Source organism: Caenorhabditis remanei, chromosome IV (assembly GCF_010183535.1).
Source record: "Caenorhabditis remanei strain PX506 chromosome IV, whole genome shotgun sequence".
Classification (NCBI taxonomy): Eukaryota; Metazoa; Nematoda; class Chromadorea; order Rhabditida; family Rhabditidae; genus Caenorhabditis; species Caenorhabditis remanei.
Genome location: NC_071331.1, coordinates 20,939,043 through 21,055,001, shown reverse-complemented (window position 1 = coordinate 21,055,001; position 115,959 = coordinate 20,939,043). Strand labels below are relative to the sequence as shown.

General features: G+C 38.2%; 33 protein-coding genes across 33 annotated transcripts; 21 read left to right on the top strand and 12 right to left on the bottom strand.

The window, feature by feature from the left end:
• Positions 1–8,722: 8,722 nt before the first annotated feature.
• On the top strand, positions 8,723–9,145 carry GCK72_015514 (uncharacterized protein; the record flags this gene model as incomplete). Its single annotated transcript, XM_053730930.1, has 1 exon — positions 8,723–9,145. One exon carries the CDS (start codon positions 8,723–8,725, stop codon positions 9,143–9,145), a length of 423 nt encoding a protein of 140 aa, XP_053585702.1.
• Positions 9,146–10,216: 1,071 nt separating this feature from the next.
• On the bottom strand, positions 10,217–10,456 carry GCK72_015513 (uncharacterized protein; the record flags this gene model as incomplete). Its single annotated transcript, XM_053730929.1, has 1 exon — positions 10,217–10,456. One exon carries the CDS (start codon positions 10,454–10,456, stop codon positions 10,217–10,219), a length of 240 nt encoding a protein of 79 aa, XP_053585701.1.
• Positions 10,457–11,113: 657 nt separating this feature from the next.
• On the top strand, positions 11,114–11,716 carry GCK72_015512 (uncharacterized protein; the record flags this gene model as incomplete). The annotated part of the gene is made up of 3 exons (XM_053730928.1): positions 11,114–11,127; positions 11,179–11,527; positions 11,576–11,716. 3 exons carry the CDS (start codon positions 11,114–11,116, stop codon positions 11,714–11,716), a joined length of 504 nt encoding a protein of 167 aa, XP_053585700.1.
• A 1,804-nt stretch (positions 11,717–13,520) lies between these two features.
• Positions 13,521–15,154, bottom strand: GCK72_015511 (uncharacterized protein; the record flags this gene model as incomplete). The annotated part of the gene is made up of 2 exons (XM_053730927.1): positions 13,521–13,865; positions 14,972–15,154. 2 exons carry the CDS (start codon positions 15,152–15,154, stop codon positions 13,521–13,523), a joined length of 528 nt encoding a protein of 175 aa, XP_053585699.1.
• GCK72_015510 (uncharacterized protein) lies at positions 14,831–15,273 on the top strand (the record flags this gene model as incomplete). Its single annotated transcript, XM_053730926.1, has 2 exons — positions 14,831–14,962; positions 15,007–15,273. 2 exons carry the CDS (start codon positions 14,831–14,833, stop codon positions 15,271–15,273), a joined length of 399 nt encoding a protein of 132 aa, XP_053585698.1.
• A 1,866-nt stretch (positions 15,274–17,139) lies between these two features.
• GCK72_015509 (uncharacterized protein) lies at positions 17,140–17,517 on the top strand (the record flags this gene model as incomplete). The annotated part of the gene is made up of 1 exon (XM_053730925.1): positions 17,140–17,517. One exon carries the CDS (start codon positions 17,140–17,142, stop codon positions 17,515–17,517), a length of 378 nt encoding a protein of 125 aa, XP_053585697.1.
• A 2,386-nt stretch (positions 17,518–19,903) lies between these two features.
• On the top strand, positions 19,904–20,113 carry GCK72_015508 (uncharacterized protein; the record flags this gene model as incomplete). Its single annotated transcript, XM_053730924.1, has 1 exon — positions 19,904–20,113. One exon carries the CDS (start codon positions 19,904–19,906, stop codon positions 20,111–20,113), a length of 210 nt encoding a protein of 69 aa, XP_053585696.1.
• A 3,328-nt stretch (positions 20,114–23,441) lies between these two features.
• On the bottom strand, positions 23,442–27,448 carry GCK72_015507 (uncharacterized protein; the record flags this gene model as incomplete). The annotated part of the gene is made up of 6 exons (XM_053730923.1): positions 23,442–23,759; positions 23,805–24,206; positions 24,278–24,380; positions 24,432–24,752; positions 24,798–27,090; positions 27,301–27,448. 6 exons carry the CDS (start codon positions 27,446–27,448, stop codon positions 23,442–23,444), a joined length of 3,585 nt encoding a protein of 1,194 aa, XP_053585695.1.
• A 2,351-nt stretch (positions 27,449–29,799) lies between these two features.
• Positions 29,800–32,185, bottom strand: GCK72_015506 (uncharacterized protein; the record flags this gene model as incomplete). The annotated part of the gene is made up of 4 exons (XM_053730922.1): positions 29,800–30,010; positions 31,875–31,990; positions 32,036–32,107; positions 32,159–32,185. 4 exons carry the CDS (start codon positions 32,183–32,185, stop codon positions 29,800–29,802), a joined length of 426 nt encoding a protein of 141 aa, XP_053585694.1.
• A 3,338-nt stretch (positions 32,186–35,523) lies between these two features.
• Positions 35,524–36,367, top strand: GCK72_015505 (uncharacterized protein; the record flags this gene model as incomplete). The annotated part of the gene is made up of 4 exons (XM_053730921.1): positions 35,524–35,660; positions 36,073–36,133; positions 36,182–36,249; positions 36,301–36,367. 4 exons carry the CDS (start codon positions 35,524–35,526, stop codon positions 36,365–36,367), a joined length of 333 nt encoding a protein of 110 aa, XP_053585693.1.
• A 4,485-nt stretch (positions 36,368–40,852) lies between these two features.
• Positions 40,853–41,276, top strand: GCK72_015504 (uncharacterized protein; the record flags this gene model as incomplete). Its single annotated transcript, XM_053730920.1, has 2 exons — positions 40,853–40,978; positions 41,031–41,276. 2 exons carry the CDS (start codon positions 40,853–40,855, stop codon positions 41,274–41,276), a joined length of 372 nt encoding a protein of 123 aa, XP_053585692.1.
• An 839-nt stretch (positions 41,277–42,115) lies between these two features.
• Positions 42,116–44,334, bottom strand: GCK72_015503 (uncharacterized protein; the record flags this gene model as incomplete). Its single annotated transcript, XM_003091676.2, has 6 exons — positions 42,116–42,202; positions 42,247–42,406; positions 42,459–42,590; positions 43,768–43,871; positions 43,929–44,043; positions 44,096–44,334. The coding sequence occupies 6 exons, from the start codon at positions 44,332–44,334 to the stop codon at positions 42,116–42,118; spliced, it is 837 nt and encodes a 278-aa protein (XP_003091724.2).
• Positions 44,335–52,802: 8,468 nt separating this feature from the next.
• GCK72_015502 (uncharacterized protein) lies at positions 52,803–53,132 on the top strand (the record flags this gene model as incomplete). Its single annotated transcript, XM_053730919.1, has 1 exon — positions 52,803–53,132. One exon carries the CDS (start codon positions 52,803–52,805, stop codon positions 53,130–53,132), a length of 330 nt encoding a protein of 109 aa, XP_053585691.1.
• A 2,000-nt stretch (positions 53,133–55,132) lies between these two features.
• On the bottom strand, positions 55,133–56,248 carry GCK72_015501 (uncharacterized protein; the record flags this gene model as incomplete). Its single annotated transcript, XM_053730918.1, has 3 exons — positions 55,133–55,256; positions 55,320–56,120; positions 56,169–56,248. The coding sequence occupies 3 exons, from the start codon at positions 56,246–56,248 to the stop codon at positions 55,133–55,135; spliced, it is 1,005 nt and encodes a 334-aa protein (XP_053585690.1).
• A 470-nt stretch (positions 56,249–56,718) lies between these two features.
• GCK72_015500 (uncharacterized protein) lies at positions 56,719–57,515 on the top strand (the record flags this gene model as incomplete). The annotated part of the gene is made up of 2 exons (XM_053730917.1): positions 56,719–57,329; positions 57,377–57,515. The coding sequence occupies 2 exons, from the start codon at positions 56,719–56,721 to the stop codon at positions 57,513–57,515; spliced, it is 750 nt and encodes a 249-aa protein (XP_053585689.1).
• An 809-nt stretch (positions 57,516–58,324) lies between these two features.
• GCK72_015499 (uncharacterized protein) lies at positions 58,325–59,280 on the top strand (the record flags this gene model as incomplete). Its single annotated transcript, XM_053730916.1, has 6 exons — positions 58,325–58,393; positions 58,439–58,576; positions 58,623–58,833; positions 58,879–59,074; positions 59,122–59,194; positions 59,242–59,280. 6 exons carry the CDS (start codon positions 58,325–58,327, stop codon positions 59,278–59,280), a joined length of 726 nt encoding a protein of 241 aa, XP_053585688.1.
• Positions 59,281–70,733: 11,453 nt separating this feature from the next.
• GCK72_015498 (uncharacterized protein) lies at positions 70,734–71,063 on the top strand (the record flags this gene model as incomplete). Its single annotated transcript, XM_053730915.1, has 1 exon — positions 70,734–71,063. One exon carries the CDS (start codon positions 70,734–70,736, stop codon positions 71,061–71,063), a length of 330 nt encoding a protein of 109 aa, XP_053585687.1.
• A 789-nt stretch (positions 71,064–71,852) lies between these two features.
• GCK72_015497 (uncharacterized protein) lies at positions 71,853–72,479 on the bottom strand (the record flags this gene model as incomplete). The annotated part of the gene is made up of 3 exons (XM_053730914.1): positions 71,853–71,999; positions 72,053–72,375; positions 72,419–72,479. 3 exons carry the CDS (start codon positions 72,477–72,479, stop codon positions 71,853–71,855), a joined length of 531 nt encoding a protein of 176 aa, XP_053585686.1.
• Positions 72,480–75,220: 2,741 nt separating this feature from the next.
• GCK72_015496 (uncharacterized protein) lies at positions 75,221–76,457 on the top strand (the record flags this gene model as incomplete). Its single annotated transcript, XM_053730913.1, has 3 exons — positions 75,221–75,263; positions 75,333–75,412; positions 76,185–76,457. 3 exons carry the CDS (start codon positions 75,221–75,223, stop codon positions 76,455–76,457), a joined length of 396 nt encoding a protein of 131 aa, XP_053585685.1.
• On the bottom strand, positions 76,442–76,672 carry GCK72_015495 (uncharacterized protein; the record flags this gene model as incomplete). The annotated part of the gene is made up of 1 exon (XM_053730912.1): positions 76,442–76,672. The coding sequence occupies one exon, from the start codon at positions 76,670–76,672 to the stop codon at positions 76,442–76,444; it is 231 nt and encodes a 76-aa protein (XP_053585684.1).
• A 2,845-nt stretch (positions 76,673–79,517) lies between these two features.
• GCK72_015494 (uncharacterized protein) lies at positions 79,518–79,909 on the bottom strand (the record flags this gene model as incomplete). Its single annotated transcript, XM_003091668.2, has 2 exons — positions 79,518–79,657; positions 79,744–79,909. 2 exons carry the CDS (start codon positions 79,907–79,909, stop codon positions 79,518–79,520), a joined length of 306 nt encoding a protein of 101 aa, XP_003091716.2.
• Positions 79,910–80,767: 858 nt separating this feature from the next.
• On the top strand, positions 80,768–81,221 carry GCK72_015493 (uncharacterized protein; the record flags this gene model as incomplete). The annotated part of the gene is made up of 2 exons (XM_003091666.2): positions 80,768–80,780; positions 80,917–81,221. 2 exons carry the CDS (start codon positions 80,768–80,770, stop codon positions 81,219–81,221), a joined length of 318 nt encoding a protein of 105 aa, XP_003091714.2.
• Positions 81,222–83,289: 2,068 nt separating this feature from the next.
• GCK72_015492 (uncharacterized protein) lies at positions 83,290–85,429 on the top strand (the record flags this gene model as incomplete). Its single annotated transcript, XM_053730911.1, has 5 exons — positions 83,290–83,330; positions 83,401–83,572; positions 84,698–84,881; positions 84,925–85,073; positions 85,253–85,429. 5 exons carry the CDS (start codon positions 83,290–83,292, stop codon positions 85,427–85,429), a joined length of 723 nt encoding a protein of 240 aa, XP_053585683.1.
• A 3,992-nt stretch (positions 85,430–89,421) lies between these two features.
• Positions 89,422–89,689, top strand: GCK72_015491 (uncharacterized protein; the record flags this gene model as incomplete). Its single annotated transcript, XM_053730910.1, has 2 exons — positions 89,422–89,440; positions 89,487–89,689. 2 exons carry the CDS (start codon positions 89,422–89,424, stop codon positions 89,687–89,689), a joined length of 222 nt encoding a protein of 73 aa, XP_053585682.1.
• A 1,046-nt stretch (positions 89,690–90,735) lies between these two features.
• On the bottom strand, positions 90,736–91,360 carry GCK72_015490 (uncharacterized protein; the record flags this gene model as incomplete). The annotated part of the gene is made up of 3 exons (XM_053730909.1): positions 90,736–90,809; positions 90,923–91,125; positions 91,176–91,360. The coding sequence occupies 3 exons, from the start codon at positions 91,358–91,360 to the stop codon at positions 90,736–90,738; spliced, it is 462 nt and encodes a 153-aa protein (XP_053585681.1).
• Positions 91,361–92,560: 1,200 nt separating this feature from the next.
• GCK72_015489 (uncharacterized protein) lies at positions 92,561–92,833 on the top strand (the record flags this gene model as incomplete). The annotated part of the gene is made up of 1 exon (XM_053730908.1): positions 92,561–92,833. One exon carries the CDS (start codon positions 92,561–92,563, stop codon positions 92,831–92,833), a length of 273 nt encoding a protein of 90 aa, XP_053585680.1.
• A 2-nt stretch (positions 92,834–92,835) lies between these two features.
• Positions 92,836–95,405, top strand: GCK72_015488 (uncharacterized protein; the record flags this gene model as incomplete). The annotated part of the gene is made up of 2 exons (XM_053730907.1): positions 92,836–93,000; positions 94,992–95,405. 2 exons carry the CDS (start codon positions 92,836–92,838, stop codon positions 95,403–95,405), a joined length of 579 nt encoding a protein of 192 aa, XP_053585679.1.
• A 3,109-nt stretch (positions 95,406–98,514) lies between these two features.
• On the top strand, positions 98,515–100,457 carry GCK72_015487 (uncharacterized protein; the record flags this gene model as incomplete). The annotated part of the gene is made up of 2 exons (XM_053730906.1): positions 98,515–98,568; positions 100,110–100,457. 2 exons carry the CDS (start codon positions 98,515–98,517, stop codon positions 100,455–100,457), a joined length of 402 nt encoding a protein of 133 aa, XP_053585678.1.
• GCK72_015485 (uncharacterized protein) lies at positions 100,262–102,309 on the bottom strand (the record flags this gene model as incomplete). The annotated part of the gene is made up of 3 exons (XM_053730904.1): positions 100,262–100,431; positions 101,246–101,378; positions 102,253–102,309. 3 exons carry the CDS (start codon positions 102,307–102,309, stop codon positions 100,262–100,264), a joined length of 360 nt encoding a protein of 119 aa, XP_053585676.1.
• GCK72_015486 (uncharacterized protein) lies at positions 101,198–101,527 on the top strand (the record flags this gene model as incomplete). Its single annotated transcript, XM_053730905.1, has 1 exon — positions 101,198–101,527. One exon carries the CDS (start codon positions 101,198–101,200, stop codon positions 101,525–101,527), a length of 330 nt encoding a protein of 109 aa, XP_053585677.1.
• A 2,858-nt stretch (positions 102,310–105,167) lies between the features above and the next one.
• On the bottom strand, positions 105,168–107,003 carry GCK72_015484 (uncharacterized protein; the record flags this gene model as incomplete). The annotated part of the gene is made up of 3 exons (XM_053730903.1): positions 105,168–105,306; positions 105,356–106,007; positions 106,997–107,003. The coding sequence occupies 3 exons, from the start codon at positions 107,001–107,003 to the stop codon at positions 105,168–105,170; spliced, it is 798 nt and encodes a 265-aa protein (XP_053585675.1).
• Positions 107,004–107,959: 956 nt separating this feature from the next.
• On the top strand, positions 107,960–108,345 carry GCK72_015483 (uncharacterized protein; the record flags this gene model as incomplete). Its single annotated transcript, XM_053730902.1, has 2 exons — positions 107,960–108,159; positions 108,207–108,345. 2 exons carry the CDS (start codon positions 107,960–107,962, stop codon positions 108,343–108,345), a joined length of 339 nt encoding a protein of 112 aa, XP_053585674.1.
• A 2,344-nt stretch (positions 108,346–110,689) lies between these two features.
• Positions 110,690–112,150, top strand: GCK72_015482 (uncharacterized protein; the record flags this gene model as incomplete). Its single annotated transcript, XM_053730901.1, has 4 exons — positions 110,690–110,708; positions 110,853–110,960; positions 111,030–111,109; positions 111,881–112,150. The coding sequence occupies 4 exons, from the start codon at positions 110,690–110,692 to the stop codon at positions 112,148–112,150; spliced, it is 477 nt and encodes a 158-aa protein (XP_053585673.1).
• Between the last annotated feature and the right edge of the window lie 3,809 nt (positions 112,151–115,959).

Sequence of the window (115,959 nt, the reverse complement as noted above, 5' to 3'; positions counted from 1 at the left end):
GGTGGTAAAAAGTGTGTTTCTTTCTTTCAGGTGTAAAAGAAATTTGAAAAAGAAATTTGAAAAATAGAATTTGAAAAAAGAATTTGAAAAAATAGAAAAGAATTTGAATTTGAATTTGGCGGGAAATTTGAAAAAGAGATTTGAAAAAGAATTTGAAAAAGAAATTTGAAAAAGAAATTTGAAACAATAGAAAAGAATTTGAATTTGAATTTGGCGGGGAATTTTTCCGCCAAAAGAAGACTTTTTTTGTGCAAAAAGTCTTCTTTTTGTGGAAAACACCCCGGTTTTTCTCGCATAGGCTTTTTGCCAGAGGGGAGAGGAGAAGGGTGGTCCGATTTTTCTCGCAAAATGTGGGTGAGAGAGTGTGGTAAAAGAGGAGGGCCCCCGGTTTTTCTCACAAAGCGGTGGAAAAGGAGTACAGCTGTTGGGGGACCCCCCCTCCCCGACGATCCTCACTCCATACTACTAGTATAAGTTACAAAGTGAGAATTGCTCATGCCTGATTGGAAAACATTAGTTTATTTATTAGAAACAGTAAAAAAACATACCAAACAGTGCATAAATAAATTAATGTTTCCGAATCAAGCAGGAACAATTCTCACTTTGAAACGTTTTTCCGTTTCAAATATGTGGTTAATCGTTCCGAAATAATCATCCACTCAATAAGAGCTGCAGTAAATCTTGAAAAAAAAAAACAATCTTGAATGAATAAATTATTTATTTGGTAAAGGGCAATCCTTTTATAATCGGGATAAGAAAAATTAACGGGGAAACATCATATGAAGATACAATTAGTTAGTAATTACAGGAATTTAAAGTGAGAAATTTAGATACGTCCAGTGTTGTTGAGTTTGAAAGAGAAAACAGGTATCCAAATTATGAAACTGAAATTTGTATTCAAGATCTATACACAAGTATATTACGCTTAATAATCTGAGATCTAGATTTCAGATTTCTTTGAAACTTTTCGTTCAAAAAGTTTTCAAATTTTCCTGTTTCAAAAAGATGATTTCAAAAAGATAAAACAACGTTTGAGCAATGTCTAAACATTTCAAAAAAGTTCAAAATCAATTAATTTCAGTTTCAATGTATTTTTCATTTTTCCAAACAGACCGATGACTGTTAACAAAAACCGAAAAATAATTTGAAAATAAACGGAGTTTTGTCTGTTTTTGTGATTACTGGTATAATTCAACAATCAGTCAAATCAAAACAATAATAGTTGTCTTTTATCAATGATTTTGAAAAAAAACAGCACTTCTGTTTTTTTTTTCTGTTTCAGAGAATATTTATCAAATTTCTAGTTAGTTGTTATTAATCCAAAATGGCCATCTACAGTTTCCGTGAAATTTTCTTATTTTTTGCTGATTCTGATAACGTCGGTTTAAATTAAAGATATTCTGGCATTTCCTAGAAAAATACTTCTTCAAAGTTCATTCTAATTTTGAGTAGTCTAAAAATTTTCTGTTTCAGATATTTTTTAACTTTACTGATAGACTTGCTAATCTGCTCTTGATAATCCAAAGTCGGTATTTACACTTTTGAAACAGAGCATTTCATGGAAGCTCATCTCAATTTTCTTAATACTGTTCTATAGCTTGTATGTGATTCCAGATCAATTACTGTTTCAGTTGAATTTCAAAAAATTACTAAAATTTTATAAAGTGGTTAACTTGCTGATAATTTTGTCCTAATAAAAATCTGTCTGAGTATTTAGATTTAATAGAAAGACTCTTTGAAACTAACCGAAAAAAGAAAACTATGAAATGTTTTGAGTCAACTGAGTTCTCAATGAAAAAGTGAAACATTTTTCGTAGTTTTCGCAAGCTTTTTTGCTGCAGACAATTGTTATTCAATAGTTTTTGGTTTGATCAGGTATACTCTTCATAATTACGCAATGAGTTTGACAAAATCATGCAAAAATGTATTTATAGTTTGAAACAGTCTACTTCTCGTACCTAGAGATCTCATCAGAAAAACGCAACCGATGTTTGAGTTCTCCGAGCCTTATAGGAAATCGCTTTGGAATATCAATGTAGGAATAGAGTAGACGGGAAGATGGGGGTAGATTAGTATTCACTGAGAATCATGGAGACAAAGGGGGGACCAGCCATACAGTAGGCAGTCTGGGAAGCAGAATGAGATGGGATATCGTGTATGTCTTACGTCAAGGCGGGAACACATCTGCGTATTCTGCGTATTGCCTTCTGGGAAGAGCGCGCACCACTTTTAGGGTCATAAGCCTGGAGTTTTCCCAGGAGCCGAGAAAATGGTGCGCGCTCTTCCCAGAAAGCAATACGCAGAGTACGTAGATACGTTCCCGACTTGACGTAAGACATACACGATCTCCCATCTCATTCTGCCCCTCAGACTGCCTACTGTATGGCTGGTCCCCCTCTATCTCCTGATTCTTTGTGAATTCTAACTACCCCACATCCTTCCCCTTGACTATTGGACACTCTGACTGGACAGAATGAATCCTACCGACTATGCGGAGGTGGAATCGGCTCTCAATATGTACGCCCATAGGGTCGTTACATTCGGAAGAGAGATTTTTGGTACCGCATTTGAGGTACCGGCCCGAGGTGGTGGCACCCGAACCATCCGAGGAACTATTCAACTGGCCACACACAAGTGAGTTTACTATTTTTATACATATATCTATAGTTTTTTCTTTTAGCGCATTCATGGCCTTCGGCCCAAAAAGCCGCCGGACCACGGTGGCCGACCACTTCCACCAGGTCCATGGGATCTGGCTTCTTCACCCGGAGGACCGTATGGTCTTCTTGGTGGAGGATCCAGGGTCCATGTACCCAGTGGAGGCGGTTGTGGCCACCGTATAGGCCACGCCACCCCCTCACCACCGCACCACTATCAACAACAACAACAACAACCATCTCCACAACAAACCACCACACCACCACCAACACACCACTGTGGATGAGTAGGTAGGAAAATAGATAATACTACTAGCATCCTTAGAAATCAGTGGGGGGACCTCCAGGGGACGAACATTCGGGGGGAACAGGTCTCACTCCGGACTGCGGTCGGCGACGTAGGTGCGCCGCCGATCTTAAAAAGTGAGACATTGAGCAACTGGGCGGTTGATACACTGCGTGAAGACCAGAAGCAATATGCCGCAATGGACGCGGTGGCGTTGCACTATCTCAATATAGGCAGCTATATTGAGTGGGAGTACAGTAAGTTTTGAATACAAATACATTTTTATAAATATTCATTTAGATCCACCGCGCCCAGTTCGTCGAGCTGGGGCTCCCAGGTTCTTTAATTGGGCCATGGCGTTGTAAAGGTACGTTTTTTCCATTAAAGATTCATTAATTTTTAGTATTTTTTCAGATCCTCCAACTCTCCATATCCAGCCACCCACGTCTCCCGCCCTCCAACTCTCCTCCTTCTCCTGATCCCAATGCTTATGCCTAGACATTATCTGAATATTTTTCAAAAATCTTTTTTTTTTAAATCCTTTTTTAAAATCCTTTTTTCTTTTTGAACGCTTTAAAAAAATATTTTCTTTTTTAATACAATCTTCTTCTTCTTCTTCTTCTTCTTTTTTACAGATTCAAATTTAATTCAGACTTTTCGACGGAAATTCGTATTTTCAAATTGGAAATCACACAAATTTTTTGATTTTTTTCAGATTTCCGTATAAGAACATTTTCAAAAGAAAGAAAACTTTTTTACGAATTTGTAAAAAGTTTTCTTTTTCTTGAAAATGTGACTTGGAAGAGAAAAAAACTAGTTCGGCCATCTCGTGAAATAGTTCGGCCACCGGCTACTTGCTCTCTTTTGGGGGGCTCTTCGGTATAGACGCAGAGACAGGTTAGAGAAAAACGAGAGAGTATGGTGGGGACGAGAGACGCAGAGAAAGGTTAGAGAAAAACGAGAGAGTATTGTGAGGGCGAGAGACGCAGAGAAACGAGAGAGTCTACTGTAGGGTCTTACTGTGTCCTCCCCCTCCTCTCCTTCCTCCTCATGTGTGTCCGATTTTTGGTGGAGACACCCTCTCTCCGCCACCCCTCCTCCGCCACCTGACGGGTGTGTGTCAATTTTTGTGTAGTCTCAGAAAATGGGGGATGTGTGTGTGTGTATTTTTTGTATCCCCATACTACTCTCTTCTGCTCCAATACCTTGTATATGGCTCATTTTCAATCGCTGAATACGGTACCACGGTGAAATTAGGTGGGTCTCAGTCAATGTTTCGTTAATTTTGATTACAAAAAAATCAATATTAATTAGTTTTCATTTTTCCAGAGATCGGAAGAGATATTAGCACCAGAGGATTATTTTGTTCAAATCGGATCGAGAAGAATTGCTGGCCGACACAATGTCCATGAAATGATTCAAATACGTGCAAACGAAACAATGGATCATTTAAACCACGCTAAACGTCGACAATTTAAAAAGAATTTGGAAAAGCAAGGAGTGGCACTCAGCGAGTTACACGAAATGAGACTCCACGACATCGGATGTTCAGATTTTCGGTCACACGTATCGGATCCGCGCCTTTGCCGACTATTCCTCCACCACTAAAGGTGCAAGTGGCCACTATCAAGCATGGGTTCGAGAGGATGGAAAGATGCACTGTGTAAGCGATAGGACAGTAAGAGAGATTGTAGATGAAGTGGACTTGGATAGCTACATTACGACCTTAATTCTTTTTGAGAAAATTTAATTCCCCCTTTTTATTGCATTTTTATTGTAGATTTTTAATTTGACTAATAAAACTTAAAAATAATAACAGCCTATTTTTTTTCATACAAAACATTTCTTCCCAGAGCCATCTTCTCATTACTACATAAAAAAGAAGAAAAAAAAGCGGAAGTGTGAGTGACCTTATCCATTCATAATCTTGTTTGCATAGTTAGTATTCAAACAAGTAGGTCACCAACCATACTATTTTTACAGCCTGAGGTGAGGGAGTTGACGGAGGCAAGTGACCCAACCTCTTTTGCCCCTCCCCTTAATTTGGGTATATAAGACCTCAGCGCACAGTCACTTTACCCATTATTCTCGAAAGATGTCTCAACGTCAAGTCACAGAATATAAGTTTACTACCGCCACTAACGGTACTTCAAAAGTTCTACTTGTTCTACTTTCAATCTATATAATTCATTAAAAACTACTTGATGGAACAATCAGTATTACCACGAAAAACTCTCAAAGTTGGACCTTTACAACTGAAAAAAACAAAACTCAATATACTTTTCAGTGGTACTGTAACTCATCGCCGAGACGCTTCTTTTCTCCTTCTCCCTTACTGACCTTACACTCAGCTTGGATATAAGACAAGCCAAATTTGAAAATTTCAACTTTTGAAGGAGAAGTAGCGGTTATCTCCCTAAAGATGTGAAATTATCACAGATTTTCTTAGCATATCAGAATTTATAGGAAAAATGAAGATAATCGATAAATTTCCACATGTATTTGCTAAATTTCCACATTTTCGAGAAACCCTGAGTTTCGTGGGAATCAGATAATAAAATCAGGTTAATGCTGAAACTCTAAAACCAGTCATCCCCAAAATAAAAAACAATGTTTACAAAATCAGTTTATTCACGTGAAAAAAAACATTCAATCACAAAATCACAGATTGGATGCGGGGAGGAAATCTGGGGAAATTTAAAAAACACAAAAATTGAAACGTGAAAAAAACAAAACCGTGAACTAGTCGTGGATTCCCATTCTGGATGCGAGCATCCAGAATGGGGAAACATGAGAAAAACTAGAAAAGTTATAGGCGTGAACTATAAAATGTGGATCCACATTCTGGTTTCACGAAATGGATGTGGGGAAATTTAGAGAAGACCAAGTAGAAAGACGCTGGGAATCATGGGGCTTTTCACAGAAATACTCTTGTAGACCTCTGAATATACTTCCGTCTAGCCAACATTGAATTTACCATCGTAAGACTTCTGAAATAGAACATTTAGTTACGAGAAAGGTTTTCTAACAACTCACCTTTTGTAAAAAGCCTTTGTCTCAGCAGTGCTTAAATTCAAAAATTGTCAAATATCCATAAATTCACGATTAAATCTGAAAACGTATTGAGAAGATTATACCCGTCACCTGCTTTTTCGAATAGTTTAGGTTATAGAGCCGACAACAATGTATCCAGATAAAAATAATTGAGAAGTAATAGGATATCCACACACGACGACATTGCAACTTGGTAAGATGAATAAAATACAACAACAGGAAAAGGTCACGTGGATTTTTTACTGCAAAAAGCGAGGATTCGGGTTTACCCATTATTATTCGTGACCTTTTCCTGTTGTTGTATTTTATTCATCTTACCAAGTTGCAATGTCGTCGTGTGTGGATATCCTATTACTTCTCAATTATTTTTATCTGGATACATTGTTGTCGACTCTATAACCTAAACTATTCGAAAAAGCAGGTGACGGGTATAATCTTCTCAATACGTTTTCAGATTTAATCGTGAATTTATGGATATTTGACAATTTTTGAATTTAAGCACTGCTGAGACAAAGGCTTTTTACAAAAGGTGAGTTGTTAGAAAACCTTTCTCGTAACTAAATGTTCTATTTCAGAAGTCTTACGATGGTAAATTCAATGTTGGCTAGACGGAAGTATATTCAGAGGTCTACAAGAGTATTTCTGTGAAAAGCCCCATGATTCCCAGCGTCTTTCTACTTGGTCTTCTCTAAATTTCCCCACATCCATTTCGTGAAACCAGAATGTGGATCCACATTTTATAGTTCACGCCTATAACTTTTCTAGTTTTTCTCATGTTTCCCCATTCTGGATGCTCGCATCCAGAATGGGAATCCACGACTAGTTCACGGTTTTGTTTTTTTCACGTTTCAATTTTTGTGTTTTTTAAATTTCCCCAGATTTCCTCCCCGCATCCAATCTGTGATTTTGTGATTGAATGTTTTTTTTCACGTGAATAAACTGATTTTGTAAACATTGTTTTTTATTTTGGGGATGACTGGTTTTAGAGTTTCAGCATTAACCTGATTTTATTATCTGATTCCCACGAAACTCTTGGTCTCTTTAAAATCTTCAAAGCATGTGGAAATTCAGCAATAATTCTAATATTTATTGAATTTCAATCACCGCCTTGAAATGGTTGGGAATCCACAGATTAATTGAAAAAAATGGGAGTTCTTGTTTAAAAGATAAAATTTTCAAATTCGCCTTGTCTTATATGGAACTTACCGCGTGCCGATCGAACCTTCCGGAACTTCTCGGTCTTCTAGATGAGGAAGGTGTTTAAGGCACTCACAGCACCTCGCAGAAATGTCACTTTTAATCGGAATTTCCTATTGACATTGCTGACACTTCTGCGAAGTACCGTTAGTGGCGGTAGTAAACTTATATTCTGTGACTTGACGTTGAGACATCTTTCGAGAATAATGGGTAAAGTGACTGTGCGTTGAGGCCTTATATACCCAAATTAAGGGGAGGGGCAAGAGAGACTCGGTCACTTGCCTCCGTCAACCCCCCTCACCCCAGGCTTTAAAAATAGTATGGTTGGTGACCTACTTGTTTGAATACTAACTATGCAATCAAGATTATGAATGGATGAGGTCACTCACACTTTTTTCTCTTTTTTTATGTAGTAATGAGAAGATGGCTCTGGGAAGAAATGTTTTGTATGAAAAAAAATAGGCTGTTATTATTTTTAAGTTTTATTATTCAAATTAAAAATCTACAATACCATACATCTAACTTTTCTTTGGTGGCGGGTTTCATTAGATCGGGATCGTAGTACTCCTTATCCGGGAGGGTGGTGCCGTAGTTGTCAGGGTGATTGTAGAGATACGGGAACGCTCCTTTTTCCAGCTCTTCAAAACCGAACGCCTTTGGCATTTGGCCAAGTGGCATGGACAGGAATTGTAAAGTGTCTTTAAAAATCACCCTCTTATCCTTTCCAAAAGCAGGTGTGGTATGACGCCAGTCATCTCGACGAGTTCCGCGATTATAAAACTGTGGTCATATTTTCCTCCATTGTGGGCGAGGAGAATACAATTCGCGAATCGAGGATCATCTTGAATGAACATAAACTGCTTGACCACTGGCCCCGCTTATTTCTCTTTGGCATATGTGAACTTGACTGTACCTTGACACTTGTTGTAGGCATCTTCTTCCCCCACACAATTGTTGCACATAAATTGTCCGCAGATCACATTAGGTTCGTGTGGCGGTCCGCTGGATGTTGACGGTGTGACCATTAGTATGCTGAGTGACACAACAATCGTCTCGAAATCGTAAACAAAGTAGCGCACATTTGCTTCGATCCATTGCGAAGGCTCGCATAAGTCCCCTTCGTGTCAATGTAGAGTGGCCAGGGGCATCGACTAGTGGGTGAATAAAACTGGAGAATAGAAGACAGGGAATAAAAGGGTTAGTATTCAGAAAAAATCAGAGAGGGACCAGCCATACAGTAGGCAGTCTGGGAGGCAGAATGAGATGGAAGAGTGTCTATGTCTTACGTCAAGTAGAAACGTATCTGCGTACTCTGCGTATTGCCTTCTGGGAAGAGCGCGCACCACTTTCTCTGCTCCTGGGAAAACTCCAGACATATTACCCTAAAAGTGGTGCGCGCTCTTCCCAGAAGGCAATACGCAGAGTACGCAGATATGTTTCTACTTGACGTAAGACATAGACACTCTCCCATCTCATTCTGTCTCCCAGACTGCCTACTGTATGGCTGGTCCACTCTCTCTGATTCTCTATGAATACTAATTCCCTTACCCCTTTTATTCCCTGTCTTCTGTTCTCCAGTTCTTATTCACCCACTCGTCGATGCTCCTGGCCACTCTACATTGACACGAAGGGGACTTATGCGAGCCTTCGCAATGGATCGAAGTTGGCGCTGATCACAATCTTCGATGTATTGGAGAAGATCGTCTACGAGTTGGGCAATGACCAATTGAAGGTGATCAAACGTGAGCTGAAAGCGGTCGAGGAGTTCCGCAAAATGGTCACAGAGGATATCTTCAAGAAGGAAACGATGAGCGACTGGACCGTCCGAACATTCCGTCACGACCAGATTCACTATGCGGCAATGGACGTTATCGCACTCCATTACCTCAACATCGAGGCGAAAACATTCGCGATAAGCTGTTGGAGATTGAGGATGGAATGGATTGGCTGAGGGAGCCCGACGTCTGCAGCACCCTGGAGAAGATAAGAAAGAAGCTCGAGTCGGTGATGACATGGGAGAAGTACTGGGAACTCATCATCGAACGCCAAATCCATTGTATGGAGGACATCCGGACAAACAGAAACAGACACAGAGATGCACTGGACAAATATCTCGTGCGGACAAAAAACAATTCTTTCATGTATCTTTCACTCTTTTTATTCATCGTAACCTATTCATACTTTAACATTCAAAAAGTGTTCAAATAAACATTATTGATCCTAATTTTGTCTTTTGGTAGTAAACATTATTGATTTCTAGGAATGAGACTTTCTACCCAACGGACTGTCTCTTTCCCACACATTATGAATCAATCTTGGTAGATCACGCAAATGTGAAGATGGGTATTAGTGCTATTAGTCATTAAGACATCAATAGTGGCGTACTGTATCTCAGAGTGTCATCTGACATGACAAGTTTACGATGTGAGGTGAGAATGAGACGTCCGTTTAGGGTAATCATGAGAAGTCCCTGTTTTTCTTATTATTCGTTTAAAAAATGGATGATTTTTTGACGGGTTTTTGTCAGAATGATTAGTGAGAAGGTGTTTGAGGCACTCACGGCACCTCGCAGAAATGACACTTTCAGTCGGAATTTTCGATTGACATTGCAGACACTTCTGCGAAGAACCGTTAGTGGCGGTAGTAAACTTATATTCTGTGACTTGACGTTGAGACATCTTTCGAGAATAATGGGTAAAGTGACTGTGCGTTGAGACCTTATATACCCAGATTAAGTGGAGGGGCAAAAGAGGTTGGGTCACTTGCCTTCGTCAACCCCCCTCAGCCAGGCTGTAAAAATAGTATGGTTGGTGACCTACTTGTTTGAATACTAACTATGCAATCAAGATTATGAATGGATAAGGTCACTCACACTTCCGCTTTTTTTCTCTTTTTTTATGTAGTAATGAGAAGATGGCTCTGGGAAGAAATGTTTTGTATGAAAAAAATAGGCTGTTATTATTTTTAAGTTTTATTATTCAAATTAAAAATCTACAATAAAAATACAATAAAAAAGGGGGAATTAAATTTTCTCAAAAAGAATTAAGGTCGTAATGTAGCTATCCAAGTCCAGTTCATCTACAATCTCTCTCACTGTCCTATCGCTCACACAGTGCATCTTTCCATCCTCTCGAACACATGCTTGATAGTGGCCACTTGCGCCTTTAGTGGTGGAGGAATAGTCGGCGAATGCGCGGATCCGATACGTGTGACCGAAAATCTGAACATCCGAATCCGTGGTCAGGTCTTGAAAGTGCTTCATTGGAGTGTACACCGTGAAGAAGAGATGGTCGCTGTCACTGCTGTCGATCACTGAATGTTGCCACACTTCTCGCTTATTGCATCCGGGACAAACCACGTTCACAAAATTTTCACGGAAAGCATTGGAAAAGAAGTGGGTGGATGAGAACGATGACAAACAGCAAAGATGCCAATGACGGCCAGTGGTGACCGTATCCAGCGATTGAGCAAAAGAGGTCAGAGTGTCCAATAGTCAAGGGGAAGGATGTGGGTAGATTAGTATTCACAAAGAATCAGAAAGACAGAGGGGGGACCAGCCATACAATAGGCAGTCTGTGAGACAGAATGAGATGGGAGAGTGTCTATGTCTTACGTCAAGTCGGGAACGTATCTGCGTACTCTGCGTATTGCCTTCTGGGAAGAGCGCGCACCTTTTCCTTGCTCCTGGGAAAACTCTAGGCCTATTACCATAAAAGTGGTGCGCGCTCTTCCCAGAAGACAATACGCAGAGTACGCAGATGCGTTTCTACTTGACGTAAGACATAGACGACCTCCCATCTCATTCTGTCTCACAGACTGCCTACTGTATGGCTGGTCCTTCTCTGATTCTTTTTGAATACTAATCCCCATCCCCTCTTTATTCTCTCCCAGTGATCCGGGGCCGTCAAAAGACCAATGTATGCGGTACCAATAGTAAGTTGCTATTTTTGTAGGTTTGGTAGAAAAAACGTTCAATATTTACAGCTGTGAAAAGTGCAAGAAGAAGGTCGGTGAGAGCCACGAGTGTGGGAAGACGTTTTGCACCATCTGCTGCAAACCGTGCCCAAAAAACCATGTCTGTGCGCACCCACTTCCAGCTGCTGCCAACCGGGACACATGTTTGACGAAGCAGGCAAATGTGCGCTACTTTGTTTACGATTTCGAGACGATTGTTCGATCCAAAGAACATTCAATACCAAATCATTCAATACTCGCCACCGAAAGTTGTAATGTTGCCGCGTACAACAACTGCACGCCCACTATTGTGCACACAGCGGATCATGTTTTCTCAATGGATATTGCTGACATGACATATATCGAAACAACAGTCTCTGTAAGTTTATTAGTTCTTCAAAATTTATAAAAATAATCACTTTTTCAGCATTACTCATTGTATGAGAATGGCTCTTCCACCGCGGACAAAACGCTCGACGTCCCAGCATCTGGTCACTTTTTGATTAGAGCACCAGACACTTTGTTTGTTCAAATTGGTTCCCGGAGATTCATATTAGCGCGATCGTAGGAATCCTCGTTGTACTGTTCTTCATTTATCTTGTCATCCAATGTTTAAGCTGCACGTACCGCAAGGTTAAATGTAGTAAGAAAAAGAAAAACGACATCAATGTGACAGTCAAAATGGCTTAAAAATATAATATTTTCTTTTGTATTCAATAAACAAATGAAAAATCCAGTCATAAAACATTTCTCTCGTGTATCACTCTTTTTATCCATCCTAACCTATTCATACTTTAACATTCAAAATGTGTTCAAATAAATATTATTGATCCTCATTTTGTCTTTTGGTTGTAAACATCATAGATCTTAAGGAATGAGAGTGTCTACCCAACGAACTGTCTCATTCCCACACCATGTCGGCCAATCTTGGTAGATGACTCATAATGTGAAGATGGATCTCGGTGCTATTAGTCATTATTTAATAGTGAGGTACTGTATCTCAGAGTGTCATCTGACATTACAAGTTTACGATGGGAGGTGAGAATGAGACCTCTGTTTAGGGTAATCATGAGAAGTCCCTCTTTTCGAAAATTCAAAATGTGTTCAAATAAATATTATTGATCCTCATTTTGTCTTTTGGTTGTAAAAACAGAAACAGACACAGAGATGCACTGGACAAACATCTCGTGCGGACAAACCAATGAAAAATCCTGTCATAAAACAATTCTTTCATGTATCTTTCACTCTTTTTATTCATCGTAACCTATTCATACTTTAACATTAAAAATGTGTTCAAATAAACATTATTGATCCTTATTTTGTCTTTTGGTAGTTTTGGCAATCTTGGTAGATCACGCAAATGTGAAGATGGGTATTAGTGCTATTAGTCATTAAGACATCAATAGTGGCGTACTGTATCTTAGAGTGACATCTGGCAAGAAGTCCTTTTTTTTGAAAAATGTTTGGATAGTTTTTGAAAAAAAAACCCGTTCACAAAGTTTTCGAAATTTCTGCTGAAATTTTCCAAACTTTAGTAATAAAAATAGTGATTTCTCGATGTTTCCTGGTTTTTTTCAAATTTTTCACTTAAAGACTGGTTTATGTCCTAGAATCCGTGAAAATGGTTTGAGTACACCCCCCAAAAACGGCCCGGGCCTTGTCAGCGAAATCAGGGTTCGGCCCGAAGGCCCGGGCAAATTGGCGCAAAAGTCAAAATTTAGAATTTTAAAAGTTTTTTGAAATTTATTGCGAAAAAGTCAAACTTTCGACAATCATATAGAATTAGAAGACATTCTGTAAAATAATCTAAAATGGTCACATTTTCGTTGAAAAATTTAAAAAAATTTCGAAAAAAAATTTGGAATTAGCTGTTTTTTCTTATTATTCGTTTAAAAATGGGTGATTTTTTGACGGGTTTTTGTTAGAATGATTAGTGAGAAAGGGTTTGAGGCACACACGGCACCTCGCAGAAATGTCACTTTTAATCGGAATTTCCCGATTGACATTGCTGACACTTCTGCAAAGTACCGTTAGTGGCGGTAGTAAACTTCTATTCTGTGACTTGACGTTGAGACATCTTTCGAGAATAATGGGTAAAGTGACTGTGCGTTGAGGCCTTATATACCCAAATTACGTGGAGGGGCAGAAGAGGTTGGGTCACTTTCCTCGTACAGGCTGTAAAAAAAGTATGGTTGGTGACCTACTTGTTTGAATACTAACTATGCAATCAAGATTATGAATGGATGAGGTCACTCACACTTCCGCTTTTCTCTTTTTATGTAATAATGAGAAGATGGCTCTGGGAAGAAATGGTTTTGTATGAAAAAAATAGGCTGTTATTATTTTTAAGTTTTATTATTCAAATTAAACAACTACAATAAAAATACAATAAAAAATCGCAGAATCTCGGTGTCGAAGTTGAATGGCTTGTTCACATTTTCCGCATACCATGCATCAAACTTTTCTTTGGCGGCGGGTTTCATTAGATCGGGATCGTAGTACTCCTTATCCGGGAGAGTAGCGCTGTAGTTGTCAGGGTGATTGTAGAGATACGAGAACGTTCCTTTTTCCAGCTCTTCAAAACCGAACGCCTTTGGCATTTGGCCAAGTGGCATGGGCAGGAATTGTAGAGTGTCTTTGAAAATCACCTTCTTATCCTTTCCAAAAGCAGGTGTGGTATGACGCCAGTCATCTCGACGAGTTCCGCGATTATAAAGCTATGGTCATATTTTCCTCCATTGTGGGCGAGGAGAATACAATTCGCGAATCGAGGATCATCTTGAATGAACTTGGCAAACTGATTGACCACAATTCTCGTAGTTGTGCATGACTCAAATCGTTCATTGTTTCGTTGACGTGAAGTTGGATCATGTTATGCACATTGTGTCGACCAGCAAACCGTCTAGATCCGATTTGAACAAAAGAATTCTCTGGGTGCTAATATCTCTTCCGATATCTGGAAAAATGAAAACTAATAAATATAGATCTATTTGTAATCAAAATTAACAAAACATTGACTGAGACCAACCTAATTTCACCGTGGTGACCGTATCCAGCGATTGAAAATGAGCCAAGGGTTTGGAGCAGAAGAGGTCAGAGTGTCCAATAGTCAAGGGGAAGGATGTGGAGTAGTTAGAATTCATAAAGAATCAGGGAGACAGGGGAGGGACCAGCCATACAGTAGGCAGTCTGGGAGACAGAATGAGATGGAAGAGTGTCTATGTCTTACGTCGAGTCGGGAACGCATCTGCGTCCTCTGCGTATTGACTCCTGGGAAGAGCGCGCACCATTTTCTCTGCTCCTGGGAAAACTCTAGGCCTATAACCCTAAAAGTGGTGCGCGCTCTTCCCAGAAGGCAATACGCAGAGTACGCAGATACGTTCCCGACTTGACGTAAGTCATAGACACTCTCCCATCTCATTCTGCCTCCCAGACTGCCTACTGTATGGCTGGTCTCTCTCTGATTCTTTTTGAATACTAACCCCTTTATTCCCTGTCTTCTATTCTCCAGTTCTTATTCACCCACTCGTCGATGCCCCTGGCCACTCTACATTGACACGAAGGGGACTTATGCGAGGTTCACAATGAAGACAAGGACCAATTGAAGGTGATCAAACGTGAGCTGAAAGCCGTCGAGGAGTTCCGCAACGTGGTCACAAAAGATATCTTCAAGACGGAGACGATGAACGACTGTACTGTCCCAACACTCCACCAAAGAACAGATCCAGTACGCGACAATGGATGCCATCGCGCTCCATTACCTCAACATCCTAGAACAATCAATCCTGACACTACTCCAACATTCTTCAGACAGGTAACTCACTAATCCATTAATATATAGCATTTTCAAACTTTCAGATGCAACCAAATTCGTCTCATATCTCTCAATTAGAGAACATTCGTGATAAGCTGTTGGAGATTGAGGATGGAATGGATTGGCTGCGGGAGCCTGACGCCTGCAGCATCTTGGAGAAGATAAGAAAGAAGATCGAGTCGGTGATGACATGGGAGAAGTTCTGGGAACTCATCATCGAACGCCAAATCCATTGTATGGAGGACATCCGGACAAACAGAAACAGACACAGAGATGCACTGGACAAACATCTCGTGCGGACAAACCAATGAAAAATCCTGTCATAAAACAATTCTTTCATGTATCTTTCACTCTTTTTATTCATCGTAACCTATTCATACTTTAACATTAAAAATGTGTTCAAATAAACATTATTGATCCTTATTTTGTCTTTTGGTAGTTTTGGCAATCTTGGTAGATCACGCAAATGAGAAGATGGGTTTTAATGCTATTAGTCATTAAGACATCAATAGTGGCGTACTGTATCTTAGAGTGACATCTGGCAAGACTGGTTTACGATGTAAGGTGAGAATGAGACGTCCGTTAAGGGTAATCATGAGAAGTCCCTTTTTTCGAAAAATGTTTGGATAGTTTTTATATATTCTGTGACTTGACGCTTTCGAGAATAATAAAGTGACTGTGCGTTGAGGCCTTATATACCCAAATTAATTGGAGGGGCAACAGAGGTTGGGCCACTTGTCTTCGTCAACCCCCTCACCCCAGGCTGTAAAAATAGTATGGTTGGTGACCTACTTGTTCGAATACTAACTATGCAATCAAGATTATTATAAGGTCACTCACACTCCCGCTTTTTTTCTCTTTTTTTTTATGTAGTAATGAGAAGATGACTCTGTTGGCTCTGTTCCAAAATCGGAGGTCCATAAAAAAATCGGAGGCCCATGGCAGAATCGGAGGCCCATGGCAGAATCGGAGGCCCGTAAAAAAATCGGAGGCCCATGGCAGAATCGGAGGCCCATGGCAGAATCGGAGGCCCGTAGCAGAATAGGAGGCCCATGGCAGAATCGGAGGCCCATGGTAGATAGAGAATGTCATCGTTTCTAAATGATGAAAAACTACCTTATAAGCAGATGAAGTAGTGCAGAAGTCTGAAAACCATGTTGTAACTACATGATGCGCAAAGCTGATTTTTATTTTTTTCATTCATTGCTAATCATAACAGATCTTTTTAACACATTTATTTAATCAATAACATATATACAATTATTTACATGAAAAGAAATAATACATACATAAGTGAGTATACCTCCATACTTTCATGTGTATCTCAGCTGAAACAAATCCGTTTTGCATAATTTGTTTTTTCAAAGATAGCTGAAGTATCCAGTAAAATTGACATAAGTTTTTTGTTTGATGTGATCAGCTCATTTTTAAGATTATCGATTTTTCCTGATCTTGATTTCAAAATCCGAAAAAAAAACTTTTTATTTTTGAACTGGATCCTATGATTTTTTGAATTGAAAATGTTGAGCAACGTTCATAAAAACAAAATATAATGTTAGAATGCTTATGTGCTTCTTGATCATCGTGCTACAGCTCCAGAAGTCGAAAGTGGTATGCTCGCCTAAATCGTCATAACTCATTGAAAAATGGTTCAAAATGGTTGAAAATTGCAGGAAAATATGCTTATCATGTTTATTAACAATTTTATAATCAAAAATAATGTCTTTGAAAAAAAAATTGATGTTTTTTTCATGCGAAAAATTTTGGTTTCCAACTTTTGCCCAATTTTTCATGTTTTTTGATTATGAAACAGCCATAATTAAATTAATGAAAATCTAAATTTGATGTTTCATAAAAAATTCAACTCAAATTCGCAAATTGTTATTGTTTTATAATCAAAAAAACATGAAAAATCGGGCAAAAGTTGGAAACCAAAATTTTTCGCATAAAAAAAGTTCGAAAATTTTTTTCTCAAAAACATTATTTTTAATTTTAAGATTGTTGATAAACATAATACGCATCTTTCCCCGCAATTTTCAACCATTTTGAACCATTTTTCAATGAGTTATGACGATTTAGCCGAGTGTCGTGGAATTAACTAGCCATTAATTCACGACCTTCAATAACCAGCCTAACAACTCTATGGCGTCTGTTAGATTCACAAATATCTAACCAAAATGGCTATAAGAAATGGTTTTGACAATGAATTCAATACGTGTTACGTGACCTTCCCGAGGAAATGCTCAACAACTATCGTCGACTACTTGCGTGCCCTGACCTCTGATTGTGCCGACCCCAAGATAACGATCGCCCTCGATTTGCTGCATATAAGGAAACGGAATCGTCAGTTCAACCACTCTTTCTTCGACTCTCGTGGCTCTACTCTTGGACTCTTGCTCTCTCGGACAGTCATTCAACTATCGGAAGCTCCACCAATCGGGATCTCTACCGTGGCTCCACCGACCGTCTCCAACAAGGACTCCACCGATGATCTGGCTCACCAAGAACTCAAGGAAACTAAAGTATCCTCACGTCCCATTCACCATATTGAATAAACCTGTCAACCTTTCCTCTCTTGTTATTCTCGCATTCTAAGTCTGACGGGGTTCACCTTCCCTCTAAAGTCAGCACATGAAATGACACCTTTAGGGACGGTGGGCCCGTGTCAAACTTAGTATATGAGAGTAACAGAAAGAGGAGAAAACTAACAACTTTATCATCATGAATACCAGAAAGAGTTCTCTTGCCCTTGAAGTTAGGCTTCTCCAGAGCTGCCGTAGTTGGCGGTGAAGGTGTTGGATTTGACCACGATCCAAGCTTGTGTGCTTCATCCGCCGGCACTCCATGTAGAGATCCACCCAGCCGTTCTCCAAGGTTCCTTTCGGCAGACACGGTAGAACATCGGAGAGTGAATGATCGAGAGACGACGACTTCTGACGGCTTCCTCTTCCTTTTATGCACAGAATGTAGAGTGATCCTTATCGTAAGGTCATCAGGTTGAGTTTAGGAGAGCACGTCCAGAACAATATTGGTTTCAGTATGGTTGCGGTTCACGTTTCACGCAGTTGTTAGTGTTCATTTTATTATTTATTATATTTCGAGTAAATTGTGTAAGTCTGGCAATGGACCAGGCTTAATACTCAAGGTCGTGAATTAAGACCTATTAATTCCACGACACCGAGCATACCACTTTCGACTTCTGGAGCTGTAGCACGATGATCAAGAAGCACAGAAGCATTCTAACATTATATTTTGTTTTCATGAACGTTATTCAACATTTTCAATTCAAAAAATCATAGGATCCAGTTCAAAAATAAAAAGTTTTTTTTTCGGATTTTGAAATCAAGATCAGGAAAAATCGATAATCTTAAAAATCAGCTGATCACATCAAACAAAAAACTTATGTCAATTTTACTGGATACTTCAGCTATCTTTGAAAAAACAAATTATGCAAAACGGATTTGTTTCAGCTGAGATACACATGAAAGTATGGAGGTATACTCACTTATGTATGTATTATTTCTTTTCATGTAAATAATTGTATATATGTTATTGATTAAATAAATGTGTTAAAAAGATCTGTTATGATTAGCAATGAATGAAAAAAATAAAAATCAGCTTTGCGCATCATGTAGTTACAACATGGTTTTCAGACTTCTGCACTACTTCATCTGCTTATAAGGTAGTTTTTCATCATTTAGAAACGATGACATTCTCTATCTACCATGGGCCTCCGATTCTGCCATGGGCCTCCGATTCTGCCATGGTCCTCCGATTCTGCCATGGGCCTCCGATTTTTTTATGGGCCTCCGATTTTGGAACAGAGCCGAAATGTTTTGTATGAAAAAATAGGCTGTTATTATTTTTAAGTTTTATTAGTCAAATTAAAAATCTACAATAAAAATACAATAAGAATTAAATTTTCTCAAAAAGAATTAAGGTCGTAATGTAGCTATCCAAGTTCACTTCATCTACAATCTCTCTCACTGTCCTATCGCTCACACAACCCATGCTTGATAGTGGCCACTTTAGTGGTGGAGGAATAGTCGGCAAAGGCGCGAATCCGATACGTGTGACCGAAAATCTGAACATCCGAATCCGTGGTCTTGAAAGTGCTTCATTGGAGTATACACCGTGAAGAAGAGATGGTCACTGTCACTGCTGTCGATCACTGAATGTTGCCACACTTCTCGCTTATTGCGTCCGGGATAAACCACGTTCACAAAACTTTCACGGAAAGCATTGGAAAAGAAGTGGGTGAATGAGAACGATGACAAACAGCAAAGATACAAATGACGGCCAGTGGTGATCGTATCCAGCGATTGAAAATGAGACATATACAAGGGTTTGGAGCAGAAGAGGTCAGAATGTCCAAAGTTGGCAGCAGAATACATAGGCATAGTCGAGGGGAAGGAGGTAGATTAGAATTCACAAAGAATCAGGGGGACAGAGGGGGGACCAGCCATTCAGTAGGCAGTCTGGGAGGCAGAATGAGATGGGAGAGTGTCTATGTCTTACGTCAAGTGAAAACATATCTGCGTCATCTGCGTATTGTCTTCTGGGAAGAGCGCGCACCATTTTCTCTGCTCCTGGGAATACTCTAGGCCTATGACCCTAAAAGTGGTGCGCGCTCTTCCCAGAAGGCAATACGCAGAGTACGCAGATATGTTTTCACTTGACGTAAGACATAGTCACTCTCCCATCTCATTCTGCCTCCCAGACTGCCTACTGAATGGCTGGTCCCCCCTCTGTCCCCCTGATTCTTTGTGAATTCTAATCTACCTCCTTCCCCTCGACTATGCCTATGTATTCTGCTGCCAACTTTGGACATTCTGACCTCTTCTGCTCCAAACCCTTGTATATGTCTCATTTTCAATCGCTGGACATGACAAGGAGACGATCCGCGCGTTTCACACTAATTGCAGGCCGATCGGATCAAAAATGCTCGGAGGATCGAAGATAGAGTTGGCTAAACGCCCCACTAATTATACTGGTGATCATATGAAGTTATGTGGATTGTGCGGAAAAAGTGGTGGAAAACTTCAGAAGTGCAAAAGTTGTATCCAATCGTTCACCTTCGATGCCATCAAACTACCAGCAGATGCCACGACCGCCTCACCACATGCCGAGATTGTATTGCCGAGATTGTAACAATCGACTACCATTGGAAAGAATTCATCTGCTACTGCGGCGACAAATGCAAAAATCCACCGACTCCCTTGGAATGGTTCCAGCCTCTCTAATTATAACGTAGTAGTAATTTAATGGTTCTCATATTCCGGGTATTTTATTTCTATTTGTGATAACTTTTTTCAAATAAAAAATTTAATAAACAAAATGTGTTTTCACTCCTCTCTCGAAATAACGAATTCAAAATTATAGACTCTTTTCTTGACCATAGAACCTCAAAACAACTAATTATACTTTGAAATGAAAAGTTTGCTTTTGGAAACTGCTCAAAATAGACATGGAACTTTTATACAACGTTTATGACGTTTTATCACGCAGACAGAAATTACAGTGTTCAATTCGAAAATAACAACTTTGAGGATGTCTCGATATTTCTGATTTACGCACAAACTGATCAAAGTAGAACTTCATTTCTGTAGTTGGCCATTTTTCTGTACAAGTCTTTCCAGCAAGTTACAGTCAAGTGAACCGTCATAACCTACACTATTTTGCACTGAAACATGTTAATTCGAAAATAAGTATATTTGCCGGCCTATGAGTTGCTAGAGAGTGCTCTTACAGAAACATGGCCAACTACAAAAATGATGTACTACTTTTGATCTGTAAAGCCCATACGAAAATTGTTTGTGGATCAATCCGAAATACCGAGACATCCTCTCAAAATAGGTCAAGTTCAACTGAAAATAGCTAGAATTGATCAACTTGTGGCCGATACTATAGATAGATTGGCCCACTTTACACCACTCATTACATAGCATTTTTTGTTATTTTTCTTCATTAAAACGCACAAAATTGAGTGTACACATTTCATACAGACTGTTTTTTTCCTTGTCAGTAATCAGAAAACAAATTTTCAGAATAACTTGTAGCTAGCAAGATTTTTGCACACTTTGTCATGTTCTGGATATTGATTGATTGATTTATTTATTTGAAGGACTTTCACCACTTATACAAATAAGAAAGAAAAAAAGAAACAGTTATAATTTAAAAGTTAGAGTGTTTAAGTATTAAAAAGGGTTCCACAAAATTAAAAGAAATATTACATCGAAACACATCGGAATTAGGAAAAATGGGGAATATATGAGGGTGAAATTTATTCCAACAGGAGATAATCCTGTTGGTAAAAAATTGGCAAGTGTTCTTAGTGCTGTTTGATAGTTTAGATTTGATATAATAGGGGTGACGGCGTAAATTATTACTAAAACGAGGAAGACTTATGTGCACGTCGTTATAAATTCTTACTTCTTTACTAACAAGAATCTTATACATAAAAACTAAATCAATAATAATGCGTCTATGTTCAAGAGAAAGAATATCACAATGTTTAATGGATTCAAAATAAGATATGTAAGGAATATTAAATTTACGAAAAACACGAAAAATAAAAGTTTTTTGGACTGACTCGATTAGCCTAACTTGTTCTTTAGATGTGGGGGAGAAAACAGTAGACCCACATTCCAAAAGGGGACGAACATAAATTTTAAAGCATTTGATGAAAATTTCGAAGTCAGCATGACGGAGAAGAATATCTTAGCTTTTTCAAAAGCATCATTGATTGGTTCATTAGTTTTGTTTTTCAAAACGCCGATTTCGCTGTTTTCTTTATTACGGGAGTTTATGAAATTGAAAAACTCTTTCGGATTACCGTTTTCGAGACAACGTTCATGCAAAGCTTTTTCTTCTGGACGCAGGCGCCTCTTCAACAAGTTGGATACTTCTTTATACCTTGTCGAATTACCTTGACTTCTCCAGATTCTCAGTTTTTCCTTTTGTAGTTTGATGACACTTGAAGAATGAGATTTGTAGGACAGTTTGAATGATTTAGTGGGAACAAAACGAGCAATTAAAACATGCACGATCTTAGTGAAGCTACAGTAAACTCGCTGGTCTGATATAAATGATAAAATGGATTCGAGCAATTTCTGACCAGATGAAATTATTCCAAGAAGGCAGAGCAGTGAAGAATGGTTTGTGAACAAAATTATCTAGAGCAGAATTATTTCAACTTTGAAAATCAATGCAAAACAGCTTATTGCTTTTAGTGATTTTCAGTGATACGGAATCGTGAAGCATTCAGGAGAGGGACGTCATCTAAATTGCTGTTTTTATTCATTTTCGATTTATTTTTGCATATCAGAGAAGATAGTATCCTCACATAGTATCTTTTCATTAGTCCGTTTTGGGACTATATGTGCAATTACTGTCATTTGGTATCCGTAGACCGTATACCCATTTCATCGTATATTTATTGGAAACAAACATTTCATCTAATATCTAGAGAGATATGCATCAGTTTGATGATAATTTATCCAATTTGTCAATAAGTATACATGACAAATTGGATAAATTATCATCAAACTGATGCATATCTCAATAAGTATACATGACAAATTGGATAAATTATCATCAAACTGATGCATATCTCTCTAGATATTAGATGAAATGTTTGTTTCCAATAAATATACGATGAAATGGGTATACGGTCTACGGATACCAAATGACAGTAATTGCACATATAGTCCCAAAACGGACTAATGAAAAGATACTATGTGAGGATACTATCTTCTCTGATATGCAAAAATAAATCGAAAATGAATAAAAACAGCAATTTAGATGACGTCCCTCTCCTGAATGCTTCACGATTCCGTATCACTGAAAATCACTAAAAGCAATAAGCTGTTTTGCATTGATTTTCAAAGTTGAAATAATTCTGCTCTAGATAATTTTGTTCACAAACCATTCTTCACTGCTCTGTCTTCTTGGAATAATTTCATCTGGTCAGAAATTGCTCGAATCCATTTTATCATTTATATCAGACCAGCGAGTTTAGGTCACCAACCATACTGTTTTTACAGCCTGTACGCAGGAAAGTGACCCATCCTCTTTTGCCCCTCCCCTTAATTTGGGTATATAAGGCCTCAGCGCACAGTCACTTTACCCATTATTCTCGAAAGATGTCTCAACGTCAAGTCACAGAATATAAGCTTACTACCGCCACTAACGGTATTTCGCAAAAGGGTCAAGTTCACCAGGACCACTCGGCCAAAAGTGCATTTTTTAGAAATTGGTGTACTGTTTAGGTGTCCCAGAGTTTCGTAAGGCCCTATTGCAGTTCTTAGAGAAAAAGAAATATTCCTAGTCAATTTGATATTTGAAGTTTCATTCAGTAAATTTTGGTACATCGTTTAATCTTGAATAAGACCAGAGCTCGTATACTTTATTCTATAAACCGAGATGTGATTTCTATTCATTTTTATTTTAATTCGTAAAATAATTATATCATTCCTCTCTAGCACCACTTGACACCATTCTCATTCTTCGGAACTCCACTGTTTGCTCTATCCACTTCCAAGAAGACATTGTTCATCTGATTGAACATGTACATATCCAGATTATGGTTACGGCTGGTGAAGAAGATGGATCCCACGTGCATCCATCCAATTTGGCGAGCATTTTGAAATGAGCAGTAACGTTTTTCAATCAATTTTCCAAATGCATCTTTGTACGTGTACTCCTCATGGTATTCCATCATTCTCGAAGTGTATTCCAGTCCCACAAAAGCCATCGCACTGCCAACTCCTTTTGTGTTGTGAACCAGGATGGGTTTCTGGAATATAATCAATATATTTTCAGACTGAAACAAGATACTCACTTTTGACTTGATGATCGTCTGCATAACCTGATAACACATCTCATATCCAAATGGAGGAATATCCTCATCATTCCAAGTAGACATATGGAAGTGTTTGATTGTCCGAGAGACCTTCTTCTTTCTTTTGTCCGTAATCTTCAGAGTCCGCAGTGTCACATCAATTTGGGCTGTTCCCTGGCACATAAATGGTGCCTCGTCCAGTGTCTCCACAGTAAACGGTCCAATCTTGACTGATCCACCTGGACCTTGACTGAAATATGCGGCACAGAGGTTGGGGTCTTTCGGATCATCTTCTGATTGAGCTTGTCCAATCATCACCGCGTATTCCACCTCGTCCTTGACGATCAATGAGAGGAAATCGATGCGTGTGTCGTCGTGGTCATCGGAAGCATTCATGGGTCCCTGGAAACTTGTATAATTAGTTATATCTTCTCATTCGCTGAGTATCGACTCAAGCTGCGACGCATGCATACCTGTGTAACTGTGAAAATGTTTCCAATCCGAGTCATAAAAGTATTCGCATGAATTCTGATGGATTGAAGTGCCGTCCACGGATTCAATGGAAGTTTGACATCCCTGAAAACGTTCCAATTATAATTAACTATAATTATAACCCATAAAACTAACCAATTCTTTCGAATAGCCAATTGAACATACGGAAATGCTCTATTCTCATTTCTTGTCTCATTCACCACCATCTTCATCAACTCCATCCATAACTCGTATTTCTGCTGAATCGCACCCATTGACGCATTCACAACCATAATGACGAGAAGGTCTTCTGTCAATGGATTCACTGTTTTATCATCTGCATCCATATCGACAACTGAGCACAGGGTCCTATTTTTCCGTTGTTTGAAGCAGAGCAGTTTGTAGTACCACAAAATGAATAGAACGATTCCAGTGATTAGAATGAAAATGAGGAGTAGGAGGCACATGTAGTAGATGCTGAAAAAGAAACAAATTATTTGGGTAAAACTGTAAAATGCTCACGTCCAATCCTCCGTCACTTCCTCTGAACCAATCGGCAAATCTTCAGAGAAGAATTCATTCAAAAACTTGTCAAACTTTCCGAATGCTTCCGGAACTTTTTCATAGTTATACTTAGAGAACTTCAAATCCATAGAAGCCATCCGATTCAATTTTGATTTCAAAATAATCAACTCATTCCGCAATGTCCCATTCTCAACCAGTGGTATCACGTAATCCAGTACTTCTAATAACGAATCATCTATCCACATATCAGGCATCTTCTCGAAACCAGTGAAGAATGATCCATACTCCGAAATATTTCTTAATGTCGATATATCTTTTTTCTGGATCCAATTTTCAAAAAACTCGAGACCCATCTCAATCCGAGCGATGACATCGTAAACTTTTCTCCATTTCTTATGCAATTTCCGGTATATACTCCACACTCGAATTTTCACAATCTCATTGCGTACACTTAGCTTATTCCTCAGCAATCGCTCCAACATTTTCAGCTCCACCAATTTCTTCACTTCCAAAACATTTTTGAATCCAGTCACTGCTCTATCAATCGTAGTTGCCAGTGACCAATCTATTTTGTTCAGTTCATGAACTTTCTTTTTCTCCGACTTCTTCATCATCTTATTCCCAATTGATTTATAAGCTTTGAATAGTTTTACAGGATTCTTGAGACTATCGAAGTAGGTCTTCAAGAGAATAAACTGCTCCGATCCAACATAAGCGGCTAATTTTCGGATCAATCGACTCGCTAGGAACACATCTCTTGACCGACTTCCTATCTTTTCCAAACAGTTGTGAACCATGTATTCGTTTGAAAAGCCTTCATTTTCAAGTTCACCTCGTATCGAGTCTTTAAACCTCAAAACTTTTTGAATGTCATAATAAAAGCTTTTGGCAGTGAAGTATATAGGGATTTTCTTAAAGTTATCCAACGACTTTTGCAGTTCGTTCAGTATTGATTTCAATTGAACGTGAACCTTTGAAATTTCAGTGTAAGATACCAGAATGTCATTTGGATCTTTTAATGTTATTAAACTTGTTATATTGGTCAGCTCAGTTGTAAGTTTTTGATAATCGATCCAAAACATCGATAGTATATAGAGGTTGTCGCACATGTCAGCTTCATGAACCAGAGCATTAGGCAGGTCGCCGTCTAAAAAATATTCACTTGTATTCAAACAATGCCGATAATCATTGAATATGCTATCTTGGTTTCCAACTTTCGATGAAATTTCATTCAAATCTCTCACAATTGAATAGATATTTGAAACAACATCACGAGTCTTCTGGTTCGTCGAGAAGCTTATATTTGCCAGTTTTGATGTTTTTTGTGCCGTGAAAATCGGACTCAATCCATCCATCAACTTCTCTATATTCGTTTGATTTTTCAATAATCCATTCAACGAATGATCATCGATTTCAGATGACAATTGACTGATTGCTCCAAATCCTTTGAGATCTGCTGATGGAGCATTTGGATACTTGATCATATTTGTCTCGATAAAATCAAAAACACTTCCAAGCGATTTCACGAATTCTTTCATATCATCTAGTATACCGAAGTTCCGTTTTAAAACCCTCTGAACTGAAGAAGGTATTTTCACACGCCGAAAATCCCTACAAGTTTCGGCGAGACCAATCAATATCATTGGTTTTTCTAACTCTGGATTCCGTTCGTATTCATCTTTAAAATATTGATAGTCGGACAGAGATGCAATATGTTCTTTCAATTGAATAACATCATTCTTCGCATCCTCCATTTCATTTGAAAGATTTTGAAAGCCTCTGACAACTTCGATCACTTCATTCTCAAAAACTAACTCATCCAATGAATACGTCTGTACTGTTTGAAGAGTAGTGGATATTGATCTCAGTTTTCCGAGTGCATTGTCGATCACGCTGTCATTGAATTTATACAGGAAACCTTCTACTTTTTTATAAAATTCAGCTCGAAAAGAAAACGGAAAAGAATACGGCGAGTTGCTACGAATAGGTTTCGCTCCAACCCGAATGCCTTCGCAAACGCTGATATAACGTTCACCGTCCTTCACATAATTATTCATATCGATTGATTGGATAGTAGTCTTCAGAACATCCATAAACTTATTCAGACCACTTATTTTTAGTTTCCGAAGATCGGACGCATTGGAGGGACCCAAGTTGAGAAGCTCACCGATTGTATTGTCGATTCCAGAATGATTCATGATGTCTGATTGCAATTTGATTGTATTGGCAAGACGAGCGATGGAGGAGATTTTGGTGAGGAAGATAAGGAAGTTGGATTCGGTGGTTAAGTCTGAAAATTAGGGATTTTAAGGAGGACAGCATTTATTTCAAAATAGGATCGAACAGCCGCTGCTGAAAACCCTCGCAACTATCTCGCGTGTTAAATAGTTCAATTTGCTTCTCATATTATGAAGCTTCGTATCGTCACCAACACAAGCCACGTCGATACGCAACAAATTGTGTCTGATTGCCCTCAATCACTCTCATAAGTCTTACATACCTGATTCATCATCATTCAGATCGTTATACTTGAAACCACGATCAGGCGGATTAGTACGTGGAGGAGAAGTGGAAATTGCATTTGTCGTAGTGTGAGGATAAGGCTTTGGCTTGATAGTAGTTGTTGGCGCTGAAATTATAGGATACATTTTGGTGCTACCCGTACATATTGGTCCAGTGCTCCTAGTCCTGTTCTAAAGCTTACGATATGATATTCCACGAGAAGCTAAGGATATTATCAATACGAATATGGAAATCGTATTGAACCGCATTTTTGGTGATTGCAACAATTGGGAATAAATGGGATGGAAATGAATTTGGACATTTTTTCAAATTTTTTTCAGGTTTTTGGGTTTTGGGAGCATCTCAGAAAAAATTGATTGTAAAAACGTCATAAATTTTTGATTTTAATCACAGTTTCTAGATTTTTTTCCGTAAATTTACCGTGACCCTGGTCTTTTTTTAAATCGCGCCGATGTCACCCCAGTTTGAGCCACGCGTCGTTTTAATACTTTTCTAAATACCCGTTGTTATAGTAAAACGCGCCAACGTTACCCCCGATTATCAATGTTTGGCAATTTTAAGAAAAATTAGACTAGTTTTAGCACATCTGGATCACCTAGTGACACATAATACCCCTAGAAAACGCGTCAACATCACGCCAGTCGATACAACTCGCTTTCCACCACTTACGATATGATATTCCACGAGAGGCTAAGGATGTTATCAATACAAATATGGGAATCGTATTGAACCGCATTTTTGGTGATCGCGATTGTTGGAAATAAATCAAACGGAAATGAATTTGGACACTTTTTCTAGTAATTCAAGTTTTTGGGTTTTCGGGGCAGTTCAGGAAAAAAAAGATTGGTTTATCAAAAACTATTTTCTCATTTTTCTCGTAAAATTGACGTGAACTCGCCGGTCTTTCTAATTTCAGTTTTCGAGACGTCAAAATTCGCGTCAACGTCACGCCAGCCGATAGCATGTTTGGTATCTTTAAAATCAGCCAGATGGAATCTATTGATTATTACTTTCAAATTCTAACATTTTCCCAAAAATCTGCCAAAAATCCACTTGGAAATCAGCCCAAACCATCTTAAAACGCCTGAAAAAACATTACTCCAAAGAAACACGTCAACGTCACCCCAGCCATATCATGTTTAGTATCAATAGAACCACCATAACGAGATCCACCGATTGGTGATTTAAAAAAAAATCCAAATTTCTGCATACAGATTCTGAAAATCAAAAAAAAAAAAAAATTCATAGAAAATTCAACGAATCTATTCCCAAAGAAACTTGTACTGTAATTTGCGGAAATAAAAATAATACGTATAAACTTGAAGGAAAATTGATATACGTATCCCACACATCATTAATAGAATACTTAAACCAAGTACTCCATTCAGAAAAGAGTTTTTCAGAAATACATCTTTGGCATATTCCCGGTCCTTGGAGCATAATTAACACGATCACAAAAGGATCCATCACCATCATCCTTACCGTCCTCGGAATGCTCATCATGTCTCTCATGATCTATCTATGCTGCGTTCCCGCAGTCATAAGATGTTTCAGTGGACACCATAGCCGTAATAGGCGTTTAAACCAGACCAGATGGAAATCCTTTTATGATCTTAACTCAACGCTTTAAAAAACCTTTTTTACAAACTTCACATTTTAAAATAATTACCATTCCGTTCAATTACCTCGTTGTTCCCAATACCACAAAGTTATCCTAAAACTAAATGCATTTCAGCAAAGCACAATTAACCAATCCACCCATCGCAATGTCGAAGCGCCCAGGACAATCTCTTGCCTCAGAAATCAACGAGGACGCAAAGCGCATGGCAATCTCATTTCAACTACGTGCCATCACCGACCAAGCAAACCGTGCTCTCCATCGTCCAGTCCGCGTCCCAGCTCCGTGCAAGTTCTGCAAACAAGCTGACCATGAGACCCAACATTGCGGAAGGGTCGACCAAGCCGAGAAACTACTACTGGCGGCCTCCAAACAAATCTGTGTCATTTGCACCCATCACGCAAATCATCACGCGGCCAGATGTCGGGGACTCCGTCAAGCACACAATTTGTGCCAACAAAAGGACTGCTTCCAGAGGTACTATCATTTAAGTTTGACCATACAACTTCAAATCCTGATATATTACAGACCCATTCATCACAAAACTCTTTGTGAATCATACGAAGTCAACACAGACAACAACACCTCATCGGACAAAATCCCAACTGTTTCTCCATGATATTAGCATATACTACACCAATGCCTACGAAGCCACACTCAATTGAATAATAAAATATGATCACGAACTTTCACTTCACAAAAGTAGTCTTATAGAACCTTCTATATTCATTAAATATGCATCCTGTTAAAATTAAAAAAGTTGTTTCCTTTTTTTTTGTCACAAAATTCTTCTAAATAAAAATATTTACTTTTCAACTAAAATTCCTTTCAACAAACAAAACCAACATTGAAATCCAACTACTGACGCTCCACCTTACGAAAATGCAGGCGAGGCGCCAACTCCTCTACCAAAACCACCTCCAGTGGAAATAACTCATGAGGAGAAGATGTCACATAAGCAAAGCAAGTGGCCGCGTCTGGAACCTCCACCCCGTAACGCACAAAGAAATAATCTTGAACGTTAGTCCAAGAATTCCTTTCCATCTCGTAGAACCAAAGTGATCTTGGACTGAAAAATAAACAAATAGGACATACAACATAAAATATATACAAACCCACCTTACAGGCAAAATCTGGAGTATACCATAACGCCGTCCCCGTCGGTGGGAAAACACCATTTCCAAATCACCGAGGGTTTACGATTTTAAGCAGATCTTCTGTTAAAAACGTCAAACTTTATTCATTTTTTATGTAAACCAGTATTTTTTGTATAAATAACCTATTTTTAAGTACAAAAACTGTTCAATGACTTACCTTATTCCAAACAATCTAATAAAAGAATAATATAAAATATAAGAATTCGATAAAAATCAGTAATAAGGGGACCAAGCCATTCCGATAGGCAGTCGAAGTAATAGGGGATAAGAAATAACTAGAATTTTATAAAAATAAAAATATTGCAATAGGCTATTCCAATAAATGGGGTAAACTAAACTTAGAAGAAGGAAAACAGGTTGACCCAATTTTTTTTGAGAGATACGATACGCAGACACAACGATTGTGACACAAATAACCTTGATACTGCTGTTTAGTGGTCAGTTGTCTGAGAAAATGTGTATCTTTGTATCTTCATTTAACAATCCCAATCTTATTGAGTCATAGCATACATGTAAAGGCCCGGATAATTGCCCCCAAAATTCAAAATTTTCGAATTTTTGAACGTTTTAGTCAAATTCTCGACTATTATTCAGTATTTAAAGAAATTCTGAAAAGCCATGAAAAATGTTCACATTTTCGATTAAAAAATCAGTAGAAGTAAAAAAAGGTATTTTTGAAGCCTGTCAATTTGTTATTCGAAGCTTCATTTTTGTCATTTTTGGTACACAGTTTTAATCAAAAATAAGACCAGTGCTTGTATATTTTATTCTACAAACCGAGATGTAATTTCTATTTATTTTCATGACATAATAAATATAATAACAATTATAACACAAAGGTGAGCAACTCAATTTTTGAATCCTCCTGTCTGCCAGCAAAGTGTTGGTTGAATTCTTTCTAATTATACATTGGTGGGAAATCCCTGATCCACTTGCACCAGATTGATCATCCTGGAAGAAAAACATACAGTACCGCTTAAAAGGTTATCAACTTTGGCTGTTTTCAGTGGAAAATGACCAACTTTGAGAGTGTGCCGTAGTAATTTTGAATGCCACACCAAGAAAACTTTTAATGGATCATACAGATCAAGGGTAGATCTTCATTTTTGTGGTTGGCAACTTTTTTGTACGGACAATCCCTAACAAGTTACATAACGGCAAAGTAATTTCTCCTTCAAATCGACAAGTTTCAGTGCAATTTTTGAGCTGTTGTCTTAAACTGACCACGACTCTCTAGGGAGCGTCCGTACAAAAAAGTTGTCAACTACAAAAATGGAACTCTACGTTCAATCTATATGATTCATTAAAATTTTTTATAGTGTGTCATTCAGAATTATTACGGTGCACTCTCAAAGTTAGTCATTTTCCACTGAAAACAGCCAAAGTTGATACCTTTTTGTCCGGTACTGTAAGTACTCAGGACTCAACTTTGTTGTTGCCTATTACTTGTTTCTATATTGGATAATTTACCTAAATCTTTTCCCATTGAGTTGGAGAATGTGACCTTGTTTTTGTTCGTGATTCCATTGCAGAGTTTGAGCAACATGGCATCATATCAGAACCTGCAAAAAATAAGAATGTGCTGATTTTCATTATTGAGATGTTAGTTAATATAGTTTTTTGCAACCGGGTAACTAACCATTTTCTTATAGTACTTTTTAGACAGCAATGAGATAAACACGAGGAAGATGTTTCATATGTTTTGATTTAACTGAAAAAATAAACTTGCACACCTTTAGAATAACGATTATTTCTCACTAAAACACAAAAACTCACGAAACAGCGTTTCGAGGTACATCCAATTTCTGCTTGGCACCGTTTTTGTTCCTCATCTCTCTTTTCAAAACTTCTTTGAAGAGTAGATCCGTTACACGTGATAAAGTTTCAGTGAACTGAAAATGTTAGTTTAAATAATAACAGCATAATAAAATACTTACTTCACTCTGTCTCATATACTTTATATATGGGAAACATAAGTACAGGTCAAATATGGCGAGAAGGTGCAGCGCCTGAAAGTTCATAATCATAATTTTTCACAGTATTTTTTGATAATTGCTTACCGAAAAAAAACCCGTTTCTGCTGACATTATTGTTAATGACAATGGCTGCCAATATTTTTCATTGCTGAGAAAATTTTTTGACAAGCTGAAACACAACAATACAATTTCAACTTTTTTTTCAATTTTCTAATTTTGAATCACGCATTCAGAACTAAAAGATACTGTCTGTGTAACAGTGATTTAGTGAAATTTTTTGTAAAATCGCGGAATTTTTCCCAAATCTTCCCCTACAGTACTTGCGACACTTGCAGTTTTTAGTTGAAAATTGTCATCTTTGTGACTGTGACACGGCCTCCCTGATAGTCTTAGAGTATTGATTGTTTATGGAGTGTATAGATCACAAACAGAGCTTCATTTTTGAAGTTGACAACTTTTTTGTACGAGCACATCCTGAGAAGTTACAGGCAGTCAATGCCAACTGCTCGAAAATTTCCCCTTTTAGCACTGAAAAATGACGAAAATTGTGAAAAATTTCTTTGACGATTGATAACTTCTTAGGATGTGCCCGTACAAAAAAGTTGTCAACTACAAAAATGAAGATATATTAGTGATCTATACACTCCATAAACAATCGATATTGTAAAACTATCAGGGAGGCCGTCTCACACTCACAAATTTGACCATTTTCTACTAAAAACTGCAAGTGCCACATTCTTTATGGCCAGTACTGTAGTTTATGTACTCAAGATTCAAACTACCGTAAGTAATTCAAGGGTTTAAAGCAGGTTTCCAGTTGAAGATGATCATTTTTCAATGTTAAAAAGAATTTTTGTTCAAATGACTACTTTTTAGAAAAGTTTTCTTTAATTTCAAAAAAAGTTCAGTGACTCACCTATTTCCAAACAATCTAAGTGAAGAATAATATGAAATATAAGAATTCAATAAAAATCAGCAATAGAGGGACCAAGCCATTCCGATAGGCAGTCGAAGCGATGGAGGATTATAAATAATTAGAATTTTATAAAAATAAGAAAACAATATTATCGATCGGCTATTCCATTAAACAATCAAAATTTTAAACTTAACATAGAAAAGGGAAAACTGGCCGACCCAATTTTTTCCGAGATATGCGATACGGAGACACAACGATTGTGACGTAAATGGTCTCTGCAGTGAACAATTCCCTCTCCTCATTAGAAAACGCGTCAACGTCACACCAGCCATGTCATATTTGGTATCATTGGAATCAGCGAGACAAGATCTATCCATTGATATCTTTAAAATACCGGATTTCTTTCAGTGTGGTCTGAAAATCCTCCTTGAATCCTCCAATCCAATTAAAAAAATGTTGTTGCGAGTGACCCCTTATCTTATCAAATCGGTGTCTGTGTCTCTCTAGCAAAAAGCGAAAAAAAACTTGCGGCACGACGTACAGGAAAATTGAGAAATTGATAGCACTTTCGAAACTACAAACTACAAATAACTTCAGAAAACCCCCAAAAATCGAGTTAAAAGAATCCAAACGCGCTTTAAATTCGCTTATGTGTCTGAAACACGCCAACGACACCCCAGACATGTCATATTTGGTATTAATGGAATCAGCAGAATTAGATCTAGCCATTGGTATCTACAAAATTCCAGATTTCTTTCTGTGTGGTCTGAAAATTGCTCTGAAAGAGGCAGAAGCGAATCGACGGCTGCGTCTCTTTAGCGAAGTTTCTAGAAATCGCGTCAACGTCACACCAGACATGTCATATTTGGTATCAATGGAATCAGCGAGACGAGATCTATCAATTGATATGTTCAAAATTTCCAAATTTTCTGAAAATCTGCTGAAAATACACTTAGAAATGAACCAAAACCATCTCAAATTGCCTCAAAATTCATTCCCCAAAGAAACGCGTCAACGTCACCCCAGCCATGTGATGTTTGGTATCACTGGAATCAGAAAAACAAAATTTTTCAAATTCTTATTTACAAAATCTTGAATTTTTCCAAAAATCTGCTAAAAACACACTTTGAAATCAGCCAAAACCGTCTGAAAACTCCAGAAAATCCATTCCTTCAATGAAACGCGTCAACGTCACCCCAGATATTCCATATTTGGTATCACTGGAATCAGTAAGAGGAGATCTATTCAATTGTATCTCCGAAATTCAAGATTTTTTCTTTCAGTTTCTGAAACTCCACTTTGAAAATGGGATTAACATGTGCTATCTCGAACAAACTGCAAGAAAACGCGCCAACGTCACCCCAGCCATGTCATGTTTGGTATCAATAGAATCACGATATTTGGTCTGTGGTCACCCTTCTCCTCCCTCCCCAATACGTGTAGAATAGAAAAAAAGGGAAATGTGTCCCCCTACACTCCCTTGGAACAGATGGCAATCAATCTTTTTTTGGTCGAGAAATAGAACCCGCGGGAAATGGAGAAAGTGACAGGACAGATGGACTTCTCCAGCTGTTTTAAAATTGCATTTTCTCTGCGTCTCTCATTTCTCAACACTATTTTTGTTTGAGGTTGTCAAAATAAGGGAAGGGAGTTCAGTCATTCTTTTCTGACAGCTTCAAACAAAATAGTGCTGAGAAGATGAGAGACGCAGACAAACGGCCCCTCTCGAGCAGAACCCTTTGCTCCGGGACCACTGTGAATAGATTGGTTTTCAGATTAGTTTTTTTTCTGGGTGTCTCCGTCTCTTCAGAAAATTGGATTTTTCGAGGAAGGGAGGGGACCCCCAACGGACTCAACTGACTCATTTTATCCCGATGGTTCGCCCACAAATATTCGTATTCATAGTTTTTTAAAAATTCAATTTATTTCTTATCCCCCATCACTTTGACTGCCTACTGAATGGCTTGGTCCCCCAATTATTATATTCCCCTGATTTTTATTGAATACTAATTAAAAATTTATTTTTTGCTTTTATTTGGATTGTTTGGAATGAGGTGTGTCACTAAAACTTTTGGAAAAATACAATTTTAAAAATTTTAATAGAAAACACTGATTTTCATCAATACGTGAGGTTTTTGTTGAAAAAACACGAAAACCTTTTAGAAAATTTTAAAAAATTGAAAAGTTTGTATTTTCTCTCATTTTTGTACGTTGCACTGGTTTACATTAGATTTTGAGCACTTTTAATCTAATTTCGACACAAATCGGTGTTTTTTGAAAAAAATACATTTTTCTACCGGACATTTCACAACCGCTTCAAAAAGTCCGGTTGGGAAACGACCGGTTTTAAAACGTCCTGTTGTGAAACATCTGGTTTCGAAATGTTCGGTTGCGATTTTTTTTTCGAAAAAGTGATTTTTTGGAGAAATTTCCGAGAAAATCGAAATTTTCTGAAATTTCCTGAAAAAATGTTTCTGACTTTTAGATTGTTCCCTCATTCACCACCGCAGTCCGATTGAGTTCAGTTGAGAACATGAGATTCCTCTCATCCCTTCTCCTGACCCTCATCGGTGTTGACACCGCGACCTACTTCACAGCCAACGGAACCCTGTTTTGTGGCATGGACAAGACCAGGTGCTACTACGTATCAATGACGGAAGTGGATAGTTTGTAAGTCTTTTTCTTATCTTACTAGTCAGGGAAGGTCATGAAATCGGTCTAGTGATGTAAATCGTGACCAATATCATGAAAAATCATGAAACAATTTGGTCGGGGTGTGATTTTTTCGATTTTTCAATAGCGGAATTGGATTCAGCGTGAAAATGTGGTTCAGAAAAGTGTAATCATGCCATGATTTGAAGCAAGTTGGGTCCCACCACGAAAACTACCGTACCCCGGGTTACTGTAGTTTTCGTGGTGGGACCCAACCTGCACGGAACCTAGGCTTGTGGGTACTTTTCTGGAAGCTATTGGCGAGCTGAATAAGGCTAGACTAGTTTCAAAAGCTTGGATTTTTTGAAATTTTCAAATCTTTGTGACTTTCTGAAAACATAACCAAATTTTGCAAAATAACTCATTTCAGTGCCGTCTTCAACGACAAGATCGATTTTAGCGGAGTTCATTGTGTCAAAAAGGAAAAAAGTGTTAGTTTGACTCAAAAAAAGTTTTAAAAAGTAAAAATTATATTTCAGGAATTCGAGATCAAGATGAGAAAAAGGAAAGTAGTCCGACCAATAGTTTCTGAATCGGTGTACAAATCGTAAGTTAGTTTTCTGAAATACACTCAAAAACTAATAAATGCCATTTCCAGGTTGGTTCATTACGAATGGAATGTCGAGGTTGAAGAAAAAGAGGATGTTGTCTCCGAATATTGGTAATCAGTTGATGTATTTTGATAAAAATAAATAATTATTTAGCACATACCTGTTATTTCTAGCACCTTATTTCAGATTTCAGAATTTTAACTTGAAAAAAACAGTTTGGGCCAAAAAACTTATAAAACAACCATTTCTAACGAACAACCATTTATTAAAGTTCAAATGAAAATCGATTTGTTAAAAAATTTTTTTTAATCTACGCTACGTGATCTGGAAGCTCATATAGCAAACGGATACGAACAAACTGAAAAAACTTTTTATATATGAATTTTCAAAAAAAAACTTTTTAAAAAACCTGTCTCCAAGGTTTCCTTGTAGATCGGTAGTTCTACGTCTTTGATTCTTGTGACCACCGATTTCTGTCCTCGGAAAACGACGTTCTCTTTTTTTCTGGAAAAAAAAGGTGTTATATTAGTTACCTATAAAAAAAGAATAAACCAATTACTATCCGTTCTTCCTGGTCACCAACATTGGAGCCGACGGTATTTTTGCCCATCGTCAATAAGTTTGTGGGATGACGTGGCTGAATTGCATTGGGTAGCCAGCACACGACCTCCAGACACACCCTTTTTGAGCTGGAAAAAAACTTTCAGATAATTTTGGAACTCAATCCACTAGTAGTCTTACAAACAATTCTTATACTCCTTATCGTAAAAGCACACGTATGGGACGTCGAGTGCTGATTGTAAGTTGAGGAGAACACTGAAAGATTCTGTTTTATACAGTACCAATTGAAAAGGTCCAAACTTGAGAGTGTGGCATGTTAATACTGATTGTCCCACCGAGCAAATTTTATACGGACCGTACAGATCTAAAATTTAGCTTCATTTTTGTAGTTGACAACGTTTTTGTACGAGCAATCCCTAGCGAGTTATAGTCATTTTAAGACGACAGTTCAAAAATCGCACTAATTTGCACTGAAATTGCTCGATTTGAGGGAGAAATTATTTTGTCGATATATAAATTGCTAGGGAGTGTCCGTACAAAAAAGTCGTCAACTACAAAAATGGGGTTCTATGTTCGATTCATAAATTGTTATAATATTTTGTGGGACAGTTAGTTTCACTATGATACACTCTCAAAGTTCTGCGTTTTAAACTGAAGAAGGCAAAACTTAATATACTTTTGTGCTGTACTGTATAAAGACCACTAGATTTCAATAATGAGAAAATTTTGAAAACTTTAACGTAATTTAGGAATCAAAATTTACTATGAGATAGCATTGGCTCTATTCCTTTTTAAAATCTGATGACTCACCTCATTTCTCACAGCACAATTGATCATTCAAGAATTCAATAAAAATAAGAAGACAATTGGAGGGACCAGCCATTCCGATAGGCAGTCGATTCTAACTATTAAAAAATCAGGAAAATACAAGAAGAGAATAGTTCACATTGCATCCAAAAAGGGAAATGAAAAGGAACAAATGGGCAATTCTCCGATGATTTTTATTCGTTTGTCTGTCGTCTCTCAATCACCTACACTATTTCAGAGGTAAACGGTTTGCAAACAACCAAAAAACTGCAGCCACATATATAAATTCGGTGATACATGTCGATTTCTCTACCATCTCTCACTATTTTTTCTGAAATTCTTTTTCGAGAGACGGCAGACGAACAGACAAAACGAATACATATAAATAGGACGGTCGCTGTTCCCTTTCCTTTCATTTATCTTTTTTGATGCTATGTGGCTGAAAAATTAGGATCCCTCTTATTTGACTGCCTATCGGAATGGCTGGTCCCCCCCAATCATCTTCATATTTTTCTAGAATTCTTGAATGATTTATATATTGTGTTATGAGAAATAAGGTGAGTTATCAAGTTTTTACTGAAAAACTCATTTAAAGTACCTCTGAATCTCCAAATTTGTCGTCATTTCTCAATTTAGAAGACATTCGGAAACCCAGACATACCCATTTTAAGTAAAAAAGGCAAATTTTGGACCAATTTTGGCAGATTTTTGACAAAAATTTCTATTTTTAACTGTAAAAAACGTCCAAACTATGATGTTTGTCACAATTTGAATTTCGGACATCCAGACAGAGTGACTTATTTTAATTCGGAAAACCAATTTTTGGCCGATTATTCATCGAAAAACCTCAATATTTCTCAAAATCAACACGAAACCTTCTTGTGTGTCATCATTAGGACATCCGGACATCTCAGACAGACATTTTTGACTTGAAAAATAGCTGTTTTCAACCTGAAAAGATAAATTTCTTTTTGTTTTCAATGATTTCTACTTGAAAATCTAAATTCTAAGCAAATTTTCGACCCGCAAACTCCCATTTTGAGTGACGACGGACATCCGGACACCACACCCGGACACCATAAGAATATATAAAGCTGTTTTTTTCGGAGGTTTTGGATCCAACTGAAACGAGAATGGTCTAAAATTCCAGACTTTGAAAATCTGAGCTTCTGAAACTAATCTAGCTTTAACCAGCTCGTCAAGAGCTTTCAGAAAAGTACACACAAGCCTTTGTAGGGTCCCACCACGAAAACTACAGTAACCCAGGGTACGGTAGTTTTCGTGGTGGGACCTAACTTGCTTCAAATCATGGCATGATTATACTTTTCCGAACCACATTTTTACGCTAAATCCAATGCCGCTATTGAAAATTAGAAAAAATCACACCCCGACCAAAGTTTTTTTTTGGTTTTTCACAACGTCAAGAGTTTTTCTAACATATTCTTCTCAATTTTGCAATATTCCTTCAAAAAAGACCAATAACAGAAAAGTAATAAAATATCGAGAAAAGTCACAATGGAAACACATAAAATCGAAGATTAAAAATGGGAATAAATCGGGGAAATAAAACTTTTGACACTGATGTTTGAGTATACATTTTGAGTCATCGGCTTCGTTCACCTTTTGACACGAAAACTACCGTATCCCGGGTTACTGTAGTTTTCGTGGTGGGACCCTACAAAGGCTTGTGGGTACTTTTCTGAAAGCTCTTGACAATCTGAATTAGACTAGACTAGTTTCAAAAGCTCTGATTTTCAAAATCTGGAATTTTAGACCGTTCTCGTTTCTGATGGATTCAAAACCTCCGAAAAAAAAGGATTTACTTCCTTTCTATGATGTCCGGATGTCCGTCGTAGCTCTAAATGGAAGTTTCAGTCAAAAATTTGTTTAGAATTTTGATTTTCGAGTAGAAATCACAATCACAGGAAATCAGTAAAATCATTGAAAATGGATTTTTCAGGTTGAAAATATTTGAAAATATCACACTCATCCGTCTTCTCTGATTGGAACTGTATGGCCTTCAAGTACAACTTCTCGTTCAACAAAAAAATTGATGAGTGAGTTATTACGGTGTAATCTGTTATAGTAACTTTCAAATATTCAGAAAACCCAAGAATCGTGAGCTGAAAGGGCCTGCAGGTGGCGATGGTACACCACTCCACTTCGACGCTTTGGAATTCGTCTAAATTCATGTTGTGTTTTTTTAACTAATAAATAAGAGCATACACATATTTTTCATTAATGCTTGATTTAAATGCCTCTGGATGGGCCCATCCGTTTCCCTGAAGTTGTGAAAAATCATGAAAAATGTTGGTCTGATTGTTGTGTTTTGGATTTCTAATAGAGGAAATGAATTCAGCGTGAAAATGCGGTCCAGAAAAGTATAATCATGCCATGGTTTAAAGCAAGTTGGGCGCCGGGGGCGGGTTACTGTAGTTTTCGTGGTGGGACTCAAGTTTGTCAGAACCTAGGCTTGTGGGTACTTTTCGGAAAGCTCTTGACGAGCTGAATAAAGCTAGACTAGTTTTAGAAGCTCAGAATTCCAAAGTCTGAAACTTCAGACTGTTCTCGTTTCTGATGGATCCGAAACCTCTGATTAGACTCTCTCATTTCTCTATCCTCCGCAGTAGTACTTGGTGACTTCAAAACTCCCATCAGTCCACTGGAACGATGAAATTTAAATGTTGGATTATGTTTGAGTAACTACATCGATTATCAGTACACATCGGAAATCAGATTTTGAATCAAGACGATTTCTAGAACAACTGAAATACGTCTAGAACTCAAAAACATGAAACTTCGGTCAATTTCACAAAATAGGATCTTATAATTCTTCTCTGAACAAAACAACCAAAAAACTGTGATTCATGTCAATTTCTCTGCCGTCTCTCACTATTTTTCTGAAATTCTTTTCCGAGAGACGACAGACGAACAGACAAACGAATACATATAAATAGGACGGTTGCTGCTCCCTTTTCTTTCATTCCACTTTCTCTGATGCAATTTGGCTGACCAGTTAGGATCCCTCTTATTCGACTGCCTATCGGAATGGTGGTCCCCCCAATTCTCTTTTTATTTTTCTGGAATTCTTGACTGATTTGCGTACATATTGTGTTGTGAGAAATGAGGTGAGTCATGATATTTTAGGAAAGAATAGGGCCAATGCTCTCTGATAGTAAATTTAACGCTGATTCCGAATCTATGTTTCGTTTTTGCAGTGTCCCTTCAGTAATGTCGGATCGGCAAATTCAACTGAATGGAGCGAATTCCCTGGTGATCGATAAATATTTATTGGATTTGGCATCATATGGAAAGAATGAACAATTTGTTCTGCATTTTGGATCGGAACTCGTGGAGGTTTGTAAAATAATGAAACTCGCTTAATCAAGCTTATTCATTTCACTTTCAGATTCGATCTGACTGCCTCGTCTTCACTGGCACACTCCATTTTGGACTCGGTCACCCCCCATTGAAGAAGATCCGACGTCGTCAAAGTCGTGCTCATGTTGTCCTCAAAAAGAACAAACCAGCAGCAGCAGAATTCGAGAACCGTCTTAGCACCATGATTTCTCAACTGCTTTGGGGTGCAATCGAAGAATTGGATGATGTTCAATCGGATTCTCGAAACCGGACACAATTAAACCGAAGCAAATGAATGCCGTCAATCGAATTCAGTACAGAACGGAGAGACTCCAGGAAATCAGAATGTCCACTGACAACGATACGATTCGTTTGAGTCCCATGTACCTCGATTTGGGTTGAGACTGATGTTTATGGAAGCAATGATTGGATTTTCTTCTGCCGAATGGGAAAATGCAACAGTATTGCCATGACGACAGCAGGGTCTTCTTCGTATAACTCTTGTTTCACTTTCTTCCTAATTTCGATTCTAATCGGTGCATTATTTCATCTTACTTGTTTCTTCTCATCTCCACCAAATTTTGTGCTTTGTCTTAGTTTTGTTGTATACTTCCAATTGGTGAAGTGTGATTTTATTCAAAATTTTTGTTTTATGAATAAATAAATTTCATTTAAAAAAGGCTAATTATAATATAAGACACCCCCTAGTTGACCGGCAGAGAAAGCGGAAACATTGAAAAATATACAGGCAAAAAAAGCATGTTACGAATGTTTTTGAATTAGTCATCACAATGTCGCTGTTTGTTTACTTTAGACCTTCCGGACTTTGTACCCGGTGACGCATCGTCATCTTACCCTTTCCAATGATGAGACGGTGGACATCCGGACATCCGGTCAGACAGAACGAAAATGCGAAAATCATGTTTTTGCAAGGGATTTTGGACATCCGGACACTGTCAACACACAGGCAGACATCCGAACAAATGGAACTAGAAACTGACATAAATAGTGGACATCCGGACATCCGGACACACAGACAGACATTTTAATGCGTTTCCAATGAAATAAAAGCAGAATATCCGAAATTTTTATTTTTAAACATAATTTTGACAAAATAATACTCCGAGAGCATTCTCAGGAAGCGACGCTTGATGCCAATCGTCTCTGACTCATATTATTGCTGACACTGTCCCCTAAAGAACGACTCTGTGTCACTCTGATCTGAAAATTATCAAATTTAAATTCTTTCCATCTATTTTCCTTACTGTATTTTCAGGTTTCTTAAATTTACTGGTAATCGGGAGGAACGTGGCGACAACAGCATTCTTATATTGCGTCGAGATAGCCAAACTTATAAAACAGTGAGACATTGTGTTCAGGGAAACGAAAATGTCAAAAATCGGTTTGCAGTTGAGTATCAACATTCTGAAAACTTGGTTTTTAGTGGAAAATCTTTTTGTACATATTTTTCACTAACAATAAAGATACGTATTCCCTGTTACTCGCCAGCCATAGAACAAGGAAATAAGTGGTGCCGTATGGTGATTCAGCTATAATGGATGCGATAGTCATGAAAATGATAACTTTAGTCGTGTTGTCGAGTTTCGATCTGGAAAAATATTCAAATTTATGTTCTGATGTTTCGCAAATAACAATGACAACATTATTTTGTGTCAACTTCCAATGCGATTTTTGAAATGGCGGAAAGCGGAAGGCGGAAAAAATCTTAAAATGGTTGTGACCTATATCATTAGAAAGCTGAGAACATGCTGATTCCAAATATGTATTCAATTTTTGCCCTCGGGGACTGGTATTCAAAAAAAAACAAGGTCAAAGTTTGGAAAAGCACACGAAAATGGCAAAAAATTTAAATGCGTTTCGTGTGTCAAAAAGGTAATTTTGAAATAATTTGTCAAATTTTTTTTTCTAATTTTGATTTTCTGTTTTTTTCGAATTCCATAACACTAAAAGCTGAAGGTAAGTGAAACCATTCTTCTGAAATCTGAAGTTTTTGCATATATTCAAAAAAGTCAAGAAAATAGCGTCATTTTGATATAAAAATCTCAAAGATTGAGTAAAGATTGAGAAAGTTGAAACATTTTGAAATTTTTTGATTTTTCTAACTTTCTGAAATGTTACTCAATTTTTGAGATTTTTATACCAAAATGACGCAAATTTCTTGAATTTTTCAAATAAACAATACGATTTCAAAAGATTGGTCTCACTATTTGAAAAATTCAGCAAATTTGCGTCATTTTGGTATAAAAATCTTAAAAATTGAGTAAAAATTGAGAAAGTTGGAAAATTTTGAAATTTTGAAATTTTTCTATCTTTAAGTAAATTTCAGACCGATTTCTGTGATTTTCAGCTCAAATGGAAGGAAAAACGTAGCGGAAAGTTGAAGGCGGAAGACGGATTCCACTCAACCTTTGTTCTAGAAGTTTTTGGATCCATCAGAAACGAGAACGGTCTGAAATTCCAGACTTTGTAAATCTGAGCTTTTGAAACTAGTCTAGCTTTAATCAGCACGTCGAGAGCTTTCAGAAAAGTACCCACAAGCCTTTGTAAGGTCCCACCACGAAAACTACAGTAACCCGGGGTACGGTAGTTTTCGTGATGGGACCCAAATTAATCAGAACCATGGGATAATTATACTTTTCTGAACCGCATTTTCACAATGAATCCAATTCCGCTACCGAAAATCCGAAAAATCACACACCGACCAACATTTTTCATATTTAAATTTCCGATTTTTCGCTATTTTCAAACTATAACCACAAACATACTCTTGTGCGCCACTGTTCATCCGCTTTCTCATGGCAGCTTTCCCTTTTCTCATCTCTCGAATCAGCCCAAATGTAACAATTGGCAACACAAATGTGGGGGCCACCTGGAAAAATGTAGGCTTTAGAAAATAAATTCATAAAAATGCAAAAAAAAATCAAACCCGCAGAAGTGCGTTCACAAAATCATAGGTCGACTTGTCCAACAATTTCAATTTGAAATCTTCGTCCTTTTCAAATTCATAGTAAACGACAGTGTAGTTTGCAGGGTAACCACATCTGGAAGAGATATTTTTCAAAAAAGGAACATTCCTGCCTCTCCACAACTTACACTTCTTCAAATTCCCAATTATTTGGTGTCAATTTGAATTGAATCCGATAGAAAAACTCTAATAAGAAAAGCGGTGAGAAAACTGCAAGTAAAGTTTTTAATCCAGCACTTAGGGTGGATAACGAATCGAATTTCGAGTGAAGAGCATTCCGAATAATAATCAATCGATATAACGCTATACCGACCGCTAGCCAAGCGGACATCACTCTAGCAACGTTGTCGAGAATTTTAGAGAACATTTCACAAATTCTGAATGTTACACTGAGTGGGCCATAGCTGAAATATAGGCGTATAACTTGCAAACCGGTTTGTAACTCGCTTCAAACTGGGTTTTATGAACTGAAAAGTATACCAAAATGTAGATCTTGGCAAGATCAGAGTTGAGCGGAATGCGGTTTTTGAAATGGCGGAAGGCGGAAGGCGGAAAGCGGAATGAACATTTTTCGGGCGGAAAGCGGAAGGCGGAAGGCGGAATTGAAAAAATATTGGCGGAAAGCGGAGAGCGGAAGGCGGAATATAATGTCGCTTTCAAAAACACGATTTTGGCCTTTTTTTGTAGTAAAAAAACACTAAAATGGTTAAATTTCTGTTAAATTTTGTTTTTTTCGGTAAACACTGATAGCTTTGCTGCAAAAAACCTCAAACATATCAGTAAATTTGAATAGGTGATCACATTTTTCAAGCTGAGAAAAAAATCTTTAAGCAGCGGAAGGCGGAAAGCGGAAATAGGACAATTTTTGGCGGAAAGCGGAAAGCGGAAGGCGGAAGGCGGAAGGCGGAATTCCGCTCAACTCTGGGCAAGATCTATGTCCGTGACCTATTGCGGTCCGGAAGCCAATTGAAATACAGTGGCAAAAATACGTGACCAAATTACAGAGACAAACAGGGGACTGAAAATGGAAGATGGAAAACGCGTCAAAAGACGCCAGATAACTGAAAATCTGGTAAAATGTGTGTAAGAACTCGGTCTGTTGGCCGAAAATGCGAGAAGAACGGGAAAGTTTTAGAAAATATATTCTTGAAATGTTAAAAATTGTTTCAAAGCTCAACTATTTCTCAAAAACGCGTCAAAAGTGCACCATGTTTCAAACTGCTCAACTTTTATCTTATAGATAAAGGTGGATTGATAAAATTTGAAAAATTTTGAACTATCTGGCGCAGTACTGACGCGTTTTTGAGAATCTGATATTTAAGTTTTTAGATTTTTTGTGCTGAAATTTTTTGAATTCTCAACATTTTACCTATTTTTTGGTCACCAACTCCGCGTTCGTCTATTGAGATAAACCTTCCCGTTTTTCTTGCGTTTTTGTCTAGTAAACCGAGTATTGACGCGCAGATCCCACATTTTGCCAATCATCTTGCGCACTTTTGACGCGTTTTACATCTCACATTTTAAGCCCCCCCCCCTTTGTCAGTGTAACGTGGTCACTGTGGTATGGGCTAATGTGCCGCGGGCTGGGTTAGAATAGCTTTTTGACAATTTTTGAGCTCTTAGTAATCCAGGGACATAGAACTCGTCGAGATCTACATTTTGGTATATTTTTTAGCTCATAATATTGAGTTTGAAGAGAGTTACGGGCCGGCCCGATTTGCAAGTATGTTTTTGAGCAAATTACGCGTCGGCTCTGTATCCAAGTCCAATAAAAAATGACGTACCAGTCAGGATGAGTCAGCTGAAACTTCTCATACACATAAATCGTTGTCCATACAAAATTCCATAGCAAAACACCCATACACACCATATCACACACCGCAATGCCAGTCATCAGCACATTTATGCAATTGGAACGCATCGATTTCCGAGTGAGTATCAGAATATGAAACGCGTTTACTAGTAGACTGATGTCTGCTATTATATGATTACGGTTGTAGATATAGTTTATAATTACAGAGAATGTGCTGGGTTCTGCGTTCATGTCGACAAGATAGACTAGTCAAATATGTCAAATGGGAAGGTGAAGTTAGTCATGAGTGACAGGTGAAAAATGTGATTTTTGTTCATCGGGCGTCTGGAATTTTTCAATTTTAATTAAATAATATTGGTGAGCAATTTTTTCAGGTTCCTCGAAAATGGCCCAACATTTCCATTTTGTGCCCTAGAAATTCAATCCCTCCCGAAAAAACTGAAAAAACAGTGCAAAACTGAACATGGCTTTTCACCTGGTGGCCTAGAAAATCGAATTTTCGGAAAACGAGTCCAATCGACTGGTTTTTAATCGGTTTTCATGCTTTAGGCTCAGTTTGACGTGAAAAACCACGATTTTCTGCATAAAAATCAAAACTTCTCCCAAAAAATTGTTCATTTTTAGCTGAAAAACTCACATTTAATCCCAAAAGTCGCATTTTCTACTTGAAATTTATGAAAATCCCATCTTTCAGCTCAAAAATCGCATTTATCACCATGGCCTAACTTTTTGTCTTGGTGGCCTAGAAAACCAAATTACAAAAAAAACTAGTCCCCGAGTGGTTTTTTGTTGTTTTTAATAGTTTTCAGCTCGCAAAACACTCAAAATCTTTATTTATGCTCCAAAAATTACAATTTCAGCTTATTATTTTCCAAATGTCTGGTAAAACGCGCCTACGTGACGCCAGCTGTATCATGTTTGGTATCTTTGGAATCAGCAACACGAGATGAACTCATTTTCAGTCTTAAACTTTTAAATTTTTGAAATCTACACCTGGAATTATCAACGGCCTTGAGTGCTCCAACAATAGTGAGGGACGGACGAAAAAGTGTCACAGCTATATAGAAACTAAATGTGATTTCTGTGTCTCTTCATGAGATTACACTCTCTAATCAGAAAGGTCGTCCTCGTCTTCTGTTCGCTTTCCGAAAATCATTCTCATTTCTTCTCTTTGAGTGTCTAACGGAATGACGCTCACCTTTTTCTCCTATTTTTTATTGAAATCTAATTTATATTCATGTTTTTGAGTCGGTCGGGAGTAAGCAAGGTTAGCGTTTTAGATTATGAACTCATTTTTAAGTTGAAATAAATTTCTATGTTTACAACGTCAAAATTTTTCAGAATGAAACATTTGTTCTTGATAACGATTATAGCTACCGAATCCCGGTGGAACCGCTCAAAACAAAGATGCAAACATGCCAAGTTCAACATGGATGAGTGCTGGACAGTAAATTCGGACACGAACATACCAATGCAGGAAAACTATCGAGGAGTGATGTACAAAGTCGAAAGCAATGGTTCTCCAAAACAAAACCGATATGCCACGTCAAAACAACCACATCACAGGAAATAATTGTATTGGCCAAAAAGAATGGACGGAATTATGTCTTCGGCAAGCCTGAAAAGTCGTGCGCAAATATTATCGAAGGAGAGACTATCTCGAGGTAATTACCGTAGTCATATAAATGATAATTAATATCTTGGTATTTAAGGATCCGATCCCAATTGGCGACATCCGCATGGGTCACAAGCACCGTCTGGAGTTCATTCTCACCTGTGCCACTGCAGAAGTACAAAGTGGTGAGTTTTTTTTTAGAAAACTGTCAATTTTTAGTAAAATTTATGTCAATACCAATCTATCAACTCCGAAACTACTGTATTCCAATTCAGCTCGTCGAGAGCTTTCAGAAAAGTACCCACAAGCTCTGGTTCTGACCATCTTGGATCCCACCACAAAAACTACAGTATCCCGTTTTTATCGTGGTGGGACCCAATAGTGACAGAATTTAGGCTTCTGGGTACTTTTCTAGATTTTTGGTTAAAAATTGGTTTCCAGTTGCAATTTTGAAAAAAAAAACATTTTGAAGAAAACTTTTTCAAAATTTTTTTTTTCAAAATGTTAGAAACCATCCCGAAATGCCATACGGCTCCACCAATGTTTGTTATTACAGTACACGTGCTTCATCCTGTTCGAGAGCCTCAACCACTGTCTGCCTGCAACTTGCAACGATTGCACCATCTTGTAAACAGTGTTATGATGATTGTTTGAAAATTTTGAATGTTAATGATTCTTTTTTTGATTTATGAATCGGATCACGAATAAATATATACTCAATCTTGGAAGAAAACATTTTTCAGATCAACGCTCCAATTTTCTAGTCTAGAAAATTCTTAATAATAAGCAATTCAAAGTTTCAAATTGGTTGTTTTCCAAATGCCTGGTAAAACGCGCCAACGTTACCCCAGCTGTACCATGTTTGGTATCTTTTGAATCAGCAAGATGAGATAAACTCATTTCCAGTTTTAAGTTCTCCAATTTTTGAAATCCGCACCTGGAATTATCAATTTCCGGACACGGCCTTGGCAACAAAAGAGAGGGTAGAAAAAGTGTCGTGTTGTGAAGCATCTAAATGTGTCTGCGTCTCTTCATAAGATCACGCTCTCTAATCAGAAAGGTCGTCATCGTCTTCTGTTTGTTGTCCGAAAATAATTCTCATTTCTTTTCTTCGAGTGTCTAACGGAATGTCGCTCAACTTTTTCTTCCTATTTTTATTGAATTCTAAATTATATTCCTTGTTTTGGTAGTAAGGTGAGTGTCAATTTTATACATAAAAACTAAAATTTTGGGGCAGAAAAAGTCAGTTTCAGTATTTTTGTCGAATTCTGTCAAAATTGAAACTGAAAAAACCTATTTTCTGTCTAAAAAACCTTGTTTTTCAATCAATTTCAGCTAAAACTACTTACTTTCATAGAAATTTGACGAAAAAAACAATCTAACAAAGAAAATCGTTTGAAAATAATAATTTTTGAGCAAAATATCGGGATTTTTGATGACATTTCTGCGAATTTGTATTTTTTTAAAACTATTTTTTCAGGTTGGTCGTCATAATACTGACAAGACATCTAATCATCAACTTAGTCTGGTTCATCCACAATTTGTAACCGATTTCTTCGATAGCGACATGTCGTTTTGTGCAAAAGTGAGTTTTAGACTTTCTTCAAACATTTAAAATACTTTTTCAGAATGTGCAAAAGCTGGGTGTCAGTCAAAGTGTGAGCACACTGAATCGGAGCGAGCTTTCTCTGGAACTTATACAACTGTGGAACTCAAAAAAGCACTTGAACTCGGCTACAAAATTGTTCAAGTTTATCATGGAGTAGAGTACAAGAATTGGGTGGAAAACAATGCTGATGGAGAAGGAGGCCTATTCACATCATACATCAACTCAATGATGGCAGAGAAGATTGTAAGTTGTATTCAAACTTTTAAAAATCCTTTTCTTTTCAAATTTCAGTATAGCTGGCTGGCCGTCAAATGTCAACACGGATGAAGAGAAGGCTGAATACTGCCAGGGATACTGGGAGAAGGAACATATCCGCCTCGATGACTGGACTCGTTTTGTGAAGAATGCTGGAAAACGAGCAGTTGCCAAACTCTTGCTGAATTCACTCGTAAGTCTTTTATCTAAAAATTTTAAAAATAATAATATTTTCAGTGGGGGAAGTTTGCTCAACGAGTCGATCGGGAGCACACTGAAATCGTTATCGATCCATCAAAGTTTTGGAAATTGGTTAATGACACCTCCATTGCCCTCCTCGATGTCCGTCCTGTGAATGATGCGGTCGTCATCAAGTATCGAAAGAAGGCGGAAACTCAAGTTTGAAAACAAGCGCCGTCCATCTAGCCGCATTGACAACATCTTATGCTCGCCTCCGCTTGTATCGGCTCATGGAGATGGCCGGTCCAGACAATCTAGTGTATTCCGGTATGGTTTTCATATAATTTTCTTAAAATTTTCAAACTTTTTTTTTCAGATACCGATTCATTGATTTATACGGTCCCAGACGGTTGCGACGATCCACTGGCATCGGAGATTGGCCCCTACTTGGGACAACTCACAAATGAATTGGATGGTGAATTGGAAGAGTTTGTTAGCCTTGGACCCAAAACTTATTGTTATAAGGATCGTCTTTCCAGTGGAGAAATCAAGGTACTATTCATTTTTCAAAAACTTTAATACTTATATAAAATTTCAGGTTGTGAGAAAGATGAAGGGCGTCACAATCATATCCGAAGCCGACAAGCGAGTTACTTTTGGCAAAATGAAGAAGATGATCACCGAGGTTTTGGAGGATGTTGCTGACAGGACCACGATGAACTTGCCGCAATTTGTCATCAATCGAGACAGGGACCATCATGTGTTGCACCATCAATAAGAGATTCCGCTTCACATTTAATAAGAGAAGAATACTGATGGATGAATCAACCTTACTTTTCGGGTATTTTGAATAAAGTGTCATATTTTTTCCCAATCCCACGAATTAATGTACATTTAGCAATAGCTGATGAATGGATCAACCTTACCTTTTGGGTATTTTGAATAAAATATCATGTTTTTACTTTACTTTTCGGGTATTTTGAAATACAAGATGAGATAAACTCATTTCTAGTTTTGAATTCTTTGATTATTGAAATCTACACCTGGAATTATCAATTTCCGGACACGCCCTTGACAACAAAAGAGAGGGAAGAAAAAGTGTCGTGTTGTGAAACACCTAAATGTGTCTGCGTCTCTTCATAAGACCACGCTCTTTTGTCAGAAAGGTCGTCCTCGTCTTCTGTTTGCTATCCGAAAAACATTCTCATTTCTTTTCTTCGAGTGTCTAACGGAATGACGCTCAACTTTGTCTTCTGATTTTTATTGAATTCTAAATTATATTGTTTCTTTTTTTGAAGTCATCGATAGATGGTGAGTGTTTCATTCAATTTTATACATAAAAACTAAAATTTTGGAGCGGAAAATGTCGGTTTCAGTATTTTTGTCGAACTCTGTCAAAATTGAATCTGAAAAAGCCGATTTCCAGTCTAAAAACTGCTTTTTTTAGCAAAATTTGACAGAAAACAGTTATTTTTCAGCGAAAAATTGGCGTTTTTTACTGCAGGAGATGTTGTCAGCATCAGCAGTGTTAAATAAAAATTTTATACAACTTGGTAATTTCTGAATCACTATTTTTCAGATTGGTCGCCATAATACCGACAAGACATCTAATCATCAACTTAGTCTTGTTCATCCGCAATTTGTAACCGATTTCTTCGATAACAATCACTGTGCGACATGTCACAAGAATATCACGCCTATATTCAACAATATTCTCCATGTCGAATTTTGGTTTCAATAATACAGATTTTGTATTGGCAGTTTTTGGACGAGACAGTTTGGCCGGTGCTGTTCGTGTTCAAATTATGGATTCTATCAGCGGAAAAATAGATGAAGTCGTCGAACGACAATCAAATGATTGTGGAATAATGACAATTTTGAATGCTGGACGATAGGGAATCGATCTCCATTTGCAATACCCAGAAAAATACCGGGGAAAGCAAAAAAAAGAAGAAAAACGAGCTGCAATTCGGATTTTAAGAAAGTCATGTTGTAAAAAGGTGAGTTACGATAGAATACTCTTTTTTAACCATCTTCGAATATATATTTCAGGGGCTCGATGCCTGTCTCTGAAAATCATTCTGTCCCATCTGCAAGCCTTGCCTCCGGTTACTAATATCTCCCCGTCTGTGAATGGTAATTCCATTATTTTCAATTGTATCTGTGACAACTTTTCTTTTTCAGAGATCGCCGACCTCACCTAGCTCCTCAATCTTCCATAGTATCGACACTCAGTTGGCACCATGTACCCAACTACCCCGCCTTGATGTTGCTGAAAATTGATTAATGCAATATTTTTATATTTTTTAGTTTTCTGATTATTATGTTTTTATTCAATACATTTCCATTCAACTCGAAAACATCTGTATCTCACTTTTTACATTTTTGATTTCAATAAAGTAATTTACACTTTAAAATTTACTTTACTTTAAAATTAGAAAAAAATTCAACTTTTTTTTCAAAACTCCCTCGCCAAATCTATAACTACTTAAATTAGGCCTGTCTAAGCAAAAAATCTAGACTCAGCTTGTCAAGAGCTTTCCGAAAAGTACCCACAAGCCTACATTCTGACACTATTGGGTCCCACCACGAAAACTACAGTACCCCTGTTTTTCGGGTTACTGTAGTTTTCGTGATGGGACCCAAAGTGGTCAGAACCAGGGTTTGTGGGTACTTTTTTGAAAGCTCTTGACGTGCTGAATTCGAATATAAAAGTTTCGGAGTTAATAGATTGATGTTGGCTAAATTTATCAATAATGTAAAAATTTAAAAAATCTGGAAAACGCGCCAACGTCACCCCAGCTTATTCATATCATTTATATTAGTCCTGCCTTTTTTTTTAAAAATCTGAAACTACCTTCCCCATTTCAAAACTACTGAAAAAGTCAACAAAATCCTCTCCAATGACATCCGTCACGCAGTCCACTAAAAACGCGTCAACGTCACCCCAGCTGTACTATGTTTGGTATTTTTTGAATCAGCAAGATGAGATAAACTCATATCCAGTTTTAAATTCTCCAATTTTTGCAATCTACACCTGGAATTATCAATTTCCGGACACGTCCTTGACTTGACTATGCATTCCCATATCATCAATAGAGAGGGAAAACAGAGTGTCGTGTCGTGGCACGGCTATAAATGTGTCTGCGTCTCTTCATGAGATCACACTCTATATTCATTATGGTCGTCCTCGTCGTCTGCTTGCTTCCCGACTAGCATTCTCACTTTTTCCTCATATGCAGCCTTCTGGTATGGCCGCAAAATCTATTATTTTGATTTTTTTTTTGAATTCTAATTGATATTTTCTGTTTTTGGGTTATCAAGGATGGGAGTAGGCAAGGTTAGTGTTTTAGTTTATGAAAAATGCAAAAGAAAAACCAATTTTCAGCCAAATCAGGAAAACCATCATACAATCCTCCTGCTCAACGACGGAACGAAATTGCTGATCCTGCTTTAGATCTGAGCAACGGCGTTGTCTCTCCTGCAACACAACTAAATGATCGTATTCCACCTGTTCATCAACGATACGGAGTTGTTGCTCCTGCTGAAGACAATCATGTTGATGTTCTTCAACCAGAGAACCGGGACAATGCTCATGCTCAGCCACAAAACGGAATCAATCCTCAAGATCCAATGCAAAAGGAAATTGTTGTTTTTGACTGTCTGTGTCTCACTGTCAAATCATGGATTTGATTTCTTGATCTTTTAGATGATTCATGAACAGTTTATGGTGTTTATCATTTATTTTTTCCTAAACTCCCATTCCCATAGTATATTACCCATAAAACCCCCGTTCCCATTGCCCACATGAGCACTCTCTTCTCAGACCATCACCTCCCAATGTTCATTCTTCTCTTTTCTCTTATTTTTTATTATTTTCCTTATATTTCTTCGCTTCTAAATAAATTATTTAATTACCCAAGTTCGAAAATTCGTTTCGTCACTCACTTTCATTTTAAAATTTATTCGGTAGAATAAAACGGAATACATTCTCAAAAAACCAAATGTGTATTTTCAACATTAAACAATAAATTATGATTTCTCGCAGTTAGATGTTGTACCAATCTCTAAAAACATGATATATTTTAGATCATTTAGAAAACCGGGGACATCTCACCTGCACGAGTTTCCGTCAATCCTGACGACCGTATTTCTACCCCAAAATTGGCGAAAAAGTCAATAACTGCATTGATTTCGTTCTCTTTGTCTTCCATCTCGACTCGTCATCACATTTAGCTGTTCACTCTTTCGTCCTTCACTACTATCTCCTCACTCCAATAATAGAAGTAGTATACAGATTGTTTTAGGCGCACACGTATAACACAGGTGGCGGATAACTGATATAATGATTAAGGTAGAATTTGAACAATGTAGTACGTATAACCATTGTACCTTAATCATTATATCAGTTATCATTTTATCAGTGATGGCCTTATCAGTAATCACCTCCTTATTTCCTCAGTTATCATATCTCAACATTTCCCTTGAACACCTACTTACCATACTACCTCATCTTTCACCTCAAAACTCTTATCAGTTATCACCAATCAGTGAATATCTTATTTTCTGATCGTATTTATTAACAAGTAGAACCATTAACTTTCACAGATTGTTTTGGGAGCACACGTATAACACAGGTGGCGGAGTAGGCGCAAGCCCCGCCCCCTGTGTTATGCATGTGCGCCTAAAACAATCTGTATACTACTAATAGATTGTTTTTAGGATTTAATATTTTATTTTGAAAAATTACAGAAAATTGATGAGATTGGGGGATACCTTGATGAAATGTACAAGTTAAATGAATCTGAATAGGAGGGAATGGATAAGTAGGCGGGGGAGGAGAGTGAGAGTGACGTGGGAGAGGACATCTCGACTACTGTAGTTTTCCCATGTCCCCCAATTTGAAAATTTTCACTTTTCGAGGTAAATGTCGAAAAAATCGAGAAAATCTGTCTTTTTTCGACAGTTTTGCCTGAGATCGAAAATTGTGAACTGATTTCTGACAATTCTTACAAAGTTTTGGCTATTAGGATGAAACCAAGATTTAATGTCTTAAACCAACTCGAAGTACATAATTTTTGAAACGTTAACTGCTACAGCTTGAATGCTTTCGTTATCAAACAATTTAGATATACAAATATTTATTTAGGTAAATTAATAATAAAAAATCAACAAAGAAGTGGAAATGACCAAATCCAAAGGACAGATTTCAACTCCGTTGAACTCTGTCAATACAGATTTTAACTCTGTTGAATTCTGTCCACCCATGGGGTCACGCGAAAAATGAGATTTCACATTCACAGTAGTCCGTTCACGCGGGAGGACAGATTTCAACTTTGTTGAATTCTGTCTTTCCAACAAAATAGGAAAGGTCACGTGAATAAGATGAGTGAATAGCTCATTGTTCAATTTATTTTTGTTTTTCTGATCTTCCCAGAACGATTTTCTACTGGGTGGTGTTCCAAATGATAATTTTAGAAAAAACCATTGGCAATCCTAGATAGATGACATTTGATAGTCTGTCCAAAAAACTACTTTCGTCGTTTCTGGCTTCAAACAAATCCTTTTTATTCGGTGAAATTCGTGATCAATTCTTGTTCAAACAAATTATAAGACGGTAGACATTGAAAAAAAGTTTCACTTTAGTTATGCATAGTTTGATAAACAAAACGGGAGGATCAAATTAAAAGCGTTTAAATATAATTATAGGTGGTCTCCGGCCAAACTGCAATAACCAAAGTTCCATTCATCTGCTCGCAAACTGTAGCAGTCACACCATCCGCACGTTGGATGTCATATCCAAATGACAAGGTTCTGCTATATCCAAATGGGCGGAAATAAGGAATTATGAGAAACTACTAATATATCAAACTATATTACCTGGTGTAGTCTCCTTGACGATCCTCCACAAGAACTGCATTATCCAGTAAACCAGCGAGTACTTGAACGATATCTACGGATCCTGTTCTAGCACAGAATAGTTTCAATCGGGGACATCCTCCAGACAGCCAGTGCCTGAGGAAGACATTCAAATCACTATTAGTGAGACTGGCATTTTCCAGATGAATATCAATTCCATCCATGCTCAATAGGTTATCAATTGTTACCCATTTGGAATTACTGATGTCGAGGCAGTCGATTCTACGGAAGTTATTCGAGAAGCGGAAATTGGGAAGAGCTTCTGAGTATATGCATATTTGAGATGAACACGGGCAATCCCTCAAAATGTAATTCATTTCATCTTCCGATGGACTGGCATCCCAGTCTACGTAAACCACTTTTTCCAATGGTGTCTTCTGTCTACTGTTCACATGCTCAATCATCTTGAACGAATGTTTACATACACGGACTTCTGATACATCAATATTGAATAAATCGGAAACATAGTCAGTGATAGTTTCCAATCCAGTCAGTTTATCCTCCCAATATGTTATCAAATATTCGACTAGACGGTGCATTTTGACTCGCACTTTTTGCCCACCCAATTTCACATATTCCTCTTTTACAGAACTTGATATTAATGCAGAGTTACCTGTACTCAACACACAATCACAATTTGTAAATGAAACGAATGGTGCAAGTATATAGGATCCCCCGACATGCAGACGTTCATCATGAGGCGTTTTTCGTAGAGTTTTAATGACAGATTGACTTTTTTGAGAGCAGAAAGAGAGCGACACTCTGAAATAAAACAAAGTCGGTTCGAAAAAATGAAAAGAAAAAACTCACAATGCATCGGGCTCCATAAAATCGATAATTCTGGCTAACGGGAGGTTTGGTACATGGAGGAGAGGGAAGGGAGACGTCATCCTTCGACTGAAGACGTGGGGAGACTGAATAGGAGAATGGATGGGTCCAGGTGTTTTTCCACGTCACTCACACTCTCCCCTCCCGCCTACTCATACATTCTCTCATATTCATTACTCCCCACATCTTCTGTTGAAGGATGACGTCTCCCTTCCCTCTTCTCCATGTCCCATACCTCCCTTTAGGCACAATTATCGATTTAATGGAGCCGAAAACATTGTAAGTTTCTTCTTTCCACATCTTCAAAGCTATTCTTCTCCTTTTCAGAGTATCGCTCTCCTTTTGCTCTCAAAAAAGTCACTCCGTTATTAAAACTCACCGAAAATTGCCATTTGACGGGGATCTGCTGGTTGGGGAATCCGATAAAAATTCATCATTCCTCTCATTTACAAATTTTGTCGGCTGGATAGTTCCAAAAAGCAATCATGCGCTGATTGCACGTAAGTTTGAAGAAAATATTAATTATGAAGGCATGGAATCTGTGAAAATGGGTGGACAACATGTACGAGTCAAAATGGATCAATCGCATGGGTATATTATTTCATACTGGAAGAATACAACGGAGGGATCAAAAGTTATCACTGAATATATTACCAATCTATTCAATACTAATGTATCCGATATCTGGGCTTCAAACCAATCTTTCCACATGATTGAATGGGTGAACAGTAGACAAAAGACACCATTAAAAAACGTTAGTTGGAGTGGCACCACATCATCGGAAGAAGATATGACATATATTCTGAAAGACTGTCGTCCTATCTCTCAATTAAGAATATACCTAATGCCTCCTTCAAACTTTCGATTTTCTGAAAAGTTTCGGAAAATCGATTGCTTAGATATCTGGTATGGAGAATGGGTTACAATTGACAATCTGTTGACAATGGATGGAATCGATATTATTCTGCAATCATCTACTCTGACTAGTACTAATTTGAATGTCTTTCTGAAGCACTGGCTGGCTGGAGGGTGTCCTCGATTGAAACTATTCTGCGCCGAAACTGGTTCTCTGGATATCTTACAGGTACTTGATGGTCTGATGCGTAACGCCGTTTTTGTGGAGAACAGTCGTAACTACACCAGGTAGTACAGTTCAATGTATAGTAGTTTCTCATGATTCCATATTTCAGCCCGTTTGGAAACAGCAGAACCTTGTCATTTGGATATGACATTCAACGTGCGGATGGTGTGACTGCTACAGTATGCAAACAGGAAAATGGAACCTTGGTTATTGCAGTTTGGCCAGAGACCACTCATAATTATAATTAAACGTGTTTTTAAACTATCATTTTGTGTATCTAACTGTTCTCCACAAAAACGGCATTGTGTAATAAAAAAAAGTTATTTGTGTCAGCACAACACAGCCTCCACTGTTTTACAATTTTGTGAATAAGCTCAATAGAATTCAATTATCAACATTGGAAAAAGTCGTCTGGTTTTTGTCTCTTTAGTTGTAGTTGTTTGAAGATTTTTTTCCAGAAAATCAGAGCAAAAAATCTGGTGAACAATGCCAACAAATGGTCGCAATTTTTGTCGGGGAGTAGTCCAACTTTCACAGAGCCTGAAGACATAGCTGGGGACGCGATTTCCAAAGTTTCAAGACCATAGGTTCATTTTTAACTGTTTTATGACAATCCGGGACGCGCGGGACGGGGACGCGGGACGTCCCACCGCGTCCCATTTCAAGCCCTAGTCGCGGACTTCTCTATGAAAATAGGAACCGTAACCAATAATCAGGTTTTAATGTCGTAATTAATGAGATGCGTGAGTTTCTTCCCATTTTTGTAATCTTATTACAATTAATTTTTTACAGAAACTTGCCGTGAAAAATGCTTTGTATGTATATCAAAAAATTAGCCGTCCAGCAAGCAATGACTAGTGGTAAAAAAGATGAATTCTCAATGGTTCTAACTGAATTTAATTGCTCGTTCCTTATGTATTTATTCCGTCATTGAACTACATTGTATTTTTCTGTATTCACTTTATTATATGATTCTTATCTGCGACGAATTCCGGAGATTGATCGCGATTGCGAAGTTTTCGCCAAGAAATGGTGTTCGGAAGTGTCTTCTTTTTCTATGCCCCCACCTCAAATGATATCCACTCATGATTATTCGGCAATAATGATGCATGGACAGCTCTTATACGTACATTAATTTCTTCCGATTCACAAACATAGGCCACATTTTCAGCAGTTATTAACTTCTAAAAAATTGCCACCTTTAACACCGTTAACTAACGAAGGAGAGCCGGAATTTCGTGGCCTGGTTGGTGCTATTTACAGAACGAAAGGACTCGGTTTAAAGTATCCCACTTTCACACCGTTTTCTGTAAGTAGTCACCTTCTTTCTCGGTAAAGTCATGTCTTCATTACAGGGTGGAGAAATTTATCTCGTCGATCGACCTAACGAAAGAAGCCGGAGAAACGACGAAACGCATATTGTGTTGCAGCGTTTAATTTTTCAATTATTGGAACGAGCATGCGAGACACCCACTGACATTCAACGTTCTAATTGGGCTCTTCCTTACGAAACAACCTGCATCAATCAGGAAATCTTCCCGGAAGAACTCTACTTAAATATTAGAAGTCGGTCACTCTTTATTTCAGCTTAAAATAAAATTCTTTGTTCAGCGTTCTTTCTGAACTATCTGGGTATTGAGGAAGACGCCCTTGACAACAACTCGTGGTGTGATGGATTTTCTTCACTTCGATGCCTCGCATCGTGGGAGTCTCTACCTATGAAGAAAAAGCGTTACAAATCGCTTTCTCTTGCAAGAGCCGCATTCATGTCAACTCGTGGTTTTCATTCTTGCTTACGAGAGGCTTTGTAAGTGATGGTGCCACAAAATACATTTTACAATACTATTTTTTCAGAAGAGAAATAAAACGAGCGTCATACGAACCGCCATCAACAGGAGTTGGTTTCGGTAAATGGACGTATCGGAACGTAAGATACATTCTGCATTATTAACTGACTGTTATTATTCTCTTCAGAGGAATTTCAGGCGACGCTCTCAACAGCAACTACAGTAAATGCTACCCAACTTCAAAGACCAGCTCTTTCTAAATCTCGCTGTTACTCTTATCGTGTATAATTTTGTTTCATTATTATTTCGTTTTTTTCGCCTTTTTCTCATGTATCCTATGATCCTGTCATGTCTTATCTCAAAATTTGAATGCTTCTATATCTCATAAAAAGGCAATAAATAATAGAATAGTAAAAAAAGCGTGTATACAGGGTTTCAAAAATGCTTTTCAGTAATGAATGGGAAGGAGCAAAGGGAGCGGAATGCTGCGCATTGTAGCGAATCTGGGCACTTTGCCCATCGAGTGGGCCATGTGGCCCTGAAAATGGGCATAGTGGCCCTTATGGAATGGGCCACCATGCCCATTTTCAGCGCCACATGGCCCAATTTGAGGGCAACCTGGCCCAAAAATACCTTAGAACTATGGCATAATTATACTTTTCTGAACCGCATTTTCACGACGGATCCAATTCCGCTATCAAAAATCCGAAAAATCACACACCGACCAACATTTTTCAGATTTAACTTTCCGATTTTTCGCTATTTTCAGACTACAACCACAAACGTACTCTTGTGCGTCACTGTTCATCCGTTTTCTCATGGCAGCTTTCCCTTTTCTCATCTCTCGAATCAACCCAAATGTAACAATTGGTAACACAAATGTGGGGGCCACCTGAAAAGAGGTACACATTGAAAAATGCGAAAAAACACACATTTAAGACACACCCGCAGAATCGCGTTTACAGAATCATAGGTCGACTTGTCCAACAATTTCAATTTGAAATCTTCGTCCTTTTTGAATTCATAGTAAACGACAGTGTAGTTTGCAGGGTAACCACATCTGGAACACATTTTTTATTTTTCAGATATAATTTGTTAGATTTCTCCACAACTTACACTTCTTCAAATTCCCAATTATTTGGTGTCAATTTGAATTGAATCCGATAGAAAAACTCTAATAAGAAAAGCGGTGAGAAAACTGCAAGTAAAGTTTTTAATCCAGCACTTAGGGTGGATAACGAATCGAAGTGAAGAGCATTCCGAATAATAATCAATCGATATAACGCTATACCGACCGCTAGCCAAGCGGACATCACTCTAGCAACGTTGTCGAGAATTTTAGAGAACATTTCACAAATTCTGAATGTTACACTGAGTGGGCCATAGCTGAAATATAGGCGTATAACTTGCAAACCGGTTTGTAACTCGCTTCAAACTGGGTTTTATGAACTGAAAAGTATACCAAAATGTAGATCTTGGCAAGATCTATGTCCGTGGCCTACTACGAGCCGGATGACTATTCGTTAATGTGATAAAATTCCGAAATACCGGAATTCCGGGTTTTTTCGGCATTCCGGTTCCGGTTCCGGATTCCGGAAAATGTAAAATCTCATTCCGGTTCCGAATTCCGGATTCCGGAAATCGAAAAATGTCATTCCGTACAACTTTAGCTTGAGGCGTTTTTAAGAAAATTCAAATTTTGAAGATATTTTTCTAAAATTTTTAAAAATTCAAAGTTTTTTTTGCGGATTATTTATTTTGCGTGCCTGGTGCACCTCTGACGCATTTTTGAGAAAAACTGAAAATTCCAGCAGATTTTATCTTTTTTTGTCGTCAAATCCATCTATTGAGTCCAAATTTGATTGAAAACTGATAGTGAGCTATCTGGCGCAACATTGGCGCGTTTTTGAGAAAAAGTTGAGCTTTGAAACAATTTTTTGATTTTCCGATTGACTTGCTGAAATTTTCCTCATTTTTTGTGCTGCGGGCCGGGCTAGAATCGCTTTTTTGGCCACTTTCGCGTTTTTTGGCACTTTTTCCCGGCCCGCGGCCTATTAACAAATGGCCATCCGGCCCTTGGTAGGTCACCGACATAGAACTCGTTGAGATCTACATTTTGGTATATTCGCCCCCTCTCTTTAAATCCGATAGGTATGAGGTGGGCGATTTCGGTGGGCGGAGCTTCGCCAAAAGTGTCGATAATGCTGTCAAAAACTTTGAGTCGCACTCATTTTTTGAATAACTTTTTTCGTTGTAGAGATTTTCAAAAAGTTCTTTTTCGTTTGTTTTTAAAAACTTAATACGGATGTGGCGACTGTCAGGGGATAGATTTGGAGCACTTGGGAGAGAGTTATGAGCACAAAAGTAAAAACAACTTTTTTTGCTCAAATAAATGGCTTGAGAAATTCACGATTTCCGCCGTTTCCTACTTCGTACGGCTTCAGCTTTGAACATTTCTGGGGGATTTTTTGAATTTAAGATCTCTGAAAATCTGGCTATCGAGACATATAAAAATTATTCACAAATCTGTGAAAATATGATTTATGGCCATAAAAGAAAGGAAACGACTTTTTTTCTCAAAATTTTCACTTTCCTTCTTATTTCTCGAGTTGTTTTGAACCGAGAGCTTTGAAATTTGGTAGAGTTATGTAACTGGGGATGGCGGAAGTGACTAAAAAAACATATTTCAAATTGGAGATGATGCATTCGAGTTATACTCAAAAAACAGTCAAAAAATGAGCAATTATCGATCGATCCCCCTTTTTCTGCCCAAAACTTTGACCGGCTGTAACTCGCTCAGTTTTGAAAATTTTCAGGATCCGAAAAAAAGGAAATGTGTAGAAAAAAAATCTCTATCGATCCATGTAAAATTCAATATATTTTTAGCTGATAAAGCTTTCAGAAAACCGGATTTTGTGATTTTCGCGGTTTTTCGGTCATGTTGGGATTTTTTCTATTCGCTGTCCTGGGGACTGGATCCACTGAATCGTTCTGGATTTTTGACACCGATCTAAACTTTCGGAGATCTAATGGAACCAAAAAGTCCGATCAAAAAATATTGACACCGGACGATTCTGTGGAGAAACCTGAATCTCCACTGACATTTTTTTCGAATACACTGACCATTTTGTCATTGTATGTGTCATTGTACTGCTGCGAGGATCTCCCCTCTTTTCTATTCTCTCCATGACCACGTTTTTCTGTGCACAAGTGGCGCAGTGGAAGAGGGCGGGGGTGAGAATCGGTGGGCGGGGGGTTCGAAACCTTCTTATTCGTTTTTGTTTTTTTTTGTTTTTGTATGAACTTTCTAAATGAATATTATGAATTCAATTTTATCTGTGCATGAGAAGACCGCGCCGCACACACGCGGCGGCCACGCCCATTTTTTGCGACAGTGTTCAAAAATGGAACGCAGCGTTAAAATGTGAGTGGGCGTGGTCGCCACGTGTGTGCGGCGCGGTCTTCTCATGCACAGATAAAATTGAATTCATAATATGAAAAGAAATATTGTAAAAATTTCGAATGTTCTGATCGAATACGGGGAAAATAGTATCAGTCGGTGTGTCTGTTTTGAATTCAAAAGCTGGACGTTCTTCCATTTTTCTTCAAATCGAGCAAGCTAATTTTTGAATTTAAAACTTGCTAAGCACCGCGCACGAGGCGCAGCCGAGTACTGCGGAGCCCGCCGGGAGGCGGGGGACGCTAGTCTTGAGCTCATAATATTGAGTTTGACGCGAGTTACGGGCCGGCCCGTTTCGGCCCGTTTTGGCCCAGTTTGCAAGTATGTTTTTGAGCAAATTACGCGTCGGCTCTGTATCCAAGTCCAATAAAAAATGACGTACCAGTCAGGATGAGTCAGCTGAAACTTCTCATACACATAAATCGTTGTCCATACAAAATTCCATAGCAAAACACCCATACACACCATATCACACACCGCAATGCCAGTCATCAGCACATTTATGCAATTGGAACGCATCGATTTCCGAGTGAGTATCAGAGTATGAAACGCGTTTACTATTAGACTGATGTCTGCAGAGTGCGGCCCCGGGTCCCCGAGACCCGGGTCTACCCGGGTAGTTCTACCCGAACCCGGGTTTTGGGGCTCGGGTAACCCGGGTATTCGGTTCGGGTACCCGGGAAAACCCGGGTATACCCGGATCGGGTAATACCCGGGCCGGGAAACCCGGGTACCCGGGTATTACCCGACCCGGGTTACCCGGGTTACCCGGGTTTTACCCGGGTATTACCCGGGTATTACCCGGGTCGGGTACCCGGGTATCTAGGTATCCAAAGTTGATTGTTTTGCTTATTTTTCAACATTTTGTTCAATTCTAAAGCATAACAACTTGTTTCTCCGCTTTTACTCCGCCAGCAGGGAGAAGAAAATGATGTTTTTTTCTGGATTTTTTTTGCTCGTGATTTTTTCTTTAGTTCAAGTTTTTTTCTCAAAAACCATCAAGTTTCTGTTGTTTAAATGTTTTTGCAATCAATTCTGTACTTTAGTAAAAAATTCGAAACTTTCGAAAAATACCAAAAATTATCAAAAAAAATTTTTTTAAATTAATTTTTTTTAAATTTTGTACTGAAAACACAACCCAGGAGAACTCCTGAACCACATTCTTGCAAAAGAAAGCAAAATCTGTTCTAACATTTCACAAAACTGCTACCTGATAAAAACTGCATTACCCGACCCGGGTACCCGGGTATTACCCGGGTAATACCCGACCCGGGTAATACCCGGGTCGGGTATCGCCCGGGTAACCCGGGTTTACCCGGGTCGGGTTTTGTCCTACCCGGGTAATACCCGACCCGGGTCGGGTACCGGCGGGTTACCCGGATCCCCGAAAAACCCGGGTACCCGGGTTTTTGTCAAACCCGGATCCCCGGGTATTACCCGGGTTTTTGAGCCCGGGGCCGCACTCTGGATGTCTGCTATTATATGATTACGGTTGTAGATATAGTTTATAATTACAGAGAATGTGCTGGGTTCTGCGTTCATGTCGACAAGATAGACTAGTCAAATATGTCAAAAGGGAAGGTGAAGTTAGTCATGAGTGACAGGTGAAAAATGTGATTTTTGTTCATCGGGCGTCTGGATTTTTTCAATTTTAATTAAATAATATTGGTGAGCAATTTTTTCAGGTTCCTCGAAAATGGCCCAACATTTCCATTTTGTGCCCTAGAAATTCAATCCCTCCCGAAAAAACTGAAAAAACAGTGCAAAACTGAACATGGCTTAACATTTCACCTGGTGGCCTAGAAAATCGAATTTTCGGAAAACGAGTCCAATCGACTGGTTTTTAATCGGTTTTCATGCTTTAGGCTCAGTTTGACGTGAAAAACCACGATTTTCTGCATAAAAATCAAAACTTCTCCCAAAAAATTGTTCATTTTTAGCTGGAAACTCACATTTAATCCCAAAAGTCGCATTTTCTACTTGAAATTTATGAAAATCCCATCTTTCAGCTCAAAAATCGCATTTATCACCATGGCCTAACTTTTTGTCTTGGTGGCCTAGAAAACCAAATTACAAAAAAAAACTAGTCCCCGAGTGGTTTTTTGTTGTTTTTAATAGTTTTCAGCTCGCAAAACACTCAAAATCTTTATTTATGCTCCAAAAATTACAATTTCAGCTTATTATTTTCCAAATGTCTGGTAAAACGCGCCTACGTGACGCCAGCTGTATCATGTTTGGTATCTTTGGAATCAGCAACACGAGATGAACTCATTTTCAGTCTTAAACTTTTAAATTTTTGAAATCTACACCTGGAATTATCAACGGCCTTGAGTGCTCCAACAATAGTGAGGGACGGACGAAAAAGTGTCACAGCTATATAGAAACTAAATGTGATTTCTGTGTCTCTTCATGAGATTACACTCTCTAATCAGAAAGGTCGTCACCGTCTTCTGTTTGTTGTCCGAAAATCATTCTCATTTCTTCTCTTTGAGTGTCTAACGGAATGACGCTCACCTTTTTCTCCTATTTTTTATTGAAATCTAATTTATATTCATGTTTTTGAGTCGGTCGGGAGTAAGCAAGGTTAGCGTTTTAGATTATGAACTCATTTTTAAGTTGAAATAAATTTCTATGTTTACAACGTCAAAATTTTTCAGAATGAAACATTTGTTCTTGATAACGATTATAGCTACCGAATCCCGGTGGAACCGCTCAAAACAAAGATGCAAACATGCCAAGTTCAACATGGATGAGTGCTGGACAGTAAATTCGGACACGAACATACCAATGCAGGAAAACTATCGAGGAGTGATGTACAAAGTCGAAAGCAATGGTTCTCCAAAACAAAACCGATATGCCACGTCAAAACAACCACATCACAGGAAATAATTGTATTGGCCAAAAAGAATGGACGGAATTATGTCTTCGGCAAGCCTGAAAAGTCGTGCGCAAATATTATCGAAGGAGAGACTATCTCGAGGTAATTACCGTAGTCATATAAATGATAATTAATATCTTGGTATTTAAGGATCCGATCCCAATTGGCGACATCCGCATGGGTCACAAGCACCGTCTGGAGTTCATTCTCACCTGTGCCACTGCAGAAGTACAAAGTGGTGAGTTTTTTTTTTAGAAAACTGTCAATTTTTAGTAAAATTTATGTCAATACCAATCTATCAACTCCGAAACTACTGTATTCCAATTCAGCTCGTCGAGAGCTTTCAGAAAAGTACCCACAAGCTCTGGTTCTGACCATCTTGGATCCCACCACAAAAACTACAGTATCCCGTTTTTATCGTGGTGGGACCCAATAGTGACAGAATTTAGGCTTCTGGGTACTTTTCTAGATTTTTGGTTAAAAATTGGTTTCCAGTTGCAATTTTGAAAAAAAAACATTTTGAAGAAAACTTTTTCAAAATTTTTTTTTTTCAAAATGTTAGAAACCATCCCGAAATGCCATACGGCTCCACCAATGTTTGTTATTACAGTACACGTGCTTCATCCTGTTCGAGAGCCTCAACCACTGTCTGCCTGCAACTTGCAACGATTGCACCATCTTGTAAACAGTGTTATGATGATTGTTTGAAAATTTTGAATGTTAATGACTCTTTTTTTGATTTATGAATCGGATCCCGAATAAATATATACTCAATCTTGGAAGAAAACATTTTTCAGATCAACGCTCCAATTTTCTAGTCTAGAAAATTCTTAATAATAAGCAATTCAAAGTTTCAAATTTGTTGTTTTCCAAATGCCTGGTAAAACGCGCCAACGTTACCCCAGCTGTACCATGTTTGGTATCTTTTGAATCAGCAAGATGAGATAAACTCATTTCCAGTTTTAAGTTCTCCAATTTTTGAAATCTGCACCTGGAATTATCAATTTCCGGACACGGCCTTGGCAACAAAAGAGAGGGAAGAAAAAGTGTCGTGTTGTGAAGCATCTAAATGTGTCTGCGTCTCTTCATAAGATCACGCTCTCTAATCAGAAAGGTCGTCACCGTCTTCTGTTTGTTGTCCAAAAAAAAATTTTGGGGCAGAAAAAGTCAGTTTCAGTATTTTTGTCGAATTCTGTCAAAATTGAAACTGAAAAAACCTATTTTCTGTCTAAAAAACCTTGTTTTTTAATCAATTTCAGCTAAAACTACTTACTTTCATAGAAATTTGTCGAAAAAACAATCTAACAAAGAAAATCGTTTGAAAATAATAATTTTTGAGCAAAAAATCGGGATTTTTGATGACATTTCTCCGAATTTGTATTTTTTTAAAACTATTTTTTCAGGTTGGTCGTCATAATACTGACAAGACATCTAATCATCAACTTAGTCTGGTTCATCCACAATTTGTAACCGATTTCTTCGATAGCGACATGTCTTTTTGTGCAAAAGTGAGTTTTAGACTTTCTTCAAACATTTAAAATACTTTTTCAGAATGTGCAAAAGCTGGGTGTCAGTCAAAGTGTGAGCACACTGAATCGGAGCGAGCTTTCTCTGGAACTTATACAACTGTGGAACTCAAAAAAGCACTTGAACTCGGCTACAAAATTGTTCAAGTTTATCATGAAGTAGAGTACAAGAATTGGGTGGAAAACAATGCTGATGGAGAAGGAGGCCTATTCACATCATACATCAACTCAATGATGGCAGAGAAGATTGTAAGTTGTATTCAAACTTTTAAAAATCCTTTTCTTTTCAATTTTCAGTATAGCTCTGGCTGGCCGTCAAATGTCAACACGGATGAAGAGAAGGCTGAATACTGCCAGGGATACTGGGAGAAGGAACATATCCGCCTCGATGACTGGACTCGTTTTGTGAAGAATGCTGGAAAACGAGCAGTTGCCAAACTCTTGCTGAATTCACTCGTAAGTCTTTTATCTAAAAATTTTAAAAATAATAATATTTTCAGTGGGGGAAGTTTGCTCAACGAGTCGATCGGGAGCACACTGAAATCGTTATCGATCCATCAAAGTTTTGGAAATTGGTTAATGACACCTCCATTGCCCTCCTCGATGTCCGTCCTGTGAATGATGTGGTCGTCATCAAGTATCGAAAGAAGGCGGAAACTCAAGTTTGAAAACAAGCGCCGTCCATCTAGCCGCATTGACAACATCTTATGCTCGCCTCCGCTTGTATCGGCTCATGGAGATGGCCGGTCCAGACAATCTAGTGTATTCCGGTATGGTTTTCATATAATTTTCTTAAAATTTTCAAACTTTTTTTTCAGATACCGATTCATTGATTTATACGGTCCCAGACGGTTGCGACGATCCACTGGCATCGGAGATTGGCCCCTACTTGGGACAACTCACAAATGAATTGGATGGTGAATTGGAAGAGTTTGTTAGCCTTGGACCCAAAACTTATTGTTATAAGGATCGTCTTTCCAGTGGAGAAATCAAGGTACTATTCATTTTTCAAAAACTTTAATACTTATATAAAATTTCAGGTTGTGAGAAAGATGAAGGGCGTCACAATCATATCCGAAGCCGACAAGCGAGTTACTTTTGGCAAAATGAAGAAGATGATCACCGAGGTTTTGGAGGATGTTGCTGACAGGACCACGATGAACTTGCCGCAATTTGTCATCAATCGAGACAGGGACCATCATGTGTTCAGCCGCACCATCAATAAGAGATTCCGCTTCACATTTAATAAGAGAAGAATACTGATGGATGAATCAACCTTACTTTTCGGGTATTTTGAATAAAGTGTCATATTTTTTCCCAATCCCACGAATTAATGTACATTTAGCAATAGCTGATGAATGGATCAACCTTACCTTTTGGGTATTTTGAATAAAATATCATGTTTTTACTTTACTTTTCGGGTATTTTGAAATACAAGATGAGATAAACTCATTTCTAGTTTTGAATTCTTTGATTATTGAAATCTACACCTGGAATTATCAATTTCCGGACACGGCCTTGACAACAAAAGAGAGGGAAGAAAGAGTGTCGTGTTGTGAAACACCTAAATGTGTCTGCGTCTCTTCATAAGACCACGCTCTTTTGTCAGAAAGGTCGTCCTCGTCTTCTGTTCGCTTTCCGAAAAACATTCTCATTTCTTTTCTTCGAGTGTCTAACGGAATGACGCTCAACTTTTTCTTCCTATTTTTATTGAAATCTAATTTATATTTCCTATTTTGGAGTCGATATGAGTAACCAAGGTGAGTGTTTCACTCAATTTTATACAAAAAAAACTAAAATTTTGGAGCGGAAAATGTCGGTTTCAGTATTTTTGTCGAACTCTGTCAAAATTGAATCTGAAAAAGCCGATTTCCAGTCTAAAAACTGCTTTTCTTAGCAAAATTTGACAGAAAACAGTTATTTTTCAGCGAAAAATTGGCGTTTTTTACTGCAGGAGATGTTGTCAGCATCAGCAGTGTTAAATAAAAATTTTATACAACTTGGTAATTTCTGAATCACTATTTTTCAGATTGGTCGCCATAATACCGACAAGACATCTAATCATCAACTTAGTCTTGTTCATCCGCAATTTGTAACCGATTTCTTCGATAACAATCACTGTGCGACATGTCACAAGAATATCACGCCTATATTCAACAATATTCTCCATGTCGAATTTTGGTTTCAATAATACAGATTTTGTATTGGCAGTTTTTGGACGAGACAGTTTGGCCGGTGCTGTTCGTGTTCAAATTATGGATTCTATCAGCGGAAAAATAGATGAAGTCGTCGAACGACAATCAAATGATTGTGGAATAATGACAATTTTGAATGCTGGACGATAGGGAATCGATCTCCATTTGCAATACCCAGAAAAATACCGGGGAAAGCAAAAAAAAGAAGAAAAACGAGCTGCAATTCGGATTTTAAGAAAGTCATGTTGTAAAAAGGTGAGTTACGATAGAATACTCCTTTTTAACCATCTTCGAATATATATTTCAGGGGCTCGATGCCTGTCTCTGAAAATCATTCTGTCCCATCTGCAAGCCTTGCCTCCGGTTACTAATATCTCCCCGTCTGTGAATGGTAATTCCATTATTTTCAATTGTATCTGTGACAACTTTTCTTTTTCAGAGATCGCCGACCTCACCTAGCTCCTCAATCTTCCATAGTATCGACACTCAGTTGGCACCATGTACCCAACTACCCCGCCTTGATGTTGCTGAAAATTGATTAATGCAATATTTTTATATTTTTTAGTTTTCTGATTATTATGTTTTTATTCAATACATTTCCATTCAACTCGAAAACATCTGTATCTCACTTTTTACATTTTTGATTTCAAAAACAATAAAGTAATTTACACTTTAAAATTTACTTTACTTTAAAATTAGAAAAAAATTCAACTTTTTTTTCAAAACTCCCTCGCCAAATCTATAACTACTTAAATTAGGCCTGTCTAAGCAAAAAATCTAGACTCAGCTTGTCAAGAGCTTTCCGAAAAGTACCCACAAGTCTACATTCTGACACTATTGGGTCCCACCACGAAAACTACAGTACCCCTGTTTTTCGGGTTACTGTAGTTTTCGTGATGGGACCCAAAGTGGTCAGAACCAGGGTTTGTGGGTACTTTTTTGAAAGCTCTTGACGTGCTGAATTCGAATATAAAAGTTTCGGAGTTAATAGATTGATGTTGGCTAAATTTATCAATAATGTAAAAATTTAAAAAATCTGGAAAACGCGCCAACGTCACCCCAGCTTATTCATATCATTTATATTAGTCCTGCCTTTTTTTTTTTAATCTGAAACTACCTTCCCCATTTCAAAACTACTGAAAAAGTCAACAAAATCCTCTCCAATGACATCCGTCACGCAGTCCACTAAAAACGCGTCAACGTCACCCCAGCTGTACTATGTTTGGTATTTTTTGAATCAGCAAGATGAGATAAACTCATATCCAGTTTTAAATTCTCCAATTTTTGCAATCTACACCTGGAATTATCAATTTCCGGACACGTCCTTGACTTGACTATGCATTCCCATATCATCAATAGAGAGGGAAAACAGAGTGTCGTGTCGTGGCACGGCTATAAATGTGTCTGCGTCTCTTCATGAGATCACACCCTCTGTTCATTATGGTCGTCCTCGTCGTCCGTTCGCTTTCCGACTTGCATTCTCACTTTTTCCCCTATGCAGCCTTCTGGTATGGCAGCAAAAACTATTCTTCTCATTTTTCTTGAATTCTAATTAATATTTTCTGTTTTTGGGTTATCAAGGATGGGAGTAAGCAAGGTTAGTGTTTTAGTTTATAAAAAATGCAAAAGAAAAACCAATTTTCAGCAAAACCAGGAAAACCATCATACAATCCTCCTGCTCAACGACGGAACGAAATTGCTGATCCTGCTTTAGATCTGAGCAACGGCGTTGTCTCTCCTGCACCACAACTAAATGATCGTATTCCACCTGTTCATCAACGATACGGAGTTGTTGCTCCTGCTGAAGACAATCATGTTGATGTTCTTCAACCAGAGAACCGGGACAATGCTCATGCTCAGCCACAAAACGGAATCAATCCTCAAGATCCAATGCAAAAGGAAATTGTTGTTTTTGACTGTCTGTGTCTCACTGTCAAATCATGGATTTGATTTCTTGATCTTTTAGATGATTCATGAACAGTTTATGGTGTTTATCATTTATTTTTTCCTAAACTCCCATTCCCATAGTATATTACCCATAAAACCCCCGTTCCCATTGCCCACATGAGCACTCTCTTCTCAGACCATCACCTCCCAATGTTCATTCTTCTCTTTTCTCTTATTTTTTATTATTTTCCTTATATTTCTTCGCTTCTAAATAAATTATTTAATTACCCAAGTTCGAAAATTCGTTTCGTCACTCACTTTCATTTTAAAATTTATTCGGTAGAATAAAACGGAATACATTCTCAAAAAACCAAATGTGTATTTTCAACATTAAACAATAAATTATGGTTTCTTGCAGTTCGATGTTGTATCAAACTCTAAAATCATGATATATTTTAGATCATTTAAAAAACCGGGGATACCTCACCTGCACGAGTTTCCTTCAATCCTGACGACCGTATTTCTTCCAAAATTTGCGAAAAAGTCAATAACTGCATTGATGTTGTTCTCTTTGTCTTCCATGACAAGGTGACCTTGATGGTTAGGGAGTGTGATCTCATGAAGAGACGCAGAAATCACATTCAGTTGTTCACTCTTTCGTCCATCACTACTATCTCCTCACTCCCATAATAGATTGTTATTAGGATTTAATACTTTATTTTGAAGAATTACAGAAAATTGATGAGATTGGGGGATAACTTGATGAAATGTATAGTAAAGAGACGATGATAAACAGTAAATGCAATTCAGACAGTTTATAGATGCTCAAAGCAATTCAGGATATATAGGTGATTACTGTATCAAATTGTTATAAAAACAAAATCTAATTAATTGAACGTTGAAGCTTAAAGAAGTTGTACTCAATTCGGGCTTGCGCTTAGTGCTCGGTGGATCAATAGTGCGCTCTTCTTTAACACTGTCGTCGAAGTCGTCAGTATCCTGAAAATTACAATATGTGAAGGTGTCCATAATTAAAATAATTGTGATCATACGTCTTCTGTTGCTGGAGCAACTCTCTTCTGAGATTTTTGACGATCAATGATGTTTGTCAAGGAAGCCGAACCCGTTCCATGAGAAGCAAAGTCACGTTCAGTTGGGAATGTATCGTTTCCTTTGCCATCTAACTCCTCTGCTCCAGTTTGTTGACGAATGTTCTTTTCGGGGGTGGCATTGTCAGCAACAGGTGGAGGAACAGCCTGGTTTCCATGAGCTTCATTTTGTACAGCTGGCAGCCGCTGAGATTGTTTTCTCCCTCTTTCGTCCTTCACTCCATCAATAAAGAAGAACAAAATAGTGTTGTCGTGTCGTTGCACAGCTATACAGCAGCTAAATGTGTGTGCGTCTCTTCATGAAATGACACTCTCCAACAGGGAAGGTCACATTGGTCGTCCCTCCATCGTTCACTTGCAACTTACTCATAACTTCCTTATACCACCTAACGGAATGGTGGCAACCCTTTTTCTTCTGCTTTTTATTGAATTCTAACTGATTTTTTTTTGGGTCTTCGATGGATGCGAGTAAGCTAGGTTAGTGCTGCAAAATAACAAAATACTTATTTATTCGAGATTGTTATAGATCAGAAAACTAGGAAACATGTTTACTATCATTTAAAAAATTCAAAAACGGCCAATTTCAAGCCCAGTTTAATGGAAACGTCGGTTTTTTTCTTCTTTTTTTCTCAAAATTACCCGGAAATAAATGGGAATTAGGAAATTAAAAAGCTAGAACAGAAAGAGACTAATTGAATAATTTTCATGATGTGCCGAGAAAACTACAAAGAAATACAGTAAGCTTTTTCATAGAGATATAGAAATAAAAATGCATATTTTTCTATTTTACAGATCAGCTACTCCAAAAAAGAAGAATAGGAGAAATACGTCCAGGATCAGTTTTTGTCCAAATCCAAATACGATGGACACTTTTACTGCACCCTCATTCATAATGCGTTGGGAGCGATGAAGTGCCATACGTTGCACAATGGTCCATACCGGAACCAACAATTCGATGGATAATTATGAGTGAGTTTTGTTACTGTTATTGACTTTCAAAAAACCTATTTTTTTCTTTGTTCAACCCGATTGGTTTCCAGAAACGTTGTCGTCCCAAACATCATGAAGCTCCTGAACCTCTTTATGGGACTCTATGCGTCAGAAGAGGGGTTGTCGATAAATTTCTGCCATCGATGCAAATGGTAGAGCACCCGATCCAATGTCTTCATATGTTCAAGAATACTTTGAGTCCGGAGTTTTCTATCCGTAACTGGACGTAACGTAACGTAATGATAGTTGCATGAGTATTAATACTTATTAAAGTGCATTTTTACAGACGGTGACTGAAAATGTGGTGAAGTGAACAATGTCTGCATAAATCAAGAAGCTAACAAGCCAGCTTCTGAACTCAAACCTCCACAATATAATATCTTTGTTGTTTTCTCTTTTTTCCACAATATTTGAGACCTAATTCAATAAATATATTAATCAGTAGAGTTGCTGTGTTCTGCTTCATTAGTTAAACTCAATTTTTTTGAATTTCGCGATAATTTTAGTAATTATTTTACTGGAGCGCAGATGCTTCTTATGAACTTGCTGCGACCCTGTGTGGCACCGCTCAGGTATTTTTGGGCCACTTTGCCCACGAAATGGGCAGTATGGCCCGCCCTACGCGGGCCATCATGCCCATATTCTGGGTAATTTTGGAAAGTAGTAGAATAATATAAGCTGAAATTGGTCAAACTAGAAGATGGAACATAGGGATACAGGAAAAGGAAATAATTTTTCGTGAAAACTACAAATTACAACAAAAAATTCAGAGTAAATGCAAGAAATTAAAGATAGAAGAAAATGAGCAGCTGGAGATCGTATGTAGTTGGTGATGATTCTTGTGTTGTTGAAATCATTTTTTGTTCAGCTGAAATTTCACCAAAAGTAAACAAAAACAAATAAAAAACACTGTCTTACCTGTTAAGTCGAATTTAGATTTGTTTCATTTTCTGTGCAAAATAAGTAGAATTATATAAAAGGACGATAAAATTGAAAAAGAAACGAAATAAATAAGAAAAATCGTGGCGAAAAATCAGAGTGCGCAGTAGAGCGCGATTTCTCAACTTGTGCCCACTCCGTGCCCATGCTGCGCCCATTCATCCTCACCAAGCGTCCAACCTGTGCCCACATCCACCAAGTATTTCCTAACTCTCAACCTGTGGCCCAACCTGCGCCCAAGCTGTGCCCACTGGGCCATGTGGCCCTTTTTGTAGGCACTGTGCCCTATTCACGGGCCACATGGCCCAATTGAAAGTTTCGTTGCCCAACCTCTGCCCAAAAATACTTGAGCGCTGCAGTAATTTCGTTCAATTCTGCACAATACTTTTATCATCCCGAAAAATATATGAAATTTCGGGAATTACCAGAAAAATCCTTTCCAATGACATGCGTCCCACAGTCCACTGAAAACGCGCCAACGTTACCCCAGCTGTACCATGTTTGGTATCTTTTGAATCGGCAAGATGAGATGAACTCATATCCAGTTTTAAATTCTCTAATTTTTGCAATCTACGTCTGGGATTATCAATTTCCGGACACGACCTTGGCGAGGCGTGCAGATGTTTGTCCTCCTCCCTCCAATAACACTGAGGGACGAAATAGTGTCGTGTTGCACAGTCAAACGTGTCTGCGTCTCTTCATGAAATTACACTCTCTAGTCATAAAGGTCACACATTGGTCCTCCCTCCATCGTCCACATTCAACCTACTCATACCTTCTCCTATGCTGCCTAACGGAATGGCGGCAACTTCTTCTTCTTATGATTTTTTATTGAATTCTAAGTTATATTCTTTCCTTTTTGGGGTATACGATGGGTCCGAATGAACAAGGTTAGTGTTTTAAAATAACTAACTATAAATACTGAGTGTTTTGTCAAGAAGCTAGTTTTTAAAAACTTTTCACATGCCTGGGTTTGAGCTGCAAAAAATGAACTTAAAAAAAAAACGTTTTAGTCTATTCAAAAAGTTTTCAGGCTACATGCAAACCTGTCCTTCGGAAACCTGGCTGTTTCGATGATGTCATTGGATTCGCTTGTTCTGAGTTATGTCACTGCAAAGGCCACTGCACCAACAACGCTTCTCATTGCAGAGGGCTTCTTTTGAAATCGAGAGAAAAAACAAGATGCTTGGATTTCAAGTGAAAACTCAAAATTTCATACCAGCAGGTTGGTAATCTTTTTCATAGTTGTAAACTTTAAACGTTCTCGCAGTGCTTAATTGTCTCTTTTTTTCAGGAACAGTCATTGCAGAGTTTACCGGTGAATCAGTGGACATTTCAAGAAAATTCCTGGATGCAACTGCGGAGCGGTCAGTTGTAAGAACATTGTTGTTCATTTCCAGACAGAAAAGACTTCAAAAATAAGGTGAGTATGTATTGATTTTGTCTGGAAAATCATACCTTTCTTCTTCGTGTACGAAACTTACAGTCTTTTTGCGCCTTTGTAGATACCGACCGCTACAGTATATCATAAATTCAGAAGATCTGGAGAATAGCAGACAGCGAATAAAAGGGGAAGGGAATTAGAATTTAAAGAGAATCAGAGAAGGACCAGCCATACAGTAGGCAGTCTGGGGGACAGAATGAGATGGGATATCGTGTATGACTTACGTCAAGTCGGGAACGTATCTGCGTCTTCTGCGTATTGCCTTCTGGGAAGAGCGCGCACCACTTTTATGGTAATAGGCCTAGAGTTTTCCCAGGAGCAGTCAAAATGGTGCGCGCTCTTCCCAGAAGGCAATACGCAGAGTACGCAGACACGGTTCTACTTGACGTAAGACATAGACACTCTCCCATCTTATTCTGCCTTCCCAGACTGCCTACTGTATGGCTGGTCCTCCGCTGATTCTTTTTAAATACTAATTCCCTTACCCTCTCCTTATTCTCTTTATTCTATTCTCCAGTTGTAGATTTATGATATACGGTAGCGGTCAAAGGTAAGTGTACCTCCATACTTGTATGTCCATCACAGCCAGCTGAAACAAGTCCGTTTTGCATACAGTTAAAAGAAAAGATAACTGAAGTGCCCAGTAAACTGATTTGACATCTTTTTGTGAGCTCATTTCTGTAACAATATTCGCATTTTCAGCACTATTCTCTCTTCAAAGATGGATCCATCACCGTTTCCAGTGTCCACAACGTGCCTCAATCGGGACAGTTTATAGTGAAGGCCCCTCACAACACCAATATTCAAATTGAAACTCGAAGATTTACTGGCCGACACGAAGAACATGAGGCAATTCAAATCAATGTGGAAGAAAAGATGCAACATTTGGACCATAGAAAGATTCGACAGTTCGCGGAAAACTTAAAGGAAAGGATATCAGTGAATTTGAAGAGCTTCTACTACACGATAGTGTAATGGACGTTGGATTCATCGACTCGGCTCTGCATTGACTTCGCACAAAGTTTTACTGGATTTTCATTATCGGCGGAGCGGTGTTGGTTGCAATCGTCGTGTTCTTTGTCTTGGCATACTGCTGCTCCTGCTGGTGTTTCGTAAGGAAAGGAAAGAAAACTAATAATTTGTCTGATGTTGTGTAAATCTCTGTTTTCATAATCCAGAAATTCAACCATTAAATTGTAAAAGAAAGCTTTAAAAATTGATTAATAAATATTTATTCAGAACATATATTGATCTTAACTTAACATTAAAAAAGACTTCAGGAGAATTTGAGTGCAAACAAAATGAACATTCTACGACATTTTTAAATGAACAGGGACAGTTTCTGCAAGTTATTGTCTGGCGCGCCGTTGGCGTGAATCAGAATCTGGGAAAGTAAGTCATCGCACAGTGTGAGTTGTAATCATAATTAAGTCATATAGTCATCATACGTTATAGTCTTTTTCCAGGAGGGAAGAAAAATGATGACAAAGAAAAATGATGACTAAAAATTGATGACTTTTGGATATTTTGAATGAGTCGGTCAAAAGTTCATTACCGGTCATGACCCCCATCTTCTATTTCCCGATATGAATTCCAAACGTAGGTCAGGACAGCTTCCCACAGTAACGTTGATGCGATTTGAGATCACTGAACCCTCCCAAGAGGTATACCATTTTCTATGAGAAAAATACAAAAAACCATTTTCGAAAACATTTTAAATTTTGACGCTTATTTGTAAACTAATTATTTTTTCCTGAGCTGTCCCCAAAACCTAAAAACCTGAACAGCTAGAAAAAATGCCCAAATTCATTTCCCTCCCATTCATTACCAATTGTTGCAATCACCAAAAATGCGGTTCAATACGATTTCCATATTCGTATTGATAACATCCTTAGCCTCTCGTGGAATATCATATCGTAAGTGGGGGAAAGCGAGTTAGATCAATCTGACTTACTAGGGAAGGTCATGGACTCGGTCTGGAGTCATGGGATGTGGCCTATATCATTGGAAAGCTGAGAAAACGCTGATTCCAAATATATATTTAGTTTTTGCCCTCGAGGCCTAGTATTCGAGAAAAACAAGGTCAAAGTTAGAAAAAAAGACAAATTATTGCCTTTCTAACACGCGAAAAACTTTTAGAAATTTTTTTTTGCCATTTTCGCGTGTTAAAAAAGCAATAATTTGTCATTTTGCCAAACTTTTACCTTGTTTTTCTCGAATACCTAGCCTCGAGGGCAAAAACTGAATATATATTTGGAATCAGCGTTTTCTCAGCTTTCCAATGATATAGGCCACGTTCCATACTTCCAGACCAAGTCCAAGACCTTCCCTAGTTAGCTCACTGATTCTAAATATATCAATCAATCAAACATGCTATCGACTGGCGTGACGTTGACGTTTTTTTGACGGGTATGTGTCACTAGGTGATCTAGATGCTATAAAACTAGTCTAATTGGTCCGATCCGAACATTAATAACCGGGGGTCACGTTGGCGCGTTTTCCTAAGACACCCTGGGATTTAGGAAGGATTAAAACAACGCGTGGCTTAAACTGGGGTGACGTCGGCTGAATTTAATTTTTTTGAGACGATGCAAAAAATGGAATGAATGAGACCAGGGTTACGCCTCTACCATGGAATCAATGTGGAAGAGAAAACGAGCCGATTTGTATGGCAGTTTGGTTAACAGAGCCCGCTTGTTCATTTATTTGGAACTGAGCTTCACCTGATAGTCGAAGCCCTAAAACCTCTGAACAGAGGGGATGAAGTGACGTTGGCTCACGAATAGGATCGCCTTGGTTTTAAATACCAATTGAAATGTGCCCAGCACGAGGAAAAGCCAGAAGACTGCCCAATGGAAAAGAAGAGACTGTTGAGAAAAGCGCGGAACACTTATCTATTCGTGTTTCATTTTCCAGAAAAGTGTTCAAATAAATATTATTGATCCTTTTTTTGTCTTCTGGTAGTAAACATCATTGATTTCCAGGAGTGAGGAAGTCTGCCAAACGGACTGTCTCCTTCCCACACCTTGCAGTAGTATACAGGGGTATTTAGGCGTAAAAATAATACACAGGGGGCGGGGCTTATTATTTTTACGCCTAAATACCCCTTGTAAACGTGGATTGATAAAATGATAAGTGATTTACTACTTTGAATTGATAAAATGATAAGTGATATACTACGAATCATAGTTGTACGGAATGCCGGAATCCGGAACCGGAACCGGAATCAAAATTTTCATTTTACGGAATCCGGAACCGGAATGAAGTTTTTCAAATACCGGAATGAAAATTTTCATTTTCCGGAATCCGGAACCGGAATGTCAAAAAAACCCGGAATCCGGAATTTCCGGAATAATTCCGGACAACTATGCTATGGATTGATAATGTGATTATGATAAATTAGGAAAATGCTCAAAGATTTGGGAAAAGCTCCAAGAGCTCAAAAATGCTCAAGCTAAGAAATTTTGGAAAATCTGTGAAAATTCAGATAGAAAAAACACTCACCTACCGCTACGAAGAAAAAACGAATAAATGAATAAAATCAGAGTTCACTCTTATATTTATATCAGTTTCTCAAGGACCAAAGATCTACATCAAATTCCAGATGAAGTAGCATCTCAAGGACAAATTCCAATCTATTCCAAACTCATTAAAGAATTTCGCAAAAAATAAATTTCACGCGTCTAAGGTAACATCTCCGAAACTGCTTCAATAACCAAAAATAAAATCTCCAAAGCAAAACATTCCTTTCTCTTTTCACCCGCTAAGATAATATTGACATTTACCGAACCTGACCTGTAAATTCATCGATAATATCTCCCCAGAATAATTCACACAGTTATCAAGAAACTGTCAATCATTTTGCATAATTGGCGGCATTGGTTTAATAATTCACACATTTGTCAATCACATTGTCACATTTGTCGGCAATGTTTTGAAGGCCAAAAAGATACAATCTTCAAATAAAAAGATTTTCAATCAAAGTTTTTATTTTAAAGAACATAACGAACATTATAAAAAACAAAAACAAATAAATTACTGGTTGTTAAACAACACAAAATTGTTATGAATTGCTGTATCGGCGTTCTCAGTGACAGCTCTACACGAAGGACATCTGGCACGGTTCCACTCTGTGAGACTATCGATACATCTTGCGCAGAACGTATGGCCACAGACTGAAAAAAGGTTAGAAATCTACTCTATGATTATCACCTTACTGAAACTTAAGAACTTTCGGTCAAGCAATAAATATAAAACTTACGCAGTAGTTTAGGAACTCGGTTTCCTTGGGGTCCAGTGAACTCCTGGAGACACACCATGCACTGGACCCCAGCCATTACTGCGTGAATGCCTCGGCCTCCTCCATATCCTTCCATGACTGCTCGTTGCGGCCATTGCAGCTCGAACCTCCCCAAGTTCGTTGACATCGTCTTCGTGTATGACTTGAGCTTCGGCTTGGTTTCTAAAAATGCTTGACCCCGCTTTTTTCTCTTTGGCATATGTGAACTTGACCGTACCTTGACACGTGTTGCAGGCATCTTCTTCCATCACACAATTGGCAAAAAATCTAGACTCAGCTTGTCAAGAGCTTTTCGAAAAGTACCCACAAGCCTACATTCTGACACTATTGGGTCCCACCACGAAAACTACAGTACCCCTGTTTTTCGGGTTACTGTAGTTTTCGTGATGGGACCCAAAGTGGTCAGAACCAGGGTTTGTGGGTACTTTTTTGAAAGCTCTTGACGTGCTGAATTCGAATATAAAAGTTTCGGAGTTAATAGATTGATGTTGGCTAAATTTATCAATAATGTAAAAATTTAAAAAATCTGGAAAACGCGCCAACGTCACCCCAGCTTATTCATATCATTTATATTAGTCCTGCCTTTTTTTTTAAAATCTGAAACTACCTTCCCCATTTCAAAACTACTGAAAAAGTCAACAAAATCCTCTCCAATGACATCCGTCACGCAGTCCACTAAAAACGCGTCAACGTCACCCCAGCTGTACTATGTTTGGTATTTTTTGAATCAGCAAGATGAGATAAACTCATATCCAGTTTTAAATTCTCCAATTTTTGCAATCTACACCTGGAATTATCAATTTCCGGACACGTCCTTGACTTGACTATGCATTCCCATATCATCAATAGAGAGGGAAAACAGAGTGTCGTGTCGTGGCACGGCTATAAATGTGTCTGCGTCTCTTCATGAGATCACACCCTCTGTTCATTATGGTCGTCCTCGTCGTCCGTTCGCTTTCCGACTATCATTCTCACTTTTTCCCCTATGCAGCCTTCTGGTATGGCAGCAAAAACTATTCTTCTGATTTTTCTTGAATTCTAATTAATATTTTCTGTTTTTGGGTTATCAAGGATGGGAGTAAGCAAGGTTAGTGTTTTAGTTTATAAAAAATGCAAAAGAAAAACCAATTTCAGCAAAACCAGGAGAACCATCATACAATCCTCCTGCTCAACGACGGAACAAAATTGCTGATCCTGCTTTAGATCTGAGCAACGGCGTTGTCTCTCTTGCAACACAACTAAATGATCGTATTCCACCTGTTCATCAACGATACGGAGTTGTTGCTCCTGCTGAAGACAATCATGTTGATGTTCTTCAACCAGAGAACCGGGACAATGCTCATGCTCAGCCACAAAACGGAATCAATCCTCAAGATCCAATGCAAAAGGAAATTGTTGTTTTTGACTGTCTGTGTCTCACTGTCAAATCATGGATTTGATTTCTTGATCTTTTAGATGATTCATGATCAGTTTATAGTGTTGATCATCCATTTTTTCCTCAATTCTCATTCCCATAGAATATAACCCATAAAACCCCCTTCCCCGTTGCCCACATGAGCACTCTCTTCTCAGACCATACTCTCTTATTTTGTATTATTATTTTTCTTATATTTCTTCGCTTCTAAATAAATTATTTAATTACCCAAGTTCGAAAATCCGTTTCGTCACTCACTTTCATTTTAAAATTTATTCGGTAGAATAAAACGGAATACATTCTCAAAAAACCAAATGTGTATTTTCAACATTAAACAATAAATTATGGTTTCTCGCAGTTAGATGTTGTACCAATCTCTAAAAACATGATATATTTTAGATCATTTAGAAAACCGGGGACATCTCACCTGCACGAGTTTCCGTCAATCCTGACGACCGTATTTCTACCCCAAAATTGGCGAAAAAGTCAATAACTGCATTGATTTCGTTCTCTTTGTCTTCCATCTCGACTCGTCATCATTGTGTTCATCACCAAATTCCTCCAGAAGGCTACATAGAAAAAGAACTGAGTATGCTAGTCGGAAAGCAAACATACGACGAGGTGACCTTGATGGTTAGAGAGTGTGATCTCATGAAGAGACGCAGACACATTTAGCTGTTCACTCTTTCGTCCTTCACTACTATCTCCTCACTCCAATAATAGATTGTTATTAGGATTTAATACTTTATTTTGAAGAATTACATAAAATTGATGAGATTGGGGGATACCTTGATGAAATGTATATTACCATAGAGACGATGATAAACAGTAAGTGCAATTCAGACAGTTTATAGATGCTCAAAGCAATTCAGGGTATATAGGTGATTCCTGTATCAAATTGTTATAAAAACAAAATCTAGTTAATTGAACATTGAACCTTTAAGAAATTATACACAAATCGGGCTTGCGCTTCGGCCTCGGTGGATCAATTTATAAATTTTTACTCTTCTTTAACGCTGTCTTCGTCAGTATCCTGAAAATTATAATATTTAAAGGTGTCCATAATTGAAATAATTGTGATCATACCTTCTCTGTTGCTGGAGCAACTCTCTTTAGAGATTTTTGACGATCAATGATGTTTGTCAAGGAAGCCGAACCCGTTCCATGAGAAGCAAAGTCACGTTCAGTTGGGAATGTATCGTTTCCTTCGCCATCTAACTCCTCTGCTCCAGTTTTTTGACGAATGATTTTTTCGGCACGCCATTGTCAGCTACAGCTGGAAGAACAGCCTGTCTTCCATGAGATTCATTTTGTACAGCTGGCAGCCGCTGAGATTGTTTTCTCCCTCTTTCGTCCTTCACTACTATCTCCTCACTCCATCAATAAAGAAGAACAAAATAGTGTTGTCGTGTCGTTGCACAGCTATCCAGCAGCTAAATGTGTGTGCGTCTCTTCATGAAATGACACTCTCCAACAGGGAAGGTCACATTGGTCGTCCCTCCATCTTTCACTTTCAACTTACTCATAACTTCCTTATGTCACCTAACGGAATGGCGGCAACACCCTTTTTCTTCTGCTTTTTATTGAATTCTAACTGATTTTTTTTTGGGTCTTCGATGGATGCGAGTAAGCTAGGTTAGTGCTGTAAAATAACAAAATACTTGTTTATTCGAGATTGTTATAGATCAGAAAACTAGGAAACATGCTTACTATCATTTAAAAAATTCAAAAACGGCCAATTTCAAGCCCAGTTTAATGGAAACGTCGGTTTTGTTTCTTTTTTTTTCTCAAAATTACCCGGAAATAAATGGGAATTAGGAAATTAAAAAACTAGAACAGAAAGAGACTAATTGAATAATTTTCATGATGTGCCGAGAAAACGACAAAGAAATACAGTAAGCTTTTTCATAGAGATATAGACATAAAAGTGTATATTTTTCTATTTTTCAGATCAGCTACTCCAAAAAAGAAGAATCGGAGAAATACGTCCAGGATCAGCTTTTGTCCAAATCCAAATACGATGAACACTTTTACTGCACCCTCATTCATAATGGGTTGGGAGCGATGAAGATGGAAGTGCCATACGTTGCACAATGGTCCATATCAGAACCAACAATTCGATGGATAATTATGAGTGAGTTTTGTTACTGTTATTGACTTTCAAAAAACCTATTTTTTCTTTGTTCAACCCGATTGGTTTCCAGAAACGTTGTCGTCCCAAACATCATGAACCTCTTTATGGAACTCTATGCGTCAGAAGAGGGGTTGTCGATAAATTTCTGCCATCGATGCAAATGGTTGAGCACCCGATTTCTTCATATGTTCAAGAAGACTTTGAGTCCGGAGTTTTCAATCCGTAACTGGACGTATCGTAATGTAACGATAGTTGCATAAGTACTCATACTTATTGAACTTTTTCAGACTGTAACTAAAAATGTGGTGAAGTGAACAACGTATGCATGAATCAAGAAGCGAACAAGCGAGCTTCTGAACTCAAACCTCCACGCCAATATAATATCTTTGATGTTTTCTCTTTTTTCCACAATATTTAGGACCTAATTCAATAAATATATTAATCAGTAGAGTTGCTGTGTTCTGCTTCATTAGTTAAACTCAACTTTTTTGAATTTCACGCTAATTTTAGTAATTATTTTACTGGAGCGCAGATGCTTCATATGAACTTGCTATGTCCCTGTGTGGCACCGTTACCGTTGATTTCGCAGTAATTTCGTTCAATTCTGCACAATATTTTTATCATCCCAAAAATATCTGAAATTTCGGAAATTACCTGAAAAATCCTTTCCGATGACATGCGTCCCACAGTCCACTGAAAACGCGCCAACCCCAGCTGTATCAAGTTCGACATCTTTCGAATCAGGAACATGAGATAAACTCATTTCCATGTTTAAATTCTCCAATTTTTGAAATCTATACCTGGAATCATCAATTTTCGGACACGGCCTTCACTTGACTATGCATTCCCACTCCATCAATAGAGATGGAGGAAAGAGTGTCGTGTCGTTGCACAGCTCTATGGCAATTAAAGGTGTCTGCGTCTTGTAGATCACACTCTCTAACCGTGCAGATGTTTGTCCTCTTCCCTCTAATAGCACTGAGTGACCAAATAGTGTCGTGTTGCACAGTCAAAAGTGTCTGCGTCTCTTCATAAAATTACACTCTCTTGCCATAAAGGTCACACTATGGTTTCCTTCCATCGTTCACTTTCAACCTACTCATTCCATCATGCTGCCTAACGGAATGGCGGCAACTTCTTCTTCTTATGATTTTTATTGAGTTCTAAGTTATATTCTCTTTCCTTTTTTGGGGTATACGATGGATCCGAATGAACAAGGTTAGTGTTTAAAAAAAAAACCAAGTAAAAAAAAAACCAAATACTGAGTTTTTAAGCTAGTTTTTTAAAAAATTTGTCACATGCCGGGGTTTGAGCTTCAAAAAATGAATTTAAAAAAAAACGTTTTAGTCTATTCAAAAAGTTTTCAGGCAACATTCAAACCAGTCCCTCTGAAAGCTGGCTGTTTCGATGATGTTATTGGATTCGCCTGCTCTGAGTTGTGTCACTGCAAAGGCCACTGCACCAACAAGTTGAAGAGGACTTCTTTTGAAATTGAGAGAAAGAACAAGATGCTTGGATTTCAAATAAAAACTCAAAATTACATACCAGCAGGTTGGTAATCTTTTTCATAGTGCTTAATTGTCTCTTTTTTCAGGAACAGTCATTGCAGAGCTTACCGGCGAATCAGTGAAATACCATGATCTCCTACCAGGTGAAATTTTCATGGAATGTACAGATCAAGAGTTGAACTTCATTTTCGTAGTTGACAATTTCCTACTCCCTAGCAATCTATGTATCAACAAAGTAATTTCTCTTACAAATAGACCGGTTTCAGTGCAAAATAGTGCGATTTTTGAATTGTCGTCCTAAAATGATCATAATAGACAGGAAAGTGTCCGTACAAAAAGTTGTAAATGGGGCTTTATTGTACCTCTGAAACAAGATCAATTGTTTTTAAAATTTTCAATTAAAACTACTTTCAGGACATCCAACAAAAGATGCAGAGTATATGGAAAACATCATTGGAGGAAGTGATTCCAGTTGACTGTGACATCTCAAGAAATGTCAACGATGCCGATATCCCAACTTCATTGACTTATAAATACTCTGACACAAATGTCACCAGAAGAGCACAAATGGAAAAAAACAGTTGGATGTGATGAGAGATTGCTCAAAAGAATTGAAGCAATCGTAAATCGACCCAAAAAACATTGGGAACATTTCAAGAACATTCGGCTCTTTATGATTTAACGGGGGTTTTAAGAATAAACGGGGGTTTTAAAAATAGACGGGGGTTTTAAGAATAGACGGGGGTTTTCAGATTAAACGGGGGTTTTGAGAATAAACGGGGGTTTTCGACCTATTTACTTATACCAAGAAAACCCCAAAATGGTCAGAAATGACTACACTCCCTCCAGTATACATTTTTTTCATAGGCTTTTCCAATTGTTTTGGTTTTTTTTTGTTTTTTCTGCATTTTCTCATTTACTTATCTATTTTGTACGTCGCATCGTTTTTTGATCAGAGAAGTGTAATAATTGCCCTTCTTCTTGTTTTGCTCTACATTTGAAATCGACGAAACGGCGATGTTTCGGGCGAAATATAATCGGGATCATATGGTAGATCGTCCAACTGTTTGGGTTTTTGGATTGCTGCTCGGCAAATGTCGCCAAGTCTAGGCCAAACTCTGCGGCTGTACATGTCTAGGCGCAACCTTTCACCAGTCTCTGCCCAACTTTGGGTGATCAGAGCCAATGATAGAGGGTCACCAAGTATTGGCCCAATGTTGGATATTGATTTTCACTTTGGCAGTCACTCATGTAAGTTTATTTTATTTTCCTGTTTTAACCCATTTTATGAGTTTTCAGTATTTCCCTTGTTACATTTATCATTCCGAACTTTGTTTGGGAAGTATTCAGATTTTTGTGTTTTGAAACTTTAGAGAAACTCAATGGGTTCCCACCTAAACAGCACTTTCAGTGAAGAGGACAAATTGTTTCCATAGAGCGAAAACTCGGATTCGCAAAAGTAGCGGTATTTCTCGGTGAGCTAATAACAATTTGTAGTTCCAAAAACTTATAATTGTAGTAATGTGTTTTCCGAATTAGTAATTTTTCAACATGACCAATTAGCCGCAAAACATCTGTTTTCTGAAATAAAACATGAATACTTCTTTTTTCGTTCGGGTTGTTGGGTTACTGTGAAAGTTGGAGATGATCCATATAAAACGGTCATCAAATTATCCAATCTATCAATGGACTTATTCCCGTCCAAATTGATATCATCGTCAGCTATTCTTATCGAAACCATTGTATCTTCATGAACACTCGCGCTCCTCTCTTCATCCCATTCTTCCCAATATTCATTGATATTCACACCTAAGCAGCGCGGTATCGGCGTGTAAACGGCACCTACATGGCAAATTCCTCCCAGGATAAGAAGCTACCGAAATTAGCCGACGAAAACGGCAGTTAGCCGAGAGAAACGGCAGTTAGCCGACGATTTCGTCGGCTAACTGCCTGGAAATTACGTGAGGGGATGATAACATAGGTGATGTAGACGTTGTTCAGAAATCCGATTGATTATGAGCTCTAAAATTCAAGAATAAAATTTCATAATTTCAAGAATAAATTCTCACATTTATTAACTTTCCATTGTTCTTGAAATTTCCCTCCGTTGTTTCCGTATAGTTCCTTGAGCAGAGTTGACAGCTTTCTCGGTTCTGTAGAAATACAATTATAAGTTTTTGGAACTACAAATTGTTATTAGCTCACCGAGAAATACCGCTACTTTTGCGAATCCGAGTTTTCGCTCTATGGAAACAATTTGTCCTCTTCACTGAAAGTGCTGTTTAGGTGGGAACCCATTGAGTTTCTCTAAAGTTTCAAAACACAAAAATCTGAATACTTCCCAAACAAAGTTCGGAATGATAAATGTAACAAGGGAAATACTGAAAACTCATAAAATGGGTTAAAACAGGAAAATAAAATAAACTTACATGAGTGACTGCCAAAGTGAAAATCAATATCCAACATTGGGCCAATACTTGGTGACCCTCTATCATTGGCTCTGATCACCCAAAGTTGGGCAGAGACTGGTGAAAGGTTGCGCCTAGACATGTACAGCCGCAGAGTTTGGCCTAGACTTGGCGACATTTGCCGAGCAGCAATCCAAAAACCCAAACAGTTGGACGATCTACCATATGATCCCGATTATATTTCGCCCGAAACATCGCCGTTTCGTCGATTTCAAATGTAGAGCAAAACAAGAAGAAGGGCAATTATTACACTTCTCTGATCAAAAAACAATGCGACGTACAAAATAGATAAGTAAATGAGAAAATGCAGAAAAAAACAAAAAAAACCAAAACAATTGGAAAAGCCTATGAAAAAAATGTATACTGGAGGGAGTGTAGTCATTTCTGACCATTTTGGGGTTTTCTTGGTATAAGTAAATAGGTCGAAAACCCCCGTTTATTCTCAAAACCCCCGTTTAATCTGAAAACCCTCGTCTATTCTTAAAACCCCCGTCTATTTTTAAAACCCCCGTTTATTCTTAAAACCCCCGTTAAATCATAAAGAGCCGAACATTCAATACCAAATGCAAGACGAATGTGGAATTGTTGAGAGTTTATCAAAAGAGCTTCTCGCCCTCTAACATTACATTACTGGTTGTAACCACCGATTGTATATTCCCAGGAGACAAGGTAATTCTTGACTGGAATTTCATCAAATCATTCATCAAACCAATTTTTAGCTCAATCTTGATTATGGCAATGGCTCTTCCAATTATTTGGATCCAACTGCGGAGCGGAGAACATCCATGTTGCTAATTCATGTCTCTTCTCCTTTGATTTTTTTCCTCTTCTGGGTATCTTTTTGAATAAAAATTGTAAATTTATTAGTTTGTTGATTCTTTAATTTTTTTTCATGTACAGTGACAATGTATTTCGGTGTCATCTGATTGCCCAATAAATTCAATCTTGTATTGGTTGAACAGAGCAAAAATAGCACATCATTTTTGTAGTTGACCATTTTTTGTAGGAACACTATTCTGAAAGTTATAGATTGCCAAAGTGAAAATCTCCAAAATTTCGCTAATTTGCATTGAAATTAGTCGATTTCAGGGAGTAATGAGTTTCTTTACCCGTAACTTTCCAGATAGCTTCTATACAAAAAATGATCAATTACAAAAATGATGTGCTATTTTTGCTCAGTTAAGCCCATACAAAATTGAATTTATTGGACAATCTGGTGACACCGAAATACGCTGTCAAAGTTGGTCTTTTTCCAATGAAACCAGCCATACAGTAGGCAGTCTGGGAGAAAGAATGAGATGGGAGAGTGTCTATGCCTTACGTCAAGTCGGGAACGCATCTGCGTACTCTGCGTATTGCCTCCTGGGAAGAGCGCACACCACTTTTTAGGGTTATAGGCACTGTGTCTTGACTCCTGGGAAAACTCTACGCGCGCACAAGCCGGGAGTGTGCTCGATTGTATACTTTACACTCTCCCACTTTTTCCCCGCTTCCTCTCCCGCTCCCAATCAGATGATTCATAGGATTGAGCGTTGAATCATTCTATCTTTTCTATTATTAATATTAAATTCTTCCACACACACATCAATGTTTAAGCTCCGCCTCTGGTCAGTATAAAAGCCGAGGCGAGCGCGCACCACTTTCACTGCTCCTTGGAAAACTCTAGGCCTATAACCCTAAAATGGTGCGCGCTTCTCCCAGGAGCCAATACGCAGAGTACGCATATGTGTCTCCGCTTGACGTAAGACATAGACACTCTCCCATCTCATTCTGCCCCCCAGACTGCCTGTATGGCTGGTCCTTCTCTGATTTTCTTTAAATACTAATTCCCCTCTCCCCCCTTATTCTCAGTTTTCTATTCTCCAGATCTTATTGCTATGGGTTTATGATATCTCGTCGTCAGTCGGACATGAAGTGGTAAGTTGCAACTTTTTTTTGACAAATATGAATTTCATCCGTGATGTGGGTTCTTCTTGACGTTTTTTTTATCGGAATTTTCAACTTTTTTGACGCTGTCTTGTTCAGCATACTTTGTTTAGTCGAATACACGGAAATTCTCTCATAATTTTGATTTAAACGTTGGTTTTTGAATAAATACATCCTTTCGCGTTATCAATGAGGCGAAATGGTCGAAGTAAGCGTCTTTCAATCTCCCGATTTTTTCAACAATTTTATTACAGTGCCTGAAACCTTTGAAATGGATTCGAACGGAGATAAGCTTCGCCCAAAACGAGGAATAGCTCCTGCTGTCGCTGTTGGTTTCTCTATTGCAGCTTTTATCATTGCAGCCGTTACTGGAGTACTGACTGCTTGGAACTATATTTGCGATTGGATTCGTGCATCACAGCGAACGGAAGAACTCGAAAAATCGAAGAAAATTTAAATTTGGATCATTCAGATTCAAAACTTACTTTTCAGTAAATTTGTCTAAACTCGTGCTTTCTCCACATCACTTATTTCAGACTCCTCAACCAAGAAGAAAATGAGCGTAGTGAAGAGGTGTACGATAAAATCCAAGCTGCTGTGGCCCAACCTGGAAAACTCGAATTCGTTCTGAATTTTTTCAAAATGAACAAAAAAAACTGATCAATGAGATGGAATTCAAAAATGATATTGGAAATGGAGTATTGAGACGAGGTAATTTTTGATGGGAATTTTAAAATTATTCATCAAATTAATTTTCAGCTCAATCTGATTATGGCAATGGTTATTCCAATTATTTGGATGCAACTGCGGAGCGGTCAGGTGTAAGAACATCCATGTTGTTAATTCATGTATCTTCTTTTTTGATTTCTTTTCCTCTTCTGGGTATCTTTTTGAATAAAAATTGTAAATTTATTCGTTTTTTGATTCTTTAATGTTTTCGTCGCTCTACATCAAATTCCAGATGAAGTAGCATCTCAAGGACGAATTCCAATATATTCCAAACTCATCAAAAGTAACATTTCAATACCAAATGTTTCGAATTCTAGAATTTCGCAAAAATAAATTTCACGCGTCTAAGATAACATCTCCGAAATTGCTTCAATAACCAAAGATAAAATCTCCGAAGCAAAACATTCCTTTCTCTTTTCACCCGCTAAGATAATATTGACATTTACCGAACCTGACCTGTAAATTCATCGATAATATCTCCCCAGAATAATTCACACATTTATCAAGAAACTGTCAATCATATTGCATAATTGGCGGCATTGGTTTAATAATTCACACATTTGTCAATCACATTGTCACATTTGTCGGCGGCAATGTTTTGAAGGCCAAAGATACAATAAAATAAAAAGATTTTCAATCAAAGCTTTTATTTTCAAGAACATAAGAAACAAAAAGAACAAATTATTTAAAAAAACAAAGACAAATAAATTACTGGTTGTTAAACAACGCAAAATTGTTATGAATCGCTGTATCGGCGTTCTCGGTGACAGATCTTCACGAAGGACATCTGGCACAGTTCCACTCTGTGAGATTAGCGATACATCTTGAGCAGAACGTATGGCCACAGACTGGAAAATGTAAGAAATCTACTCTATGATTATCACCTTACTGGAACTTAAGAACTTTCGGTATTTTATTTATTTTTCTCATATAATCCTCAAGCAATAAATATAAAACTTACGTAATAGTTTAGGAACTCTGTTTCCTTGGGGTCCAGTGAACTCCTGGACGCATACCGTGCACTGGACCCCCGCCATTGCTGCGTGAATGCCTCGGCCTCCTCCATATCCTTGCATGACTGCTCGAATTGCGGCCATTGCAGCTCGAACCTCCCCAAGTTCGTTGGCATTGTCTTCATGAATGACTTCAGCTTCGGCTTGGTTTCTAAGAATGCTTGACCGCGCTTTTTTCTCTTTGGCATATGTGAACTTGACCGTACGTTGACACGTGTTGCAGGCATCTTCTTCCCCGCACACAATTGTTGCACATAAATTGCCATCACATTAGGTTCGTGTGGCGGCCCGCTGGATGTGTCGACGGTGTGGCCATTAGTGTGCTGAGTGACACAACAATCGTCTCGAAATCGTAAACAAAGTAGCGCACATTTGCTTCGATCCATTGTGAAGCCTCGCATAAGTCCCTTTCGTGTTAATTTAGAGTGCCCAGGAGCATCGACGAGTTGGTGAATAAGAACTTGAGAATAGAAGACAGGGAATAAATGGGTTAGTATTCAGAAAGAATCAGAGAGAGACCAGCCATACAGTAGGCAGTCTGGGAGGCAGAATGAGATGGAAGAGTGTGTATCAGAGCTGTGCGGAATTCCTTCCTTCAACTTCCTTCTTCCTTCTTCCGGGCTTTTTTCACGTTTTTATTCCTTCTTCCTTCTTCCTTTTCTAAAATTTCACTTCCTTCTTCCTTCTTCCTTTTCTAAAATTTTACTTCCTTCTTCCTTGTTCCTTTTTCCGTTGAAAAGTTTACTAAAATTTTGTAATTTTCGACGGAATTTTGACGGAATTTTGGTGGTTTTTGACGGAATTTTGTATGAAACAACATCAAAATTCGTTTTCAGAGATGACTAGAACAAAGTTTCCGCAAATTTGTCATTTTAAAAATTAACTTCCAATTTCCCGGTTCGGAACTCAACTTCCTTCTTCCTTCCTTCTTCCTTCTTCCGGGCTTTTTTCACTATTTTCTTCCTTCTTCCTTCTTCCCTTTTGAAAAATTTACTTCCTTCTTCCTTCTTCCTTCTTCCCTTTTGAAAAAGTTACTTCCTTCTTCCTTCTTCCTTCTTCCCTTTTCAAAAATTTTACTTCCGCACAGCTCTGGTGTGTATGTCTTACGTCAAGTCGGGAACGTATCTGCGTACTCTGCGTATTGGCTCCTGGGAAGAGCGCGCACCATTTTTAGGGTAATAGGCCTAGAGTTTTCCCAGGAGCAGAGAAAGTGGTGCGCGCTCTTCCCAGAAGGCAATACGCAGAGTACGCAGATATGTTTCCCCTTGAGGTAAGTTATTGACTCTCTCCCATCTCATTCTATCTCCCTGACTGCCTACTGTATGGCTGGTCTCTCTCTGATTCTTACTGAATACTAGATTTCCTTACCCCCCCCCCATGATGATGACCAAGGCGCTCGTAGAAGAACCCGAATTGGTCGATCAAAGGTGAGTATACTTTCATAGATCGTCTGCATAAACTTTTCTTTCAAAGGTAGCTGAAGTAAGAAAAACATGGTCATCTTTTTGTGAGCTCGTTTCTTTTTCTGTAACAATATTCACATTTTTCAGCGATCGTGCAAGATGGATCACTTCAAGATATGCTAGATGACGTCATCTGAGCAATTTCGCCCCCACGGAGATGCAAGGAGACCGGAGGATTGGACAAATCAAGGACAATACCACATTTTGGTGCTCAACCGAGCCCATACCCAACGGTTCACAGAATTTCCAGTCGAAGTCAACATGTTTGCAAAGAGATGGTCTCTTGTCGCGTTTGTGGAATACGTCACCAAAGATAATAGAATCCCACCAATAATAAGTTTGAATCCTCAAATCATTGCTTCGTTAATGTGGCTGTCAACTTGTTGTATAGCATGACAATGTTTCGCTTCCGATTGGTTACAAACAAGGAAAAGTATGGGAAGGATTCGACAACGATGGGAAGTATGAAGAAAGGTCAAGGAGATGTCGTCGACGCGTTGGGTTTGATTTTGGACAAGTTGTTCGATGAAGACAAAAAAGACTATCAAGACTATCAATTCGAAGTGAAAAATACAACGTAACTCCAACCACAGTGCCTCTCAACGAAATGGATTTGTCTAATTATATTGTGCAGTCTCTCGTTTTTCTTAGGTTGAATTAAATTAATCCTTTTTAAGTATTGTTTTATTATTTACAGTGAATAAATTAAATCTAAAATTCGGCAGTGTAGTTAGAGATGGGAAAGTGGCGCAACAGTTTTGGCGCGCAGCGCCTGGACTCAGATTGCGTTTACGGTGATGCTTAGTTTCGGCACGAAACAAAACTGCACTTGGGCTCAACACCCGATTGTACTACGCTCGCTTTCTCCGGCGCCTTGAAAGACAGAAAATTCCTTCAAAAGCTCAGACGCTCTACATATCCCTCAAAAATTGACTCCTTCTGACTATTAGTGCTCTCGTGATGCTCCGTCAAACTAGGTATTTTTATGAGTTCATAACGAGTGAAATAATTGTTGCAAGGGTCTAATTTTTAAACGGGCCGTAGATCAGACATAAGGCTTCATTTTCACAGTTGACAACTTTTTTGTACAAACGCTTTCTAGCGAGTTACGGTCTCTCTAAGTTGTTTCACTAAGCCACAGTCTCCCCCGCAAGGAGTGGCCCGATATTTTTGCGCCAGCAATCTCTTGGCACGCGAGTGGTGCACGGAAATGCGTACCGTAGTATTTTCATTTTTACAACTGAAAATTGTGTTTTATGCAATAAAAAACTTATTTTTCGTTTTTTTTCTCAAAACAATTCGCTAACTTTTTTAAGTTACAGTAAATCGAATCAAAAAAATACAAAATCTCGAAAATTCGTGTGTCGTGGGAGGAGTTCTATACTTTTGAAATTTCGATGTTGTGGTTCCAGGAGGAACTAAACAACCAGAAGGACACTAGTCTCGCAATCGAACTAACTGCAACTTGTTAACTGCAATCTTTTCTAATTTTTTTTTCTGAAAGCCGGGAGTGTGCTCGATTGTATACTTTACACTCTCCCACTTTTTCCCCGCTTCCTCTCCCGCTCCCAATCAGATGATTCATAGGATTGAGCGTTGAATCATTCTATCTTTTCTATTATTAATATTAAATTCTTCCACACACACACACACATCAATGTTTAAGCTCCGCCTCTGGTCAGTATAAAAGCCGAGGCGAGCGCCTATATTTTATCTTCAATAAATAGTATTCCCACAGCCAGTTTAACACAGAACAGGAGTCGCTGACACTAAAGACATACCGTAAATACTGTATTATAACGGCATGCAGTTATATTTTTAAACTTCCTCCGAGAGAAATTTTGTGGTTTCAGAAACTCATTAAAATGGAACGAAAAAACTTTTTTTGGACTTTCTATTTGCTGATCTAGAAGTGACCAAACACGTTGCTTCTAATCGGAACCGAGAAAAAACCCCCTGATAACATTTTAATGGATTCTGAGTAGAGATGGGGTGCCGTTATAATACAGGTGCCGTTCTATTACAGGTGCCGTTATAATACAGTATTTACGGTATGTGTGTTGGAGACGTGTATGTGGGCTGGATACGTTGAGGTCCACTGCGTCTTGCCTTCTGGGAAGAGCGCGCACCACTTTCTCCGCTCCTGGGAAACCTCTAGGCATATTACCCTAAAAGTGGTGCGCGCTCTTCCCAGAAGGCAATACGCAGAGTACGTAGATTCGTTTCTACTTGACGTAAGACATAGACACTCTTCCATCTCATTCTGCCTCCCAGACTGCCTACTGTATGGCTGGTCCTCCCTTCTCCCTGATTTTTATTGAATACTAATTCCTCTCTCCCTCTCTTTATTCTCCGTCTTCTATTCTCCAGATCTTATTCTTGTGTGTGGATACTTAACGTACCAGAACTGTCCAGTAAAGCGAGTTCACACTCCAAATAGTGTCTACCTTACGGAATTGGGCGATGCGACAGTGACGTTGATGTAAGTTTGATATTTTCTGGTTTTTTTAAATCTAAAATTTGAAACATTACAGCATTACTCGGTATATGAGAGGATCATAAGTTTCCGGCGACCGGGCAACTCCTGCTCCGCGCTCCACACACTACAAAGATTCGGTCTGGACAGTTCGTATTGAAGGCCCCTCACAACGTCATTATTCAAATTGAAACTCGAAGATTCACTGGTCGACACGAAGAACATGAGGCGATTCAAATAAACGTGGAAGAAAAGATGCAACATTTGGACCATGAAGATATACGAAAGCTCACGGAAAACTTAAAGGCGCTAGGAAAGGCTATCAGTGAATTTGAAGAACTTCTACTACACGATATTGTGATGGACGTTGGATTAATCGACTCGGCTCTGCATTGGCTTCGCACCAAGTTTTACTGGATTTTCATTATCGGTGGAGCGGTGTTGGTTTCAATCGTCGTGTTCTTTGTCTTGGCATACTGCTGCTCCTGCTAGTGTTTTGTAAGGAAAGGAAAGAAAACTAATAATTTGTCTGATGGTGTGTAAATCTCCGTTTTCATAATCCAAAAATTCAACCATTAAATTGTGAAAGAAAGCTTTAAAAATTGATTAATAAACATTTATTCAGAACATATATTGATCTTAACTTAACATTAAAAAAGACTTCAGGAGAATTTGAGTGCAAACAAAATGAACATTCTACGACATTTTTAAATGAACAGGGACAGTTTCTGCAAGTTATTGTCTGGCGCACCGTTGGCGTGAATCAGAATCTGGGAAAATAAGTCATCGCACAGTGTGAGTTGTAATCATAATTAAGTCATATAGTCATCATACGTTATAGTCTTTTTCCAGGAGGGAAGAAAAAAGATGACAAAGAAAAATGATGACTAAAAATGATGGCTTTTTGCTATGTTTGAATAAGTAGGTCAAAAGCTCATTTTCGGAATCAGACGAAATAACTCCAAACCAATTTCAGCCAAAACCAGGAGTAGACAATCAATGCTCAGCAGCAAAACGGAATCGTTCCTCCAGATCCAATGCAAAATGAAATTGTTGTTCCTGCTCCACAAATAAATGCACCAGTGGCTCCTGCTCAGCCACGAAACAAAATCATCCCTCCAGCTCAACTACAAAATTGGATTGTTGCCCCTCCAATTTGATTAATAAGTAACATAAAACACAAGATATTTTTGATTCGTTATTTTGGAAGGATCATTCCGTTTTAAAGTTCCCCATTTCATCGAGAGCTCAATTGTTTCTCCTGAAAAACTTAAAAAGTATAATCATTTACTTTTTTTTAGGCTCATCTACGACAAGCATCAATCCGCAACAATTGGTTTCCCATTAGTCTCCCGTTCAATCGCATGTTCTTGCATAACAGTTTTTTGTATTTCAAATTATTATCTTTTCCTTATGTTTTTTTTTCCAAATCTTGATGTGAATTAATTAAGTTTATTTTTCTATAAGGCATTTGCTACCTCCTGCTAGGAAACCTAAAAAATTTCAGTCCGAATCGGACTTCTACTTCATTTAATGTTTTAACTACTTTGTATGCGTCTGGTTTTACAGAAAATATTGATACACTACTTCATAAAAATAAAATGTTTTTAATGTTCAATTCTTCTTATTTTTGCCTTTGAAAGTGCAAGCAAACATAGGTAAAGATCAATAACCAACACAAAAACACTGTGAATTGTTGAAAATGCAAAAAAAAAGCGTAGAAATATTTGACTTCTCAACCAATCAAAAAGCGTTTCCAATAGAAACCATCTCATACAGTGCGTCCAATAATGATAGGACCCCCCTAGATTTTGGGATTCCAGACAGAACCAGAACAGATACAAAAAAATCTGTGATGAGCATTTGATTCAGGGTACAAAGAAACCCCAGGGGCCAGATTTTCATGGTTCTACCTTTTTTCTTAGAAGCGCACCCCCAAAAAGTCATTTTTTCAGCCGTCCAATAATGATAGGACCACCTCAAAAATCGAATTTTCAGTTGATTTTCAAGATTTTTTTTTCTTGGAAAACTTTTAAAATCGATTGAAACATACTATTTTTGTTGTTTTTGGATGATTCCATTATAGTTTTGACATTTTCAATCCCAAGCCCAAATGTTTTCCTTCTTCGAATTTTCACCCATCAGAAATCCGAGTGGGTTCGAGAATCGTGAGTATAAGTTTACAGAAAATGAATGTTTTTGCAAATTCCCTATTCATTTTTATCATGAATGATTTGATTTACCTTGCCGGAAAGTTTCAGAATGATACGTGATCTGTGATAAGAGATACTCGTCTCGAAGTTCTGAAACAGTGAATGTACATTTGGGCTTGGGATTGAAAATGTCAAAACTATAATGGAATCATCCAAAAACAACAAAAATAGTATGTTTCAATCGATTTTAAAAGTTTTCCAAGAAAAAAAATTTCTTGAAAATCAACTATAAATTCGATTTTTGAGGTGGTCCTATCATTATTGGACGGCTGAAAAAATGACTTTTTGGTGGTGCGCTTCTAAGAAAAAAGGTAGAACCATGAAAATATGGCCCCTGGGGTTTCTTTGTACCCTGAATCAAATGCTCATCACAGATTTTTTTGTATCTGTTCTGGTTCTGTCTGGAACCTCAAAATCTAGGGGGTCCTATCATTATTGGACGCACTGTATAGATTTTCCATGCTTTTTTTCCGTTTTAAACATGATAAACTGGATAAAACAACTTACCCTCAAAAACACGCCAACGTTACCCCAGCTGTACAATGTTCGGTATCTTTTGAATCAGCGAAATGAGAAAAACTCATTTCCAGTCTTAAATTCTTAAATTTTTGCAATCTACACCTGGAATTATCAATTTCCGGACACGGCCTTGACTTGACAATGGAATAACGGAGAGAGGGAGAAGAAAGAGTGTGATGATTCACAATCGTAATGCGCCTGCGTCTCTTCATAAGACCACGCTCTCTTGTCAGAAAGGTCGTCCTCGTCTTCTGTTTGCTGTCCGAAAAGAACTCTCATTTCTTCTCTTCGAATGTCTAACGGAATGACGCTCAACTTTTTCTTCTGATTTTTATTGAAATCTAATTTATATTCCCTGGTTGATATCATCGATGGATGGGAGTAATCAAAGTGGGTGTTTCAGTCAATTTTATACATAAAAGCTAAAATTTTGGAGCAGAAAAAGTCAGTTTCAGTATTTTTGTCGAATTCTGTCAGAATTGAATCTGAAAACGCCGATTTCCTGTCTAAAAACTACTCACTTTCATAGAAATTTGACAAAAAACAATCTTACAAAGAAAATCGTTTGAAAGTAATAATTTTTGAGCAAAAAATCGGGATTTTTGATGACATTTTTCCGAATTTTTAATATTTTTAAAACTATTTTTCCAGGTTGGTCGCCATAATACCGACATGACACCTTACCATCAACTTAGTCTGGTTCATCCGTAATTTGTAACCGATTTCTTCGATAACAATCACAGTGCGACAAGTCACAAGAATATCACGCCTATATTCGACAATATTCTTCATGTCGAATTTTGGTTCCAATAATATGGATTTTGTATTGGCAGTTTTTGGACGAGACAGGTGTTGTCCGTGTTCAAATAATGGATTCCATCAGCGGAAAAATCGATGAAGTCGTCGAACGACATCAGATGATTGTGGAATAATGACAATTTTGAATGCTCGACGATATTTCACCAAAAGGCAGATGTTCTGATTCAGAAAAAGTTATATGGAACTGTTGGAAGGTGGGTTTTGATAGAATTCTCTTTTTTACATAAGCGCTATCTTGCTTCTGGAAAATCATCCCTTTCTTTTTCGTGTACGAAACATACGGTCCTTTTGCGCCCTTATAGATACCGACCCCTACAGTATATCATAAATCCAGAAGATTTGGAGAATAGAAGACAGGGAATAAAGGGCTTACAAGGGAACCTTTTAAGTGGGACCTAATGCCAGCAAAAACGACCTATACAGTTCGAAAGAGGATGTTTGAAAACCTATAAATCAACTTTCAAAAGTTGCTTACGTGACCTGTAAGTGGCTGAAATCTCGACCTGAAAATTGACGAATTTTACCATTGATTTGCTGTATCTCCTACCACGTTTGTAAAGACTACGGCGGCAGTATAAAAACGTCTTCGATTGGCGCAGGTGGTTAGAGCCTAGGAGGAGAAAAGTTTTGCCCTGGTTCGACCCCTGCACCAGAAATTTCTCAATTAATCATCATTTGAAATGGATTTCAGAAATCACGTTGGTGGTGGTACAAAAAACTTATATGATAGATTCCAAAAACTCATTGAAAAAAAAGTGGGAAAAATCAACAAAAAAAAAAGAAACAATTGTGCAGGGGTCGAACCAGGGCAAAACTTTTCTCCTCCTAGGCTCTAACCACCTGCGCCAATCGAACACGTTTTTATACTGCCGCCGTAGTCTTTACAAACGTGGTAGGAGATACAGCAAAACAATGGTAAAATTCGTCAATTTTCAGGTCGAGATTTCAGCCACTTACAGGTCACGTAAGCAACTTTTGAAAAATGATTTATAGGTTTTCAAACATTCTTTTTCACCCTGTATAGGTCGTTTTTGCTGGCATCAGGTCCCACTTAAAAGGTTCCCTTGTTAGTATTCAAAAAGAATCAGAGAGGGACCAGCCATACAGTAGGTAGTTTGGGAGGCAGAATGAGATGGGAGAGTGTCTATGTCTTACGTCAAGTCGGGAACGTATCTGCGTACTCTGCGTATTGCCTTCTGGGAAGAGCGCGCACCACTTTTTAGGGTCATAGACACTGTATCTTGGCTCCTGGGAAAACTCAAGACTTATAGCCACAAATATGGTGCGCGCTCTTCCCAGGAGGCTATACGCAGAGTACGCAGATTTGTTTTCACTTGACGTAAGACATAGACACTCTCCCATCTCATTCTGCCTCCCAGACTGCCTACTGTATGGCTGGTCTCTCTTTGATTCTTTTTGAATACTAATTCTCTCCCTTTATTCCCTTTCTTCTATACTCCATTTGGACTTTATAATGATATACGGTAGCGGTCAAAGGTGAGTATACGTTCATACTTTCATGTGTATCTTAGCTGAAAAGTGTCCATTTTGCATACAGTTAAAAGAAAAGATAGCTGAAATACCCAGTAAACTGATTTGACATCTTTTTGTGAGCTCATTTCTGTAACAATGTTCGCATTTTCAGCACTATTCTCTCTTCAAAGATGGATCGACCTCCGTTTCCAGTGTTCACAACGTGCCTCAATCGGGACAGTTTATAGTGAAGGCCCCTCATAACACCATTATTCAAATTGAAACTCGAAGATTCACTGGTCGACACGAAAAACATGAGGCAATTCAAATCAAGGTGGAAGCAAAGATCTTCATCGACTCAGCTCTGCATTGGCTTCGCACCAAGTTTTTCTGGAATTGCATTATCGGCGGAGCGGTGTTGGTTGCAATCGTCGTGTTCTTTGTCTTGGCATACTGCTGCTCCTGCTGGTGTTTCGTAAGGAAAGGAAAGAAAACTAATAATTTGTCTGATGTTGTGTAAATCTCTGTTTTCATAATTCAAAAATTCAACCATTAAATTGTAAAAGAAAGCTTTAGAAATTGATTAATAAATATTTATTCAGAATGATCTTAACAGCGTAAAAATACACTTCAAAAGAATTTGAATGCAAGAAAACACTAACATTCTAAGTTGTAGGCTGGCTCGCCGTTGACGTCAATCTGTATCTGGGAAAGTAGATCATCGCAAAGTTCAAGATCAACACAACAGCATAAAAAAGGCTTCAAAAGAATTCTAATATTCAACCTGAAAAATCCTCTCCAATGACATCCGTCACACAGTCCACTAAAAACGCGCCAACGTCACCCCAGCTGTACTATGTTTGGTATTTTTTGAATCAGCAAGATGAGATAAACTCATTTCCAGTTTTTAAATCTCCAATATTTACAATCTACACCTGGAATAATCAGTTCCCGAACACGGTCTTGACTTGGCTATGCATTCCCACTCCATCAATAGAGCGGGAAAACAGAGTGTCGTGGCGTTGCATAGCTATAAATGCGTCTGCGTCTCTTTATCAGATCACACTCTCTATTCATTATGGTCGTCCTCGTCGTCTGTTTGCTTCCCGACTAGCATTCTCACTTTTTCCCCTATGCAGCCTTCTGGTATGGCCGCAAAATCTATTATTTTGATTTTTTTTTTGAATTCTAATTGATATTTTCTGTTTCTGGGTTATCAAGGATGGGGGTGAGCAAGGTTAGTGTTTTAGTTTATTAAAAATGCAAAAGAAAAACCAATTTTCAGCCAAATCAGGAAAACCATCATACAATCCTCCTGCTCAACGACGGAACGAAATTGCTGATCCTGCTTTAGATCTGAGCAACGGCGTTGTCTCTCTTGCAACACAACTAAATGATCGTATTCCACCTGTTCATCAACGATACGGAGTTGTTGCTCCTGCTGAAGACAATCATGTTGATGTTCTTCAACCGGAGAACCGGGACAATGCTCATGCTCAGCAACAAAACGGAATCAATCCTCCTGATCCAATGCAAAATGGAAATGTTGTTTTTGACTCTCACTGTCAAATCATGGATTTGATTTCTTGATCTTTTAGATGATTCATGATCAGTTTATAGTGTTGATCATCTTGATCATCCATTTTTTCCTCAATTCTCATTCCCGTAGAATATAACCCATAAAACCCCCTTCCCCATTGCCCACATGAGCACTCTCTTCTCAGACCATACTCTCGCCTCTCAATTTTTATTCTTCTCTTTTCTCTTATTTTGTATTATTATTTTTCTTATATTTCTTCGCTTCTAAATAAATGATTTAATTACCCAAGTTTGAGAATTCGTTTCGTTAAACGCATGGTATTTGAACAGTAATTGAACTTTCACTTCAACTGAACTTGTTCAATTTTTGGTTGTTGGATGAACTCTCGAGAAAATATATAAAAAACAAACGATTTTTCAGGCGACAAGTGATGACAATGAGATAAAGATAAACAAATAATACAATTTTAGACAGCTGATAGATGCTCGAAGCAAGTCAAGGTATATCGGTGATTCATTTCCTAAAGGATCAAAATTTCTCAAAAACAAAAAGTAATCTTGCATTTAGTTAATAGAAAATTGAACCTTTAAGAAATTATGCACAATTTATCGTCGCGCTTCGGGCTCAGTGGCTCTCCTCCTCAACGCTGTCGTCGAAGTCATCAGTATCCTGACAATTAAAGAAAAATCTGGGTTGCGAGCTCATTTTGAAAGGGAAAACGCCCAGAAGTCCGATTATCCGCAAAAACCCATCTGAAAAATTAATCATGCCCTACCTCATGATTAGCCAAGTCCATTGGCCGTTCGATCGCCAGATCCATTGTGTCGTCCATTCATAATGGACTTCGATTTTCTGCAAATTAGTTGATGTCGTTCTAGCGCGGTCTAGGTACAACTTCACAAAAATTATTAATGATTAGTTTCAAAAAATTGTGTTGCCGACCAAAAACTAATTATCTTTCTCATTTTTCATAAATTAGATACTAACCTTACTCGCATCCATCGATAACCCAAAAACATGGAATACAAATTAGAATTCTATAAAAATAAAAAGAACAAGTTTACCGGAAGGCTGGATAGGGGAAGAACTGAGTATGCTAGTCGGAAAGCATACGGACGACGAGGTGACCTTGATGGTTAGAGAGTGTGATCTCATGAAGACGTCATTCTCGGAGAGAAGACGTGGGAAGACTGAATTGGAGGGAATAGATGAGTAGGCGGGGGAGGAGAGTGAGAGTGACGTGGGAGAGGACTGCTGGACTACTGTAGTTTTCCCATGTCACTCATACCAGTCGGTTCACGTCGCCTTACGGCGACTAAACCTCCTTCTCAACACCACCCTTCTCGGTGTTACAGCGAACCGTAATTAATCCGGAAACGTACGACACGTTTGGAATCCTCTGTTTTTCTTAACCTGACGATAACAAAAAATATTTCACGTCGTATCTTTTTATGAGGGGGATCATTTCGAAAACAGATGACACGGTTGGGATCCTCTAGTTTCTGAAACCTATGATACCAAAAAATCTTACATGTCCCCACATGGGTTTGAACCACCTAACTACAGTTAGCGTTGCATAACTTGAAAGATGGGATGCAACCACGCATCGACCTTCATCATTTGAAAATCGTATTTAGCTTTGAAATATAGCTCCTCGCAATGTGGACAAACTTGATCCATGTAGTGAGAATTTGGTTGCGCATCAGTAGCAACTACTTTAAGAAAAGCTCCCTGACGTGTCGAAATCCGGACTCGATGTAGTCTGCCCACCTTTTGTGCTTGAGTTACAGATGCTCTGATGGTGTTGGCTCCCATTCTACTTACCGTCACATCAACGGCTCTTCAGATCGTCTTATAGCTGCCCGGGAAATCATTGAAGCCCGTCTAGATCAAGTTTGATCTTTGGACTCATTTTTCTTGCTGATTTCCAGTCGTACAGTATTGGTTCTGTTATTTCTCGACTTCTCAGTGTCAGACTGTAGGGATCGTCGGACTGATGTATCATCCTGCCATGATTTTCAGCCTCAAAGATATTAAAGATCCTGACAATCTTGGATGCCGGATAGCAGTCCCCTCGATCCCGTCTATTACGCTCATATCTTAATTCGAGCTTTCGTCTCTTTTTGCCGACAGGTCAACCACTTTTGCTATGGAATCCTGACAATCTCTGTTCCAGATAGCTTCACCGGACGTTTTCTTTTTGTCGTTCTTTTTCATCGATCTCTGTGTCTTTAGTTGAGTGACCTCAATCTCATCAATTTCTCAGAGCTCCACGTTACCATCCGATTCTGAGCGATGGACTACACTTTCATCTATTTCTTTTTCTGTACCCATCTGACTCAGACCATTCGACTTGGTAGGCGGAGGATCTTGAACCCGTAGAACAGCTTTCCAGAAAGAGGTGGTAACACCGGGAACAGGAGAAACTGCACCATAATCCTCCAGTGAATTATCAGCGGGAACAGTAGTTAGTTGGAGAGAGTGACGCCATAAAGGGAAAATGAAAATTATATTATAGACGGTTCGAAGAACGGGTTTTAGGTGACCCCATGTCTGGACTTCACGCAATTTCAGCTCGTCACTATACTTTACAAATAGGCGGAGCAAAAACAGTGATAAGAAGAAGGGAAATGGCAGCCAAAATGGATATCAATACTTTCGTTTTAAATTTGAGCCCACATCCTCCTTTAGGTGTGTCCAGAAAACTGCCCTACCTTTTTGTGATATCGATCAATCTGGAAGCAAACGAAACATTTTTAATCTTCGCTGCGTTCAATTTTTGAATGAAAATAGGGGTGGTCGCCGCAAAGGGGCGCAGCGAGCTTTCCTTGCACAGAAAAAAAATTGTATTCATAATAGATTTCACTGGAAACAAACGACACGTTTGGAAACCTCTATTTCTATCAGCAAAATCTATCAACGAATCTATGAACAAAAAAACATCAAAAAAACTTTCGTCTCCCTGGGATCGAACTAAAACTAACTGTAGTCAACGACGCATAACTTGCCAGATCGGACGCGGCAACACGTCGACCATTACCACGCGGCCACGGAATATGCAAGCCAGAGCGAGGAAAGAAGAGACGACGCTTTGCCGACCGTCTCTCCCCCTTTTCGATTCCCACATGCTTTATCAGTGTTTTTGTCTCAGAAGACGTCATTTTGAGAATTTTGAAAAAAGAAAAAGACGGGCATCGAGTGGTGAAAATTTCTGATCTTTTGGTCCAAATTTGAAGAAAATCGGTTCAGTAGGGAGGGCGGTAGGATCGGCGAACCACAGACAAACATACAGAATCTGGTGTTTGTTAATAGTAAAGATTCTGTTTGTCTTCCACAGAGTCTCATATCTCGGCTTCTCACACTCTAATGAATCGCTCATTGTTCAAATTTTCTTTGTTTTTCTGATCTTCCCAGAACGCTTTTCTATTGGGTGGAATGAGAATCAGAGAAAAATCGATTGCAAAGCCATTGGCAATTGTAGATAGATGACATTTGATAGTCTATCCAAAAAACCACTTTCGTCGTTTCTGGCTTTAAACAAATCCTCTTTATTTGGCGGAAATTGTGATCAATGCTTGTTTAAACAAATTATAAGACGGTAGACATTAAAAAGTTTAAGTGGCTGCCACTGTAGTTGAACATAGGTAGTTGGATAAAGAAAACGGAAGGAACAAAATTTAAAATAAACGTTTAAGTATAATTATAGGTGGTCTCCGGCCAAACTGCAATAACCAAAGTTCCATTCCCCTGTTCGCATACTGTAGCTGTCACACCATCCGCACGTTGAATGTCATATCCAAATGACACGGTTCTGCTATATCCAAATGGGCTGGAAATAAGGAATCATGAGAAACTAATAATATATCAAACTGTATTACCTGGTGTAGTCTTCTTGGCGATTCTCTACAAGAACTGCATTATCCAGTAAACCAGCGAGTACTTGAAAGATATCCACGGATCCTGTTCTAGCGCAGAATAGTTTCAATCGAGGACATCCTCCAGACAGCCAGTGTCTGAGGAAGACATTCAAATCACTATTAGTAAGACTGGCATTTTCCAGATGAATATCAATTCCATCCATTGTCAATAGGTTATCAATTGTTACCCATTTGGAATTACTTATATCTAAGCAGTCGATTCTACGGAAGTTATTCGAGAAGCGGAAATAGGGAACAGCTTTTGAGTATATGCATATTTGAGATGAACACGGGCAATCCCTCAAAATGTAATTCATTTCATCTTCCGATGGACTGGCATCCCAGTCTACGTAAACCACTTTTTCCAATGGTGTCTTCTGTCTACTGTTCACATGCTCAATCATCTTGAATGAATCTTTACATACACGGACTTCTGATACATCAATATTGAACAAATCGGAAACATAGTCAGTGATAGTTTCCAATCCATTCAGCTTATCCTCCCAATATGTTATCAAATATTCGACTAGACGGTGCATTTTGACTCTTACTTTTTGTCCACCCAATTTCACATATTCTTCTTTCTCGGAATTTGAGATATATGCAGAGTTACCTGTACTCAACACACAATTACAATTTGTAAGTGAAAGGAATGGTGCAAGTATATAGGATCCCCCGACATGCAGACGTTCATCATGAGGCGTTTTTCGTAGAGTTTTAATGACAGAGCACAGTCTCCCAGACTCCGAAAAAGAACTGCAAGGAATTTTTTGATCTACCCTCATGAAACGAAAAATTTGAGAAATTAGCAGGTCTAGAACATTATTTCTTTAATTTTTAGCGTAAAGCTCAAGGTCGGAAGTAAGAAAATTTCAGTTTTAAAAATATTCTGAGAGCATTATCCACCCATTGAGACCAAAAAATTCTGGTTTCAGATATTATTTCAAGTCGAAACAGTGATTTTTCATTTTGATTTCGGAAAAATCTACGGGATTTGTTCATTTCTCAACATTATCCAACGAATGATATCTCAAAACGTGCACCGAAGATTTGTACACATTTCTGTAGGACGGTTTTTCAATTTGCTTATTAGTTTTCGAGAAAATAACAAAAAACTGAAAAAAAATCAGAAATTGATCGATTTCTCGAAAACTAATAAGCAAATTGAAAAACCGTCCTACGGAAATGTGAAGAAATCTCCGGAGCACGTTTTGAGATATCATTCGTTTGATAATGTTGAGAAACGAACAAATCCCGTAGATTTTTCCGAAATCAAATAAAAAAATTGCCATTTCGACCGGAAATAATATATAAAACCAGGATTTTTTGGATTGAATGGGTGGATAATGCATTCAGAATAATTCTAAAACTGAAATTTTCTTACTTCCGACCTTGAGCTTTACGCTAAAAATTAAAGAAATAATGTTCTAGACCTGCTAATTTCTCAAATTATTCGTTTCATGAGGTAGGTCAAAAATTTCCTTGCAGTTCTTTCTCGGAGTCTGGGAGACTGTGCAGAGTGACTTTTCTGAGAGCAGAAAGAGAGCGACACTCTGAAATAAAACAAAGTCGGTTCGAAAAAATGAAAAGAAAAAAACTCACAATGCATCGGGCTCCATAAAATCGATAATTCTGGCTAACGAGAGGTTTGGTACACAGAGGAGAGAGAAGGGAGACGTCATCCTTCAACAGAAGATATAGGGCCACTGAATAAGAGAGAATGGATGGGTCCAGGTGTTTTTCCACGTCACTCACACTCTCCCCTCCCGCCTACTCATACATTCCCTCCTATTCATTACTCCCCATATCTTCTGTCAAAGGATGACGTCTCCCTTCCCTCTCCTCCATGTCCCATACCTCCCTCTAGGCAAAATTATCGATTTAATGGAGCCGAAAACATTGTAAGTTTCTTCTTTCCACATCTTCAAAGCTATTCTTCTCCTTTTCAGAGTATCGCTCTCCTTTTGCTCTCAAAAAAGTCACTCCGTTATTAAAACTCAACGAAAATTGCCATTTGACGGACATCTACTTGTTGGGGAATCCCATCAAAATGCATCATTCCTCTCATTTACAAATTTTGTCTGCTGGATAGTTCCGAAAAGCAATCATGTGTTGATTGCACGTAAGTTTGAAGAAAATATTAATTATGAAGGCATGGAATCTGTGAAAATGGGTGGACAACATGTACGAGTCAAAATGGATCAATCGCATGGGTATATTATTTCATACTGGAAGAATATAACGGAGGGATCAAAAGTTATCTCTGAATATATTACCAATCTATTCAATATTGATGTATCAGATATCTGGGCTTCAAACCAATCTTTCCATATGATTGAATGGGTGAACCGTAGACAAAAGACACCACTAAAAAACGTTAGTTGGAGTGCCACCACATCCTCAGAAGAAGATATGATATATATTCTGAAAGACTAACGTCCTATCTCTCAATTAAGAATATACGTGAAGCCTCCTCCAAACTTTCGATTTTTTGAAAAGTTTCGGAAAATCGATTGCTTAGATATCTGGTATGGAGAATGGGTTACAATTGACAATCTGCTGACAATGGATGGAATCGATATCGTTCTGGAATCATCTACTCTGACTAGTACTAATTTGAATGTCTTTCTGAAGCACTGGCTGTCTGGGGGGTGTCCTCGATTGAAACTATTCTGCGCCGAAACATGTTCTCTGGATATCTTACAGGTACTTGATGGTTTACTTCATAATGCCGTTTTTGTGGAGAACAGTCGTAACTACACCAGGTAGTATAGTTCAATGTATAGTAGTTTCTCATGATTCCCTATTTCAGCCCATTTGGAAACAGCAGAACCTTGTCATTTGGGTATGACATCCAACGTGCGGATGGCGTGACTGCAACAGTATGCAAACAGGAAAATGAAACCTTGGTTATTGCAGTTTGGCCAGAGACCACTCATAATTATAATTAAACTTGTTTTTAAACTATCATTTTGTGTATATAACTGTTCTCCACAAAAACGGCATTATGAAATAAAGAAAAAAAAAGTTATTTGTATCAGCACGGCTCCACTGTTTTACAATTTTGTGAATAAGCTCAATAGAATTCAATTATCAACATTGGAAAAAGACGTATGGTTTTTGTCTCTTTAGTTGTAGTTGTTTGAAGATTTTTTTCCAGAAAATCAGAGCAAAAGATCTGGTGAACAGTGCCAACAATTGGTCGTGGACTTCTCTATGAAAATAAGAACCGTAACCAATAATCAGGTTTTAATGTCGTAATTAATGAGATCTGTGAGTTTCTTCCCATTTTTGTGATCTTATTAAAATTAATTTTTTACAGAAACTTGCCGTGAAAAATGCTTTGTATGTATATCAAAAAATTAGCCGTCCAGCAAGCAATGACTAGTGGTACAAGAAGATGAATTCTCAATGTTTCTAACTGAATTTAATTGCTCGTTCCTCATGTATTTATTCCGTCATTGAATGCACATTGTATTTTTCTGTATTCACTTTATTATATATACACTGGGACATAAATGAATTGTTATTCAATAAATATAAATTTATTTTTTGATGTAATAGCGTTGAATTGCAAAATAGATGTTATTCGTTAGTGCCGAAGCCTTTATCGTCTGGAAATGAAGTCACAACCTTGTTCTTACACCTGACCGCTCCGCAGTTCCATCCAGGTAAATAATTGGAATAACCATTGCCATAATCCAGATTAAGCTGAAAATTAGTTTGATAAATCTTTTAAAAATTCCACTCAAAATTACCTCGTCTCCTGGGAATATGTTTTCGGTGGCCACAACCAGTAATCTAATGTTAGAGGGTGAGAAGCTCTTTTGATAAACTCTCAACAATTCCACATTCGTCTCGCATTTTGTATTGAATGTCCTTTCGGTAGATACAAACACGGAATCTCACAGATTCGCCAGTAAACTCTACAATGACTGTTCCTAAAAAATAGAGACAATTAAGCACTATAAGAACGCTCGAAATTTACAAATATGAAAAAGTTCACTAACCTGCTGGTATGTAATTTTGAGTTTTCACTTGAAATCCAAGCATTCTCTCGATTTCGTAAGAAGTTTAACGAGAAGCGTTGTTGGTGCAGTGGACTTTGCACTGACACAACTCAGAACAAGCGAATCCAATAACATCATCAAAACAGCTCGGTTTCAGGAAGACTGGTTTGAATGTGGCCTGAAAACTTTATGAATAGACTAAAACGTTCTACTTGGAAAAAGGATAAATTAACTTACAAATTCTGTTGGCTTGTAATCATACTCCCAGTTGACTGGATGGCACGGCAATTAGGATTTTCCTAAGATTTGGAGAATAGAAAACAGGGAATAAAAAGGGGGGGGGGAGGAAATTAGTATTCAGTGAGAATCAGAAAGAGACCAGCCATACAGTAGGCAGTCATGGAGGATAGAATGAGATGGGAGAGAGTTTATGACTTACTTCAAATCGGGAACGCATCTGCGTACTCTGCGTCTTGCCTTCTGGGAAGAGCGCGCACCACTTTCACTGCTCCTGGGAAAACTCTAGACCTATTACCCTAAAAGTGGTGCGCGCTCTTCCCAGGAGGTAATACGCAGAGTACGCAGATACGTTTCTACTTGACGTAAGTTATTGACTTTCCCTCAATCTCATTCTGCCTCCCAGACTGCCTACTGTATGGCTGGTCTTTCACTGATTCTTTTGAAATACGAATTTTCCTTTCCCTCTCTTTATTCCATGTCCTGTATTCTCCGGATCTTATTGTCGTGGATTTATGATATCTCGTCGGACATGAAGTAGTAAGTTGCCATAATTTTTGACAAATATGAATTTCATCCGTGATGTGGGTTCTTCTTAGCCTAGTAAGCTTTCTAGACGTGCAAACCTAAGGAAAAACTTATAAAGACATAAAGAGTCAATTGTCATGTTTGGTATTTTTTGAATCAGAAAGATGAGATGAACTCATATCCAGTTTTACGTTCTCCAATTTTTGCAATATACGTCTGGAATTATCATTTTTTTCCGAACAGGGCCTTGGCGAGGCGAGCAGGTGTTTGTCCTCTTCCCTCCAATAATACAAACAAGTGACGAACTAGTGTCGTGTTGCGCAGTCAAATGTATCTGCGTCTCTTCATGAAATTACACTCTCTTGTCATAAAGGTCACACATTGGTCCTCCCTCCATCGTCCACATTCAACCTACTCATACCTTCTCCTATGCTGCCTAACGGAATAGCGGCAACTTCTTCTTCTTCTTATGATTTTTTATTGAATTCTAAGTTATATTCTTTCCTTTTTGGGGTATACGATGGGTCCGAATGAACAAGGTTAGTGTTTTAAAATAACTAACTATAAATACTGAGTGTTTTGTCAATAAGCTAGTTTTTAAAAACTTTTCACATGCCGGGGTTTGAGCTTCAAAAAATGAACTTTAAAAAAAGAACGTTTTAGTCTATTCAAAAAGTTTTTAGGCTTCATTCACCAACAACGCTTCTCGTTGAAGAGGACTTCTTTTAAAATTGAGAGAAAGAACAAGATGCTTGGATTTCAAGTAAAAACTCAAAGTTTCATACAAGCAGGTTGGTAATCTTTTTCATAGTTGTAAACTTTAAACGTTCTCGCAGTGCTTAATTGGCTCTTTTTTTCAGGAACAGTCATTGCAGAGTTTACCGGTGAATCAGTGGACATTTCAAGAAAATTCCTGGATGCAACTGCGGAGCGGTCAGTTGTAAGAACATTGTTGTTCATTTCCAGACAGAAAAGACTTCAAAAATAAGGTGAGTATGTATTGATTTTGTCTGGAAAATCATACCTTTCTTCTTCGTGTGCAAAACATACGGTCCTTTTGCACCCTTATAGATACCGACCGCTACAGTATATCATAAATTCAGAAGATCTGGAGAATAGCAGACAGCGAATAAAGGGGGAAGGGAATTAGAATTTAAAGAGAATTAGAGAAGGACCAGCCATACAGTAGGTAGTCTGGGAGGCAGAATGAGATGGGAGATCGTCTATGACTTACTTCAAGTGAAAACGCATCTGCGTCTTCTGCGTATTGCCTTCTGGGAAGAGCGCGCACCACTTTTAGGGTAATAGGCTTAGAGTTTTCCCAGGAGCAGTGAAAATGGTGCGCGCTCTTCCCAGAAGGCAATACGCAGAGTACGCAGATTCGTTTCAACTTGACGTAAGACATAGACACTCTTCCATCTCATTCTGCCTCCCAGACTGCCTACTGTATGGCTGGTCCTCCGCTCATTCTTTTTAAATACTAATTCCCTTACCCTCTCCTTATTCTCTTTATTCTATTCTCCAGTTGTAGATTTATGATATACGGTAGCGGTCAAAGGTGAGTGTACCTCCATACTTGTATGTCCATCACAGCCAGCTGAAACAAGTCCGTTTTGCATACAGTTAAAAGAAAAGATAACTGAAGTACCTAGTAAACTGATTTGACATCTTTTTGTGAGCTCGTTACTGTAACAATATTCACATTTTTCAGCACTATTCTCTCTTCAAAGATGGATCCACCTCTGTTTCCAACGTGCCTCAAACGGGACAGTTTATAGTGAAGGCCCCTCACAACACCATTATTCAAATTGAAACTCGAAGATTCACTGGTCGACACGAAAAACATGAGGCAATTCAAATCAATGTGGAAGAAAAGATGTCACATATGAACCATGAAGATATACGAAAGCTCACGGAAAACTTAAAGGCGCACGGAAAGGCTAGCGTGATTTTGAAGAGCTTCTACTACACGATAGTGTGATGGACGTTGGATTCATCGACTCGGCTCTGCATTGGCTTCGCACCAAGTTTTACTGGATTTGCATTATCGGCGGAGCGGTGTTGGTTGCAATCGTCGTGTTCTTTGTCTTGGCATACTGCTGCTCCTGCTGGTGTTTCGTAAGGAAAGGAAAAGTTTGGCTGATATTGTCTAAGCTTTTGTTTTTTTTTAATTCAAAAATTCAACCATTAAATTGTAAAAGAAAGCTTATTAATGAATATTTATTCAGAATGATTTTAACAGCATAAAAAAGACTTTAGAAGAATTTGAATGCAAACAAAATTAACATTCTACGACAACTTTGAACGGAGTTACGCTTCATTAAAGTTGTAGTCTGGCGCGCCGTTGACGTGAATCAGAATCTGGGAAAGTAGGTCATCGCACAGTGTGAGTTGTAATCATAATTAAGTCATATAGTCATCACATGTCATAAAACTTTCCCAGGAGAGAAGAAAAATGATGACAAAGAAAAATGATGACTAATAGCGAGTTGTATCGATTTGAGTTAGCTTACTGATTCTAAAGAAACCAAACTTGCCGGCGGCTTGGGTGACGTTGACGCGTTTTGTGGTGGTATTATGTGCCACTATGTGATCTAGATGTGATAAGACTAGCCCAATTTATCTTTAAATTTTCAAATATAGATAATCGGGGGTCACATTGGTGCCCATTAAGAATTCAGACTATGAGACGACGCAAAATTGGAAACAATGAGACCAGGGTCACGTTAACATTATGGAAAAAATATTAGAAAGCCGTGATTAAAAATACAAAATTTGACGTTTTTGGCAATCCATTTTTTCGAGATGCCCCCAAAACTTGAAAACCCGAATAGCTAGAAAAAATGCCCAACTCATAGGGATGTTGCGCGCGGCCTTCGCCTTTACGCTGCGCCTGCTTCATTTCCCAATAAGGCGAAAAATACCGCAATCATTTCCAAGACAGGCGATTTTAGCCTGTTTTTTTCGCAGGTTTTCATTACCGCTTTCATTTTTTGGCAAGCATTTTTTATGCTTTTTGAAATTAATTTCTACACAAAATTAGAAAAAAAACAGCATTTTTGACCACTGGGAAATGAAACGCGTCAAAAATTTGCGTTTTAAAAACAGGCGAAGGCGGCCGTCGGCGAAAATGAAAAAGGCGAAGGTTACCGTCAAACGCATTTTTAACATCCCTAATCAAAAGTAACATTTCAATACCAAATGTTTCGAAATCTAGAATTTCGCAAAAAATATAAATATTCATTCAGAACATATATTGATATTAACAGTTTAAAAGATACATCAGAAGAATTCGAATGTAAAAATATAACATTCTACAACAACTTTGAACGGAGTTCCACTTGAATCTGAATCTCCCGTCCCACCATACTCTCTCACCTTTCTTTGCAACTATTTGGAAGGTTTTACATCAGAGCTGAGCGGAATGCGATTTTTAAAATAGCGGAAGCACAGCCTCCCGCACGCAAAATGCGCAAGCATACTGTGATTTTCTCTAGCACTCTCCACTCTCTCGCCACCAAGCCAAATTTAACTGCTCAGTGGAACAACTTAGAGAGACCGTAACTCGCTAGAAAGCGTTTGTACAAAAAAGTTGTCAACTGTGAAAATGAATCCCTATGTCTGATCTACGGCCCGTTCAAAAATTAGACCGCTGCAACAATTATTTCATTCGTTATGAACTCATAAAAACTGCCGGGTTTGACAGTGCGTCACGGCGTCCCTGATTGTCAGAAAGAACTAATTTTTAATGGGTATGTAGATTAGGTATAGAGCTTAACTTTTTCACAAAACTTTCTTTTATTTCTTTTCTCTGAAAATTTATACTCCTTTATCGAATCTATCTAACTCTGCACGAAATTGTGTCTACTGTTTTAGATTGCAACTCGCTAGTAAGCGTCTGTAGAAAAAAGCCATCAACTAAAAAAGTGAAGCTCTAAGCCTGATCTACATATCCCTCAAAAATTGACTCTTTCTGACTATTAGTTCTATCGTGATGCCTCGTCAAACTATGTCTTTTTTATGAGTTCATAACGAGCGAAATAATTGTTGCAAGGGTCTAATGTTTTGAACGGGCCGTAGATCAGACATAGGGGTTCATTTTCACAGTTGACAACTTTTTTTGTACAAACGCTTTTTAGCGAGTTACGGTCTCTCTAAGTTGTTCCACTAAGCCACAGTCTCTTCCGCTTCCAATACGCAAGGAGTGGCCCGATATTTTTTCGCCGGAAGCTCAAGGATGCCGCCAGGACAAAAGAACAGATTTGGACGTTAGTCTACTACGTCAACTTCTTCAAATGGACGGCTACAGTAACAACAGGATTTAAGTTTTGTTAACTGCAACTTTTTCTAATTTTTTTTCTTTCTGAAAGCCGGGAGTGTGCTCGATTGTATACTTTACACTCTCCTACTTTTCCCCCGCTTTCTCTCCCGCTCCCAATCAGATGATTCATAAGATTGAGCCTTGAATCATTCTATCTTTTCTATTATTAATATTAAACTCTTCCACACACACATCAATGTTTAAGCTCCGCCTCTGGTCAGTATAAAAGCCGAGGCGAGCGCCTATATTTTATCTTCAATAAATAGTATTCCCACGGTCAGTTTAACACAGAACAGGAGTCGGTGACACTAAAGACATATGTGTGTTGGAGACGTGTATGTGGGCCGGATACGTGGAGGTCCACTGCGTATTGCCTTCTGGGAAGAGCGCGCACCACTTTCTCTGCTCCTGGGAAAACTCTAGGCCTATGACTTTAAAAGTGGTGCGCGCTCTTCCCAGAAGACAATACGCAGAGTACGCAGATATGTTCCCGACTTGACGTAAGACATAGACACTCTTCCATCTCATTCTGTCTCCCTGACTGCCTACTGTATGGCTGGTCCTCCCTTCTCCCTGATTTTTAATGAGTACTAATTCCTCTCTCCCTCTCTTTATTCTCCGTCTTCTATTCTCCAGATCTTATTCTTGTGTGTGGATACTTAACGTACCAGAACTGTCCAGTAAAGCGAGTTCACACTCCAAATAGTGTCTACCTTACGGAATTGGGCGATGCGACAGTGACGTTGATGTAAGTTTGATATTTTCTGGTTTTTTTAAATCTAAAATTTGAAACATTACAGCATTACTCGGTATATGGGAGGATCATAAGTTTCCGGCGACCGGGCAACTCCTGCTCCGCGCTCCACACACTACAAAGATTCGGTCTGGACAGTTCGTATTGAAGGCCCCTCAAAACACCATTATTCAAATTGAAACTCGAAGATTCACTGGTCGACACGAAGAACATGAAACAATTCAAATAAACGTGGAAGCAAAGATGTCACATATGAACCATGAAGATATACGAAAACTCACGGAAAACTTGAAAGCACAAGGAAAGGCTGTCAGTCATTTTGAAGAGCTTCTACTACACGATAGTGTGATGGACGTTGGATTCATCGACTCGGCTCTGCATTGGCTTCGCACAAAGTTTTTCTGGATTTGCATTATCGGCGGAGCGGTGTTGGTTGCAATCGTCGTGTTCTTGGTCTTGGCATACTGCTGTTCCTGCTGGTGTTTTGTAAGGAAAGGAAGGAAAACTAATAATTTGTCTGATATTGCGTAAATCTCTGTTTTCATAATCCAAAAATTCAACCATTAAATTGTAAAAGAAAGCTTTAAAAATTGATTAATAAACATTTATTCAGAATGATTCTAACAGCGTAAAAATACACTTCAAAAGAATTCGAATGCAAGAAAAGACTAACATTCTAACATGGGAATGACCCGGGGTGTCCCCCCTGAAATCT